At 41.9% G+C, this 121,896-nt stretch overlaps 1 protein-coding gene and 1 pseudogene across 1 annotated transcript; one reads left to right on the plus strand and one right to left on the minus strand.

Annotated features, from left to right (window-relative positions):
* Nucleotides 1–16,559: 16,559 nt before the first annotated feature.
* On the minus strand, nucleotides 16,560–121,626 carry LOC124716738. The gene is made up of 8 exons (XM_047243281.1): nucleotides 121,619–121,626; nucleotides 100,803–100,958; nucleotides 56,366–56,517; nucleotides 48,523–48,641; nucleotides 40,608–40,790; nucleotides 30,222–30,326; nucleotides 17,519–17,755; nucleotides 16,560–16,736 (listed from the first exon to the last, which is right to left on the minus strand). Exons 1-8 carry the CDS (start codon nucleotides 121,624–121,626, stop codon nucleotides 16,560–16,562), a joined length of 1,137 nt encoding a protein of 378 aa, XP_047099237.1.
* Nucleotides 42,634–42,751, plus strand: LOC124717648 (annotated as a pseudogene).
* Nucleotides 121,627–121,896: the final 270 nt, after the last annotated feature.

Here is a 121,896-nt window from a genome sequence, read left to right on the forward strand (position 1 = left end):
ATCAACAGGGTATTGTCATTTTCTATTACAACATGCAAATCTCTAAATGTAACATTACATTTTTACAGACAACCTACAAATGAAATTAATCAAAGATAAAATATTGTCACTTGATTGTATGACATTTTCAATTCAGAAAAATAAAACTGAAACATATTTAAGGTGAAACAAATTTGCTAAATGGCAGCTGACAATGTTAAGTCAAACTACCACTATAGCAAACATTTCTCAATCATTCTCACAAAACTGGTAATGGACTACAAGTTATCTTTAGATGCATACTCATGTATATATGAATACAAATATATGTATTCAGTTGTCTTCTTTGGACGTTTATTCAGCAATTATATTTTCTTTTTCAGTTTCAAGTTTTAGAACATGTTTTCATTTCACAGTAGCAAAGTTTTTTTTCTGTTTTTCCTCTTACCTTCTTGATTTAGACACATATTTATCAATTGTGATGGTTACAAGTGTAGCATGCATGACTGGGATAAAAATTATATTTGAAAATAGATTGTGTCACATGATTGTAATCACTTGGGTTGTCGATTTTTAATATGATTTTTGGCAATTATGAACTCTTTGGCAAATAGCTGCATACAAGTTTCACCTGGAGCTCGTGTGCAGACCTGTTCGATCCAGTTCTTCCACTATTTGGGAGGGGCAAGTCGAATTTTTCAGTTTATTTGTGATGTTTGAACACAATCAGATGACTGAAAAAGAAAAGGGGGTTAGTTCACTTTTCAAGATGACATGTAGTGTGTGTGTGTGTGTGTGTGTGTGTGTGTGTGTGTGTGTGTGTGTGTGTGTGTGTGTGTGTGTAGGTACATTACATACTCTAGCAAAACTACACGCTTGGCACACATGCAACAACACCAAAAACAAAGCTTGCATTCTTGAATTTGCACTGACCTCTGCTCCCAAATGTATAAACGATTCTATTGCCTTCACTATCTGAAGCTTCACTAGTTCCATTACAGTATTGGCAAGAATTAGCATAAAATACCTAGAAGTGACTATCCAGAGTGACCTAAAGTAGAGCAGCTACATGAAACAAACAGCAGAGGAAGCAGATACCAGACTGTGATTCATTGGGAGAATCTTGAGGATGTAATTCATACATGAAGGAAGTGGCTCACGAAACACTCGTTTGACCAATTCTTGAACACTGTTCATCAATATGGCAGACTTACAAAATGGGATTAATAGACTAGACAGAGAAGATTCAACAAACAGTGGTACATTTCATCATGGGATCGTTTATTGTATTGTATTGTATTTTTATTGATCCAGGCAATCATAGTATTGTACAGCTGTACATATGATATTGGATAGGTCAAGAGAGCTACTTACAGTAATTTTTATAAATTGATGTTTACATTATTTTGTAGCAAGGAAATTGTTTAGTTGGTATGCGGGCATTATGGAGTTGCTTAACAGACTCCAGAGGCAGATACTACAAGACAGTGACTGTGCATCATGTAGGGGATCACTGTTGAAGTTTCAAGAGCTTACGTTCCAAGGGGAGTCTTCTAACATGTTATTTCTTCCATATCCCTCTCATAAAAAGATCGCGATGAGAAAATTAGATGTCATATGGAACATTGTTCCTGATCTATATAAATGACCTGGGTGACAATATGAGCAGCTCTCTTAGGTTGTTCGCAGATGATGCTCTAATTTACCATCTAGTAAGGTCATCCGAAGACCAGTATCAGTTGCAAAGTGATTTAGAAAAGATTGCTGTGTGGTGTGGCAGGTGGCAGTTGATGCTAAATAACGAAAAATGTGAGGTGATCCACATGAGTTCCAAAAGAAATCCATTGGAATTCGATTACTCAATAAATAGTACAATTCTCAAGGCTGTCAATTCAACTAAGTACCTGGGTGTTAAAATTACGAACAACTTCAGTTGGAAAGACCACATAGATAATATTGTGGGGAAGACGAGCCAAAGGTTGTGTTTCATTGGCAGGACACTTAGAAGATGCAACAAGTCTACTAAAGAGACAGCTTACACTACACTCGTTCGTCCTCTGTTAGAATATTGCTGCGCGGTGTGGGATCCTTACCAGGTGGGATTGACGGAGCACATCGAAAGGGTGCAAAAAAGGGCAGCTTGTTTTGTATTATCACGTAATAAGGGAGAGAGTGTGGCAGATATGATACGCGAGTTGGGATGGAAGTCATTAAAGCAAAGACGTTTTTCGCCGCGGCGAGATCTATTTACGAAATTTCAGTCACCAACTTTCTCTTCCAATGCAAAAATATTTTGTTGAGCCCAACCTACATAAGTAGGAATGATCATCAAAATAAAATAAGAGAAATCAGAGATCGTACAGAAAGGTTTAGGTGTTCGTTTTTCCCGTGCGCTGTTCGGGAGTGGAATGGTAGAGAGATAGTGTGACTGTGGTTTGATGAACCCTCAGCCAAGCACTTAAATGTGAAATGCAGAGTACTCATGTAGATATAGATAATTTTTGCTATGTTTCATCCTTGTATGGAACAGGGAAGGAAGGAGATGATAGTGTTAACACAAGTACCCACAGCCACACACCATAAGATGACTTATAGAATATACACATAGAAGTAGCTTAAGCTTCATCCTGTAATAATCTGGACCAACATGACTGTCTTTTCTTTAAGATATCATAACCTACAACATTTTAAATTCTCATACTTACTTACTCTCATGCATTCTTACCCTCAAGCAAATTATTATATGTATTATGTCTTGGTGAGATATTTCATAATATATATTACCTTTTATTTCTGAAATTTAAAGTAGTAGATAAAACTGCAGATAATACTGTGGAGTTCTGCAGCAATATTTCAACAACAATAAAGGCATAGGCTGATTAACAAATGCATGAAATAGACCGGCACTTGTAATTAATAAAGTATCCATAACAAACAAGATATGTACTAGGTATACAGATGACTACAGCTTTTTTAAGAATGTTATTTGGTATGACACTGTTAAAGAAACCCTTAAAACATGGTGGTTACCAAATAGTATCATGTGGTCTACATTTAAAAATTTTAAGAAATTGGCTGGGTGGAATGCAGAAATTGACTGTTTCATAATGGTTCATTACTGACACTTATATTTTTCTATTGTAGACACTAATACTTGAACATTTTCATTGTCAGCACAGTTATAGCTCCATGGTATTTAAAATACATGCAATAATACCACAGTGTATGTTATTAAACTTTTATAGTCAGTTAAACTGCAAGAATAAACTGGACACGTTGAGTAGCTATCAATGAACAGTTAATGCAGAACAGAGAATCAGCGATCATAAAGTGGTTACTGCATTGATGATTTCAGCCATAAATAGAAATATTAAAAAAGGTAGGAGGATTTTTCTGTTTAGCAAAAGTGACAAAAAGCAGATTTGAGAGTACCTGACGGCTTAACACTAAAGTTTTGTTTTAAGTAGAGATAGTGTTGACGATCGGTGGACAAAGTTCAAAACCATCGTACGATATGTGTTGGATGAGTACGTGCCAAGCAAGTTCATAAGAGATGGAAAAGAGCCACCGTGGTAAAACAACCGAGTTAGGAAACTGCTGCGGAAGCAAAGGGAACTTCACAGCAAACATAAACATAGCCAATGCCTTGCAGACAAACAAAAATTATGCGAAGCAAAATGTAATGTGAGGAGGGCCGTGCGAAGCTGTTCAATGAATTCGAAAGTAAAGTTCTATGTACTGACTTGGCAGAAACTCCTAAGAAATTTTGGTCTTATGTCAAAGCGGTAGGTGGATCAAAACAAAATGTCCAGACACTCTGTGACCAAAATGGTACAGAAACAGATGATGACAGACTTAAGGCCGAAATACTAAACGTCTTTTTCCAAAGCTGTTTCACAGAGGAAGACTGCACTGTAGTTCCTTCTCTAGATTGTCTCACAGATGACAGAATGGTAGATATCAAAATAGACAACAGAGGGACAGAGAAACAATTAAAATCACTCAAAAGAGGAAAGGCCACTGGACCTGATGGGATACCAGTTCGATTTTACACAGAGTACGCGAAGGAACTTGCCCCCTTCTTGCAGCGCTGTACCGTAGGTCTCTATAAGAGCATAGCATTCCAAAGGATTGGAAAAGGGCACAGGTTATCCCTGTTTTCAAGAAGGAACGTCGAACAGATGTGCAGAACTGTAGACCTATATCTCTAACGTTGATCAGTTGTAGAATTTTGGAACACGTATTATGTTTGAGTATAATGACTTTTCTGGAAACTAGAAATCTACTCTGTAGGAATCAGCATGGGTTTCAAAAAAGATGATCATGTGAAACCCAGCTCATGCTATTCATCCACGAAACTCAGAAGGCCATAGACACGAGTTCCCAAGTAGATGCCGTGTTTCTTGACTTCCGCAAGGCGTTTGATACAGTTCCCTACAATCGTTTAATGAACAAAGTAAGAGCATATGGACTATCAGACCAGTTGTGTGAATGGATTGAAGAGTTCCTAGAAAACAGAACACAGCATGTCATTCTCAATGGACCGAAGTCTTGCGAAATAAGAGTGATTTCAGGTGTGCCGCAAGGGAGTGTCGTAGGACCGTTGCTATTCACAATATACATAAATGACCTCGTGGATAACATCGGAAGTTCACTGAGGCTTTTTGTGGATGATGCTGTGGTATATCGAGAGGTTGTAACAATGGAAAATTGTACTGAAATGCAGGAGGATCTGTAGCGAATTGACGCATGGTGGAGGGAATGGCAATTGAATCTCAATGCAGACAAGTATAATGTGCTGCAAATACATAGAAAGAAAGATCTCATATCATTTAGCTACAATATAGCAGATCAGCAACTGGAAGCAGTTAATTCCATAAATTATCTGGGAGTACACATTAGGAGTGATTTAAAATGGAGTGATCATATGAAGTTGATCGTTGGTAGAGCAGATGCCAGACTGAGATTCATAGGAAGAATCTTAAGGAAATGCAATCCAAAAGCAAAGGAAGTAGGTTACAGTATGCTTGTTCGGCCACTGCTTGAATACTGCTCAGCAGTGTGGGATCCGTACCAGATAGGGTTTATAGAAGAGATACAGAAGATCCAACGGAGAGCAGCATGCTTCGTTACACGATCATTTAGTAATTGTGAAAGCGTTACAGAGATGATAGATAAACTACAGTGGAAGACTCTGCAGGAGAGACGATCAGTAGCTCGGTACGGGCTTTTGTTGAAGTTTCGAGAACATACCTTCACCGAGGAGTCAAGCAGTATATTGCTCCCTCCTACATATATCTCGCGAAGAGACCATGAGGATAAAATGAGAGAGATTGGAGCCCACATAGAGGCATACAGACAATCCTTCTTTCCACGAACAATATGAGACTGGAATAGAAGGGAGAACCGATAGAGGTACTCAAGGTACCCTCCGCCACACACCGTCAGGTGGCTTGCAGAGTATGTATGTAGATGTAGATGTAGATGTAGATGATTTTCATAGATTGCTGGCGTTTTTCTGTTATAGAGTTCCTGAAACACAATACAGTTTGAACAGGACAAAAGCAAATTTAAAAGAAGACTTTACAAACTAAAAATGACATTATAATACTTATACTGCGATAATGCTTTTAAAATAATGCATTTTATAAAACAGTTATAGTTCATTACAAAACCTGATGTGCCTCATGCAAATAAAATGGAATGATTTGGCAATTGTGTAGGATGAGACAAATAATCACATATAACATTCATCTTTGTCAAATAATTTCTTTATTTTTTATGGGGGGGGGGGGGGGGCGGGGGGGTGTCATCAGTCTTCGTACTAGTTTGATGTGGCCTGCCAAGCATTCCCACCCTGTGCCAGACTCTTCATCTCAGAATAGCACTTTCTCCCTACATCGCCAATTCTTTGTTTGGTGTATCCCTCTAATACCACAGGAGTTGTTCCCTAATATCTTAACACATGTCCTGTCATCCTGTCCATTCTTCTTGTCAGTGTTCTACATACAGTCTTTTCTTCACTGATTCTGTGGCAATGTTACCATTTCTTATCTTATTAGTCTATCTAACGTTCAAAATCTTTCTATAGGGTCACATTTCAAATGTTAAGACTGTTTTCTTTTTAGGTTTTCCTACCATCTGTGATTTACTATCATACAGTGTTGTGCTCCAAATTTACACTTTCAGAAATTTATTCCTCAGGTTAAGGCCGATGTTTAATACTAGCAGACTTTTCATGGCCAGGAGTGCCATTTTCCAAGTGCTAGTCTGCTTTCGGTGTTCTCCTTGCCCCATCTGTCGTGGGCTGTTTCACTGCTTAGGTAGCAGAATTCTTTAACTACACCAATTCTGATATTAAGTTTCTTGCTGTTCTCATTTCTGCTACTTCTCATTACTTTTGTCTTTCTTCAATTTACTCTTCATCCATATTCTGTACTCATTAGACTTTTCATTCCATTCAACAGATTTTGTAATTCTTCTTCACTTTGACTGAGAATACCAAATAGTCTACAGAATTAAACTGTATGTTTATGCCCTTCAGGTTCTATCATCAGTGTCTACCAACTAGCATGTTGTGGTTAAATATTATTCCTACAAACACTTGACTCTTTTCTATTGGATTCTTTTCTGAGGATCAGATGCATAAAACATGGACGTAGCCTTAAAAATGCGGAAAAAACATCGTAAGAATAAAAATTAGAAGTTGCAGTTGGGCTCACTGGAAGGAAATATTTAAGAAATTAGGTATGCTTATTGTACCAAGCAAATTTATCTCCCAATCTGTTTTACAAATAGTTCAATAAACAATCATGGAGCAAGAGCCAGTTTCAACTTATATTTATCACAAAAACATACATATTAAAAATTATCAAGAGTGTTTAATACCAGGGATTAAAATTGTATAATAATTTGTCCAAGGCAGTGAAAGAGATAATTACAGTGCATTTGAAGGGCATCTTTTTCCATTTACTTACTTCTACACTCATAAGCTGAAAAAGATATCTTTTGTAAATTCATATATTTCCCAGATGCAAATACAATAAGTTAATACAATGCATTTAATTACAAAAGGCATTTGAAGTGTCTCTCTTAAACACTGCATAACACAAAGTTAAGTTTTAGTTATAGTGCATTTCAAATTAGCTGCTACTTTTGATCTTTGACTGACCAGAGGGGGACCTGACGCCATTGCCCAGGTAACAGCAATAGCAAGCTGGGTTTCCCTACTGTGCCGCAAGTGGTTTGGATGGTAAAACGCCCCTGTTTCCACATTATGAATACACAGTACCATGTAGTGTCATGCATTAGATGCATCAACGTTCGTCAGCTCTCACAAAGTACACTACTGACCATTAAAATTACTACACCAAGAAGAAATGCAGATGATAAACGGGTATTCATTGGACAAATATATTATACTAGAACTGACACGTGATTACATTTTCACGCAATTTGGGTGCACAGATCCTGAGAAATCAGTACCCAGAACAACCACACCTGGCCGTAATAATGGCCTTGATACACCTGGGCATTGAGTCAAACAGAGCTTGCATGGTGTGTACAGGTACAGCTGCCCATGCAGCTTCAACATGATATGACAGTTCATCAAGAGTAGTGACTGGCGTATTGTGACGAGCCAGTTGCTCGGCCACCATTGACCAGACGTTTTCAATTGGTGAGAGATCTGGAGAATGTGCTGGCCAGGGCAGCAGTCGAACATTTTCTGTATCCAGAAAGGCCAGTACAGGACCTGCAACATGCGGTCGTGCATTATCCTGCTGAAATCTAGGGTTTTGCAGGGATCAAATGAAGGGTAGAGCCACGGGTCGTAACACATCTGAAATGTAACGTCGACTGTTCAAAGTGCCAACAATGCGAACAAGAGGTGACCGAGAAGTGTAACCAATGGCACCCCATACCATCATGCCAGGTGACACGCCAGTATGGCGATGACAAATACACGCTTCCAAAGTGCGTTCGCTGCGATGTCGCCAAACACAGATACGACCATCATGATACTGTAAACAGAACCTGGATTCATCCGAAAAAATGACGTTTTGTCATTTGTGCACCCAGGTTCATCGTTGAGTACACCATCGCATGTGCTCCTGTCTGTGATGCAGCATCAAGGGTAACCACAGCCACGGTCTCCGGGCCGATATTCCATACTGCTGCAAACATCATCGAACTGTTTGTGCAGATGATTGTCATCTTGCAAATGTCCCCATCTGTTGACTCAGGGATCGAGACGTGGCTCCACAATGTCATGATACAGTAAACCACAATCGCGATAGGCTACAATCCGACCTTTATCAAAGTCAGAAATGTGATGGTACGCATTTCTCCTCCTTACACGAGGCATCACAACGTTTCACCAGGCAACGCCGGTCAACTGCTGTTTGTGTATGAGAAATCGGTTGGAAACTTTCCTCGTGTCAGCATGTTGTAGGTGTCGCCAACCTTGTGTGAATGCTCTGAAAAGCTAATCATTTGCATATCTTAGCATATTCCTCCTGTCAGTTAAATTTCATGACTGTAGCACATCATCTTCATGGTGTAGCAATTTTAATGGCCAGTAGTATAGTATTTTCTGGCATTGAAGTGTTCTGTAGCCATCAGGTATTGTGAACAAGTGTTTTGTGTTGGCGTTGCATTAACAACAACAGTGCAGTACATCTAAATATGAGATTTACAATAAAAGTGTCATTGACAAACACTTGCACCAGCTGGGAAGATAATGTTCTGCTGCAAAACATTCCTCATAATTCACCAATAGTACAGGAGGAAAGTCATATCACTCTGTTGTGATGCATAAAGCTTCAACAGTGCATTGGAGGAAAGCAGATATTTTTCTCTAGGTACAAAAAAAATATTCCATGAGATAAAGTTGGACCTACATAAGGCGAAGTTAATGGAACTTGTAATGCTGTACAACACAAAACTTCATGGTACTAGGTCGACAAACTGGCTAATGGTAAAGGAAATAGTTTAATCAGGCTTCCTCTAGCAATGTTACATGACAGGACTGATCTTGAGTTGTCAGCCATAGCAAGATGGTTGTTAAGGAGACACTGATTCAAGAAGGAGTGTACAACATTTGAGGAATATGTAACTTCTCTTGTTGCCATGTTAATTTTTCTTTTTTGTCAAAACACAGCAGAGTTTAGAAATATTCATCTCACTAATGTTCTCATTCAGTTTAAATTGCAACAGAACCCTGAAGTAGTGGAATATTAAACTAAAAACTGAGTCCAAGTCAGGTCAATAGTTTATGAAACAGTCCACTGTCAGTATAAAATTAAACTTGTAATTCCTCACTTATATTGTTACAAAACTCATGGCAGTTCTCATCTCACCAGCTATTGATGACGCTCAATTATTATATTATTTCACTGAAAAAAATCTGTAGCCACTAGAATATCATGGTAGATATGAAAATTTTGCATATTAATCATATGAAGTTAAAAGAATAATTCAATATATTATCTACACTTAACATGGAGCAACATGTAACCTAACGTGCACCAAACACAAATTCATAATGATACCTATTTTTCACTGCAAACTAAGAATTTCTTGCAGCAGTTTACCTACTATCGAAATATCACAATAACTATGACCATAGGCGGTTCAGCATGAAGCTGACGACTTAAACTATAAGATGTGTGATAAATAGAGTTTATTAGCGAGCAGTTTCCTTAAATTCATTTGAGAAAAATCATTGATAGGCTGACTTGCTCTTCAGGCAGTGAAGAGCCAGGCTGAGCAGGCCTGGCATTATATTGCGATCACCTGCTGCTGTGCCCAGCACATGCTGGCAACTATGCCTCCCTACACTTGCTGCGTACTGAACTGTCAAAAGTTATAACTTGTTTTAAATGCACTATAGAGGACACAGAGTAGGTGTTAATAGAAAAAGGTAATTGCTGGTGTACATTACTTATGCCTCACCATTTTCCTGAGTGCAAAATCTCACTCATCATGATGGGAGTCTGAATCAGTTTTTTCAGATAAGTAGGAGGGAAGACATGGAGATGCAACACACAAATGACTGCATGGTCACGATCCTAATTTCATCTTCAAGTGAGGGGGTCTTTGCAGTTAAGAGACTTGATGAATTACTTTTAGGTCATTAAGCTAATTTGTTTTAAGCATCTACTACCTTAGAGAACTATATGGCAGGTATAACCAACAGAAATATGTATGTGTACCCATGTCTGCAGACACTGACGAGCCAAAACATAACGACCACTACCCATTTCAAGACTGAATGTCAGCTGGCGATAATGTGGCTATGGGGCATGATAAGGAAAGTGAAAGGTAGACAAAACAAAACTACTAGAAAATATTTGCATTTTGCAGACATGTATGTTTTCTGGAGCTTGAACTCTTTTCTGATTGTTATTCTTTTGATCTGCTACAAAGCCTGTTTTGCATCAGTTTCAAGAAAGTTTTGCATCACAGACTTTGCTTTCACAACCACCCTCCATAACGTCCAACAGTACCTACTCAGCACTACATGAGGTATGCAAGGTCTTGGTTTAGCTATGGTTGTTCTTTCGTATTTCCATTTTGCAGTCTCATCACCAACAGCTTCAGAAAGGTTGAAATGTTCTTGATGGATCTCATACTTGGATGATGACCAATGCATCTACATCTACGTGATTACTCTGCAGTTCACAATAAAATGCCTGGCAGAGGGTTCAATGAACTGCCTTCAAGCGGTCTCTCTCTACTGTTCCACTCTCGAACAGCGCGCGGGAAAAATGAGCACTTGTATTTTCCTGTCTGAGCCTTGATTTCTCTTATTTTATCATGATGATCATTTCTCCCTATGTAGGTGGGTACCAACCAAATGTTTTCACAATTGGAAGAGAAAACTGGTGATTGAAATTTCATGAGAAGACCCCGTCACAACGAAAAAGTCTTTGTTTTAATGATTGCCAGCCCTATTCATGTATCATGTCTGTGGCACTATCTTCCCTATTTTGTGATAATACAAAATGAGCTGCACTTCTTTGAACTTTTTCAATGTCATCCGTAAGTCCCACCTGATGCGGATTCCTCACTGCACAACAATACTCCAGAATAGGGCAGACAAGCATGGTGTAAGCAGTCTCTTCAGTAGACATGTTGCACCTTCTAAGTGTTCTTCCAATGAATGGCAGTTTTGGTTTGCTCTGACCACAACATTATCTATGTAATCATTCCAGTTTAGGTTATTTGTAATTGTAATCCCTAAGTATTTAGTTGAATTTACAGCCTTCAGATTTGTGTCACTGATTGGGTAATTTGAAAATCACATTCAAAGTTAATGAACTCTCCTGACCAACTTATTCTGCTGTTACTGTCTGCCTGCTTAGCTGGGTGGTAACATGCCTGCCTTTCATGCAAGGAGGCCCGGGTTTGATTCCCGAGTGGGTTGGAGATTTACTCTGCTCGGGGACTGGGTGTTGCGTTGTCCTCATCATCATTTCATCCTCGTCACCGGGATGCAAATGGCCCAGTGTGGCAAGACCGAAATAAGACTTGCACTCGGCGGCCAAACTGCCTCAGATGGTGCCTCCCAGCCAACGATGCCATACGCTCATTTCATTTCATTTCTGCTGTTACTACTTCTCTGTTGACAACCCAGTACTCCCCACCTCCTTATATACTGGTAGGTCAGCCTCTTGTGACATCTATCTAGTTACAGATTACATAGGGGTGACTGGAAACTTTTGATCAAATAGTGTATGTAGCTTGCTGCTAATCTGAGAAAATTTTTCTCTGAGATAACTGGAAAGCTTGTGCAATGGTAGAGCAACAACACTGAAAAACTATGTTGAAAAATGATGTAATTTTGAATACTGCAGTATTGTTTTAATGAATGAGAAAAAGCACTGCACACTTACTTTCGACACCCTCATGGAAGAAAGGACAGGATGATAGCATCTGTCTAAAGACACTCATGGGATTGGGGGGAAACCATAGTGGGCAAAAGTTGTAGAGGAACACAAAAACTGAAATATGAGGATCATCCAACAATTAAGTTGTCCTGTTTTGTTAAGAAAGAACATAATTACATGAAAAACTTCATTGGCAATAGATCCAGTAATGTTTAAACTATTTTTTGACATCATAATTACCAGAATTGAGACACTTATATGGTGGTATCAACTTTTGTATTCCTGTGCTGTAAGAGTCTGCCACCCCAGAATGGGCCTAGCATTCTGGGGCTGCAAGAAATTCTGTTCACTGACTTCCTGCCCAGAAATGAAACAGTGAAGGCTGACCATTACTTTGAAACACAGCAGAAATCGTGGCAGGGCATTCAAAACATGGGGCATGGAATGCACACTGCAGGTGTTGTGTTTATCCGTGACAATGGAGTTGGGCTGTGGAGCTGTTTGATCATCCACCTTATAGTCTTTATCTGGCTGGCAGCAGTTTAATTTTTTCTTGAACTTCAAAAAATTCTTGTCCTCTGGTCAGCATTTTTACAATGAAGAAGAGCTGGTGACAGCTTTTGCAATGTGGTTACACTCCCAGGAAGCACACTTCTACAACACAGTAATATAAGAATTGATGCCACAATATCATAACCATCTCAGTTCTGATGGTAATTATGTCAAAAAATAGCTCGACCAATGTTCTATTGGTTGCCAATAAAGTTTTTTTGTATAAATATGGTTTCTTTTTTTACTTTTCTCAAAAAAAGAGAAGTTAACATCTGCATGACACTCGTACACTACCTGATCAAAAGTAGCTGGACCCCCTAAGTAATGCAGAACTTTGGCGTTCACCTGCTATATTTCTTTGTTGATAGTCTTTTGTGTTGACATAATGTGTTGTTATACTGGCTGAAAAATGGGGAGTGGAAGTTCAGCACTGACAACTGTAAATGATGTAGCCAACAGTTGCACAGTTGCATTTCACGGTTCTTTACTTCCACTGTTCACATCCCCACAAATTTATGCAGTTAATATGGCCAGTTCACTGTTGGTCAACTTTTGATAAGCCTCTTCAATAGTTTGCAGGAAAATGTCAGCACACTGCTACAATAGCTAGTTCACCATTGAACATCTACGAACAGTAAAAACCTAACCACACAGTTCTTGCAGCATAATATGGTACATGTGGCACTATTGAACAGACACTGTCATTATTTTAACACATGGCCTATTTGTGTTACACTTACTTCAAGGTTAAGTTGATACATTGTTGTTGACCTAACCAATACAGGTTCCTCGTCTGAAAATCGGCAGTGGACTGACTGTCTCGGGACCAAAAATTGGGCCATTATATATCCTCACAATAACAGGTACTGAAACTATATATTTTTCGATGTTTAATTTACAGAAATTACAATTAAAACATAACCTGTTCAATTAACTGAATATATAGAAAAATTCCTTCTTTTTAACAGTTTCTTCTATTACAAGTGTCAGACTGAATTATTTGTTTAAATGATGAAATTAACAGATACAGTTATACAAACAATACTTTTGACAAACAATTACTGATTTCATCCTATAGCAATTATTAACTATGATTAGTAAAAATAAGCCCACAGCTCGTGGTCTTGCGGTTGCGTTCTCACTTTCCGCACCCGGGATTCCGGGTTCGATTCCTGGTGGGGTCAGGGATTTTCCCTGCCTCAAGATGACTAGGTGTTGTTGTGTCATCTTCATCATGATTATTCATCCCCATTATGGTCGGAGGAAGGCAGTGGCAAACCACCTCCGCTAGGACCTTGCCTAGTCGGCGGTGCGGGTCTCCCGCATTGTCCCCTATGCTCCTCGGAGTATGGGACCTCATCATCATCATCAGTCAAAATAAATTAGGAAATTGAGTACATACACAAAAACAGAATTAGTTCTGGTACTATATTTCTTACGACTGAGGGCCAACCTTTCTCTTTTATGAAAATTCAGATTATACTCATGTATGTTAATGGTAATTAGTCAAAAATAAATGAATTTAAGGAGGCAGATGGCAAAACAAGAGGGGAAGTAAAGAGATCCCAGCTTGCTTTGTCACAAACTGACTGCTAGATGTCATGGGAGAAGGACCTGTCAGCATTAAAAGAGCTGGGGAGTATTGTATTGTCAGAAGACAAGGAGTAGTTGCACAATGGACCATTCAGAGTAGTTCAGTGACTTTGAATGAGGGCTAGTCACTGGATGTCACCTGATTAATACAACCATCAGCATCAGAGACATTTCAGCCCTTCTAAGGCTGCCCAGGTTAACTGCTGGTGATGTGGTTGTGAAGTGGACATGTGAAGGAACAGCTACAGCTAAACTGAAACCTGGCAGACCTCATACACTGATGGACAGGGACCATCAACTGTTGTGCAGTGTGGCTGTAAAAAATAATTTGAGGTGATGCAAAGGGCAACGTCACGGAAAAGTGAATGACTGGAAACAAGAGATTTTGAGTGATGAATCATGTTATACCGTGTGGCAATCCAATGGAAGGATTTGAGTTTGGTGAATGCCAGGGAACATTATCTGCCAAGATGGGTAGTGTCAACAATGATGTATGGAGCAGTGGGAGTAGTGATATGGGACGTTTCTGGAGGTTAATGTGTGTGCTTAAAAAATGCTAAACACAGAAAGGTATGAACAAATTTTACAGTGTTGTATACTGTGCACACTAGAGAAAAGTTTGGAGATGATGATAAACTGTATCAACATGACAGGGGAGCCTATCATCAAGCAGCCTCTGTCAGAGAGTGGCAGTCCTGAAATGAACTGGCTTGCCCAGAGTTCCAATCTAAACCTAATGGAACACCTACAGGATGAGTTAGAATATCAACTTTGCTACATACTCTAGCATCCAACATCGCTACCTTCTTCTCTGGTTTCAGCTCTTGAAGAAGAATGGTCTGCCATTCCTCCACAGATATTGAGACACCTCACTGAAAGTGTCCCCAGCAGGGTTGAAGCCTTCATAAAGGTGAAGGTTGGTGACTTGCCATATTGACATCCACTAATAGTTGTCCAGATGCCTTTGATCAGAGAGTGTACATCAAAGAAATAACTTAGTAATATGCTCATTGGTGTTACTATGAGATGAAGAGATTGACTTGAAATAGGAAATCCAGACACTTGCCTGAAAATGACTTATAAGTTCGTGGTGCCCTCCATCGGTAATGTTGGAATTCAGTATGATGTTGGCCCACCCTTAGCCTTGATGATAGCTTCCACTCTCACAGGCATACGTTCAGTCAGATGCTGGAAGGTTTCTTGGGGAATGGCAGCCCATTCTTGACGGAGTGCTGCACTGAGGAGAGATATCAATGTCAGTTGGTGAGGCTTGGCACGAAGTTGGCATTCCAAAACATTCCAAAGGTGTTCTATAGGATTCAGGTCAGGACTCTGTGCAGGCCAGTCCATTACAGGGATGTTATTGTTGTGCAACCACTCCACCACAGGCTGTGCATTATGAACAGGTGCTCGATCGTGTTGAAAGATGCAATCGCCATCCCCGAATTGCTCTTCAACAGTGGGAAGCAAGAAGGTGCTTAAAACATCAATGTTGGCCTGTGCTGTGATAGTGCCACACAAAACAACAAGGGGTGCAAGCCCCCTTCATGACCACACCATAACACCACCACCACCTCCGAATTTTACTGTTGGCAGTACACATGCTGGCAGATGACATTCACCGGACATTTGCCATACCCACATCCAGCCATCAGATCGCCACATTGTGTACAATGATTCCTCACTCCACACAATGTTTTTCCACTGTTCAATTGTCCAATGTTTATGCTCCTTACACTAAGCGAGGTGTCGTTCGGCATTTACCTGCATGATGTGTGGCTTATGAGCAGCCACTTGACCATGAAATCCAAGTTTTCTCACCTCCTGCCTAACTGTCATAGTACTTGCAGTGGATCCTGATGCAGTTTGGAATTCCTGTGTGATAGTCTGGATAGATGTCTGCCTATTACACATCACGAACCTCTTCAACTGTCAGCGGTCTCTGTCAGTCAAGAGACAAGGTCAGTCTGTACGCTTTTGTGCTGTACATGTCCCTTCACATTTCCACTTCACTATCACATTGGAAACAGTGGGCCTAGGGATGTTACGGAGTGTGGAAATCTCGCATGCAGATGTATGATACAAGTGACACCCAATCACCTGGCCACGATCGAAGTCCGTGAGTTCCGAGAGTGCCCCATTCTGCTCTCTCATGTTGTCTAATGACCACTGAGGTCGCTGATATGGAGTACCTGGCAATAGGTGGCAACACAATGTACCTAATATGAAGAATGTATGGTTTTGGGGTTGTCCGTATACTTTTGATCACATAGTGTATGTTGAACCAGTAAGAACTCTCTTTTTTTTCAATACAACTCCAACACACACATGCTTGCACATAGCTATCTGGCCACCCAACCATCAAAACACACACACATGTGCACACAAACACACACACACACACACACACACACACAGAGAGAGAGAGAGAGAGAGAGAGAGAGAGAGAGAGAGAGAGAGAGACATTAGCTTTATTGTTGACCAGAGGTGTAAGGTGTGAAGGTGTGATGTGGACGTAGTACCTGGTGGTCGTGGCCAGCCGGCTTAGAGCCCGTAGTCGAATGACTCCCACTCACTGAATCGCGAGTCCTGCTTCTGCAGCAGCCGCTGCTGGCACGCTTCCAGGTAAGAGTCCTGGATACGGTACATTCCAGAGTTCGCCTGGAACATCAGTGTCTCCAGGATGCGCTCATTCTTGATCGCCTTGCTGGGCAGAACGATCTGTAAAATGAAAGCCATTATGCAGTTTTCGTCATGCATTAATATCCTTCCCCCACTGGTTGTTATCACTAGGTAGCAATCTTGTACAGTCTTTATTTTGCAGCTTGAGGTGTACAAGTATCAATGTTTCAAATAACAAGAAAAATATATACTAACAATATTTACTGTGTAATAGGAAATTGAAATATTATGAATTTGTGACCAGACCAGAAATACTGTATGAAGTGAAAACTCTTAATGCTAAGAAAAATGCTAGGACCCAAAAACAGCAGTGAATCAGAATACTTATTAAGGCCTAATACAGAGCTTTACCTGAAAGTAGAAAAGCTAACAGACATAATGAGAAAAATAAAATTAAAATTCTATGGCTGCATAGCCTGGATAAAAAAATGACAGTATAACTAGACAAATCTTTTGCTTACTAAGCAATTACAAATCCAAATTAACATGACTGGGAGGAGTAGGAAGTGATGTTGAAAATGTGGGAGTCAACATGGACACAATAAGAAACAAAACAGATATTCAGGAGAGGAAAAAAATCAAAAACTGGAAGAATGTAGATGCAGGAAGAGAAGCAACAACATTCTCAAAGAACGAAAGCAGTGTAGGCCCAAAGGAAACTGCAGTTGCAAATAAAGAAGCAGAAAAGAAACAGTGGCTATTTATCGCACCCTCTGGAAGGATTATTCGGAATAAGAAAAATACTTGTTTAATATGTGTGCCCTCTGATGGACATCCACTGGCAGTACGTGAGGCAGGCTAGTGAAGGCAGGTGTCCTGACCTTGATGAGCTCCTGCGGAGAGATGCGGTACAGCTTGAGGTCCCTAGCAAGGCGCTCCATGATGCACTTGAACTCGAGCTTGGCATCCATCTTGGAGGAGGTCTTGGTGCGGATCTTGTTGCGCGCCCAGCCCAGCATCGCCTCAAACTTGCGCACCTCGGGGATCTCCAGGTTGCGGCACATGATCATCTGCACCATCGACTCGGACAGCATCATGAAGTCTTGCACTTGGAACAGCTGCACACAGAGGGTCCTTACTGTTGTTGAGTTTAGGACTGCCCAAAAGCACTGTTAGTGGCACTATTGGGTATTTGAGTTATAAAGCATTACAATACACTAAAAAGAAATTATATTGACCAATAGAATGAAAGGAAGCAGTTTTTAAAGGAGGATCAAGAACAGACTGTGGAAGTTACAGTCTCTTAAATACAGCATACGAAGTATATGCAAAGATAACAGTAAATCCGATGAGAACCATTGAAGACAACATATTACTCAAAGAACACACAGGTTTCCAAAAAGAAGATAGTGCTCAGATAACATTTTTGCATTAAAACAAGTGACACAAAAAAGAAGAGAATACAATGTAGAAATCTACATAGTCTTTATAGACTACAGCTAAGATTTTAATAATGTTTATGCAAGAAAACTATTGATATTACGGAAAAAAGAGGAATACCACTACATCTGATTGAAGTTACCCAAAATAGAAGGGCATGATGAAAAATAATTCTTCAAAATTTCTTATGTGAAAGAGCTTAAGGTTTTCTAAATAAAACACACTTTATTAACATTATACATATTTGTTCTTCATGTCTCCAAATTTACTTCTCATCATACTCAAATTGGTGGTCAACAAATTTCTCCCAGCAAGAGACGAATTTGTTGATACCATCATTGTAGGATGTCGCACTTTGTTGATGGAGCCACAACATCAACTCTGCCTGCACTGCTTCATCATTATCAAAGTGAAGTCCTCAAATGTGTTCTTTAAGTTTCAGAAACATGAAAACTGTATGGGGCTAAGATGGGACTGTACGGAGGATGATCAATGACAGTGAACACGAGGCATCACATTGTTGCATATGTCACAGTGCTTATCTGTTGTCTCGTATTGTCGTGCTGAAGGAGAAGGAGCTCCATAAATAGACAAACTCTTCAAATTCAAAACTCAGGTATAGCATACTGCCTGTATGATTCCGCAATGAGGAACTGGTTCACCATACCTGATACCTTGTCTTCCATACAGCAGCAACATCATAGCCTGTAATGAGATCCACAACACTTGGGACCATCCTGACCCTGACACAATGACTAAACCCCTTGAAGCTACCATACTGCTGGAGTTCATTGTTACACTTCACCTGCTGTACCAAATGGTTCCAGCAATTTTGTATGGGATTAAGAACAGACCAGTTAAGATATGACGAGATGACTTAGTGTTCAACAAACGAGGAACGTATTTAGGGAGTCCTGTGACGTTTGCTGTTGTCATCTTGGAAGATGGGAGTGTCAACAGCATATCGTGCAGGTATAAAGGAAGGTTGCCGAGGATATAAACATCCAGAAATCTGAATGAGTGGACCAGAGTGATGAAACGATAAAAAGCCTCCAATTATCACAGAACCAACTCTGGTCTGAACACACAGCACAGGTCAATGCCTCATTGGGCCATTGGTGTACTCAATGCTTTGCATCATTTGAAAACAGCTAAGGTAGTGGGCCACAGTGCAGTTTCTCTGTTGTTTGGTCCAGTGACAACATGCAACTGTTTGTGATGCTGTGAGTGGCAGTCTTTTGTGAGGTATCTTTCTCCAAATGCCGATTGCAATGATTTTACTTTGCAGTGTCCCCTTGAAACTGAGATTGACCTGAATTCACTGATAATATCAATTCCTGTTGCATTTGAAACTGATTGTCATTGACAAGCCACGGTACTAGGCTCAGGTCCCTGTTGGTTAGGATGTTTTTACACCTATTGTTCTTACGTCTTGTTACATGGCTGCAGGTGGTGCGTCGTTACTTGTAGACATGTTAGACAGCCTTCACTGGTACACCGACAAATCGGGCAACTTCTTTCATGCTTCCAATCAGGACTGGTTATTCAGTGGTAAAGTGTGTGCTTAGAAACCAAAAGGTCTCGTGATGAAATCCCAGTTGGGCACAAAAATCTTCACTCTGCCTTTAATCTAATCTTTACCCCACTGATGTGAGGAGTCAGCAGGTATGACAAGTGGTTAGTAATTCATTTCAACCTGCAGGTTCCCTTTTTCAAATTGGATAATGGGGTAAGTTAGGGAAAGGCAAGCCACTGAAGTGGTGTTTAATTTAAAGGCTAGTACTCAGTCTTTGAGCCACAAGCTACTACAATCATTATTATTCACAGTTCTAGAGAATGGAAAACACACATTTGCAGACACAAAATTTCTATTAAGTGGTTTAAGAAAGGAAATCAGTTCAGTAAGATTTGCTTGACAAAGGAACAACTTTGACAGTAATTAAGATACCATTGTGTCATTTTCTCCGTGTGGATTTAGAGAAGATACGAAAATGTAAAACACAAAGGTCAGACCGGGATTTGAATCCCTTCACTCTCCAATACAGATAGATTTGCTCCGAAACATTTTAAAAGAGATGGGCAAGGCAATTCTACATATTAATCTACATTTATAATCCACAAGCCACTGTACACTGTACAGTGCATGGTGGAGGGTACATCTTACTAACATAACCAATTTTTTGTTCTATTCTAAGGATGTGCCGAGAGGAAAAAGTAACAGTCTATATGCATTTGTATGCACCCTAATCACCTTTTTATATCATTCTCATGGTCCCTACTTGAGTTATGCAACAATGACAGCACAATGGTGGCACAGTCTTCTTCGAAAACAGGTTGTCTAAATTTAGCCAATGGGATTCTGCGAGATGTAAATTGTTTTTCTTCCAGAGATTCCCATTTAAGTTCCCTGAGAATTTCTGTCTCACTTTTGCATGGACTATGCAGATGGGTTACGATCCTTGCAATGTCTCTCTGAATTTGTTCAATGCCTGCTGTCATACCTAATCAATAAGGACTCCAAACACTGGAACAATAGAATGAGTTGCACAAGTGTCTTGCATGCCATTTCCTTTAAAAATGTGTCACATTTTCCCAGAATACTTCCAATAAATCTTAGTCTTCCATGTACATTTCCTAATTCAGATTTTATGTGTTTATCTCATTTCACATTACCATTAAATACATATACGATGTTCAAGACATTCATGACTACCCTTGTTCTCAGATACTGTAAGGCTTTTCATCTTTTTTTAACCCTTTGAGCACTCATACGTGAAACCCTGCCATGATCTACCTCTCCGCAGGGGCTGCGGACGACCTTAGCCGCTCTAGTGGTATTTCCCATGGGTGCTGCAGACGGCATTCACCGTCACAGCCTGGCCAGTTCCTGTGTCCTAATGACAGCTTTTACCGTTCGCCTGTTCCACTACCTGTGGTCCTGCAGACGTCTATAGCTACTCAGCAGTATTTTCGTCAAATTTCACAGTTGGTGTTCGACATTAGTGTTAGCTGGTGCATGTCTGCATTTGCATTCTGCTTCTGTGATTTCAGTTAGCTTACTGCCTATTCATCAGGATTTTTAGAAAGTTATAACTTTTTAATTCCACAAACAAACAGCATGTCGGTATGGCTGCACAGAAGAAGAGATATTGGAGATACTCACAAGGAGTAACAGTGACAGTGAGTGTTGCATCTTCAATAACTGTAGTGATGATGATGATGATGATTCTTCAGAAGAATCTGGTAGTAATACATGTCCACATACTTCGCTTAGGTTAGTTCTTTTTCAGATACTGAAAGTGAAGATGAATCAATCCATAAAAGCCCACGCCTTAGCGACAAATTGAACTGGCAAAAGTGTGATTTCATTCCAGTACTGAATGCATTTGATGATTCATCTTCAGGACACAATTGCCAACTAGTGCCTGATTCGAGCATTCTCTCCTTTTTCATGTATTTCAGTCAGAAAATCTGTTGAAATTAGTAGCACTTGAAATGAAGCAATTCTACATTTTCACCATTGTAAATACGTCGGAATCAGTCCATTCTCAACAGTCTACCTGGAAAGACAGTGGTTTGAGGAACTGTATTGCTTCTCTTGTATTTAACTTCTCAAGGCCCGTGTTAAAAAGTTAAGAATAAGGAAATATTGCTCTAGAGATGTACCTCTGAGCACTCCAATTTTCAGCAAAGTTATGTCCCGTGACCATTTTATGTTACTTTTCAGAATATCACATTTGAATGACAACTCTGCCAATCATGGAGATGACAGTTTGTTTAAAATTAGGAAAATAATTTATAGAGTTCCTGGCATTCCACAGTGTGTTTAATCCATACAAGAAGCTGTGTGCTGCTGAAAGCCTATTATGGTTCAAAGGTCGTTTATCTTTTAAACAATTCAATCCTTCGAAATGAAGTAGATTTGGAATCAAGACATTTCTGTTGTGTGACAGTAAAACTGGATATGTTTTGGATTTCATTGCATACTCAGGCAAAACAACAGAAATTGAAGTCCACAATATGGGAAAATCTGGCGATATAGTGGCATACTGTGAATGTGAACATACCCTGAATGTCGACAATGATAAGCAAGTCCAGATTTGTTCCTCTGGCACAACCATAGAGAGCAGCATGCAGTGCTGTACGTAGCAACAGGCACAATTTGCCAAAGCTACAGAAGAAACTGAAACAGGGAGAAGCTGAATTTATGTCAATTGACAAAATGCTTGCTATCAAGTGGTGGGACAAGAGAGAAGTATTGATGTTGACTATCTGTAACACTACAGTATTGTGTGACAAGGGAAAGACAAACAGGAAGACTGGCAATAAAGTAATGAAGCCACAGATTGGTGAAAGGGAGAAAAATACCATCAGCAGATTTTCATTTATATCTGGTACAAAAACTTGTGGAAAAATTTCTATAGAAAGCATAAGATATAGGAAAGGAAGACACACTGATGACAAGAATCCTCTGCACTTTTACTGGAAGGCACTTCCCAAATGTCATTCCAAAGTGACCAGTTCAAGGAATGCAGACTGTGGCACAGATGTGCAGTCTGCTCGAAACAGAATGTATGCCGAGAAATGAAATATGAATGCAAAACATGGAATGTACACTTGTGTGTTGTGCCATGTTTTGAAACCTACCACACAAAGAAGAACTGTTAGCCAAGTTGCTACATCTGGAAGATGAAATTAAGCCCTTACTTCTGAAAAAATTGCTTAAAAATAAAAAAAAGACAAAAAATGAAAAATAAGTACAAAAATTAAAAAAAGAAAATCAACTTCGCCAAAATTTGGATGAGAAAGAAGGATGAGAAATATAACAATGCTAAATAAATAAATAATTAAAAACAAAAATAAACAGTTAAAAATACAGAACTATCTGAGCTTGATGAGCCTCTCCATATGAATTACTGTGCTCACAAACACCTTATGTATGAACATGTGAAACATACAATCTCTGCTGACAGACTGGATGCTTCAAATCCAAGACCATAATGAACAAAACAAATAAATAATTATTCATATCAATAATTTTAATTGTGAATAATGAAAATCATGAAAATCGCATAGAAAAAAGCTCTTTCAGTATTTCTAGAATTTTTCAATATTCTAGGCAACTTTTCCAAACTTTTCTTAGATACAAACCTTGCCTTCACAATTACGAACACAACAAAAAAAGAATCATCCAAATCTGTTAAGCCATTTTTGAGTTTTGGTGAGACTAACACACAGCAGTTCATATATATGTAAAAAAAAAGTTAACTTCATTAGATGGTGGTCAGTCAGTTGCACACACTTGCCTGTTTCTGAGGCACAAAAGGTCATTAGGAATTAAAGCTGACATTTAATTAGGTTGTGCAGAAACTGTAGTATTTCCTTATTGAATTCTTAAATAAAAGTTATACACCATCATTTATTTCTACTGTATAGTAACAATTACATACCGTATGAAAAGAATTAAGAAACGTTGACTTTTGGTTTAGAAGTTTCCCTAGGGATAGTTTATTGGGTTAATGAGCTCAAAATATAATGATAAGCTTTGAATGTGTTTCTTGGCATCCAGGCACTTCCCTTGAAAGTTGTTTGGAGGCAAATTATAGCGCTAGTACAGACGAACGTCAATGTTTCATCATTATGGATTCTACAATGTTGACATTGTAAATTATGTCCAAAAAGCTGATCAACATGTGAAATAAAACTCATATGTATATCAACAACAACTAATTGCAAATGAAAGAAAGCCTTTCATGAGGAGTTACATGTTAGCAGCATAAGCTATTTCAGTGTACATTGTCTGTTAAGCAATTCATCTGCAGATTCAAAGCTATGGAATAAGTACCCAGATACATTGGGTTTACTTGTAATGTCTGTGACCAGACTCAGACTAACAGACAATCCTGACTGACCTGGCCCCAGCAATACTCAGCAAAGGGCAAGGTTGGCAGAACGAAGAGCTCAGGCGTGGACAGCAGGTCACGGAGGTGGCTATTAGTGTACGTAAACAGACTAGGTGACCTTAAGGGCATGCTCGACATGGCCAGCCAGATGCGCAGCTGCAGCAGCCAGAGGATTAAATGAATTATCTTACACTTACTCATATTTAAAGAGAAATGGGAAATGTGTGAATACTATTGACCCTATAATGCCCAATTAGTTGATCAGAAAACCCTGATTGATTGGTCTTCAAACAAATCATTAATTATTAAGATGGGTGCGAGGTACATGGAATGGAAGTTTATTTTATTTGATGTTGTAAACACTGTAAAAGGATACACACCATTTTTTCAAGGCAGTCGATGTTACTACAACATAATAAAGAAAGCACCCAGCTGAGAAATTTGAGAGCTTTGAAGCAATCTACCTGACAACTCATGTTAGTAACATACAGATCAGAACAATATGCTGATAAATAGAAAGACACAAATGAAGACACACCAGGTGAAGATCAGTCCAGATCCAGGAAAAGCTTTAAGTTGCCACAAAAGAAAATCAGAAACAATTTTCAAAGTCGTTGGAAGAATTTACTGTAAACTACATACATGGAAGAGTAATCTATGATACACTACATGATCAATACTGTGCGGACACCTCTTTGTAATACTGAATTGGAATGCTCCACTAGATATCACAAAAGGTGGACCCACCAATATAAAAGATGGCCGGAATACTGTTTGTCAGGATAGAATCAGTGACAGCTGAATGGTCCAGCCAGGAAAGCTCACTGATCTTGGACATGGTCTATACTCTGTTCATCATAAGAATAAACCTGATATAAACATTACGTCATGTATTCTTCTGCATTTGCTCGTATCTCATTGGATTTCATTTCACGCAGAGCGGAAGCCAAGCTGTGACCAGTACAGTCAAGTACGATCATAGCTAAATGTTTTATGCTGTGTTACATGGACATAGATTGAGCGATAATGCGGGACAACAGCTGTACCAGTGCATAAAAATTTGACAGCACTGGCCACTCAGCGGTCCACCTAACCTGCAATGGTGTGAGCATTTGCAGTTCAGATGTAAAAAGAGATGGACAAAGAAACAATATGATTCCCCAAGTGTACTCCAAAGATTTCACCGTACTGTTGAATACGAGAGCCAATGAAGGTATTAATTACAGTCAGTCATCAGGTAATCTCTTAGTTCCTTCCTTATCCGAATCTGACAAATACATCTCAGTTCTGGGACTGTCATCTGCTACGTTGACAATGAGTCGATCAACAATAGAATCCACGAAGCCACCCAGGCACCACATTTTCTCCTCTTCTTTTATGAAGTGCTGTTCCTGAGTGCATTAGTTCCAGTATGTCTGGCAGCTTAACAGTCTTGTTATTTCTCGGGCCAAATCCCTTAACTTGTTTTCAGATCAGTTCTGTAGGTTTCATATTGTAATGGTACAAGTGGCAAATGTAAAAATGCAGCATTTGTATGGTGTTCTCGATGCTGTGAAAATGATTGTTTTCCATATTTCTAGAACAGTTATGTACATCTGTGGTATAAAACAATGGACACAAGCCAAATAAAGAGTATTTAGTTTTCCATTTTTGCCTTCAAAAATTAGACTGTCATGCTTTCTTGATTTAAGCAACCTTCATAAACAGTCTTTTATAAAATATCAACAACTAAGAATTTATATTTAAACTTAAAACAGAAATTTTGCATGCAATATGTAATTAGAAACAAGGAGACAGGCATTGTTCATAAAAAATTATGATAAATGACTCATGCAAGAATTGAAAAAGCGAACAGTAGCCTGCAATTAATTATCAATCTACTATGCTATCGATACCACTATAAATACAATGTAAGTTTGTGTCTCAACTGTATGTAATACCCATCGAAAAACTTCAAAGCTGATTATCTCTGTGAATTTATGAAAAACATTAAGAACAACCTATGTCTCAGAACTTTTTAACCGTGTTCCAAACCCACGTTTCGCTGAGGAACAGTAAGCAGCCTCAGATATTTTCATACTGAGTATTAACAGTGTGACAATCAGAGCACAACAGTACAGAGGCTGTGACTCTACACAGTTTTTTAAATAAAAGCTACATAGCTAAAGCATGATTAAGAAATACGTTGATCGCTGTTGATACATCTGAATATCTTAAAGTTTCATTTAATGTAACTTAGAAATAATACATCTCATACAAAGTAGGACTTACTTCCAAGAGCATAACAACAACAGTGTACGTGTGTTATGGCTTCTGGACAATCATTGCATTTGTGTTTTTTACATCAGGTTTAATCTTATGATGAACAGACTAAAGCCAATGGATGTCACACGAGTAACAAATCCATCAACAGACATTTGGTCTCATACAAAGCTGCCTGACTGTTGGTGACCTGACTGTGAAGTGGAAACATGAAGAAACAACCACAGATAAACGATGACCGGGCAGACATCATATACCAATACACAGGGATGAGGAGCTTTAAGAAGTGTTGTAACCACGACCGGAATGGTCGTGGGGTGGCCATGAATGAAGGCGTGGTGGGACAGAACAGGAGTGGCCTGCAAACAAACAAGATGGACGAACGGGAAAGGATGGACACACACAATGATAGACGAGCGAGCAAGACACCAAGAACAGCAAACTGCAAGAAGCAACAGGGTCACAAGCGAAGCCCTCAAGAAATCAACAACATCCACTCGGACACAGAAAGTACACACGATGTCTGTAAGCAACATATTGAGAGACTCACATGAATACCAGACTGCATCACTGAGTTTTTTTAAAAATTGTGATTTCATTCTCCTACCCCATATGGGGAGGGGAGGGCTGTCAGTGGCACAATCCACCGCTCTTCAGCCGAGTGACATGACAAATAATACGAGAATAAAATGTACACATAAGGCAATAAAAAAGGGGTACATAAAACAGATTAAGGGGAGATAATGGAGGTAAAAATACACTGATATGGAGACGTTCATTGGAGGACAATTAAAAAAGTCGACATAAAGTTAAAAAACACAGCTGGCGATTCTTAAAACACAAAGAAGACACTGAAGGCACACACACACAGGTTAAAAGTTGGCCACAGTATTAAAAACACTCCAGAACAACACACTTTAAAGCCATTTGGAGCGCACACAATGAAGAATAAAACTGCCAGGTGGGACCTGCCGAGGGAGAGGCCGGAGAGGATGGAAAAGGAGGGGAGAGCAAGGTGCAGCAGGGGAGGTGGCGGGATGAAGAGAGTAGGGGCGTCAGCAGGTACACGAAGAGGCAGGAGGCTGTTGGGGCAGGAGATGAAGAATGAAGAGGGAAGACAAGGCAAGAGGGAGTGCAGAGACACTGAAAGGGAGCACAAGAGGGGGGGGGGGGGGAGTAGGAGGGGCAAGCCACTCAGGAGAAGGGGGGGAGGAGAGGGAGCCCTGAAGAGGAGGCAGGAAGATGGGGTTAGAGCTGGTACAAAGGGTAGATGTCAGGGCGAAGCTCATCATCTGGGAGGGGTAGATGGTGGAAGTTGCATTGGGAAAGGAGGCGGAGGGTGTGGAAATGGAGAGAGGGTGGGACACAACTGTAAAGGCGCGGCAACGGTCTGGGGGTGGAGAGGAAGGGAGACACCAGGGGGTGAGGGGGATCAATGTGGCAGACAATATATAGTGTGCGGATGTGTTCGAGGAAAAAGAGAAGGTGGGGGAAGGGGATGAGGTCGTAGAGGACGCGTGTGGGGGACGGAAGGCGGATGCGGAAGGCAAGGCGGAGCACATGGCGTTCAAGGATTTGGAGGGATTTATAGAACCTGGGAGGGGTGGATATCCAAGCCACGCTGGCATAACAGAGGATGGGGTGGATCAAAGATTTTTAGGTGTGAAGGATGGTGGAAGGATGCAGACCCTATGTTCGGCTGGACAGGAGTTTCAGGAGGTGGAGTCTGTTGTGAGCTTTGTGGTGGGTGGTAAGGAGATGGGGAGTCCAGGTGAGGTGGCGATCAAGGGTGAGGGCAAGGTATTTGAGGGTAGGAGTGAGGTGGATAGGATGGCCATAAATGGTGAGGTAAAATCATGGGGACAGAAGGAGCAGGTAGTGCAGCCTATGATGATCGCCTGGGACTTGGAGGGGTTGATACGGAGGAACCACTGGTTGCACCAAGCGGTGTATTGGTAAAGGTGGGTTTGGAGGGTATGTTGGGACCGTTGAAGGGTAGGATATAGGGCTAGGAAGGTGGTGTCATCAGCAAACTGGAGGAGATGAACAAGCGAGGGAGGTTTGGGCATATCAGCAGTGTACAGGAGATAGAGGATAGGGGAAAGGACGGAGCCTTGGTGCACACCGGCAGAGGGATAGAAAGTGCGGGAGTTTGACTTATGGTTAGTCACATAGGAGGGATGATGGGAGAGGAAGAAAGCAACAAGATGGACGAAGCTTATGGGGAGAGCACAGGTCTGGAGTTTGAAGAGGAGCCCGGGTTGCCAGACTCGGTCATAGGCGTTCTGGAGGTCAAGGGAAACAAAGATAGCGGAGTGACAGGAGTTAAGTTGGAGGGAAGAAGATTGGTAAGGTTAAGGAGCTGGTTGTCGGCAGAGAAGGAAGGCTGGAAGCCACTTGGGTAAGGAGAAGGTGGTGGTGCTGGTTAAGGTGGCGGTGAATATGGTGCCTCACTGAGTGAGAGGCAGGTGCTTAAATACATGATAGGGTATGTTACTATTGGCTGCTGAGACCACATTCTCCACAGTGGTGCCCTCACATTATACGTGGAGCAGCAGTCCACGCAGCTATGTCTTACGGCACAACGGCTGCATAGACCTCTAGTAGTAATTGAGGTCTATGCCGTCTAGTGCAGATTCGAAACCTGTGGCGCTCGGTACCAGAAGAAGGGTTGTTGTAAAAATCGCGTGAAATCAGTGGACAGAATCACTCGTGAGTTCCAAAGCGCTACCAGCAGTCTGTCTAGCACAATGCCTGTGTGTAGGGAGTTAAAGGAATTAAGTACTGTGGTTGAGGAGCCACTCATGAGCCTCACATATCAGTAGCTAGTGCTAAGTGACACTTGTGATGGTACAAAGAGTGATGCCACTGGACAGCAGATGGCTGGAAAATAGTGATAAATCACACTATACACTGCAGCAATCCAATAAAGTGCTTGTGTTTGGTGAATGCCTGGAGAATGTTACCTGCCATCATGTGTAGTATGCACAGTGAAGCATGGAGGAGTCAGTGTTACACCTTGGGGATATTTTTCACAGTTAGGTTGTGGTCCCCTGGCTGTGCTTAAGAAAATGCTAGATGTGGAAGGGCGTAAACACATATTACAGGCTTGTGTACTGCATACAATAGAGGAACAGTCTGGGAATGGTGGTTGTCTGTATCAGCACTAGAGTGCATCCTGCAATGAATCAGCATTTGCGAGGTAATGGTTTGTGGACAATAACATTCCATAAATGGACTGACCTACCCAAGGGTCTCCATCTGAACCCAGCGGAACACCTTCACCATGCGCTACAATGTTGACTTCAATCCGGGTCCCAGTGTCTAACATCACTACCTTTTCCGGTTTCCGCTCTTGTGGAAGAATGAGCCGCCACTCCTCCACAGACATTCAGACACCTCACTGTCTCTATCAAAGTTCAAATCATCATAAGGGTGAAGAGTGGAAACATCCTATATTAACGTCCCGTTATAGGTGCCCAGATACTTTTGGTTAGACAGCACTGTGAAATCCAAATGGGAGCAAATAAACGCTAAATGAGGAAATAACTGTTCGTGGTAAGTAGGATGGAAAGTTAGTTACTTTGCTTATCAGAACATTTATTTAACTTCTATTGTAAAAGCAGGTATGAAGAAGGTGGAAGAACATTTCAACATGAATGAATATCAAAGCTGTTTGTGGATGACAGACAGTACATCTTGTGAAAGGCTTGCTCTTTGTTAAACCGCTTGTGCTTGATGTTGCATGAATTTTGCAATTAAGAGTGGCTGCCTACTTTATTCACAAATATTAGTGCTGTGCAGGAAATTTGTGAAAGCATACTAAGTCGCTTCGCTCCTGTGGGTCATCTCTAAGACATTACTAATTTTGTGCGTCATCCATTCTACTGCAGATTGCAGTGGTTGGTAGATCCGCTGAAGTGCCTCCAACTGCTGATAGTGAATAGTGGTGACCACAGAATGGTGATAGACTACTCACCTGGTGCGCTCTGGTCTCCACGAAGGCAAGTATCATGTTGACCAGCTCTGACGCAGACGTGTACCGCCAGTAGTAGTTCTCCAGGGCGCACAGCATCACGCAAACCTGTTAGAGGAGGGATAGCCAGGTTAGACTGATGTCTCTCTGTTTCCTGGTGTCCATCCAGGTTCACCATTCCATATTTATGGACGGTTTTCAACATAGGTACTTCAAGTGATGGTCTTAGATAAGCTTGTTGTTAGTGTAGATTCACATATTACAATACTGAGCACAGAAAAGGAATTGCGAATTTGAATGGACACCTGACTAACATCATCTGTCAAGAGAGCTGAAGAAATCTAAGATGATCATGTTATGAGACCCCTCCCCCCTCTCTTACTGGCTTTCTTTCTCTTTATATTCCGTCTCCCCTTCTTCATCCATCTCTCTTCCTTCATCTGTTCCTCTTCCAAAATCCATTCCTGCAATTTCTTTTATCTCTTCTCCTCCTTCCCTTACACAATATTCTTGTATTTCTATTTCTCGTTCCTCATCCTATTTCTGCTCCTTCCCTGCTTTCTGTTCTTCTTCCCACTTTACTTTCTCTTCCTGCTTCAGAATATGTCTCCATCTCCTTCCATTCTTCCTTACCCTTCCATTCCTTCATTCCTTCTACTCTTTCGCTTCTCCCTTACTGTTCCATTCCTACTCCCCTTCAACCCCTCCTACCCCTTTATTCCTCTTTGTCCATCTCTCAGTCCTCTGTCCCCTTCTCCTTCGCTTCCACCATTTTCAATTTTGCTTCCCTTGCCCTCTCCCTCCCCTTTCTCATTTATTCTTTCCTCTTCTCCTTTCTTTCATCCTTACTCCTCCATTCCTACATCTGCCACATTGCTTCTTCCCATTCATTCCACCTTCCGCTTCCACATTTCTCCTGGCTCTTCTCCTTCCATTTTTTCCTTCTGGTCATCCACACACTTTCACCTGTCCTTCCTCTTCACTCCTGCTTCCCCTTCAATTTCTCCTTCTCCCTTCTCCTTCCATCCCACCTTTTCCATTCACTCCTCATTACCCTCCCACTACTCCTAATAGTAATCCGTTTTCCTTTCCTCTCCACTTCTTCCTTAGCTCTCATTTATTCTCATGTACTCATTCATCTCTCCTTTCTCTCTCTCTCTCTCTCTCTCTTGGGTTCTCCTTTTTCCCTCTTTTTTCTCTCTTTTCCTATCTCTTTCACTTTATCTCTTTTTCCTATTTTCAGCCAATTTAACTTTTTAGTTATTTGTTTCCCCTTTCCCTGTGTGTGTGTGTGTGTGTGTGTGTGTGTGTGTGTGTGTGTGTGTGTAACACACATATATGCATATTGCTGCAAATCCTGGAAAATTCACAAACTAATGCTTTCTTATAAAGTTACTTGTGCTAAAATAAAGCAAATGTGTAACAGATTTAAAAATGTTGTTGAAACTAAATACCTTCACGAATGTCCAATGCATGTTTTGCCACCACATACTTTACTACAGAAAAATCAGGTAGCTCTTACATATTATAAGGAAAAGAAAGATGCTCAGCACAATCAAACCGCCACTGATGATACAGTTCCATGCATGGACACTGAGGACATGCAGATTTTTCCTCAGAAATTTGAGTCAACACGTTTCACTTCAAAACCAAATATGGGAAAATATTGAAAAGTATTAATGTTAGTGCAAGAATTGAAAAGGTTAGTGTACTTCATTGTACATGTAACATGGACATGTGACTTTCTCAAGCACACTTTGTATTTAACAGGTTATTCACTAAACCTCGTGGTTCTTCTACAAGTGTGTAATAATAATTTTGGAGTACACTGTTCAGATAAATATTGCAAAGATTCTAATATTTATGGTTAGCATATTCTCACCAGCTGCAACATGACTGTGAATATAAACAAGATCCAGGTACTGTCAAATGTTTTTTTATTCCAGTCTTTGATCACAAAATAAATTCCTTTGACGATGACCGGTTTCAGTCAGTAATGACCATCTTCAGATCTACAATATAAAAAATATGCACCTAGTCTGCAGTCTATCTTTTGAAACAATACAGAATTTCATATCACAATATACTCTCATACAAACTGAGATCTGTACAGATAAAATAAGGTAAATCATACCTGTTCTACACGATGTCCTCATGTGATAAAGGCGTAATGTCATCGTCAAAACATATAAATACACTCAGCAAAGCATCATCTCACAGAACTAAAATATGGTGTAAAATAGGCCACATTGTCCACACAGTCATTTTGCAACTGGTGTTACTGTACAAAATCTACTGAAGTGCAGTAGCACCAGAAATCTGTTTGCTTGTATGCTTCATAGATGCCGCTGCTGTGGGCTTAGATGTACTCTGCCACTAGGTGTAGATTTTTTATATTAAAGATCTGAAGATGGTCATTACTGACTGAAACTGGTTGTCGTCGAAGGAATTTATATTGTGATCCAAGAATGGAATAAGAAAAAAAAAATTGCTTGTATATTCTGCTGTTACCTAAAGTACCTTAACGTTCTCTTACATATAGTGTCAGAGTCGATGTGGATGTCATCTTATACAAAATGTTTCATGAGGAACAGTCAATAATTTATGTGGTGGTAATATAGATTAATTCCAATAAAACATTCCATGCAACATGCATCCAATTTTTATTCATATAGCTGACAACAGAGATAATTATCAGTTAGTGTGTTGGAACTCCAGTTGATATGTCAATAATTTATGAGGTGGTAGTATAAATTAATTCGAATAAAACATTCTGTGGTGTCACCGCCAGACACCACACTTGCTAGGTGGTAGTCTTTAAAGTGGCTGCGGTCCGTTAGTATACGTCGGACCCGCGTGTCGCCACTATCAGTGATTGCAGACCGAACGCCGCCACACGGCAGGTCTAGTCTAGAGAGACTCCCTAGCACTCACCCCAGTTGTACAGCCGACTTTGCTAGCGATGGTTCACTGACAAATTACGCTCTCATTTGGCGAGACGATAGTTAGCATAGCCTTCAGCTACGTCATTTGCTACGACCTAGCAAGGCGCCATTACCAGTTACTATTGATGCTATAAAACATGTACCATCAAGAGTGATGTTCACCAATTATGGATTAAAGTTAAGTATTCCAGAAGCTACGTACTTTTCTTGCTACTATAAAGTCCTAGTCCTGTTCCAGACCTCACGCCAGCCTGCGTGAGCTTAAACGCGTGCCTTTCGGCTTCCTCCTAGTGGATTGGCGGTCTTGCCAGTCCACAACACATTCCATGCAACATGCATCCAATTCTTATTCATATAGCTGACAACAGAGATAATTATCAGTTAGTGTGTTGGAACGCCAGTTGATATGTGTTTCTTCATTGACTGTCATCTTTGTTTTGAAGTTCAAGTTGGAGTAAACGTAACTGAATTTTTCAGCTGAGATGGTGATTGGACAATTCTACTCAATCGTTTAAGCATGCTTCATATATCTGCAAATGCTGAGTATGCCGATATGGTATTTGTGCACATGGTTTGTAAAGGAAATGTTGCTGATGCTTGTGAAGGATACGGTACACAATTTGGTAACTGCAGAGCACCAGATTCAGGAGTGTTTACCCAAGTCTTCACTAAGCTGTGTAAGACTGGTGGAGTGTCCAGCAGTCATATCTCATCTGAACCCGAAAATCAACAGTGTATTGTGTAAAAAGATCTGCAATTTTGGGTCTATAAAATGCAACTGACACAATAACTGAGACCAAACAATCAAGAAATACGCTGAACATTTGGCCATTAGGTGCTTGCAAAATGAAGGGTGGACATCAGTTTCAGCAGAAAAATGACGTTCATTGACGAGGCATAACTGCTGTTGAATGGCTTCGTGAACAAGCAGGATTTGGGGTACCGGTACTGAAAACCCCGAGTAGTTATGGAGAAGACATTGTATGTACAACGAGTGGCTGTGTGGTGTGGAATTTGGGCTGAGGTCATAACTGAGCCGTACTTCTTTGAAGATGTCGCCGTGAACACACTAACAGTGGACAGAGAAGAGTTTTTGTGGTCTGAAATAGATTGCCTGAAAATGAAGAGCCTCGGATTCAAAAAGATGGCGCCACCTGTCACACATCTATTGCTATAATTGTTACCAGAGGGGTTCTTTAGTATGATTTCTCGCAATGGTGGTGTGAACTGTCCGCCGAGATTCTGTGATTTGACACCAAGTGATTTCTTTCTGTGGACATATAACGCCACAATCATTTCCACACTGAGAGTCAGTGGGTATTTTCAGAACTATAGGTGCAAATATGTCGAAAAGTTATGGAAAATTTCATCGAAAGTGTGCTAACAGAGCGAAGGGCATATGAGTAGCATACGCTACAATAATGTATATGTTAGCCAGTTTGATCAATAATTTGTACATTCTAATCCACTCAAGAGTTGAGTTCTTTATGGGACACCCTTTTACACCCACTAAAATATTTACTATTCCTCCTGAAATTCCCTGTTTGTTCGTCTGGCTAGTGTACTAACACTGCAGACGGAAAGCATGTGGGTAGAGCGCTTATATAATAGGCTGAATCGTCCGCCATGTTCTCCCCGACTCTGAGGTTAAGGCAATGTGTTCCTTGGGTGCGGTTACCTATTCACGCAAATTTATACTATATTTCTTACAAAATATTTGATATTGTACTGAACAGTAATTAATGTGTATTGAAATATTTAGATCGCTTTTTTCATATAATAGAAAAAATGAAATATAATATTCCTATGTGGCACTTTATAAATATTAAATGTAAAAGTTAAGAACTCAATACGAATGTCTTCAAATAGAGACGCTATGCAATAACAACTTGTGACTATTTGTTAGTTTTCGTCTGTGTATAGAAGCTTGCAAATGCAGTGTTTATTTTTTAATCGTAAGTAGGTACAACCGCATTTCAACTGTACAGAGGGGGACAGGTAGACTTTGATGTTCCAGTGAAACAAATTCATATTAGTAGTTTCATTTCTTGCTTCTTGTGTTGTGGTCAATAATCTTCAAAGGTTATGTTACTAACAATGGTTAGTCCACTATAAGAATATCTTAATTGTACCTCGTCCTACCATACCTCTATAAGAAATGGTATTAAGTATTATTCATTTTGTGATAACGAGATACAAATACATCATCATAATAAATATTCCTTCTCACTTAGCCAATTGCGAAAATATCTCAGGAATCTAAAAAATTTGAGACAAAGTGCTTCAGTGTAATTATCGACTTAGGGAACAAACTCAGTTGTTTGCAGTTTGTTTCATGTTTATAACTACTTTTATCAATATACAGGGTGTTTCAGACATGATGGTCAATATTCAGCTATATGACAGGAATGATAATTCGAAAAAAAAAAAAAAAAAAAATGAAGTAAAAATGGGCTCTAAAAAGCATGCCATAAGAGCTATGAGCACTCCTTGATCTTGGATACTATGAAACTAATCTCTTCTACTGCAAGCTCTTTGCTTTTCTTATTTTGGGATGTGGTAGTATGGACTAAAACATGAAAAAAATATCCAGTAAACATGTGCTCTGGAATGCGTACCTTAAATGTTATGAGCACTTGTTTATTACAAAGAGTTGCATTTCAAAGTACTGGTAGCGAAGATGAACAAGTGCTCATAGCTCTTGAAGTATGCATTTTGAAGCACATGTTTACTGGACATTTTTGCTTGTTTGAGTCCATAGTAACAGTTCCCAAAACAGGGACGGCAAAGAGCTTGCAGTAAAAGAGATTTGTTTCACAGTATCGAAGATCAATAATTGCTCATAGTTGGTAAGGTTTGCATTTTAGAGCCCATGTTTACGTGAGTTTTTTGTTTCGAACGATCATTCCTGCCATATCCCCGAATATTGACCATCACTTCTGAAACACCCTGGATATTCACTTAAAATCTAAACATGCGAAAACCATTTTTGCAATGATTAGTGCAGTTCACAGCTGAGTAGCCACCCATATTTGTGATGGATTTTTCAATACATTTAACAGGAATTTCCACTCATATCGCGACTCATATGTAAACAAGTACGAATATCCTGTACTTTTGGGAAAACATGGAAGACTGTTCAGCTTAGGTTAAGGTGGATTCACACTTGCGGGAACGTCGCAGTCTACGTAACCGACACGTTTTCGAACGTCAACGGTCAGAGAAATTACTGAGCATACATGGAACGTCAACGTCGAATGAACAGCGTGACGTTACAGTTGGTTCATAATATACTCAGCAGAAGGGCTTTTTCGTAGTTGATGGTCGGTCGTCATAAAATGGCGAAATTTAATTTGAAGCAGTTTGCAATGTTTGCTGCTGCCATGGCTGATGAGGAACACAGAGCAAAAAGAGCCTGGGTTACAAAAATCGAGAGTTGCATTCTCTTTACGAGTTCTATAAATATTTCAGAATGTCTAAACAACAGTTTCTTTGCCTGTTAAACAAGATACAAATGAAAACTACGAAGAAAAATTGAAGACATGCACGGGAAAACGGGCTATCCTTCAAATGTAGAAACTTAGAGATAAGTGTTGCCATCTGTTGCTGCGGACGGGTACTATCAAAATTGACATTAGTCTCATCCAAAATTATCCTAAGGTGATATTCAGGGGCGAGACAAATGTCAATTTTGATAGCCCCCCGTACGCAGCAAAAGATAGCAAAACTTATTCTAAGCTTTTACATTTGTGGGTTAGCCCGTTTTTCTGCGCATGTCTTCAACTCGAGATTTCGGAGTCCAATATCACCCCAAAGAAGCTGATGGTTTGCGTATGGTATGTCTAGATGGGCTTTATTTACATATATTTCCGCTATCCGCTGTTTGTAGTTTATTACGAATCTTATTTTAAACTTCTGCATGTTGCATCAGGTTTACTCCCGGTTTTTCTTTTCGCTATTCCATTGGAAAAAAACGTGCCTAAAGCACGTTGAACAAAGTATGTACCGTTTACTTTGCAATGTATTTCTTCAGTGTATAAAACAAAATACTTTTAACTTAGTACTGTCATACAATACATATTAAGACTTTTTCGTGATAGCAGTCAGTGGGGTATACTTTCGTATTAGTTCACACTGTTTATTATGTAAAGGTGGATTCACACTAGACGGAATGTAACCGTCACGTCGAAAGTCGCTGTAGTTCATCAAAATGGCCCATGCAGACATACTTTAGGCAAACCATCAGCTTCTGCCATGGTGATATTGGACGCCTAAATCTTTAATTTCTCTTCGTAGTTTTTATTTGTATCTTACATAATAAGTAAAAAAACTGTTATTTAGTCATTCTGAAATATTTATAGAACGATACTCCCTCTCTTCCAGCTCCTTGTAAAGAAGTTATTGAAAAGGCTGTATATGTAAGGATAATAACTGATCATTTTATATCACACAACTTGCTACCAAAAGTAAACTTCGGCTTTAAAAGTTGTTTAATAACTGAGAATGCTATATTTTATTTTCTCTGTGAGGTACTCGATGGGTTAAACAAAATGTTTCGAACGCTAGGCATATTTTTTGATTTAACAAAGGCGTTTGATTGTGTTGATCACAAAATATTGCTCCAGAAATTAGATCATTACGGAATACGGGGAGAAGCTCACAACTGGTTTACATCTTACTTTAGCAACAGACAGCAAAAGTTCATTATTCACAGTGCTGAGAATGGCTGTGACGTGGGGTACGGTCAAGTGGGGGATGCCCCAGGGATCAGTGTTGGGCCACTCCTGTTTCTTATTTATACCTAAATGATAAGTCCTCTAGTTTTACGGGTAACTCTAAAACACTTCTGTTTGCTGATGACACTAGCTTGGTAGTAAAGGATGTCGTGTGCAACACTGGCTCGGTTACAAATAGTGCAGTTCATGACGTAAGTTCTTGGCTTGTAGAAAAGAAACTAACGCTAAATCATAGTAAGACCGGGTTTTTACAATTTCTAACATACAATTCAGCAATTAATTTTACAGAATGGGCATATGATTAATGAAACTGAACAGTTCAGATTTGTAGCTGTTCAGATAAATAGTAAACAGTCATGGAAAGCTCACGTTCAGGATCTTTTTCAAATACTTAATACTGCCATTTTTACTATTCGAACGGTCTCTGAAGTGAGTGATCGTTCAACATGAAAATTTGTCTACTTTGATTATTTTCATGTACTTATGTCGTATGGTATTATATTCTGGGGCGACTCTTCCCATTCTAAAATGTTTTGGCTCAGAAACGGGCGGTTCGGGCAATAAGTGGTGTAAATTCACTAACCTCTTCTCGACCACTGTTTACGAGTCTGGGTATTTTGACATTGGCCTCTCAGTATATACATATTTCCTATTGTCGTTCTTTGTTACCAATATTAGTTTATTCCCAAGAATAAGCACCTTCGCTCGGTTAATACTCGGCAGAAATCAAAACTGCATTTGGATTGGACTTCCTTAACTCTTCTGCAGATAGGTGTGCAGTATACTGCTGCATCCATTTTCAGTAAGCTACCACTAGAACTCAGAAATCTTAGCAGTAATTCACGCGCTTTCAAATAGAAACAGAAGAGTTTCCTCATGGGTCACTCCTATTCTGTCGAGGAGTTCCTTGAAAATTAGGCTGATTATTGCTGTATTATTGATTGGTTTGACTTTTAATTGGGTTCATAATTTATTTTGTCTGTTATTGCTTTTATGTTGTAATTTCATGTACTGACACGTTCCATGACCTTGGAGATTTTCTCCTCAATTTGGTCCTACGGAACTTGACGTGAAAATAAATAAATAAAAATGTGGAATCATTTTCACAGTCTCGATTTTTTAACATTTTTTTCCTAATAGACTCTTTTTGCTCGTTGTTCCTGGTCCTCAAAAATGGTTCAAATGGCTCTGAGCACTATGGGACTTAACTTCAGAGGTCATCAGTTCCCTAGAACTTAGAACTAGTTAAACCTATCTAACCTAAGGACATCATTCACATCCATGCCCGAGGAAGGATTCGAACCTGCGACCGTAGCAGTCGCGCGGTTCCAGACTGAAGCGCCCAGAACCGTTCGGCCACTCCGAGCTGCTCCTGTTCCTCATCATCATCAAGTACAACAGCAATCATTGCAAACCGCTTTAAACTAAATTTTGTCATTTTATTACGATCTACCGTGAACTATGAAATAGCGCCTCTGGTGAGTATTTAGTGAATCAGGTGTAACGTCACGACGTTTTGTTCTTTCGACGCTGTGTAGTGTGAGCGCTCAGGAATTCCTCTGACCGTCGGCTCTCCAACACGTGACGGTTACGTGACTGTGATGTTCCCGCAAGTGTGAATCCACCTTTACAAGAGTGTATATGATATATGAAGGTGGTCTCTGTTCTTTCGGACATGTCCGAAAGAACAGATAACATTGGTGACCATGCAGCTCTCTTAGAATGAAATGATAATTAAATCAAAACCCTAAGCTGTCGACAAGCGTTGATATACACGAGCAGGGACATTTGAAAATGTGTGCCCCGACTGGGACTCGAACCCGGGATATCCTGCTTACATGGTGGACGCTCTATCCATTTGAGCCACCGAGGGCACAGAGGATAGTGCGACTGCAGGGATTTATCCCTTGCACGCTTACCATGAGACACACATGGTTCAAATGACTCTGAGCACTATGGGACTTAACTTCTGAGGTCATCAGTCCCCTAGAACTTAGAACTACTTAAACCTAACTAACCTAAGGACATTACACACATCCATGCCCGAGGCAGGATTCGAACCTGTGACCGTAGCGGTCGTGCGGTTCCAGACTGTAGCGCCTAGAACCGCTCGGCCACTTCGGCCGGCTGAGACACACATGCCTACTTAATGTACACACACTACATTCGTAGTGCCCCGGCCCATTACTGGCGGCAGACAATCTTACCGAGTCCCGTAAGAGTTCGGGCAACGCGTGTGCATCCAGCGCAGATGAAGAACGTCAATGGCCGGTTAGCCGTAACATGTCCGAAAGAGCAGGTACCATCTTCATATAGTTAAGGCTAACCACCATTGACCTCCTTCCTCTGTGCTGGATGCACACACATTGCCCGAACTCTTACGGGACTGGGTAGGATTGTCTGCCGCGAGTAATGAGTGTAATGGGCAGGGGCACTACTAGGGTGTAGACATAAGTTGGGCATGTGGGTTTCACGGGCAGCGTGGAAGGGATTAATCGATGCAGTCGCACTATCCTCTTTGCCCTCGGTGGCTCAGATGGATAGGGCGTCTGCCATGGTAAGCAGATGATTCCGGGTACGAGTCCCGGTCGGGGCACACATTTTCAACTGTCCCCGTTGATGTATATCAACGCCTGTCGACAGCTTAGGGTTTTGATTTAATTATTATTTCACTTTGGGAGAGTGGGCCAGAATAGGCGGGTACTGACCACGTCGATGCGCAGGAACTGCTTGGCGTGGTGGAAGCAGGCCTGCAGCAGCTCGGGCAGGTCGTAGTGCTCCGCGGCGCAGATGAGTCCCGGGATGTTGGAGCAGGTGAGCGGGCAGGAGCCGGTGTGTAGGTAGTCCAGCAGGATGCGGAACGTCTCCGGGTCGAACTCGATGATGGGGAACTGCCACACCAAAACACACATACACTGCACCACTGCTATGTTACGCACGGAACGTTTACATTGTTTCAAGGAAGGCGATGGTATACAGCTTTTAAATATATTTTTCTAAAACAAGATTTGGCACAATATTTGTATGCAGCCTTACTGAAACACCTAATTCGTTCAAACAACTTACCATCCTCAGGTATAAAAAAATTGGCAAGGTGCGCGTAGGTCTTGTGCACTGGGGATCCGTACAAACTTAACTGCACTACTGGCCATTAAAATTGCTACATTACGAAAATGACGTGCTACAGACGTGAAATTTAACTGACAGGAAGAAGATGCTGTGATATGCAGATGATTAGCTTTTCAGAGCATTCATACGAGGGTGGCGCCGGTGGCGACACCTAGAACGTGCTGACACGAGGAAAGTTTCCAACCGATTTCTCAAACAGCAGTTGGCCGGCGTTGCCTGGTGGAACGTTGTTGTGATGCCTCGTGTATGGAGGAGAAATGCGTATCATCACGTTTCCGACTTTGATAAAGGTCGGATTGTAGCCTATCGCGATTGCGGTTTATCGTATCGCGACATTGCTGCTCGCGTTGCTCGAAATCCAATGACTGTTAGCAGAATATGGAATCGGTGGGTTTAGTATGGTAATACGGAACACCGTGCTGGATCCCAACGGCCTCGTATCACTAGCAATCGAGATGACAGGCATCTTATTCGCATGGCTGTAACGGATCGTGCAGCCACGTCTCGATCCCTGAGTCAACAGATGGGGACGTTTGCAAGACAACAACCATTTGCTCGAACAGTACGACGAAGTTTGCAGCAGCATGGACTGTCAGCTCGGAGACCATGGCTGCGGTTGCTGCATCACAGACAGGAGCGCCCGCGACGGTGTACTCAACGGCGAACCTGGGTGCACGAATGGCAAAACGTCATTTTTTCGGATGAATCCAGGTTTTGTTTACAGCATCGTGATGGTCGCATCCGTGTTTGGCGACATCGCGGTGAACGCACATTGAAAGCGTGTATTCGTCATCGCCATACTGGCGTATCACCTGGCGTGATGGTATGGGCACTATTGGTTACACGTCTTGGACACCTCTTGTTCGCATTGTTGGCACTTTGAACAGTCGACGTTACATTTCAGATATGTTGCGACCCGTGGCCCTACCCTGCATTCGATCCTTACGAAACCCTACATTTCAGCAGGATAATGCACGACCGCATGTTACAGGTCCTATATGGGCCTTTCTGGATACAGAAAATGTTCGACTGCTGTCCTGGCCAGCACATTCTCCAGATCTCTCACCAACTGAAAACGTCTGGTCAATGGTGGCCGAGCAACTGGCTCGTCACAATACGCCACTCACTACTCTTGATGAACTGTGGTATCATGTTGAAGCTGCATGGGCAGCTGTACCTGTACACGCCATCCAAGCTCTGTTTGACTCAATGCCAGGCGTATCAAGGCCATTATTACGGCCAGATGTGATTGTTCTGGGTAGTGATTTCTCAGGATCTATGCACCCAAATTGCGTGAAAATGTAATCACATATCAGTTCTAGTATAATGAATACCCGTTTATCATCTGCATTTATTCTTGGTGTAGCAATTTTAATGGCCAGTAGTGTAGATTCAAGACTGATCTTAACCTATGTACACAGGAGACAGTACTATTTACCATACTAGAAAAGGACATGCTCAGCTGTTGTAGAGATTTTTTTTACCTAGTGTGATCTTTACGTTGTAATTAAGAAACACTGATAGTAACGTGAACTGTAAAGAGTAAGGCGGCAGGTTTGCGTACACCTCCTTCCAAATATTTTTTTTCACCTTTTGCTTTCTAAAGCCAACGGCCTTGCCGCAGTGGTAACACCGGTTCCCGTCAGATCACCGAAGTTAAGCGCTGTTGGGCTGGGCTAGCACTTGGATGGGTGACCATCCGGTCTGCCGAGTGCTGTTGGTAAGTGGGATGCACTCAGCCCTTGTGCGGCAAACAGAAGAGCTACTTGTTTGAGAAGTAGCGGCTCCGGTCTTGGAAACTGACATATGGCCGGGAGAGCGGTGTGCTGGCCACATGCCCCTCCACATCCGCATCCAGTGACGCCTGTGGCCTGAGGATGACACGGCGGCCGTCGGTTCCGTTGGGCCTTCATGGCCTCTGTGGGAGGAGTTTAGTTTAGTTAGTTTGCTTTCTAAAAGCTTCTGGGTCTTCCTTCTCAATTCAAAAAAGTATTACATGTAGTAGTCGATGTTATTCATTACAAATAATGTATTTGCTGCAATTCTTGTCGCAAACGCTAACATCTGGAATGTTACCCCAGAGGCTAGAAATCTTAACTGTCAGTCTGTGTCAGAAAGTAAACACAGATTATACCCTGTAAGTTTCTGTTGTTCTGTTATTGGTGTCTCTGGTCAGAGTTACAGGACGGACTTTGACTGGAATCTCGGCGATAAGTATAAACTTATGTCTTCCCCCACGTTCCCACAGGGCAACTGTCATATCCGAATACCTCACAAAACTGGAAATTGTGCGATTCGAACACTCAGCAAAATGGAAATCCACAATGAAGCCCCTTCCGAAATTTGTCAGGTGCTGATAACGCTGTCTTAACGAGTACGTGACATCTCCGTGTCTCTCACAGTGACCAGTCAACATCTGACGTTGTTCACACCCCTTACATATCTTACCAAGCCTGGTAATAAAATTAAAAACCCGAACAACACTAAATGCGTTCTGATGGCCGTTCTATCTGTCGCATAGAATTGTAATTCTAATTATTTTCATACCCGCCGACGGTGTGTACTTAAACGAAATTACACTGACATTTGACCATGTCTTCTGAGTGTTTCACATTTTTAGTCAGGCAGTTTAGTAACTACATGTTCCAGCACACGTTACTCTTTGGCAATTGGTTTTAAATAGAGATTAATGGTTCTGTTGACCACGGAGTGAGAAACGTCTTCCAAACGAGATCTGCTCAAGAAATTCTGGGACTTTGCCCACAAAATTTTTCTACGCTTATCTTTTACTTATTGCGCATTGTCTCCTTCGAAATACTCTCCTCCACAACTGATTGACCGCTCCAAACGCCGTTTCCACTTCCAGAAGCGCTATCTGCGATTTTTCTTTTATCTCGTCTATCGTTGAAGTATTCATTCTTTCAACGGGGAAATAAAAAAAGTCCGTAGGGACCAGGTCTGGAGAGTATGGAGGATGAGGCAGCACAGATTTCGTTCTTTGTGCAATAGACACGCACCAACAGGGACTAATGCGCGGGTGCGTTATCGTTATGCGAGAGCCATGATTTGTCTCGCCATATTTTCTTCTCACATTTTCTCGCAGGCGTCGCAAAACGTCCCGATAACAGTTTGCCCCCGTGACACAAATTCATAACGAACTAATCCAAAGTCAAATAAAACTATCAGCATGGCTTTGACATTTGACCTGACCTGACGTCTGACAATCTCTTTTTTGTCTTGGAGAACTTCTCCCGACCCATTGTGAAGATTGACCTCGGCCTCAACGTCATAATCGTAGACCCACGTCTCACCACCAGTTATGATTCTCTTAAGGAACATTTCGTTGTCATTTGCGTGATCCAAAAGCTCTTCACAGATTGCGATGCGAAGGTGTTTTTGGTCTTGACCCGTGAGCCGTGCGACGAACTTGGCGGCAAGACGATGCATTCCAAGATGCTGTGTCAGGATTCCGTGACATGATCCAACTGAAATGTTACATTCTTCTGCAATCTTTCCGACAGTCAGTCTTCCATTGGTAGGCACAATTTTGTTGACATTCCAGACATGAGCGTCTACGGTAGACGTCGAAGAGCGTTCTGAACGAGGGTCATCTTAAATTTCCGTTCGGCCATTTTTAAACTGTGTGAACCATTCGTAGCATCGAGTACGGCTTAAGAACTCACCACTGTACGCTTCCGGCATTATTTGGCGTGTCTCCGTAAAGGCTTTCTCGAGTTTCACGCAAGATTTAATGCAGACGCGTTGTTCCTCTAACTGTGCCGTCGCAAATTTGCATACTGTGCGACACAATGTTCTACTCAATACAGCACTGAACAATAACCAACAGACGTACAACAATGAAACTTCCGGCAGTTACGCATTAAACACAGGCGTGTGCAGGAATGCCAGCCACATTTCGCTCCAACAGACCATTGATGCGAAATTACGAATGTTCCGGAATTTTTTGAACAGACTTCGTATACATGTTCAGTGTCAATATATTGTGTAAAAAAAGTATCAATTTTTCGTTACCATTAACTGTTTCCGACGCTTTAGTTTGAAATTTGGCTCAAAGGTGTCTACAGCTTTCGTCTGTAGTGGTACAAAAGCGCACGACACCCTGCTACATGTTGCTTCAAACAGCAAGGTTCAAATGGCTCTGAACACTATGGGACTTAACATCTATGGTCATCAGTCCCCTAGAGCTTAGAACTACTTAAACCTAACTAACCTAAGGACATCACACAACACCCAGTCATCACGAGGCAGAGAAAATCCCTGACCCCGCCGGGAATCGAACCCGGGAACCCGGGCGTGGGAAGCGAGAACGCTGCCGCACGACCACGAGCTGTGGACAAACAGCAAGGTGTAGTACAGGTGAGCTCGTCGTTGGGCGCACCTAATCCAGAAACACACACGGAGAGCAATGTTTAGCCACATACGAAAAAAGGCCACAGCTCAGATGTTCATGTAAGGTATGTTGTTGTTGTGGTCTTCAGTCCAGAGACTGGTTTGATGCAGCTCTCGTAAAGCTGCATGCCCTCGCGAAAAATTACAGCTGTAGTTTCCCCTTGCTTTCAGCCGTTCGCAGTACCAGCACAGCAAGGCCGTTTTGGTTTGTGTTACAAGCCCAGATCAGTCAATCATCCAGACTGTTGCCCTTGCAACTACTGAAAAGGCTGCTGCCCCTCTTCAGGAACCCTACGTTTGTCTGGCCTCTCAACAGATATTCCTCTGTTGTGGTTGCACCTATGGTACGGCTATCTGTATCGCTGAGGCACGCAAGCCTTCCCACCAACGGCAAGGTCCATGGTTCATGGGAGTGGGGATGTAAGGTATAAGGTGGACTAATGATGTCACATTGTCACCAAATTTCACCGCGCCACTGTGGATGTGTTACAAGATGGGAAAGTGACCACACCCTTTCTTACCCATATTCCACCCTTTCTTTTGACGTATCTGAGACAGAGGTCAGAACCGCGTCTCCCAACGTTGAAATCATGCACTTTTCTTATGGGCAGCTGGGGAATATATTTCAGGCATACCGCCGCTAGGAAGCGACGCGAAAATCCCTCACGACATGGCACAAAGGGCTTCGATGGAATCACACTTTTTCTCGGGGCGTTGATACCCATGCATTTCGGAGTTGAAAACGACAGTCCACAGTGTGATGAACAACAGGACGACTTTCTTGACAACATTCGACACTGCTGAGGCCTCTTGGACAATTCAGTCGTTCTCTAAGGCCATCATAGGGATGTAACCCCATCGAACGTGATCGCACCTCTTGTAGTGCGACCGCAATTTTTGCTCTGGTTTACATGATGGAACCACCAGGGGCCATCCAAATCCATTCGACAAAATTGGAACCTCATCCACAGTAGCAAAGGGTGGTTAGGTTTTTTCAGCCCTCCTGTGGCCTGCTAATGGAGGGGTTCAACATTTACAGGTGTGTGAATAAAATGGCAAAGAGGCCTCCAGCTCCCCCCCCCCCCACTCCCCCCCTCCGCCACCATTTCGGCAACATCCTCTACGCCACTCACACACCTTTGAAATGAAATGGCTCTGAGCACTATGGGACTTAACAGCTATGGTCATCAGTCCCCTAGAACTTAGAACTACTTAAACCTCACTAACCTAAGGACAGCACACGACTCACACACCTTTGTTGAGCATGTTAAATACCTACCTATCAGAAACTTCAACACCCATTCAGCTGAGACATGTCTCGGGACTGCTCTAGCGTCTAGCGTCTGTGGGCAGGAAATCCCACCTGAGCGGGTGTTAAGGGGTTGTCTGCCGTCAGGCGCTATAGAAGGCACAGGGTATAAATCAGCTGGTGGGTGTTGTAGTCTGTCAGGTACATATTTAACATGCTCAACAAAGGTGTGTGCGTGACACTGAGGGTGTTGCTGAACTAGCCAGGGGGGGGGCTGGGGGGGGGGGGTGAGAGGGAGGATATTAGAGGGCTCCTTCGCCGTTTTTTCATGCACATGTAAATGTTGCACCTCTCAATGATCATGCCTCAGGAGTGCTGAGAAAACATAAACACCTTTACTGCTTTGTGCTTCGGATCATATTTGAATTTTTTTGGATGGTCCTTGGTAGCTGTATGCCAGAGCAAAGGCAAAACCACAGAGGGGTGTGGTCATGTTCAGTTTCTTACTGAACTGGCCTATGTTTTGCTGTTCATTTCTCCTTCCTCTGCTGGCACTTCTGCCTACACCTTCGCTTTATTTCTGCTGGAATCATTTTCTTCTCTATGAAATCTTTCTGTTCCCATTTGCTCTTCCTTTGTTGTCCTTCGTCCTTCACCCTTAGCCTTTCTCAATTATCTTTTGTTTTCATGTACTTTCTTTTTTTCCCTCCTATTTACTCTTCCTGTGGTTACTTCTCTTATTTTCTGCTCTTTCCATTTCTCTCTCTGCTTTCTTTGTAAATTGGTTTGTCTTACTTATCATACTATTTACTCTTACTATTCTATAGACCAGGGCTTCCCAACCTTTTCAGCTGGCGGATCCCTTCTACAGTCGAAAATCCATGGCGGACCCCTAGTCAGTCAAGAGCACAGTAACTTTAAATTTCAGAGCGAAACCCATGGGAACTGAAAGCGTCTTAATGCAAGTGCCATGTACCCAATGACCCCCCCCCCCCCCCCGAAGTATCAATAGTCTTTGGAGCTTCTTGTGATTGTTCTTCCTTTGGTCGTCCTCTCTCCTTCTTCATTTCACTGGAAACTTCCCTTGTTGTGATGGCGATGGAGAAACCGCACCCTTCTTCAATGATCCCGACTTCAGCCACGGATCGATGTTAGAAGTAATAAACTAGTCAAAAATCGACTTATGAAATAGGCAGTGCACTGACAAGGCAAGTTTAACATTTAACGATGCCTGGGGCCGCATACGTGCCATTGAGCGCTGTGATTGGTCGACAAAGCTCGCTCCGCGCTTGCGTAAAAGGTTTCAGCGCATCTAGCGCCGTGAGCCGGGGCACAAACGACCCCCGAATTGTTGCGAAACAGTCGATCAGAGAAGCCGCATTCTCCGGCATTAAACTGTGTATGTGTTCTCACTTAGGAACCGCAAAGGCTGCTTGGGGATACGACCTAAAGTAAAAGTAATCATATTTTTCACACGAAAAAATAGTCATGAATTTGATTTTCACATTTTTATTCAATAATTTTACTCATTATTTTACACGATTTGGTGAAAGGTGGCCGCGGACCCCCTAGAAAGAGCCGGCGGACCTCTAAGGGGTCCGCGGACCACACGTTGGGAAGCCCTGCTATAGACCATTTTGTTTAACACTTGCCACTTGTTCATTTCTCTAATCTCCTACAGTCCTCGAGTATTTTTAATTCATTTTGCCTCATTATTTACTAAGTTTCTGCGGCTGTTCTATTTGTGTAGCAATGTTTCCTTATTGAAAAGACTTTTGGCACACAAGCAGAAACGTCATCTCTACCACTACAGACTGCAGGCGAAAGCGACTGACCTCGGTCTGTGCGAGCTTGGCGCGGTCCACCTTCTGGGCGTCGGCACAGACGCTGAGCCGCGGCACGGCCAACTGCGGGATCTGCGCCTCCTTCTTGTCCTTGTCCTTGCCCTCCTTGTCTGGAAACAAAGTAAAAATAAAATCATGTCACATCAACGTTCTGTAATGTGAAAAACCAAAGAAACTGGGATTGCCATGCGTATTCAAATACACATGTATCTAAACAGGTAGACCATGGCGATGCGGTCGGCAACGCCTATACGGTATAAGACAAGTGCCTGGCGCAGTTGCTACAATGGCAGGTTATCAAGATTTAAGAGAGTTTCAACGTGGTCTTATAGTCGGCGCACGAGCGATGGGCATAGAACCTCCTAGGTAGCGATGAAGTGGGGATTTTCCCGTACGACCACTTCACGAGTGTATAATGAATGTCAAGAATCTGGTAAAACATCAAATCTCCGGCATCGCTGCGGCCGGAAAAAGATCCTGCAAGAACGGGACAAACGACGACTGAAGAGAATCATTCAACGATATGAGCTTTCGGAGACGAAGGCCCACTCGTGTACTCTTGATGACTGCATGACACAAAGCTTTATGCCTCGTCCGGGCCCGTCAATACCGACATTGGGCTGTTGATGACTGGGAACATGTTGCCTGGTCGGACGAGTCTCGTTTCGAATTGTATCGAGCGGATGGACATGTGTGGCTATGGAAACAACCTCATGAATGCGTGGACCCCTGCATGTCAGCAGGGGAATTTTCAAACTGAAATGATAATTAAATGGACATCCTAGCTGCAAACAGGCGTTGATGTACTTCATGTTGAAAATGTGTGCCCCGACCGGGACTCGAACCCGGGATCTCCTGCTTACATGGCAGACGCTCTATCCATCTTAGCCACCGCGGGCACAGAGGATAATGCGTCTCCAAACATCTGTTAGGCGCACTACGAATGTAGTGGTGTGGACATGTTGGGAATGTGGATCTCAGACAGGTGTACCAGTTTCTTTGGCTCTTCAGTGTTTGTGTTCTGTAGCGGTGCAAATGCGTAAAATAATTAATCAAAATGGCTCTGAGCACTATGGGACTTAACATCTATGGTCATCAGTCCCCTAGAACTTAGAACTACTTAAACCTAACTAACCTAAGGACAGCACACAACACCCAGCCATCACGAGGCAGAGAAAATCACTGACCCCGCCGGGAATCGAACCCGGGAACCCGGGCGTGGGAAGCGAGAACGCTACCGCACGACCACGAGATGCGGGCAAAATAATTAATCAATCATGGGAAATAATTCGGAATAGAAATGAGATACAGCTGTGTGTTTTAGATAAATATTGTAGGTGGCAAGGAGGGTCACATATTGCTATTAATGGCCGTTGGCTGGAACGTAACTCTTAAGGCATTTTGGAGGTAAAAGTGATTTTTTAAAAATGGGACCCTGATATTTGATTCAAGATTTGAAAAGAGCGGCAAATTTTACGTATAAATTGATACATTATTCAATGTCACGGCTAATTCAATGAAGCAAATACGTTTTTAGATCTAATAGGAATTAATTTAGAAGAGAGCGGGAATGCAGCGAAGTACAATGCAAGATACAAGCTGGAAGGGGCATCCCGAGGGAATCAGAGGCGAATGGACTCATTTAACGACTTCTAAACCAATGATCTAAGCTTTAGTTATGTTTGTTCTGTCTTGAAAATGCCACAATAGCGTTTATACGCTGTGATGTATTGCCAATAAACAGGTAATTACAACTTACAGTTTAAATCTCTGTTTACGCTTTCCAAATCCGACGTCACAAGTAGAGGCTTCCATGAAACAAAACTCAACCTTAGAATGGCTTTCGATAATTACCTTTAAAATCTTGGTTGTTGGTAATGATACGTGACCCTTATTCCTCTTTCCAGTTTGCATCTGACAGTGTATTTTGCTGTATTCCTCCTGTATTCCGAGTTAATCCCTCTTACAAATAAAGACATATTTGTTTATTTGAGCTCGATTGAACCTTGCTATGACCTTTTCAAATCTTAGATCAAATATTAGGGTAACCATATAGAAAAATCACTCTAAGCTCAAAATAACCTTGAAAATCACTTTCAGGGTCACGGTCATTATCAACACTGCGTCTCCTACGACTTTTATGCATAACATTTTGCTGTGTCTCATCTCCATCTCAAGGTATTCCCCATTATGGATTTCTTACACACTTCTAGAGGCTGTAGAGGGGGGTTAGAAGATCGAGTCTAACGTAAGGACCCACGTCCGGAAACGTCATCCTACGATGCTATGGATCGTGAACGGGGACGCGTTATGCAGGTCTTGGTATCACTCGCGTCCATCTAGAGAAGTTTTTAATGAGTTTAACGAAGGCGATGTTGGCCTGATATATTCGACGATGCCCTTTGGCTAGAGTGACTAAAGGATCCTTCTAAGAAATACCAAATTAAGATAACCTGAAGATGCCTAAATAAGGCAAAACGCGTAGTTGAAAAATAAAAAACTAAAATTTCAACCAAGACTGTTTTTAAACAATACTGTTAAGCACTGGTTTGCTGTATGCCACATAAGGGATGGAAGAATTTCTATAGAATATTATCGCATGTTCCAGAACACAACTTCGTAACAGCAAACATTGTATTGATCCGCAATCCAGCAAAACTGTTTAACCGATGAGCTTTGTAACATAGTTAAGACAGAGAACCAACTTATCGAAAAAAAGTGTATCCGTTCATATGGATCACCTATGTAAGCAAATAATGTTTTTGCGAGCGAACAGTTTTAGCAACAAAAAAATGACTTAGTTCAACAACCAGATCTGCCAATACAGAATACCATGTGAAGAAAAAATAAGTAAGTCCTTTGATATGACGACGAACCAAGACGTGAGCATAAACTTCGTAGCAGAATTCCTACATCTGCATCTACATCTACATACATACTTCGCAATCCACCATACGGTGCGTGGCGGAGGGTACCTCGTACCACAACTAGCATCTTCTCTTCCTGTTCCACTCCCAAGCAGAACGAGGGAAAAATGACTGCCCATATGCCTCTGTACGAGCCCTAATCTATCTTATCTTATCTTTGTGGTCTTTCCGCGAAATATAAGTTGGCGGCAGTAAAATTGTACTGTAATCAACCTCAAATGCTGGCTCTCTAAATTTCCTCAGTAGCGATTCACGAAAAGTACGCCTCCTTTCCTCCAGAGACTCCCACCCGAGTTCCTGAAGCATTTCCGTAACACTCGCGTGATGATCAAACCTACCAGTAACAAATCTAGCAGCCCGCCTCTGAATTGCTTCTATGTCCTCCCTCAATCCGACCTGATAGGGATCCCAAACGCTCGAGCAGTACTCAAGAATAGGTCGTACTAGTGTTTTATAAGCGGTCTCCTTTACAGATGAACCACACCTTCCCAAAATTCTACCAATGAACCGAAGACGACTATCCGCCTTCCCCACAACTGCCATCACCTGCTTGTCCCAATTCATATCGCTCTGGAATGTTACGCTCAAATATTTAATCGATGTGACTGTGTCAAGCGCTACACTACTAATGGAGTATGCAAACATTACGAGATTCTTTTTCCTATTCATCTGCATTAATTTACATTTATCTACAGTATATTTAGAGTTACCTGCCATTCTTTACAGCAATCACAAATCCTGTCCAAGTAACCTTGTATCCTCCTACAGTCACTCAACGACGACACCTTCCCGTACACCACAGCATCATCAGCAAACAGCCGCACATTGCTATCCACCCTACCAAAAGATCATTTATGTAGACAGAAAACAACAGCGGACCTACCACACTTCCCTGGGGCACTCCAGATGATACCCTCACCTCCGATGAACTCTCACCATCGAGGACAACGTACTGGGTTCTATTACTTAAGAAGTCTTCGAGCCACACACATATTTGGGAACCAATCCCATATGCTCGTACATTAGTTGGGAGTCTGCAGTGGGGCACCGAGTCAAACGCTTTCCAGAAGTCAAGGAATATGGCATCCGTCTGATACCCTTCATCCATGGTTCGCAAGATATCATGTGAAAAAAGGGCGAGTTGCGTTTCGCAGGAGTGATGCTTTCTGAAGCCGTGCTGATGCATGGACAGCAACTTCTCTGTCTCAAGGAAATTCGTTATATTTGAACTGAGAATACGTTCGAGAATCCTGCGACAAACCGATGTTAAGGATATTGGTCTGTAATTTTGAGGATCCGTCCTTCTACCCTTTTTATACACAGGCGTCACCTGCGCTTTTTTCCAGTCACTCGGGAATTTACGTTGGGCAAGAGATTCGCTTAATATCACCTCGCAAAGAAAGCTTCTAAACAACGTCACAGAAACTAAAATATTAACCGAATAAGAAAAATGAAACTCAGTGTTTATATCGCCAATTTCGTTCCTTCCAACTATATTACATTTCAGATTCAAAAGCTTCCAATTTCCGGTAAGAGTAGCTTACAGTGTGATAGAAACATTACAATGTTGGCGGAATGGATTTAAAAGAACCGCGTTTCTCGCTTGTTTACGTGTTGAACAACCACAGAACTTATTCATCTTTGTACACGAAAGTAAAACGTCTAACGCAGTTTATAAGAAAATTCTTTGTATACGTTAGATGCTATGCAAATGAGGTGATTAACTGGAGTTTTATTCCAATTCAGAAAACAAATCGAAAATAGGCCAAGCGAGGGGAGTCAGTTTCGATTAGAAACATAGAACTCGATTATCAGGACACCCCATAGTCAGTCCTAATGCGAAACTTCCTGGCAGACTAAAACTGTGTGCCGGAACAGGACTCGAATCTTGGGCCACTGCCTTTCGCAGAAAATGCTCTATTTACTGAGCTATTCAAGCACAAGTCATGAAACGTGTCACATTGAATACTTTCTGCCAACAGTGTTATTTTACCCACGTTTAATAGTCCTGATATTACTTTGGATGGAGAGTCATCGACAGATGTAGGAGTGTACCAGGAAAGTGTGTTGGGTCCTGTTCTGTTTACGTTGTACATTAGTGACCTGGCAGACAGTAGTAAGATTTCAACGAGGTGCAAATATTGCGAATTGTTTTAAATATTCAGAAGCGTAAAATTGTTGCAATTCATAAAATTACAACATCAATGAATCGCAATTGGAATCAGTTAACTCATACAAATACCAAGGTATAATAATTTGCAGGGATATTAAATCAACGATTATGAACGCTTAGTCATAGGTAAGGCAGGTGGCAGACTTCGCTGACTAATAGGGTACTGGCAAATCAGTCTACAAAGGATATCGATTAAAAAAACTCTCACAACACATCCTAGAATATTATTCAAAACTGTGGGACACATACCAAATCAAACTGACAGGGGATATTGAACATAAAGAAAGTAGAGCAGCACAAATAAGTACAGGTTTGCATGAATCCATAGGAAGGCGTCAAGAACATTCTGAAAACACTGAATATAGACTGAAGCGCCAAAAAACTGGTATAGGCGTGCGTGTTAAAATACAGAGATATGTAAACAGGCAGAATACGGCTCTGCGGTCGGCAACGCCTATACAAGACAACAAGTATCTGGTGCAGTTGTTAGATCGATTTTGCTGTTACTGTGGCAGGTTATCAAGATTTAAGTGAGTTTGAACGTGGTCTTATTGTCAGTACACGAGCGAAGGGACACATCATCTCCGAGGTAGTGATGAAGTGCGGATTTTTCCATACGACCATTTCACGAGTGTATCAGGAATCCGGTAAAATATCAAATCTCCGACATCGTTATGGTAGGAAAAAGATCCTGCAAGAACAGGGTCAACGACGACTGAAGAGAATTGTTCAACGTGACAGAAGTGCAACCCTTCCGCAAACTCCTGCGGATTTCACTGCTGGGGCATCAAAATGTGTGAGCGAGTGAACCATTCAACGAAACATCATCCATATGGGCTTTCGGAGTCGAAGGTCCACGCGTGTATCCTTGATGACTGCACGACACAAAGCTCTACGCCTCGCCTGGGCCCGTCAACACTGACATTGGACTCTTGATGACTGGAAACATGTTGCCTGGTCGGACTAGTCTAGTTTCAAATTGTATTGAGCGGATGGACGTGTACGGGTATGGAGATAACCTCATGAATTCATGGGCCTTGCATGTCAGCAGGGGACTGTTGAAGCTGGCGGAGGCTCTGTGATGGTGTGGGGCATGTGCAGTTGGAGTGATATAGGACCAATGATACGTCTAGATACGACTCTGACAGGTGACACGTACTGTCGTGTCTGATCACCTGCATCTCATGCCCATTGCACATTCCGACGGACTTAGGCAATTCCAGCAGGACAATGCGACACCCCCTCACGTCTAGAATTGCTACAGATTGGCTCCAGGAAGACTCTTCTGAATTTCAACACTTCCATTGGCCACCAAACTCCCCTGACATGAACATTATTTAACATATCTGGGCTGCCTTGTAACGCACTGTTCAGAAGAGGTCTCCAGCCCCTCATACTCCTACAGATTTATGGACAGCCCTGTAGGATTCATGGTGTAAATTCCCTCGAGCACTACTTCGGATATTTGTTGTGTCCATGCCACGTCGTATTGGGGCACTTCTGCGTGCTCGTGGTGCCCTAAACGATATTAGGCAGGTGTACCAGTTTCTTTGGCTCTTGAGTGTAGATGCCAACCATCGTGCCAAACCTTTTTTTACAAAGTGTCAAGAACCAGTATTAAGTGGAGAACCTACCCATATATGTCCTTCAACCCCATATGTATCAATCTCATACAGAAAGAAGAGACAAGATTGAATTCCTTATAACAGAGTGAAGGCATTTAGGGAGTGTCTCTTCCCCGCAATACATGCGATCGAGAAGGGAAGCAGCCATAATACGTGATGCACTTTGATGTAACCTCTGCCAAGCACCTCACAATAGTTTGCAGAGTATAGATATTGTTATGTACATAGTTCCGCGTAGTCAGCGCGTACACAACTTTCCCAATAGAGCGTGCCCCGCTAAGCACAACAGTGCAGGCGCAGTGCTCGTCCGTCTCCGCACTACGAGATGGCGCTGTCTTAGAGCTGGACCAAATTCTGCTTCCGCCGATCCGCGTATTAATATGTAACGCAGCCAATGAGATTGCTGCTAACGTGGAACCTTTTCTCCTCGCGGATCACACTCGCGCAGTGATACCTGAACGCGTGAGGTATTATAACGAGTGTACAGACCTCCGATTAGTCAGTCTGCATTAATCTGCATTAGTCTGCATTTGTCTGTACCAGTCTATAGTCAAGTTTCAGTCTGCGCCTAATAAGATTACCATATTCCTGTAGAAAGCCATGAAGATAAATGAACAGACACTTTGTCAAGTATCAGAGATATGTGAGAATAAGATTTATGTACCAAGACCAAAGGAACTTCAGAGTGTCAATTGTAAATAGCATCCAGAACCAAGTTAAGTTATTTTTACGCTTGTTAATATTCTAATAAATGTGTGTGAAAATTAATCAAGTTCTGTTTAAAGTTGGTCACCATCAATCTGCTACTCTAAGCGTGCTAGTGGCATTTCTATCGTCTGACCTAACGGCAGAAGATAAACAAGCCACGATAAGACCACGAGACATATTGCTGACACTCGCCTACTTTGTTAGAGCGACAAGTCAAATAATCTGATGGTGTGTGTACCGAAGGTCTTACAGTACGCACACCACAGATATAGATAGAGGTGTAGATGTATGGGGCAACAATAGAAACTCAGAGGATGGAATGTCATTGGTATATAATGTGCGGTCACGCACTCTAAGGGTTTCTGCTGAGAATAAAAGTTGAAATCATGGCGTGTACTTACTGGAGCAGTCCTGTGACGAAGACCACTTCTTCTTGTCGTCGGCGGACAGCTGGGAGTGCTGCTTGCGGATGGAGCGGCCCCAGCCGGCGGTGAGGTTGCCCAGGCGGGAGAAGGCGCGCTTCACCATGGGCGACGAGGGCACGCTTTTGGGCCTGTGGCAGTCACAACAACACACAGCTCCTCACCACACGAGGGACTCTCGCCAGGACCTGGCAGGCAGCGGCGGACCAATGGCGGAGGCGGATCAGCAGCGTGCCAGCCATAGCTCTCCCACGGGACTACGCGCGCGCACTCCTCGCTACTCCCGTGGTGGTCTCCGCTAGGAGGGGCATGCAGGTCTGGGTCTGGGGGAGTCAGCTCAGCTCCAGTCCAGTACCACTCGCTATTTCTCAACCTGTACCACTTCCCTGGGCTAGAATGTATGCCCTTCCACTATACGAATGACCCACAATTGCAGCTCAGTCATAGAGGTTGGGGAGCAACACCAATCGGGCCAAGTCAGCTCCATTCTCTTACGTTAGCTAGTTGCCAACCCGACATCATCTCGACAGAACATATTTTTTGTTCGCTTACATAAAAATTGTTCCTTATAATCCCAGACATTGGGAAGAGAATCCTATGCTCGGGCAAGTCAGCCTCATTTCCTTACAAGCGAACCTCTCCATCGCACGCCACTCATGTTTAGTAACAAGTTGGCACAGTGGCTTGGCCTGAAAAACTGAACACAGATCAATCGATAAAACAGGAAGAAGTTGTGTGGAACTATGAAAAAAATAAGCAAAATATACAAACTGAGTAGTCCATGCGCGGGATAGGCAACATCAAGGATAACGTGAGCTCAGGAGCGCCGTGGTCCCGTGGTTAGCGTGAGCAGCTGCGGAACGAGAGGTCCTTAGTTCAAGTCTTGTCCGCAGCTCGTGGTCGTGCGGTAGCGTTCTCGCTTCCCACGCCCGGGTTCCCGGGTTTTATTCCCGGCGGGGCCAGGGATTTTCTCTGCCTCGTGATGACTGGGTGTTGTGTGATGTCTTTAGGTTAGTTAGGTTTAAGTAGTTCTAAGTTCTAGGGAACTGATGACCATAGATGTTAAGTCCCATAGTGCTCAGAGCCATTTGAACCATTTTAAAAAAATGCCTCTTCCCTAGCTCTGTGGAAACGCGCTAACGTGAGAGAAAGCGACTGTTATTTCCTTGGGAGTGCTTTCCACGACCCGCCTCGCAGCTGGAATGTGTTAAGCCAAGAGAGAAGAAGGTTTCCTTCTTGAACCAATGAACATTTCTGAACAATTGAACGGAACACATCAATTTCGGGAAGACGTGACTCAACATATTACCAGCGGGGCGCAGAAGGCCTCTGATCAATTACACAACAAAACTAAACAAAAAAAAAAGTTTTCCATCGCGTGAAAAGTTTAATGTATTTTATTTTATTTATGATTATCAAATCCACAAGAAAACCTAAATTGGGCAAGGTAGAAGAATCTTTTTACCCATTCGCCAAGTGTACAGGTTAGGTGGGTCGACAACATATTCTTGTCATGTGACGCACATGCCGTCACCAGTGTCGTATAGAATATATCAGACGTGTTTTCCTGTGCAGGAATCGGTTGACCTATGACCTTGCGATCAAATGTTTTCGGTTCCCATTGGAGAGGCACGTCCTTTCGTCTACTAATCGCACGGTTTTGCGGTGCGGTCGCAAAACACATACACTAAACTTAGTACAGTGAACAGAGACGTCAGTGAACGAACGGACAGATCATAACTTTGCGAAAATACAGAAAGTAAAATTTTCACTCGAGGGAAGACTTGAACCAAGAACCTCTCGTTCGCAGCTGTTCACGCTAACCACGGGACCATGGCGCTCCTGAGTTCACACTCTCCTTGTTGTTGCCTATCTTGCGCATGGACTACTCAGTTTGTGTATTTTGCTTATTTTTTTTTCATAGTTCCACACAACTTCTTCCTGTTTTCTCGATTGATCTGTGTTCAGTTTTTCAAGGCCTATCCACTGTGCCAACTTATAACTAAATCTGAGGGGGGTGCGATGAGGAGGTTCCCTTGTTAGTATTAGATAGTTGTTATCATCATGTATCTAGGTCATATTATGTGTCCTCTACAGTACAGATATCCTTGGAAGTTGACAAGAAGATCCTAATGGTGTCCAAGTCAGCTCCATCCCCTTCCTGATAGATGGTTGAAAATGTATGTTGTCTACCACAAGAATGGTTCTGAGAGCCTCAAAGTTGGAAGGAAGCTCCTTAAACTGGTCAAGTAAGCTCCGTTTCCTAGCTATTATACAACATTAAACCCAATATCGCCTCTACAGATCATATTGTTACTCTACTGTACCGATGTTCCTGATGGTTTCAGAACTTATAAACAAAATCGTAATCCAGTCAATCCTTTAGTCAAATTCTATTTGCTAATTCTCAACCCACAAACAATTCCCTAGATTTCAGTGTGAGTCTTCCCATTGCACAAACGATAGTCACAGAGGTTGGAAAAGTAAATGTGCCTAAAAAGTCAGCTCCACCCTTTGTGTGTTATCTAGTAGTCAGACCTACTTCATCTATACAGATCACATTCTGTGTCTTCTGAAAGTCTCAGAAGTGGTAAAGCCAGCTCCATTACCTATCTGTTAGCTAGCTGTCAACCCAAAATTATCTCTACAAGTAACACTGTCCGTCCTCTACCGTACAGACAGTCCCAATAGGCTCAGAAACTGGAAAGAAAGTTCTAATACCGGACAAGTTACATTTATTTCAGTACAACGTCCTAATTTTCAACTCATAAGCATGTCCCCCATAAGCATCCACTGTATGTCGTTCTACAACGTGAATGATCTCTGATAGAAGCTGACAGAGGATGGACAGGACCACCCGATATTGTCTTTTCAGATCATAATGTGTTCCTCAGGTACAATGCCCCTCTAACTTGGAAGTTGGATGAAAGCTCCCAAATCTGGAAACATCATTTCCCTTCTGATAACTAGTAATCATGCCGGCAACATTTCTTTGGATCATACTGTATGGCCTCTACCATACAAATATCCCTTATAGCCTCAGAAGCTGGAAATGAGATCTCAATTCTGGTTAAATCATTCCCATTCCTGAATTTGTCTACATATAAACTACTGATATTCTTTTGAAAAGATATTATCGCTGTAGCTGTAAGCCCATTATTTATAGGCACGATCACTTTCACAGCATTTTAGCTGCATCGTCAAATGCAATCTGTACAAATTGGAAGACATACTGTCAGGTCCGGTGATCTTGGAGGCCAGTAACGTAAGGCTGAATCATTTGGTCCAGTGCGACCGATCCATCGTTCAGTAATCCTTAGAGTTAAAAATTCCCGCACTTCCAGATGCCAGTGTGGCGGTGTCCCATCCTATTGGTAAATGAAGTCGTTCAAATCAGTCTCCAACTGGGGGAAAAGAAAGTTCTCAAGCCTGTCCATATATGTGCTTCCCGTAACAGTGTCCTCGCAAAGAAAAATGGACCATACACCTTTTCCTGTCTCTTTATATAATTATGAAAACCGGTTGCTGCGCCAATCAGCCTATCATGAAATGGAATAAGCTTCCTCAACATGTGTCGCAGTTGGTAATTTGTTTTAATGTTTGCAGGGGATAATATTCAGTCGTAGTTTTTTTTATTAATTTCCACTTTTGTTTCAGCTAATTACAGCTCTAGGTAGTTCAGTGTATGCAACGGAGCCTCGGTCTATCGTTCCAAAGTTTTGGTCGAATCTCTACTATATTGTGATATAATTTCTGTTCATTTCTTTGTATCAAATTTGATATCATGTTTATGTTAGTTTCTGGAGGATATTAAGCATTCTACATCTATGCGCCGTGATTAGAACAAAAAACGATATTCGAGAATTTATTTCTTTTTGACTTCATTTATTGCTGTTACTCCCCATCACGAGCAGCCACAACGAAAGCTGCTACCATTAATGAGCTTTGTTGAAAATTTTGTTGCTAAATCAATAAGAACATTGCGAATTTAGAGTTACTGTATTCCACTGGTTTGCATATACGAGTAGCACAAAGTAGAAGACTAGTTTACACTCTCGTATAGCAAGAAATCAGCAAGCGTGTTCCTCGGGGCTCCATGCTAAAACCATTTCTTTTCGCTACACGCATTAGTGACATGGGCATATTACGGCCCTTCGCCTTTCCCTACCTATTATTAACATTTACAAAATGTAGTTAATCATTATACTGTGCATTTATTATCATTATTATTATAAAAGTTGATATCAATGTTGTTTTTCATTCTTGAATTTTGTTGTTCCATGTTTTAATACTCTGTTTTGTAGTTCTGAGTGAACTACGGTGTAGCCTGTGATAATGTGTCATTAAAAATTTAGTAAAATGTGAATAAATAAAGAAGAAAACGCCACTTTACCAAAGGAAAAAGAACCGGAGCAGTACTAGCTTAGCCATCGTACAGTATACCAAACCACAAAGACAAAGAAGTAAATGCACTCTTTGCGACATGTCTGTCTGTCGCGAGATTTCCACCTTGTTTCCCGTTTGTCACTGGCACAGTTAAGTCGGCGGACTGTGATCACCTGGAGACGAGCGCTGAAGGCATGAGCCAAGTTCCTCTGGAGGGCTTTGAATTGCAAAACACCCGAGGTTCCTTTATGTACCGTGATTACGAGGCGTAAACCCACTATGAATTATTTACACCCGATAATTCAGCTCTTGTATAAAAGTCTCATAAGTCTTGTTCCCTTTTGTCACTTTGTCGGTGAGTAAAGTTTGCTGTGCCTCTCTGCGAGAAAGAAAGAACAGCCTCTGGCCGTCATGCAAACAACTAAGGATAACGCTTTTCCGCGAAGAATATCCAGAAAGATTTGTTATTCAAATCGCGTGAAAAATAATCGTGGCTGTACAGATAAACAGCAGTATTTCCCTCTCTTGGGAAATTATACTGTCGAAAAACATTGCGAGTGTGTTCCTGTTGACATACTGAATCTGTTGGCGTGTTTTAACTTCTTTTGTAATAATATATGAAAACAAAATTTGGACCATGGTAAAAATGCAAACGAAGCCTTTGGAAGTCTTACACAACGCCTTATTCATTACGATATATTGCTGACTGCAGCGAATATTTCATTTACCATCCGTTTTGACAACAAAGATTATCACTATGCTTCACAGAATGTGGTTCCAGCATATTATATACAGAAAACAGAACGTCAACTATGTTACAGCATTAGGCTTCTATTATTGCCATAACGAATGACACACTGCATGGTGTCATACCTATGATAATCATATACTGATGAAATGTGAAGTGTGTGCCGGCCGAAGTGGCCGTGCGGTTAAAGGCGCTGCAGTCTGGAACCGCAAGACCGCTACGGTCGCAGGTTCGAATCCTGCCTCGGGCATGGATGTTTGTGATGTCCTTAGGTTAGTTAGGTTTACTAGTTCTAAGTTCTAGGGGACTAATGACCTCAGCAGTTGAGTCCCATAGTGCTCAGAGCCATTTGAACCATTTTTGTGAAGTGTGTGGCGCGTTTCAAACCGTACTCATGAGTTAAGACATTTTACAGATTTTCACCTCGGCTGTTGTTGAACAGTATTCGCTTTATTAAAGCTCGGACTTCCATAAACTGTATACTTGCCACTTACAACCTAGGCGGAAACGCTCCATAAATCAGTTAAAATGTATTTTAACAAATATAAGGCTGTGGTACCCTACATGCAGAAAATAAATGAGATGCTCATGAGTATTTGCGTTAAAACATATGTAAATGAAATGCTTGAGTACGGTACGTACACTCCTGGAAATGGAAAAAAGAACACATTGACACCGGTGTGTCAGACCCACCATACTTGCTCCGGACACTGCGAGAGCGCTGTACAAGCAATGATCACACGCACGGCACAGCGGACACACCAGGAACCGCGGTGTTGGCCGTCGAATGGCGCTAGCTGCGCAGCATTTGTGCACCGCCGCCGTCAGTGTCAGCCAGTTTGCCGTGGCATACGGAGCTCCATCGCAGTCTTTAACACTGGTAGCATGCCGCGACAGCGTGGACGTGAACCGTATGTGCAGTTGACGGACTTTGAGCGAGGGCGTATAGTGGGCATGCGGGAGGCCGGGTGGACGTACCGCCGAATTGCTCAACACGTGGGGCGTGAGGTCTCCACAGTACATCGATGTTGTCGCCAGTGGTCGGCGGAAGGCGCACGTGCCCGTCGACCTGGGACCGGACCGCAGCGACGCACGGATGCACGCCAAGACCGTAGGATCCTACGCAGTGCCGTAGGGGACCGCACCGCCACTTCCCAGCAAATTAGGGACACTGTTGCTCCTGGGGTATCGGCGAGGACCATTCGCAACCGTCTCCATGAAGCTGGGCTACGGTCCCGCACACCGTTAGGCCGTCTTCCACTCACGCCCCAACATCGTGCAGCCCGCCTCCAGTGGTGTCGCGACAGGCGTGAATGGAGGGACGAATGGGGACGTGTCGTCTTCAGCGATGAGAGTCGCTTCTGCCTTGGTGCCAATGATGGTCTTATGCGTGTTTGGCGCCGTGTAGGTGAGCGCCACAATCAGGACTGCATACGACCGAGGCACACAGGGCCATCACCCGGCATCATGGTGTGGGGAGCGATCTCCTACACTGGCCGTACACCACTGGTGATCGTCGAGGGGACACTGAATAGTGCACGGTACATCCAAACCGTCATCGAACCCATCGTTCTACCATTCCTAGACCGGCAAGGGAACTTGCTGTTCCAACAGGACAATGCACGTCCGCATGTATCCCGTGCCACCCAAAGTGCTCTAGAAGGTGTAAGTCAACTACCCTGGCCAGCAAGATCTCCGGATCTGTCCCCCATTGAGCATGTTTGGGACTGGATGAAGCGTCGTCTCACGCGGTCTGGACGTCCAGCACGAACGCTGGTCCAACTGAGGCGCCAGGTGGAAATGGCATGGCAAGCCGTTCCACAGGACTACATCCAGCATCTCTACGATCGTCTCCATGGGAGAATAGCAGCCTGCATTGCTGCGAAAGGTGGATATACACTGTGCTAGTGCCGACATTGTGCATGCTCTGTTGCCTGTGTCTATGTGCCTGTGGTTCTGTCAGTGTGATCATGTGATGTATCTGACCCCAGGAATGTGTCAATAAAGTTTCCCCATCCTGGGACAATGAATTCACGGTGTTCTTATTTCATTTTCCAGGAGTGTATACAGAATTTTGTTCTTGACTACAGTAGTGCGTATATTTGTACAGAACCCCACAATTGACAATTTGGGACCATAAAATTACCATACACTATGTGATAAAATGTATCTGGAGACCTGTTAGTGAACAGTAATATGGGATGCTTAAATGCGATCATTTTAGGTTTGGCTTTACCGTGATTGTTATTGACATCAAAGGAAACAACAAGTTTACTGTTACCAGTCACTGTTTATTTATCGTCAGGACGCATTTCAAAGGTTTTTAGTATGACGTGTGTGTGTTACGGTTTTTGGAAGAACTTAGGACACTGTCTAGTGGAGAAACAGAACATCCTTGCAGAACATGTTTTTTTTGACAAAAAAGTAAACGTATGTCTAACGATAAACATAAGATAAGTGAAATAAACGACCTCCAGTGCTCGTAGGTTCCTTCCACTGTCGTAACACATCACATGTGTACTGTCATATTTTGTAAACAAATATGGCGTCTTGAAACTATTAGGCGCAAGGATCATACAGCAGAAGAGAGACATTATTACAGAGTACAAAGAATATAATCATAACAACATTATTACAGAATAACTTTCGAAGGATTTTGGACATCTTTGTTTTGAGGTGTCGAATACATGCGTTGGAATACATATTTCAGGTGGTATACAAATCCGATTTTGTCAAGATTTTGTCGAGTATGAAGTTTAAGCTATATAAACTTCACAAAATACCTGAAGTATGTACTCCAAAGCATGAATTCAAAACCTCAAAACAAAGATCTCTAAAATCCTTTAAAACGTAAACTGTAATAATGTTGTTATGATGTATATTCTTTGTACTTTGTGATAATGTTTCTCTTTTGCTATATGATCCTTGCACCTAATAGTTTACAGACGCCATATTTGTTTACAAAATATGGCAGTATACTTGTGTTACGACAGTGGAAGGAACCTGTGACTACCAAAGGTCCTCTATTTCAGTTATTTTATGTTTACCGATAGATATACGTTTACTTTTTTGTTAAAAAAAAAAAACCTAAACCATCTTCCGAAGTAGTGTTTTGTTTCTCCACTAGACAGAGCCATAAATTCCTCCAAAAATCGTAACACAACACACAAACACACGTCAGACTAACGAATGTAAATGCACCTGATGATGGGAGTTTGCACCTTTGAAAAGCGCCGTGGACATAAATAAACAGTGACTGTTAACAGTAAACTTTTTTTTTCATTTGATTTAATATGGGGTATATCGATCTTTCATCTAAATGACAGCTTGAAATTTACTGGGGACACTTTCAATGAGACATCTTAATGTCTGTGGAGCAATGGCAGCTCATTCTACCTCAAGAGGAGAAATCAGAAAATGCTGTGCTGTTGGACACTGGGATCTACAGCGAAGTCGGCGTTCTAGCTCATCCCAAAGGTGTTGCATTGGGTTCAGGGCAGGTCAGACCATTTCGGGAATGTTACTGTCAACAAACCTCACAGATGCTGCTTCATGGTACAGTAAATAATAATACGATCATTGTCTCTATACCATTTCTCTACTGTGTATGTTGCACGATGATGTAAAATGTGTCCATATCCTTCCCCTTCAGCATTTGCTAAGGCGCAATAACGGAACCACACACCCTGACCACGAAAAACACTCCTGTACTGTAACACCACCTCCTCAGTGCTTCAATGTTGCCACCACAGGGAGTGATGACCACAGCTGTTAAGTCCCATAGTGCCCAGAGCCATTTGAACCATTTTGCAACCACACATGGCGGAAGGTAACGTTCCCCAGCCATTCGTCAAACCCAAAGCCTTCAATCGGATTGCCACTGGGCATTAATTCACCATCTCAAATCACCCAGTTCCAGTCGTTTTGAACTATGGATTATTGAAAAGTTTATCGTATCTACCATATACGGATCCTCTCGTTTCCTACTAACAGATCCTCTCGTTTCCTACTAATCGCACATGTGCAACTTCCTTCCAGATTAAAACTGTGTGCCGGACCGAGACTCGAACTCGGATCCTTAGCCTTTCACAGGCAAGTGCTCTGCCAACTGAGCTACCCGAGCACAACTCATGACCGCCCTCACAGCTTCAAATCCGGCAGAACCTCGCACATATGAAAAAGTCTGGGAAACGAAGCGGTTATAGTGGTCACAGCAGAGTATTTTGCTGATCTTCGCAATCAAAGTACTATACTATGTGATCAAAACTATCCGAACAGCCCCAAAAACATACATTTTCATATAAGCCACTGTGCTGCCACCTGTTGGTAGATACTCCACATGAGCGACTTCAGCAGTCATTAGACACCGCGAGAGAGCAGAATGGGGCGCTCCGCGGAACTCAAGTGATCAGGTGATGGGGTGTCACTTGTGTCATACGTCTGTACGGGAGATATCCACACTCTTAAACACCCCTAGGTCCACTTTTTCCAATGTGATAGTGAAGTGGAAACGTGAAGCGACGCGTACAGCGCAAAAGCGTACAGGCCGACCTCGTCTGTTGACTCACAGAGGCTGCCGACAGTTGAAGAGGGTCGTCGAGTGTAATAGGCAGACATCTATCCACACCATCACACACGAATTCCAAACTGCATCAGGATCCACTGCAAGTACTATGACAGTTAGACGGGAGGTGAGAAAACTTGGATTTCATGTTCGAGCGACTGCTCATAAGCCACACATCACGACGGTAAATGGCAAACGACGTCTCGCTTGGTGTAAGGAGCGTAAACATTTGACGATTGAACAGTGGAAAAATGTTGGGTGGAGTGACGAATCACGGTACACAATATGGCGATCCGATGGCAGTATGTGGGTATGGCGAATGCCCGGTGAACGTCATCTGCCAGCATGTGTAGTGCCAACAGTAAAACTCGGAGGCGGTGGTGTTATGGTGTGGTCGTGTTTTTCATGGAGAGGGCTTGCACCACTTGTTCTGCATGGCACTATCACAGCACAGACCTACGTTTATGTTTTAAGCATCTTCTTGCTTCCCACTACTGAAGAGCAATTCGGGGATAGCGATTGCATCCCTCAACACGATCGAGCACCTCTGCATAATGCACGGCCAGTGGTGGAGCCGTTACACGACAGTAACATCCTTGTGATGGACTGGCCTGCACAGAGTCCTGGTCTGAATCCTATAGAACACCTGTTTGGGATGTTTTGGAACGCCGACTTCGTGACCGACGTCGCTACCTCTCCTAAGTGCGGCACTCCGTGAAGAATGGGCTGTCATTCCCCAAGAAACCTTCCAGCACCTGACTGAACGTATGCCTGCAAGGGTGGAAGATGTCATCGAGGCTAAGGGTGGGCCAACGCCATACTGAATTCCAGCATTACCGATGAAGGATGCCATGTACTTGTTAGTCATTTTCAGCCTGGTGTCCGGATACTCCATCACATAGCGTAGGTACAGAATACAATCACGGAAATCACGTTGACAAAGTATATCGAACTGGAAAAGGTAATGTCAAAAAGCGCGTTCTTTTCTTGAGTGAAAAAAAGGTGATTCTCTAGCAGCTCGAGAAATATTCACCTTCCTTTCGTAATGTTCGTAACTGTATCAATTTATCTAGGTCAGCCTAAGTATTCCGCTGTCTGTAAATGAGCGTGTTGTTGTTGTTGTTCTTGCGGTCTTCATTCCAAAGACTGGTTTGATGTTCTCTCATTCCTATTCCATCCTGTGCAGGCCTTTTCATCTCAACGTACCTACTGCAAGTTACTGACATCTGAACCTGGTTATTATTGTCAAGGCTTGGCCTTCCTCTACAATCTCCCGCCCCCATCCCACCCTCGTCTCCCTACACTTCCCTCCCTTATTAAATCTACGATTCACTGACGTCTCAGAATGCGTCTTACCAACCGACCCCTACTTAAGTTATGCCACAAATTTGTTTTCTCCTCAGTTCGACTCAGTACCTCCTCATTGACACCCCACTAACAATTTCATACGCAACATTCTCCTGCAGTACCGTATTTTATATTTCAGAAGATCCTATTCTCTTTGTGTCTAAACTGCTTATACTCCACTTCTCACTTCCTTACATGGTTCCACTCGAGGCAACTGTTTCAATAGAAGGCTTCCTTAACACTCAAATTTATCTCTAATGTTAACAAGTTTATCTTCTTCAGGCACGAATTTCTTGCTATTGCCAGACTGATTTTTATATCCTTCCTATTCTGGGCATCGTCGGTTACTTCACTGCCCAAATAGCAAAACTCGACCACTACTTTTATGTATCATTTCCTTACCTCATTACCCCGGCATCACCTGATTTAATTCAACTACATTCCATTCTCTCATCGATTTCATCTTATAAACTCTTTTCAAGACAATATCAATGGAGCACAGTGTATAAAGCGTTCAGGTATTATCTGCAGTAAAACAATTTCTCGACATAAATTGCTTCTTTCGTCATACAGTAGTCCTTAATGAGCGCTTCCCGTTGGTAAAATGTTCCCTATAGTATTCTGTGCCACTTCATCGAAGATGATACTGTTACTTTCTTACAATGGGTTTCTTATTCGGTATGGCTACTAGACTGAGGTCATCAGCAAATGGAACAATCCCACAAAGACCTAATCTCCGAAGGTTTTATGAGTTTCATTATATGTCTAATGGGCTGATAGGCAGTTGAGGGTAGTTTATTACTGGTTTACACTATGAATAGGCAAGATGGTTTACAATGCTGCTTTTAACAGAGATATATCGCCCTTTTTCAGACTGCTTATGTCAAAGATAATCTGCAGGATGTTTCCGTAAGAACGTACAAAAATTTTACGGGACATAGAGGTTGCTCCACTGGAAAGGTAGGGGACCTGAGGTCGGAGAAGCCAGCTTAAGGAGTTAATGGGAATAAAATAACATTACTGTGTACTTTTTTATTTACATTAAATGCAAATACCATCGCTGACACAATGAACGGACCGTTTGCACTGTGTCTTACAAAATGTGCTGAAACTGACGGAAATCAACCTCAATGCAAGATATCGGCGAACAAGATTCTGACGCACCCTGACAGATATTCCTAGTGTGTGTTCGAATCACATCACAGGCAGCTACAATTCTGGCAACTAATTCCACCTCCGTATCCAATGGGGTCTCATACACAAGTGACTTTAATGTCCCCATAGGAAATAATTAAGGAGATTCAGGTTAGGTGACCTCGCAGGCCATGCAATAGAACCTCCCCTTCCAATCCAACGCCGGCCGGGGTGGTCGACCGGTTCTAGGCGCTTCAGTCTGGAACCGCGCGACCGCAACGGTCGCAGGTTAGAATCCTGCCTCGGGCATGGATGTGTGTAATGTCCTTAGGTTAGTTAGGTTTAAGGAGTTCTAAGTTCTAGGGTACTGATGACCTTAGATGTTAAGTCCCATAGTGCTCAGAGCCATTTGAACCAATCCAACGACCAGGAAATAGTACCGGTACTGCTCCACCGTATTGTGCTGTACGCCTCTGAACAGCGCTGAGTAATGAATGGATCTGTCGTTGATTCATAGCACCTTCTGTCATGGGACAATGTGAATACGACACAACAGAGCCACCTTATGGAGAAGTAAAGTAAACATGACTTCGAAACTTCCTGGTAGAGCACTTGTCCGCGAAATGCAAAGATCCCGAGTTCGAATCTCGGTCCGGAACACCGTTTTAATCTGCCAGGAAGTGTCGTATCAGCGCACACTCCGCTGCAGAGAGAAAAATCTCATTCTGGAAACATCCCCCAGGCTGTGGCTAAGCCATGTCTCCTCAGTATCCTTTCTTTCAGAAGTGCTAGTTCTGCTAGGTTCGCAGGAGAGCTTCTGTAAAGTTTGGAAGGTAGGAGACGAGATACTGGCGGAAGTAAAGCTGTGAGGACGGGGCGTGAGTCGTGCTTGGGTAGGTCAGTTGGTAGAGCACTTGCCCGCAAAAGGCAAAGGTTCCGAGTTAAAAAAAAAAAAAAAATGGTTAAAATGGCTCTGAGCGCTATGGGACTTAACTTCTGAGGTCATCAGTCCCCTAGAACTTAGAACTACTTAAACCTAACTAACCTAAGGACATCACACACATCCATGCCCGAGGCAGGATTCGAACCTGCGACCGTAGTGGTCGCGCGATTCCAGACTGTAGCTCCTAGAACTGCTCGGCCACTTCGGCCGGCGTCCTGAGTTCGAGTCTCGGTCCGGCACACCGTTTTAATGTGCCAGGAAGTTTCGTATCAGCGCACACTCCGCTGCAGAGTGAAAAATCTCATTCTGTAAACATGACTTGCATCATGACTTCCTGGTAATCAGGCTCGCCCTCCTTGTTTCCTTGCAGGAAATAAGGAGTATACATTCAATTAAACAATAGTGTACGTGTGAACTTGTACGCATGTTAGTTGTGAATAGACTGGAAGACGGTAAAACTAGACAAAGCAGGCTTATCCGACACGAGGTTTCCTATCCTAACTTGTTTAGTGGAGCATTCTCTATGTCCTGTTACGTTTTTCAAATCAAATGGCTCTGAGCACTATGGGACTCAACTGCTGTGATCATAAGTCCCCTAGAACTTAGAACTACTTAAACCTAACTAACCTAAGGACAGCACACAACACCCAGCCATCACGAGGCAGAGAAAATCCCTGACCCCGCCGGGAATCGAACACGGGAACCCGCGCGTGGGAAGCGAGGACGCTACCGCACGACCACGAGACACGGGCCTGTTACGTTTTTACACGCTCTTACGGAAACACCCTATATGTTGGCAGTGAACTGAAGTATCTGATGATGTAACAAGGTATAAGGTCTCTTTCGAAGATTGTTTGGATGTGGTAAGTTGCCTTTCAACTAACGAAATCTTTCATTACGTAAAAACTGGTAATTTCCGTATTAAATCTTTTTCTTCCAAGAGTGTGAAAGAAAAGTTTGAAATAATGCAGGGGACAAAGTCTACTGAAACAACCTAAGGTATGAGTAATAATAGTGTTTGTGCTCCCAACCCGAAGTTTAGTACAGGACATCGCCCACGAGCTGACACTCGCCCATTCTTCAAAAGGCCTGGAGCTTCGTCAGTCTCAAATCAGTAATGACTAGGGTTCTATTGCTGTGGAAACAGGATTTAAGCAATTTTCCTCAATTTAAATTATCTAGGCTCTACAGTATTCTCTTGCAAGCATACTACTGACATTTCATCTCTGTACTTCGCATTTTAGAAACTGGTTTATATTACTTAGTACATAATACAATTTTATAACTAGAGACTGTGTTAGCTAGTACACAATTTAAAAATGTTGTTAATAGTAAGGCTATTAATTTAATTATATGGAAGCATATTTCAAGATTCAAAAACGTGCAGGCACAATTAGGGATTGAACATCAGAATGAAGTTTGTTGTTGTTGAACACTGCATGCACTTACTAATGAAGACATGCCAAACGCCACATATGAAAGTTTTTACCGTACTCTATCATAACAGTATTTATATTACTTATGTAAAGTAACAGACATGCATAACACCAACATACGTAACATTTGTAATAAGAAAGGGTGGGGTTGCAGTTTCTTTATAGTTATACTTTTGACTTAGCTGCAATAGTAGACTTTTAATACGCACCATTCTTGATAACAATCCAAACGCAACAGTTCTCAGATTTTAACCGTTCATCTTGTACGACTGTATGAGTTAGTTAAAAGACCTTGTGGAAAGTGAAATTGCTCCATGAATCAGTTATAAGATAATGTCTACAACTTACATCACACGTAAGTAACACTTATCTTAGGTATCTTCGAGACCCATAACAAACTTTCTACCATCACGATCTGTCTGGACTAAACTGTGATGAAACTACAAATACGCATTTCATTATTATATAAGAGGCAGTCACATGATAACGAGACAAATGGAAAAAAAGTAAGTAAACTGTTTATTACACAACTGGCCATTAAAATTGCTACACCAAGAAGAAATGCAAATGATGAACGGGTATTCATTGGACAAATATATTATACTAGAACTGACGTGTCATTACATTTTCACGCAATTTGGGTGCATAGTTCCTGAGAAATCAGTACCCAGAACAACCACCTCTGGCCGTAATAACGGCTTTGATACGCCTGGGCATTGAGTCAAACAGAGCTTGGATAGCGTGTACAGATACAGCTGCCCATGCAGCTTCAACACGATACCACAGTTCATCAAGAGTAGTGACTGGCGTATTGTGACGAGTCAGTTGCTCGGCCACCATTGACCAGACGTTTTCAATTGGTGAGAGATCTGGAGAATGTGCTGGCCAGGGGAGCAGTCGAACATTTTCTGTATCCAGAAAGGCCCGAACAGGACCTGCAACATGCGGTCGTGCATTATCCTGCTGGAATTTAGGGTTTCGCAGGGATCGAATGAAGGGTAGGGCCACGGGTCGCATCACATCTGAAATGTAACGTCCACTGTTCAAAGTGCCGTCAAAGCGAACGAGAGGTGACGGAAACGTGTAACCAATGCGACCCCATACCATCACGCCGGGTGATACGCCAGTATGGCAATGACGAATACACGCTTCCAATGTGCGTTCACCGCGATGTCTCCAAATACGGTAGCGACCATCATGATGCTGTAAACAGAACCTGGATTTATCCGAAAAAATGACGTTTTGCCATTCTTGCACCCAGGTTCGTCGATGAGTACACCATCGCAGGCGCTCCTGTCTGTGATGCAGCGTCAAGGGTAACCGCAGCCATGCTCTCCGAGCTGATAGTCCATGCTGTTGCAAACGTCGTCGAACTGTTCGTGCAGATGGTTGTTGGCCTGCAAACATCCCCATCTGTTGACTCAGGGATCAAGACGTGGCCGCACGATCCGTTACATTCATGCGGATAAGATGCCAGTCATCTCGACTGCTAGTGATACGAGGCAGTTGGGATGCAGCACGGCGTTCCGTATTACCCTCCTGAACCCACGGATTCCATATTCTGCTAAGAGTCATTGGATCTCGACCAACGCGAGCAGCAGTGTCGCGATACGATAAACTGCAATCACGATAGTCTACAATCCGACCTTTACGAAAGTCGGAAACGTGATGTTACCCATTTCTCATCCTTACACGAGGCATCACAACAACGTTTCATCAGGCAACGCCGGTCAACTGCTGTTTGTGTATGAGAAATCGGTTGGAAACTTTCCTCGTCTCAGCACGATGTAGGTGTCACCACCGGCGCTAACCTCGTGTGAATGCTCTGAAATGCTAATCATTTGCATATCACAGCATCTTCTTCCTGTCGGTTAAATTTCGCGCCTGTAGCACGTCATCTTCGTGGTGTAGCAATTTTAATGGGCAATAGTGTATTTCAAAAGCAATCGCAATAGTTGTGGACACGAGCACGTTTATCCCACAGTGAGACAATAGGGTCAATGCGTTCATGGAAAAATGTTTGCGGTTGCCTACGAAACTATGGTTGAACCCAGGCGTGCATCTCGTCGTCGAAGCAAACAGGCGGACACGAATGTCTTTCTTCACGGCTTTAGAAATATGGAAATAGCACGAGGAGAGATCGGCGCTTTATGGAGGATGTGCATGGCGATTCAAACACAGCTTCTGCAGCGTAGCCGAAACAACATGTGAGTAGGCTGATGGTGCGCTTCAGTTTTTGCAAAGTGTCCACGTACCACTGTGCATCAATTGTGGAGACACATTCTAGAAAGTCAATGAGGAGGTGGGCCTTGCAGTAAAAGAAAACGGTAATCTGTCTTTCCCGGAGCTGGAGTGCACGGTTTTGGAACTTTTTATTCTGTGGGGGAGAATCCATGTGGTTCTGTTGTTAGCTCTTATAAATTCAGACAACATTGTCTGGAGTGCAGCGATGTGGTGCTATACTTAAGTTAAACTCAACAGTCGAGATCGCAACATTTGTTTATTGACCGGTTTCGGCTTATGTCAAAGCTATCCTCAGAATTTTTGGGCCCCCTACGGCGTGGTAGGGAAGCTAGAAAAGCTGAAAAGGGAAATGCAGAGCGTCAATCTAGGTATAGTAGGGGGTCAGTGAAATGAAATGGAAAGAAGACAAGGATTTCTGGTCAGATGGCTAGAGGATAATATCAACAGCAGCAGAAAATGGTTTAACGGGAGTAAGATGCGTTATGAATGGGAAGGTAGGGCAGAGAGTGTGTTACTGTGAACAGTTCAGTGACAGGTTTGTTCTTATCAGAATCGACAGCAAACCAACACCAATAACTATAGTTTAGGTGTAAATGCCGACGTCGCAAGCTGAAGATGAAGAGTATATGAGGGTATTGAAAGGGTAATACAATACGTAAAGGAGATTTTTTTATCGTGTCAACGAGTGCATTTGGTGTACCTCTTATACGGTCTTGCATGGTGCAGGTGGTTGGTGATGAGGAGCACTGAAGGAAATGGCTGTTAGTCTGCTCAACGCCACACTGGCAAAGAACTGAGTCCACAGAGAAACCCAAGTCCACAGACTGGTCTTGCATCTTGTTGTGTTTGATCGTAATCTATTGAGAGACTTCCATATTGACCACTTCTTCGAATGTCCAGGGGGAAGTTCTTAATTTGGAGCCGTCCATTCTCCCAAATACCGACATTCTTCCATTTTTCCCGCCATCGCGAGATCCTTGCCGCATTTGGATTCTCGATGAGAGCCTCAGCAGTTGTAAAGAAGCTCTTTCTTGATTTCAGCCTAAGATGTGCGGGCTAACGACCATATAGTGGATGGGCTTTCTTTGGCGTGGCCTTACTTTTCTCATATTTCGCAGCTATCTCACGTCTGATTTCGGGAGGAGCTATGCCAACGGGGCAGTGGAGTTTGTCCACAGAAGAAGGTCTTAAACAACCCGTGATAATACGGCACGACTCATTTAGAGGCACATCTACGTTCCTGGCATGACTGGACTTCTAGCATACCGAACATGTATATCAGCAGTGTTGGAAAGAAAAACTTAGGTACAAAGGAGGTAATTGCGAAGAAACTACGGGTAACAGGAGTACTTCAGCTGATCGATGAAAGAAGGAAGTATAAAAATGTTCAGGGAAATTCAGGAATACAGAAATACAAGTCACTGAGGAATGAAATAAATAGAAAGTGCAGGGAAGCTAAGACGAAATGGATTAATGAAAAACGTAAAGAAATCTATGTTTAGAGCAAGCGCGCTTGAGCGCACAGTGCATGTATTAACACCCTATGATGTACCTGTCCATTTTCGCACTATGTTATTTCAGGCTGCCACTTTCTGTTTGGTGTTTAGACAATGCTTTTTATATGTTAGCGCGCGATCCAGAATTTCTCCCAGATATTTGGGAGTAGGATATGTTCGAGTACGATGCCTCCCCAGGATATATTTAAGGATCTATTTGCCTGCTTATTCTTCAGGTGGAAAGCGCAGGTCTGAGTCTTGGCAGGATTGGGTTTCAAGTAATTCCCTTAATATTAAACAGTGAATTCTTCCAAAGATTTTGATAGCTTATCTTCTACAGTCTCAAAACAGCCAGCCTGAGTAGTGATAGCGTAGTCTTCAGAATAAATAAAGCTTCGTGTTCCTCCAGGGATAGGTTGATCGTTGGTATAGATGTTGAATAATAGGGGCTCAAGCACGCTGCCTTGTGGCAGCTCATTTTTCTGAGTTCTGAAAATCTAATAGTCATGGGGGAATGGATTGCAGTTCTAGGGGAAGGAGCAGAAGAAAAGGTTACAGTAGAACACGGACTTGGGACAAGGAGTGACAGAGGAGAAAGACTAATTTAGTTCTGTAATAAATTTTAGCTAGTAACAGCGAATACTCTGTTTAAGAATCACAAGAGGAGGAGGTATACTTGGAAAAGGGCGGATGATACGGGAAGATTTCAGTTAGATTACATCATGGTCAGACAGATATTTCGAAATCAGATACTGGATTTTAAGGCTTATCCAGGAGCAGATATAGACTCAGATCACAATTCAGTAGTGATAGTAGCTTGAAGATTAAGAGATTAGTCAGGAAGAGTCAACATGCAAGGAAGGGGGATACGGAAGTCCAAGGAATGACGAGATACGCTTGAAGTTCTCTAAGGCTAAAGATAAAGAAATAAAGAATAGCTCACTAGGAAGTATAGTTGAATGGACATGTCTGAAAAGGCCCATCACAGAAGTTGGAAAGAAAAACTTAGGTACAAATGAGGTAATTGCGAAGAAACTACGGGTAACAGAAGTACTTCAGCTGATCGATGAAAGAAGGAAGTATAAAAATGTTCAGGGAAATTCAGGAATACAGAAATGCAAGTCACTGAGGAATGAAATAAATAGAAAGTGCAGGGAAGCTAAGACGAAATGGATTAATGAAAAACGTAAAGAAATCTAAAAGGATACAAATGTCGGAGAAACTGACTCAGCATATAGGAAAGTCAGAACAATCTTCTGTGAAATTAAAAGCAAGGATGGTAACATTAAGACTGCGACCGGAATTAGGTTGTTAAATGCAGAGGAGAAAGCGGATAGGTGGAAAGAGTACACTAAAGGCCTCTATGAGGGGGAAGATTGTCTGATGTGATACAAGAAGAAACAGGAATACACAGGGAAAAGATGCAGAATCCAGCATTAGAATCAGAATTTAAGAGAACTTTGAAGAACTTAATATCAAATAAGGCAGAAGGGATAGATAACATTCCACCAGAATTTCTAAAATCATTGGGGGAAGTGGTAACAAAACGAGTATTCATGTTGGCGTGTAGAATGTATGAGTCTGGCAATATATCGTCTGACTTTCGGAATAATATCATCGACACAATTCCGAAGACTGCAAGAGCGGACAAGTGAGACTTAACAGTTCATGCATCCAAGCAAAAGAGAAGAATAACATACAGAAGAATGGAAAAGAAAACTGTGGATGTGCCAGATGAAGATCAGTTTGCATTTAGGAAAGGTAAAGGCACCAGAGAGGCAATTCCAACGTTGTGGTCGATAATGGAAGCAACACTAAAGAAAAATCGAGACATGTTCATAGGATTTGTCGACCTGCAAAAAGCGTTCGGCGATATAAAATGGTGAAAGGTGTTCGAAATTCTAAGAAAAATAGGGGTAAGCTATAGAGAGAGACGGGTAATATACGATATGGACAAGAACCAAGAGGGAATAATAAGAGTAGACGACCAAGAACGAAATGCGGATTAAAACGGGTGTAAGACGGCAATGTAGACTTTCTCAATCTGTACATCGAAGAAGCAATGAGATGGAAATAAAAGAAAGATTTAGGAGTGGAGTTAAAATTCAAGATGAAAGGATATTAGTGATACATTCGCTAATGACATTTCTGTCCTGAGTGAAAGTGAATAAGCATTAGAGTATCTTCTGAATGGATGAACACTCTAATAAGTACAAAATACGGATTGAGAGTAAACCGAAGAAAGACGAAAGTAATGAGAAGTAGCAGAAATGAGAACAAAGAGAAACTTAACATCAGGATTGATGGTCACGAAGTAGATGAAGTTAAGGAATCCTGCTACCTAGGCAGCAAAATAACCAATGACGGACGGAGCAAGGAGGACATCAAAAGCAGACTAGGAATGGCAAAAAGGGCATTCCCGGCCAAAAGAAGTCTGCTAGTATCGAACATGGGCCTTAACCTGAGGAAGAAATTTCTAATAATACACGTTTGGAGCACAGCTTGTATGGCAGTGAAACATGGACTGTGGGAAAACCGGAACGGTGAGGAATCGAAGCATTTGAGATGTTATGCTACAGACGAATGTTGAAAATTAGATGGACTGATAGGGTGAGGAAAACACTGACAAAGAGAAGGAACAAGATGATAGGATATCGACTGTTGATTTTCACCTATGTTGGCCGGCCGCGGTGGTCTAGCGGTTCTAGGCGCTCAGTCCGGAACCGCGCGACTGCTACGGTCGCAGGTTCGAATCCTGCCTCGGGCATGGATGTGTGTGACGTTCTTAGGTTAGTTAGGTTTAAGTAGTTCAAAGTTCTAGGGGACTGATGACCTCAGATGTTAAGTCCCATAGTGCTCAGAGCCTTGCGATGCCTTCACCTATGTTAGCTATTAGGCTTGCACTCCAGCTCAAAATCATGAAACCATGCTTCTTCTTCCAGGACAATACGAGTCAAGAAACGATATTCTTCATTGCGATATTGTTCCACGTGCTGAAGCGATGACATTCTGTGCTCCTCTGTGGGGAACCCACTGCGCACAGATTTTGTGGAACTTGAGATGATCTGCCAAAACACCGTGAGCGGTACTGTGACTGATTCCCAGCATGGGCCGAATGCGTTACACTGCCGCCCATTTCTTACAGCAGAATCCACCGACCTCCTCGAAATCGTTTACTCCATGCAAACACACGCTCCCGTGACGTATCTTGTTCGCCATACACAGCAGACGTTCGGACATGAATTTCGCTTCTCGACACTCCCGCATTCACCATCCTCACCATACCTCGCTGTTCCTCTTTCCAGGCCTCCACTGTGAAGTGGATCGATTTGTTGTAGAATCTTAGAACATATTCTGAGCTCAAACATAATGAGGTATACTGAACAGAATGACCTTCTCACTGCCAACCAGCATGGATTTCTAAAACATCCATCATGTCAAACCCAACTCGCACTTTTCCCACATGGCATACTGAAAGCTTTAGATCAAGGCAATCAGGTAAGTGCAGCATTTCTTGATCTCCGAAAAACCATCTGAGTCAGTACCGCACCTAGACTTGTTGTCAAAATTACGATCTTATGGGCATCAAGTGAAATTTGTGACTGGATTGAGGACTTTTTGGTAGGGAGGACACAGCATGTCATCTTGGAGATTCATCTTCAGATGTAGAAGTAACTTTGGGTGTACCCCAGGGAAGTGTGTTGGGATCCGTGCTGTTCATGCTGAATATTAATGACCTTGCAGACGCCGGCCGGTTTGGCGGAGCGGTTCTAGGTGCTTCAGTCTGGAACCACGCAACCGATACGATCGCAGGTTCTAATCCTGCCTCGGGCATGGATGTGTGTGATGTCCTTAGGTTAGTTAGGTTTAAGTAGTTCTAAGTTCTAGGGGACTGATGACCTCAGATGTTAAGTCCCATAGTGCTCAGAGCCATTTGAACCATCTGACCTTGCAGACAATATTAATAGGAAAATCAGTATTTTTAGTACTATCTGATAGAAGCTGCATAAATATTCAGTAATCTTGATAAGATTTCAACGTGATACAGACTGGCAATTTGTTCTAAATGTTCATAAATGTAAAATTTTGCACTTCACAAATCGAAAAACGTAGTGTCCAATGACTGTAATATCAATGAGTCACTGTTGGAATCGACAAACTCATACAAATAGCTGCGTGTAACACTTTGTTGGGATATGAAATGGAATGATCACATATGATCAGTTGTGAGAAAAGCAGGTGGTAGCCTTCAGTTTACTGGTTGAATACTGGGAAAGTGCAATCAGTCTACAAAGGAGATTGCTTACAAATCACCCGTGTGATTGGTTCTAGAATATTGCTGAAGTGTGTGGGACACTCAATAAATAGTACTAACAGGGGGTATTGAACGTATACAGAGAAGGACAGCACGAATGGTCACATGTTTATTTAATCCGTGGGAGAGTGTCACAGAGATACTGAAGGAACTCAACTGGAAGACTCTTGAAGGTGGACGTAAACTATCCCGAGAAAGTCTGTTAACAAAGTTTCAAGAACCAGTTTTAAATGATTACTCAAGGAATATACAACAACCACCTACGTATCGCTCACACTGGGATCGTGAGGATAAGATTAGAATAATTACTGCCCGCACAGAGGCATTCAAACAATAATTCTTGTGAACGGAACAGGAAGAAAACCTAATAACTAGGACAATAGGTCGTAATTTCTGCGATGCACCTCACGGTGGTTTATAGATGTAGATGTAGACGCTGGATGCACACAGGACTGGCTGACCTCACATCGAGCGCATCTAACAGGCAGTGAATGGCTCAGGAGTGAACGTTCGCACGGTTCCTTCTTGATTCCCAATAGAGGGCACTTCCATACGCACACATACCTGCGTTACCAATGTCCGCACCATGTTCCTTATATTAGTTGGTCTCGTTTTTATTTGACTGCCCCTTACATATTTTAGACTCACATCACCGAACTGTGTCATTGCCGCTTTAGACTTTTTAGCAAGTCACCACCGGGCGATTTGTCTAAAAAGAAAGGAAAAAGGGATAAAGTAAAATACTAAGAAACTAAATTAGAAATCAGACTAGCACACAATATAGGATACATGGTAATTCGTCGACTGAAGAGGCCTTGAAGAGTACACGCACCGGCACTTGGCTGACTGAAGGCCGCAGTTGACGACGAAATAGTGTAACTGAACAACGCTTACATCGGGAATTGAATATAATGTACACATATGACGTAAGACATTTCAGGTCACAAAAGTCATGGGATACCACTTAATATCGTGTCGGACCTGCTTTTGCCCGGCGCAATGCAGTAGCTCGACGTGGCGTGAACTCAACAAGTCGTTCGAAGTCCCTTGCAAAAATAATGAACTACGCTGCCTCGTCTTCTGACTGGTTTGATGCGGCCCGCGACGAATTCCTCTCATGTGCCAACCTCTTCATCTCCCAGTAGCACTTGCAACCAACGCAATTATTTGCTGGATGTATTCTAATCTCTGTCTTCCTCTACAATTTTTGCCCTCTACAGCTCCCTCTACTACCATGGAAGTCATTCCCTGATGTCTTAACAGATATACTATCATCCAGTCCCTTCTCCTTGTCAGTGCTTTCCACATATTCCTTGCCTCTCAGATTCTGCGCAGAACCACCGCATTTTTTCCACCTAATTTTCAACATTCGTCTGTGGCATAACATCTCAAATGCTTCGATTCTCTTCTGTTCCGGTTTTACCACAGTCCATGTTTCACTACCGTACCATGCTGTACTCCAGACGTACATTCTCAGAAATTTCTTCCTCAAACTGAGGCGTATGTTTGATACTAGCAGATTTCTCTTGGCCAAAAATGCCCTTTTTGCCATTGCTGGTCTGTTTTTTATGACAGCCTTGCTCTATCCATCATGGGTTACTTTGCTGCCTAGATAGCAGAATTCCTTACCTTCATCTGTTTCGTGATCCCCAGTCTTGATGTTACGTTTCTCTTAGTTCTCATTTCAGCTACTTCTCATTACTTTCGTCTTTCTTCGATTTCCTCTCCTTCCGTATTCTGTTTTCTATATACTATTCATCCACTCAACAAATCCTGCAATTCTTCTTCAGTTTCACTGAGGATAGGAACGTCATCAGCAAATCTTATCAATGATATAGTTTTGTTTCCTTGATTGGTTCTTCGATGTACAGGTAGAACAGTAGAGGCGAAAGACTACATCCCTGTCTTACACCCTTTTTAATCCGATCATTTCGTTCTTGGTCGCCTGCTCTTATTATTCCCTCTTGGTAATATTCCCTCTTGGTAATATCGTATATTATCCGCCTCTCCCGGTCTCGCCTCGTTCTCGAGATGCTGGTAACCTGGGAAAGCTACAATGAAGTGCCCCCTGCGACAAACCATTGCTTTTTCGAAAAAAATGTTCCTTCAAACAACGCGTTTTTTCACGTAGAATAATAAAAGGGGTTATCATTTGCAAAAATGAAATTGACCTTGGTATGACCTTGAAAACAGGGTTCGAGGTCATTTCGAGGTAACCACTCCATGACCCCTTCAAACCTTAAAACTTTTACTAGAGACTTCTTTTTTTTTTTTTTTTTTTTTTTTTTTTTTTGCAGAATTGTGCCGCTCCAGAGATATCGGCCGGTATAGATAAAAATGGGACACCCTGTATACCTCCTCCTCTTTATATGTTAGAACAGAGTATTCGCCATTACTAGCTGATATTTATTGCAAAAATCAATTAGTCTTTCTCCTCTCTCGTTCTTACAAGGGAACCACCCCATCGCACCCCCCTCAGATTTAGTTATAAGTTGGCACAGTGGATAGGCCTTGAAAAACTGAACACAGATCAATCGAGAAAACAGGAAGAAGTTGTGTGGAACCGTGAAAAAAATTAGTAAAATATACAAACTGAGTAGTCCATGCGCAAGATAGGCAACATCGAGGAGAATGTGAGGTCAGGAGCGCCGTGGTCCCATGGTTAGCGTGAGCAGCTGCTGAACGAGAGGTCCTTGATTCAAGTCTTCCCTCGACTCAAATTTTTACTTCCTTTATTTTCGCAAAGTTATGACCTGTCCGTTCGTTCATTGACGTCTCTGTTTACTGCAATAAGTTTAGTGTCTCTGTTTTGCGACCGCACCGCAAAACCGTGCGATTAGTAGACGAAACGACATGCCAACCGAAAACATTTGATCGCAAGGTCATAGGTTAACCGATTCCTCCACGGGAAAACACGTCTGATATAGTCTATACGACACTGGTGACGGCATGTGCATCTCATGACAGGAATATGTTGTCGACCCACCTAACTTGTACACTGAGTGAATGGGTAAAAAGATTCTTCTACCTTGCCCGATTTAGGTTTTCTTGTGGATGTGATAATCACTTCCAAAAAAATGATGAAAACATAAGAGTTTGTCACATAAACTGAAAATAAAAAAATTAAAGTTTTCACTCGAGGGAAGACTTGAACCTAGGACCTCTAATTCCGCAGCTGCTCTCGCTAACCACGGGACCACGGCGCTCCTTGACTCCATGTGTCCTTGATGTTGGCTATCTTCGCACGACTACTCAGTTTGTATAGTTTTCTAATTTTTTCCATAGTTCCACACAACTTCTTCCTGTTTTCTCGATTGATCTGTGTTCAGTTTTTCAAGACCTATCCACTGTGCCAACTTATAACTAAAACTGAGGGGGGTGCGATGGGGAGGTTCCCTTGTTAGTACCGACCGATGACCTAAGCAGTGTGGTCCCTTAGGAATTCACATACACACATTCTTAGTACCAAGCCCATATTCTCCCGTAACCAATTTTTCTACTCTTTTCCCCACAAATGAATTTCAGTCCCCAATCACTATTAGATTTTCCTCTTCCTTTATGTACTGAATTATCCGTTCAAAGTCCTCATACATTTTCTCTATGTCTTCATCATCAGTTTGCGACATCAGCATGTATACCTAAACTATCGTTGTCGGTGGTGGTTTGCAATCCATTCTGATGAGAACAGTCCTACCACTGAACTGTTCATACTAACACACTCTCTGCCCTACCTTCCTATTCATAACGAATCCTATTCTCGTTATACCATTTTCTGCTATGTGTAAATTGAGCCTTAGCATTTCCCCTTTCAGATTTTTGTCTTTCCTACAACGTTCAAATTTCTGACATTCCACGCCCCGACTCTTAGAATGTTATCGTTTCGCTGCTTATTCAGTATTTTTCTCGTGGTCACCTCCCCCTTGGCAGTCCCCTCCCGGAGATCCGAATGGAGGTCCTTTCCGGAATCTTTTGCCAATGGAGAGATCATCATGACTCTTAGTTACAGGCCACATGTCTAGTGGAAACACATTTTTTTTTGTCTTTGCTCTTCTGCATGCTCATGCCGTTGATCGTTGCTGATTCTTCAGCCTTTGCCGGCCGCGGTGGTCTCGCGGTTCTAGGCGCTCAGTCCGGAGCCGCGCGACTGCTACGGTCGCAGGTTCGATTCCTGCCTCGGGCATGGATGTCTGTGATGTCCTTATGTTAGTTAGGTTTAAGTAGTTCTAAGTTCTAGGGAACTGATGACCTAAGATGTTAAGTCCCATAGTGCTCAGAGCCATTTGAATCTTCAGCCTTTATCGGCAGTTTCCCACCCCAAGGTCCAGAGAGTGCCATGCAATCTGCCCATTCCTCCGACCTCTTTGACATGGCCGTTGTCAGAATGAGGGTTACTTGATATACCGGAAGACTTCGGCCGCCAACGCTGATGATTTTTTATTCATAATTTAAGCGATGGCGGGGTTCGAACTCGGGACCGAGGACGTTTTGATTACTAATCAAAGATGCTATCCGTAGACTACGGTTTCTATAGGCGCCCATAACTGCGAAAGCATTGCCGGCGCAGGATTTTGCGCATGAATTGAAATTTCGATTAAGTCGCATAAATGTCCGATGGGATTCATGTCTGGCGATCTGGGTAGCCAAATCATTCGCGCGAATTATCCAGAACGTTCTTCAAAGCAATCGCGAACAATTGTGGCCCTGCGACATGGCGCATTGTCATCCGGGAAAATTCCAGCGTTGTTTGGCAACATCAAGCCGATGAATGGCTGCAGATTTTCTCAAAGTAGCCAGACAGTGATTGGTTCAGGTGGACCAGAGGACCCAGTCCATTCCTTGTAAGCACAGCTCACACCATTGTGGAGTCACCACCAGCTTGCACAGTAGTTTGTCGACACCCTGGATCCATGGCTTCGTGAGGTTTGTGCCACGCTTGAACCCTACCGTCAACTTTTACCAACTGAAATCGAGACTCATCAGGCTAGGTCACCGATTTTCAAATCGTCTACGGTCGAACCGATATGATCACGTGTACAGGAGAGGCGCTGCAGGCGATACCACGCTCTTAAGACATGCACTCTCGTCGGTCGTCTGCTGCCATACCCGATTAACGCCAAATTTCGCCACACTGTCGGACGGATACGTTCGTCGTACATCCCACATTGGTTTATGAAGTTATTTCACACAGTGTTGCTTGTCTGTTAGCACTGACAACTCTACGCAAAGGCCGCTGGTCTTGGCCGTTAAGTGACTGCCGTCGGACACTGTGTTGCCCACGGTGATAGGTAATGCCTGAAATCTGGTCATCTCAGCCCATTGTCGATACTGTTGTAATACTGATTTCCCTAAAGATTTTCGAAAGGGAATGTCCCATGCGTCTAGCTCCAGCTACTATTCAGCGTTCGAAGTCTCTTAATTTCCGTCGTGTAGCCATAATAAGGTCGAAAACGTTTTCATATGAATCACCCGAGTAAAAATGACAACTCCGCCAATACACGGCTCTTTTGTACACGATACTACCGCCATCTGTATATGTGCATAACGGTATCCCATAACTTGCGTCAATGCACCTGTTCTTACCATTTCACGTGCCCGCAAGGTGACATTTGAGTATCACGACGAGCAGTGGACATAATGTTTTGGCTCATGAGTGTAAGCCCTGCTTCTACACTCATGCTCATAAATTAAGGATAATTGCAGAATGTGGTGCCACACAACGTGGCACTACACAAAACAGGCGCTAATAGCATAGGCACATAGGGAACGCACACAACACAGGTCTGTAAGTCCACGGTATTGGTGATAAGTTCAGAAAACCGTCCCCAAACACATGTGCTACAAAACGCCACTGTTTCCTGCGCATGTACCCCGACATCAATATGTCATATGATCACCATGCACACGTACAAAGGCTGCACAACAGTTGGCATTCTGTGGATCAGGTGGTCGAGCAGCTGCTGCGGTATAGCCTCCCATTCTTGAACCAGTGCCTGTCGGAGTCCTAAACTGTCGTAGGGATTTAGAGACGTGCAGCGATACATCGACCGAAAGCATCCCAGACGTGCTCGATGAGATTTAGGTCTGGAGAACAGGCAGGCCACTCCATTCGCCTTATATCTTCTGTTTCAAGGTACTCCTCCACGATGGCATCTCGGTGGGGCTGTGCGTTATCATCCTTCAGGAGGAAAGTGGGATACACTGCACCCCTGAAAAGGCGAACATATTGGTGCAAAATGGCGTCCCGATACACCTGACCAGTTCCTCTGTCAAAGACATGCAGGGGTGTACGTGCACCAATCATAATCCCGCCCACACCATCAAACCACGACCTCCATACAGGTCCCCTTCAAGGATATTAGGGGGTTGGTATCTGGTTCCTGGTTCACGGCAGATGAAAACCAGGCGAGAATCACTATTCAGATTATACCTGGACTCGTCCGTGAACATAACCTGGGACCACTGTTCCAATGACCATGTACTGTGTTCTTGACACCAGGCTTTACGGGCTCTCCTGTGACCAGGGGTCAGTGAAATGCACCTTGCAGGTCTCCGGGGAATAAACCATGTCTGTTCGATCGTCTGTAGACTGTGTGTCTGGAGACAACTGTTGCAGGCTGCGGTAAGGTCCCGAGCAAGGCTACCTGTAGTACTCCGTGGTCGTCTGCGGTCACTGATGGTGAGATATCTGTCTTCTTGTGGTGTTGTACACTGTGGACGTCCCGTACTGCAGCGCCTGGACACGTTTCCTGTCTGCCATAATCTTGAGATCACACTCTGTGGCACACGGAGGCCCTAGCTACGACCTGCTGTGTTTGACCAGCCTCCAGTCATCCTAGTATTCCACCCCTCATAACGTCACCTGTATGTGTTCTTTGAGCCATTTTCAACACACATTCACCATTAGTACGTCTGGAAACGTCTGCACACTTACTCGCTGCACCCTACGCTGACATGCAGCAACACACCTCTGTGTATGTGGACTGCTGCGAGCGCCACTGTGTGACGACCGGAGGTCAAATGCACCGCATAGTCATACCCCGAGGTGATTTAAACCCGCAAACCGACCACCAGAGCGTTGTTTCATCATGTATCAGCATTATCCTTGATTTGTGAGCATGAGTGTAGTATATGTCACTCGATCTACCCAAAAAAACTATGCTGGACTGTTTGATCAAAATTATGGAGAACCGGTATATCTCCGGATTGCATATCACACCCGTTATTGGTGCTCTAGCTGGTCAGTGGGTGGAAAATTCACACGACAAGTGCGTACGTCAGCCAGCTTTTTGATACATCTTGTACTTATGCCACAGCGTCCTGCGTCGCTACATTGCTGGTGCGCATTATAATGCACACAGTATCGGTATGCCTCATGTTGTTTCGTGGCTCTCAAACATATTACTACTGGGCCTGAATGTCCTACCTGCATGAAACTCGAGACATTTATCACTGATTTCACTATCCCAATCACTGCAGCAAAGACATCTCAGTTGGAATGCAGCAATGAGACTATTGTTTGGACGACAGCGCATAACCGCAGACACTGGAAAGCGGCTCGCGTTGCAGCCTTCAGCCATGTCAATATTCTGAATCGTTAAATTCTTGTTCAAGAAAAAATAAACATCTAGCACCTGCCCGCCTCTGCCTGGATTTGATCTGCCTGCAGTCTCCCAATGGCCACTATTGTGCTATGTCTTATAAATGAAGGTACCCCAGCTGTCTTCTTGAACTCCTACAGTATCAATTTCTGTCCCATTTTTAGACATTCTGCTGCATGGAGATAACGCAAGCAAATTCTAGCGCCACTGATGTAAGGAGAGTTGGAACGCTCTATCTCGACAATGTTAAATTTAGTGACTTGGTTTCCCTGTATTTCAGGAACCACTATAGCCATTGACATCAAACCTTTACAGGACATTAAACTGTGTGTTCTGAGTCTACTGAACTACAATAATTGCATTTCACCCACTTTTTTCGGACATACAATTTTTTAATTACACGATTAAAATTTTGTGTGCTTTTTTGTACGTTATCCTAAATAATTTTAATCATACGTAACATTATGTTCTTCTTTTAGTTCAGTAGGCTCAGGATATGTATTACTCCCTGAAAATTTGAATTCTCTACTCGGAGTGGTTTCTGAGATTTATGGGAAAATGCAACAGAAAATGTAAATTTTCAGGAACGGCTTCTACAGCTTCAAAAGACTGTAACTCAATATATGCTCAATTTTTAATTTTTAGTGGCTCAGAAGCACCCTGCACCATACTGTATATCAGCCTCTTGATCTTTTTCCAAGTTTTTTCTTCTTTCTGGACTCCTTAGTGGCCAACTGTGCTACATACTCTGCTTTATCAATGCGAACCTTGTCCATCCGTTTAAGTTCTCTGATGCAGTTTGCTCCAGGATTAATTCCCATATGCTGTAGCACTTACACCCTACTAATGTTGCCGTCATTAAAAGCGATAACAGCCTCACTGACCCCCCACTTTAGTGTCTTAATTCCAACAAGAACATTTTTTGGTAAGCGAGTCCATATAAGATTATTGAATAACTTATTGGGATTTTGAGTCTGACCATGCAGACACTTCTTCACTATTTCAGGATTTGTCAGGTCTCTATGCATTGGTTTTATGATATCCATGACTGCTGCTGGGATGGAATGTTTATGGCTGTATGAACTGTTTGAGTACTGGGCATTGCGGTAATTGCACCATGAATCAGGTTCAGGAGGGCAAAGGTGGTGTCCTGATTTTTCATCATTTGACAGTCTGTGGAAGAAGGTAGCCTATACTGCCTGCTTCATTTTCAACAAATCCTCAGTATTATTTCTAATGGCCATCCCATAATAGTGCTGTAGTTCATCAGCCACTGGTAAATCTCTCAAAAAGTAAAGTATGACGTTAGCACTTCGGCATACAACGCATGTTTATACTATGAAACGATACGATACTGTTTTTGACAGTGCTACCAATACAGACACGTAATTTAATCTTTATAACACAGCCATCCACAGCCTTCTATATAAAAAAAATTACCGATTTTATTGGTGCAAGGCACCTAAAAATTTTAACATTTTCAACCGGTCTAGCTTATATTAAAAAAAATACTTCCCATTTGAGTTTATAAGTGATATATAAACTCACATGGGCAGTATTTGTTTAATAGACTCAAGAAAAGAACAATGATTCAAGGGAAAATGTGTTGGTGTTGTTACTACAGTTTTGCTTCACAGAGTTGGAATAGAAAATTTATTTTTTTTCTCATTTTAGGATTTTTATCTCATTATGAAATTTGCAAATTTCATTATGTGATAAAAGTCCTAAAATGTGACAATTTTTTTTCTATTCCAACTCTGTGCAGCAAAACTATAGTAACAACACCAACACCTTTTCCCTTGAATCATTGTTCTTTTCTTGAGTCTGTTGCGTTTTTCTGACTTTCCTTTTAAATTTACGGACACTAATTTTTTTTATCCGACTTCTAGCTGAAATTGAAAGAAAGACACGCTGTCTACTGACGAGAAAATGAATTTAACTGTGTCGTTCCACATTGGGAGATGTTCTTACTGCCGCATGGTGTGTTACAAATGTTAGACAATGCGTCTTACGTTTGCTAACACAATGTACAGGAAGGGGAAGTCAATTTGGAGAGTAGAAATAATTTCTATACTAGTTCGTCCCTTCTTCAGGCAGAAGCTTGAAGCCTGATAAAGCGAAAAGCGACTGAAGCCGAAACCACACAAAGCCATGCACAGCGTCAAACTGTGGACAAGGGTAAAGCATGCAGCGGAATCTACGCCAGGTTGACGGAGAGACGTGAACAAATACAACTGGAAATACAGTCACAGAAAAACAGGGGAAAAAGACAAAAGGGGAAAAATGTCATCTTATTTTAGTGAGTAAAAAAAAGTTTGTGTGGTGCAGACTGTGTGAGAAATATATTAAAAACACACATATATAAGTAAAAAAATTGTGATTAATAGAGCATTCTGAAAAAATGAATGATTAGAATCGTTGAAAAAAGAACAAATACTAAAACAGGTAATTTGTAGAAAGAAACGACAAGAGTTAGATAAAAACATTGATAAACAGGTACCAGTTACAACAGTTTCTTTTTATTTAAACGGAGAACAAAGAATAATTCCTGGTCTAGACGCTTACAGCCCGATTTTTGTACACTAACAACGGAAAACATTTTTAACAAAATTTCGCTCAGTGTGTATTTTCGGCAGAAAATGAGTGTCAGATAATGCAATTACATGGTTACAAGTAATTTGCTCCATGCATTGTACTGTCGGTTGTATATGTGAAGATATTTTAAACTGAATCCTCCAAGTTAGCTGCTAATAATTTTATTATTTCTTTCACTAGGCCCATTTCGTCAGTCTTTCCAATGTCAAGTACATTTCTACCTGCCCGAGACTTTCACATTCGATCAGTTGTTAGTTGTCACGCAGTAATTTGACGGCTAGTTGACAGGTCTCGGTGACGCCACATGTTTACCAAATATGGACACATCTGAACATGCTACATGTTTACCAAGCATGTAAACATGCAGAGTCACGGGGAACTGTCAAGTAGCTATCAAATAATCGTGGTTTTATTTTACCGTCACGAGAACAGCAACAATGGACAAAAGGATTCATCAGTGGTGTAATACGTACGTCGCGCCCAATTAGACATGTACTTGAGAATTTCAGTTCTGCTGAAATAGGCATTTTGTACTAAATATAATAAAACTGTTAGCAACTAACTTGGAAGATTCAATTTAAAATGTTGTATTTCGACGTATTTCAAGCTGCAGACCCAGCTGTACAGAAAAAAATGTGTGCTGACGTATACGCAGAAAGATGAATAGGTCTAGGTGGACTACACGTTACAAGAACGTGTGGAACAAACGTAATGTGTGGAACAAACATCTTGGTTTCCGTATCGAACAATTTTTGCAGTTAACCACGTAACAAGCTTTAACAGTGGCAGAGTTAAAAACGCGAAATTGTTACGATTTCCCTCAGTCTTGGATACGCCCTACTGTTTCCTGACATATGTTCCAATCTGCCTACAAGGAAACCTTACCGATCGTCTCTCTTCAATTTCCTTCGTAATGTCCAGGCATAAATTTCCTTTAAAGACTAAGATTTCCAAGTACTGTTACGTGTGAAACGTATCGGACTTATTAACCCAGTCCCTGATATCTGAGTGTGTAGCGTTAAAGTAATGCAATCGTAAAAGATGGTCGTTCGAAGCTAGTTAGGAGCAACATTCTTTTGCTTTCATTTAAACTCTGTACACTTCAACAAATGGAAATATTAATTGACAAATAATAAATCTTTAATAAAAGTAACAAAATTTTTACTTTTACTTTTAGTAACCAATGACTTGTAAATGTGGGTGTTCACAATAAATAAAAATTTGGCGCATAAATTCAAAACTTTAAGCAGGAATAAAATACACCATCTTATTTCGGAGATTGAGCATTCATATGGATACCTTTTTTTTTCATTTGACAAAAACTCATTTTAATTTATAATCATACGACCAGCTATTAAGAATAAAAAATGTTAATTTTTTCAAACATTATAATTTAACATTTGTTAATCAACATTTCCATTTGATAATAGACACACAATTTTTTTTAAACTAAATCCGTTATTGAACTGAATTTCAGTGACTTACAAGGTTTAACAAAAGTTGATGCACAGCTAACCACTACAATTACGTCCTGCAAATTACTTACATTAAAAAAGGAACCCTTAATAATAAAAATGACATGATGATAAAATGACCGTCTATAGCACTGAACATTTTGTATCCCCAGGAACATTTATTTATCAGTTGTATGTAGTTTTTCTTGCAGAACATTTTCTTTATACTATGTTGTATATTGTCACAACTACTTGTAGCTGTAAGTTAAAGAAATTAAACAGCAGAATTGCAGCAACTGCTACAAGATGTGGTTTATCTTAAAAAAAGGATTTCACGTTATCACAAGAAAATGAACACGTGATATTCATGTTTGTGATGTGAATGATTTCTTTAACTTTTTGTAGAAGTAAGTGATATCCAAGTTTTGTTAATTAAACTGTATGTACAAGAAAACAAACCTGATATGCAAAACTCAGTACCATTGTTAAGTGTTTTTTTTATTAAATCTGGTACTGTTTTCTTCAGAAATCCGCGTTACAGCTTTAAGGAACAGATACCCAGTCACTGACCTAAAATCGACAATAAGTATGAAGAAAAAGAAGAGGACAAAGTGCAGTACACAGTTTATACAGACATATAGTAGCGACTGTAGACCATAGGATGTCAATACACTCAGCGTAATTGTCGAAGTTACTGAAACCAGATTTTCTAAAAGAGCACTTGCAAAGATCAAGTGGTCACTGACACAACAACTTCAATGTTCTCCGTAAAATTTCATGACAACGCGGTGCACATTGGTCCAAAGTCCCTCGAAACTGCACAGCAAATATCGCATAAGATGGTGTATTGGTAGCAATCGGCCAGCACTTAATACACGTGTAACTATTTTTACGATCGTAGAGATATCGCTTTCTCCTCTCTCTCCTAGCTATCGAATGTCGTCATAGGAGAACATTTTTCCAGTAGAAATCTTACTAAAATAAGCTTACCATAGGACTACATAAGAAATTGTCACTCCTTCGCGAACTACTTTAATCCAGGCGAATGAATAGGTGTTTGCCTGTAGAGAATTCAGATAGGGAGACGGGACTATATACCTTATTGATGGTATTTTTTCAGTGCAGTTTTACACCTGAATGGTATTGATGGAAGATTTTGGAACGTCCCTATATGGAACGCGATATGAAGTAGGTGGATTCTAAAAGTCGGAATTTTGTAAGGGGGGGGGGGCTTCCGTTTTTATGGAAATGAGCAGTTCCAGATGTTGTTTTTCGTAAGAAATGGCGAAAGATGCAAATGGCATAATGTTATTCAGATAGGACGTTGTATGTCCTCAGAAATCATGTGACGGAAGAGGGGAGAATAAATTACAGTACATGCTTCCTAACGATTGTCACACATCCTCTGGCCAGAAAATAATTCGAGTTTCTAGCAGGAAGGTTTCTATACACTGAGATCAACCATCACAGTACGAATGCATGGAATCATTTCACTATATTCAATGTAACTTTTTTTTAGTTTTAGGGAAGAGAAAAATGTTTCAACATATTTATTTGCGTTTTCCATCGCTATCTGTTGTAACTGGTGTATACAAAATCACAATATCCAAATAGCAAACATCATATTGATTACTGCACAAAAACCACCAAGTACAGAAATAGTTTAGTAAGCATTTGATTTTTTTGTAGCAAGGTTTTAAAGTGATTAGTCGAGTTTAATTAATGTAATTTTGACCCACACTAGTCAGTTTCCAAAGTAACAACGCACATATCTAACAGTATTACATGGAATTCGTAGCCAATCACGGTCTTAGTTTTACGTGCTTGCTGTTTGGATGTGATGTGGCGATTAATTGAAATAATGACCTTCACACATATATAATCAAGATAACATCGATGCTGAGAGTACATTCATCGAAAAAACAGCTATTCATAAGCACATAAAATGCATAAAAATATTAAAAATATAACACTTGAAAAACGTTTAAAATATTAGGTTTGTGTGAACATATTAAATAGTCCATGACAGTATAATTTTTTAATACCTGCTGTATCAGTGTCACATATATTGGTACAGCCTATTCTGACAAAGTTTTCTAATTTATTTGCCTCATTACTGTATGTTTTACTCGGCATACTAGATTAATGTGGTGAGGTTACTGAGATTTTGAAATGCTGGGCTCCCACTTACTGATATCGGCTCACGTAAAGACTAAATGATTCTGTTGCCAGTTAGCGATTTGGTTGTGAATTTGGTTTTTACTGTCGGTAGCATCACACTTTCTTCCTTCCTTTATCAAATCAGAAGGAAATTCATTTTCATTCAGCAGAATCTTGCGCACTTTTCACATTGCAGTAATGGTTATGTACCGAGGTAAATAGTGTGGAGATAGATTGTTATTTGTATGAAACAGTAGACAATAGAGAACAGTCGTGATAAGCTTTGTTCTTGCAGATCATCTAATCTGCAAAAACAAAACTTACCACGACCCAATCGCAACATGTGTATGTGAACTGTGTAACGAAGCCTGTGAACGATATCACATAGAACTGTGCAGTAAAAGAGTGAAATCGATAAATGAATATGCAAAAATGTAAAATGTAAATGTAAAATGTTAAGCAAAGTAACTGTATATGGCTATTTGGCTGCAATTTTATTAAATAAAAATTAGAGAACAGAGTTCAAATAAACACAAACATATATCTCGGCTAACAGATTTTTGTCACCATTATTTCAACGAGATCAAAACTGATCAGTTATTAATTAAGGTAGGGCATAATATGTAACTGAATCTTGTTTTAGTTCGTATAGAATTTAGGAAAATTAATAGTACGTTTTAATATGTTGTAACTCGTCTTCGGAAACAGACTTATTTTGTGTTGCAAGGAGGTTATCATTTGCCCCAGGATTTCGAACCTGAATCGGTATAGACGGGGTCTGAGATGTAATGGTTTCAGAACTGAGATGATTCAGTTTATATGATTGGAGAGTAAAAGAGCTTTCGGAGTCCGATGTTGACAGTAACTTTATTAGACCTCTTTTACATCTGCGGTATATCTGGTACGACGAAACCCACGATATTGTGAGATATTGGTCTGCTGTGTGCCTTGTACGTAGCGTTGGTACAGCGTCATTGATCTGAATAACATTGCCAGTCTTGTTGGTCAACATTCGTTTTACAGGGAGCTCCTCTTTTGCTGTAAAAGACAGTGCACGGTGTTCATGTTGGTGTTCGATTTCTAAGAATGGAACCTAAAGATGGACAAAGGTTGCTAATGCTAATGCCCCCTGGAGTGGGCCAGATCGATTCCCGGTGGTGAAAAAAAAAAATTATCTATGTCAGCTAATATCAAATATTCCATGAAGAGATGTCCGTGAGTGTAGCTTGTATGTAGGTTAGGAATATTTTTGTTACTAAAACGCCGTCTACAGTCGATGTGTTTTATTTGCCTCTTTCATCGAATGCGTTTCGGAGGTATAATTTCGTTTTCACGGATTACATTAAGGTTTTGGGGCGTTACGTCTGCCTCAGTTTACCTTCTAGCAGTAAAGGAACGAACGGGATGCACTCAGCCCTTGTGAGGCAAAATGAGGACCTACTTGATTGAGAAGAGGCGGCTCCGGTCTCGTAAACTGACATACGGCCGGGGGAGCGGTGTGCTGGCCACATGCCTCTCCATCTACACATCCAGTGACGCCTGTGAGCTGAGGATGACACGGCGGCCGGTCGGTACCGTTGTGCCTTCCAAGGCCTGTTTGGACATAGTTTAGTTCATCAAAGGAAAGAAATAGCTGTTAATTTTACGCCACAAAAAAATCTGAGGCGACATAAAAGAAATAAATAAAGCATTATTAATGACCAAATGAAGCCAAAAGTTAGTAATACTTTACTTATTTCGTTTCTATCGTCTGAGATATTTCTCGCGTACAACTGATAACTATGTCGTTCAGTTACTGCTAGGTCATAAACTGAAACACATGTAATAAACAAATAACGCCAATGCAGTCCGTGAAAATGGGTTGTATCTCCAAAACGCATTGGACTAAAACAGGGAAATAATCTATATTCGTCTTCTTTAGCGTATTCGTGTTTCTGGAGTCTCTTCATCATGTCCCATTCTGAGCATCTTCCTTCATCTGTTTGTATGTTCGGCCTCTTCTACTGTCACCCATCATTCCAAATCTCTTCCTAACTATTCCTCTCACTACGTCCACTTTTCCCTCTACAACCATTTGTGCAGACAATTCCAAAGCAGTATACATCCTAGCCAAGATCTTATTTTCTTGATCACTTCAAATGATCTTATTTTTTCCCCTATTTTCTTCATTACTTGTCCATTCTTCAGTCTGTCAATCCACTCCACCTTAAGCATTCTTCTCCATAGCCACATTTCAGAACTTTCTGAATAACTTTTCTTCTTTCTTGTTAACTGTCAATGATTCACTGCTGTATAACTCCAGGGGTAACATTTAGCATATCTTTCCTGCGCTCTATCGGAATTCTTCTACACATTAGTAACTGCTTCACCGTTTCAAATTCTCTCTTTCCCATAAATGTCCTCCTTATTTCTTCTCTACAGCTTCCATTCCATGTCATTAGTCTAAGGATTTTACTTTTCATCTAAGAATACATTAATTGGCGCTTTCTTCTTGCTTCTTCTCATCGCTTTTGTCTTTCCTGTACTTTTCTTCAGCCCATACTCTTTGCCACTCCTTGCAATACTCTTCAACATCTGCTACAGCTCATCTTCTGACTGCGTTTTGTAGTCTTTATTATTTCTCTTCCAATTATTCTCCATATATACTGAACAGCTTTGATGATAGCTAACTTCTTGCTTTACCCCCCTTCCGATGCTCATCTATTCCGTCTCCTAATTCCCTACTCATTCAAACACTTTTTGTTTTGTGTAGATCTCCTTATCTTTCTATCTCTCCAGTCTATATCCACATCTTATAATATTCTCAGCACTATACTACAGCTGACTCTGCCGAAGCCTGCTGCCGGTCGATAAAACAAATACACACCTCCTTGTTCATTTCTGTCATCTGTAATCTATATTACTCCAATCTATATTACCTAACAGCAAAACAGGGCACAGGGATGTGCTGTTGCAGTTGCAGGCTTTCAGGACATCTAAAATTTGATTTTCAATATTTCGAATAATTATTGGCCAAATTTCAAAATTTGACATGCTGCCAAAATCTACTCTTTATGAAGTATATTCTGACGTTAAAGTGTTAACACAGTAAACCAAGTTTTCAAGCTAGATATTCATCTTCTGTATCTGCACCTCTTGTCCTTTCTTTTCACATTTGTAGTTAAATGACAGGTTATAGGTTCCGCCTATTTGCAAACATACTGTTTTTTTTTCTTTTTATCCAAACATGTTTCAGCACATCTGTGCCACCAGCAGTGGGTTTCCGTTTACTCAAAACTGTAAAAAATGAATGTATTTTAGATTGTAACTGATCTAACAAAGTTAGGCCTACTTTCTTTCTTTCTTTCGCTTACGTCATAGTCCTGCAGCGATCGCAGGGTCAGCGTGGTTAGAACGGATTTGGCCAGGTTAGTTTGAGGGGTGGCCGGATGCCCTTCCTGCCGCCACCCCGTACCCCTCAGGGATGGAATCAGTTTACCCCAGCTGTCTGCATCTAGTGTAAATCGTGAAAGAGTGCTAACGTGTTTAAAATGTCTGCGACGCGTGTAACTGAGGCGGCGCGTGGGGACCAGCCCAGTATTCACCTAGCAGGATGTGGAAAACCGCCTAAAAACCACATCCAGGCTGGCAGGCACACCGGCCCCCGCCGTTAATCTGCCGGGCGGATTCGATCCGGGACCGGCGCGCGTATCCGAGTCCAGGAAGCAGCGTGTTAGCGCCCTCGGGTACCCTAGCGGGTCAACAAAGTTAGGCCTGCAGTTTTTACTAAGCTGTATCTTGAGAGCTGTATTCTGAAGTTTCATTAAGGTGTTCCCATATTTATTGTAGAGAATGCTGGGGAATGCCTGGCTAGGCGACGAAATATTCATCTTTTGGATCTGCAACTCTTGTCCTTTCTTTCCGCTTTTGCAGTTAAATTATAGGTTCCGCCTTCTGGAAATGACACTTTTTATTTTTACCCAAACATGTTTCAGCAGCTCTGTGCCATCATCAGTTGGTTTCTGTTTACTGAAAATTGTAAAAAATGAACATATTTTAGGTTGTAACTTCACAAGACAGCCCACAACACACAGCTTAATAAAAATTGTAATCCTCACTTTGTCAAATCAGTTACAACCTAAAATATGTTCATTTTTGTACAGTTTTCAATGAATAGAAACCCACGGATGATGGCACAGATGCGCTCAAACATGTGTGGGTAAAAAGAAAACAAACCAGTGTGTTTGCAAAAAGGCGGAACCCATAACCTACAATTAAAGCCAGAAATTGTGCGCGAAGTACTCGGACTATACGGAACCAGTATTTGAGAATCAGAGCACTTCAAGAGTTGCAACGAACTTAACTATGCTGTAAAACTTCTCGTGAACACGCGTTTTCGATTCTTTTAGGAATCGGAGTGGGTGTGTTATGGTATGTTGTGGCTGGAGACGGCCTGTTTACTAGCAAAAATATTCACAACCTTATTATCGCCAGTATTCGTCCAGCAGGGGGAGGAGCAGCGGCATTATGCAGTTCCCGATCACCAGTATTTGTACGAGTCCATCCACCCATTCCAGTGGCTAGCGTTGCTGCCTGTGGATCACGGGGTACTGGGTTCGATTACCAGCCGGGTTGAGGCTATTCTCTGCCGGGGGACTGAGTGTTTGTGTTGTCCTCATCATTTCATCATCATCATCATCATCATCATTATTCGTGACAGTCGCTAGATTGGATCGTGTAAAAAAATTGGACTGTGTCAAGATGGGAACTTTGGATGGGCGCTGATGACTGCACTGTTGAGTGCCCCACAAACCAAACATCATCGTATCCATTCCGGAGCCCTATATCCAGCCATTGCTGGGGCAGGCTGTGTTGTGGATGGAGTCGCCAGTCCCAAAAGCGTTCCAAGGCTAATGACAGCTCATCCACTAGGAGGAACCTGTGTACGTCTTCTGTCTGCGTCTAGTATATGTCGCACGGCGAAATGTACACTACTGGCCATTAAAATTGCTACACCACGAAGATGACGTGCTACAGACGCGAAATTTAACCGACAGGAAGAAGATGCTGTGATATGCAAATGATTAGCTTTTCAGAGCATTCACACAAGATTGGCGCCGGTGGTGACACCTACAACGTGCTGACATGAGGAAAGTTTCCAATCGATTTCTCGTACACAAACAGCAGTTGACCGGCGTTGCCTGGTGAAACGTTGTTGTGATGCCTCGTGTAAGGAGGAGAAATGCGTACCATCACGTTTCCAACTTTGATAAACGTCGGATTGTAGTCTATCGCCATTGCGGTTTATCGTATCACGACATTGCTGCTCGCGTTGGTCGAGATCCAGTGACTGTTAGCAGAATATGGAATCGGTGGGTTCAGGAGGGTAATACGGAACGCCGTGCTGCATCCCAACGGCCTCGATCACTAGCAGTCGAGATGACAGGCGTCTTATCCACATGGCTGAAACGGATCGTGCAGCCACGTCTCGATCCCTGAGTCAACAGACGGGGACGTTTGCAAGACAACAACAATCCGCACGGACAGTTCGACGACGTTTGCAGCAGCATGGACTATCAGCTCGGAGACCATGGCTGCGGTTACCCTTGACGCTGCATCACAGACAGGAGCGCCTGCGATGGTGTACTCTACAACGAACCTGGGTGCACGAATGGCAAAACATCATTTTTTCGGATGAATCCAAGTTCTGTTTACATCATGATGGTCGCTACCGTGTTTGGCGACATCGCGGTGAACGCACATTGGAAGCGTGTATTCGTCATTGCCATACTGGCGTATCACCCGGCGTGATGGTATGGGGTGCCATTGGTTACACGTCTCCGTCACCTCTTGTTCGCATTGACGGCACTTTGAACAGCGGGCGTTACACTTCAGATGTGATACGACCCGTGGCTCAACCCTTCATTCGATCCCTCCGAAAGCCTACATTTCAGCAGGATAATGCACGACCGCATGTTGCAGGTCCTATACGGACCTTTCTGGATACAGAAAATGTCCGACCGCTGCCCTGGCCAGCACATTCTCCAGATCTCTCACCAATTGAAAACGTCTGGTCAATGGTGGCCGAGCAACTGGCTCGTCACAATACGCCAGTCACTACTCTTGATGAAGTGTGGTATCGTGTTGAAGCTGCATGTACACGCCATCCAAGCTCTGTTTGACTCAACGCCAGGCGTATCGAGGCCGTTATTACGGCCAGAGGTGGTTGTTCTGGGTACTGATTTGTCAGGATCTATGCACCCAAATTGCGTGAAAATGTAATCACATGTTAGTTCTAGTATATTATATTTGTCCAATGAATACCCGTTTATCTTCTGCATTTCTTCTTCGTGTAGCAATTTTAATGGCCAATAGTATATTTTAGGTTGTAACTTCACAAGACAGCCCACAACACACAGCTTAATAAAAATTGTAGGCCTCACTTTGTCAGTTCTGTTACAACCTAAATTATGTTCATTTTTTTACAGTTTTCAATGAATGGAAACCCACAGATGATGGCACAGAAGCGCTCAAACATGTGTGGGTACAAAGAAAAAACAGTGTGTTTGCAAAACGGCGGAACCCATAACCTATAATTAAAGCCAGAAAATGTGCGCGAAGTACTCGGACTACACCGAACCAGTATTTGAGAATCAGAGCACTTCAGGCGTTGCAACGAACTTAACTATGCCGTAAAACTTCTCGTGAACGCTGATACGCGTTTTTGTTTCTTTTAGGAACCGCAGTGGGTGTGTTACTGTGGCCGGAGACGGCCTGTTTACTAGCAAAAATATTCACAACCTTATTATCGCCAGTATTTGTCCGGCAGGGGGAGGATAAGCGGTAGCATACAGTTCCCGATCAGCAGTATTTGTAGCAGTCCATCCACCGATTCCAGTGGCTAGGCGCTAGCGTTGCTGCATTTGGATCACAGGGTACAGGGTTCGATTCCCGCCCGGGTTGAGGCGGGGACTGGGTGTTTGTGTTGTCCTCATCATTTCATCATCATCATAATCATCATCATAATCCGTGACAGTGCCACCCATTTCATTGGGTAGTGGTTAGCGTTGCTGCCTCTGGATCGCGGGGTACTGGGTTCGATTCCCGGCCGGGTTGAGGCTATTCTCTGCCTGGGGACGGGGTGTTTGTGTTGTCCTCATTGTTTCATGATCAACATAGGCATGATCATCATTCGTGACAGTGGCTAGATTAGATTGTGTCAAAAAATTGGACTTTGTAAAAATTGGGGCTTTGGATGGGCGCTGATGACCGCACAGTTGAGTGCCCAACACAAACCAAACATCATTGTATCCTTTCCGGCGCCCAATGTCCAGCCATTGCTGGGTCGGGCTGTGTTGTTGATGGAATCGTACTCCCAAAAGCGTTCCATGGTTAATGACAACTCATCCACCAGGAGGAACTTGTGTACCTCTTCTGTCTGCGTGTAGTATATGTCGCACGGCGAAATGTATCATAGTTTTCAAACTGTTTGCGCAGTGTATAGCTGAACTGGAACCTGGGAAACCAGCCCAATATTTACCTAAACGGATGTGTAAAACATTGGACCAGTACCGTGGATTAAAATCCAAACCTCTCTGCAGTGTCTCACGGAGCGGAAGCACTTTGGCACTGTTGGTGATGATCCGCTCATCAGATACTTCACAGAGGGTGTGTCGATTGATATGCGGTCTGTGAGCGACCTGTGTACCTCTTCTGTCTGTGTATAGTATATGTCGCACGGCGAAATGTGTCATAGTTTTCAAACTGTTTGCGCAGAGTGTAGCTGAATTGGAACCTGGGAAACCAGCCCAACATTTACCTAAATGGATGTGGAAAACATTGGACCAGTAGCGTGGATTAAATTCCAAACCTCTCTGCAGTGTCTCAAGGAGCGGAAGCACTTTGGCACTGTTGGTGGTGATCCGCTCATCAGATACTTCACGGAGGCTGTGTCATTTGACATGCGGTCTGCGAGCGTTTGCTGGTGGGGCGGGAGCCGGCGCGGCCTCCCACGTACCTGGGCGACTCGATGTCGGGCACCTGCAGGAAGTTGCTGCTCTTGGGCTTCTGCGGCGTGTGCAGGGTGGGCACTGCGCGCGCCAGAATCTCCGCCACCGGCACCTGCGGCGACCCGAACCCCGTCGAGATCCCGTACAGCATCTCCTGGAACACACTGCCCACAGCGCGCGCGTTACACTGCTGCCCTCGCCATCTGCTCCTAAAGACTGGAAAGTAGCACAGGTCACACCAGTATTCAAGAAAGGAGTATCCCATTGAATTATTCAGACCCATATCACTGACCTCAATTTGCAGTAGGATTTTGGAGCATGTACTGTACTCGAACATTGTGAATCACCTTGACGTCATTGATGGAAGATGTCATTATTTTCTTAAGCTGAAATAACAATAATAATGGTATGAATATATACAATACATCATTTGTTTCTATTAAAAAATTCGTCAGTGGAGTAGAAGGAGTTGGCCACTAGTAAGTCTTTCAGGCTCCTTTTAAACTGATCTTTATTTGTGACTAAATTTTTTATTTTTACTGACAAATTATTGGAGATGAGTGTTCCTGAGAAGTGGACCCCTTTTTGAACTAAAGTAAGTGCTTTTAAGTACTTGTGCAGATCATTTTTGTTCGTGGTATTGTATGTATGAACTGAGCTGTTTGTTGGAAAAAGAGATATATTATTTAGGACAAATTTCATTAATGAGTGCCCGCATCTCGTGGTCGTGCGGTAGCGTTCTCGCTTCCCACGCCCGGGTTCCCGGGTTCGATTCCCGGCGGGGTGAGGGATTTTCTCTGCCTCGTGATGGCTGGGTGTTGTGTGCTGTCCTTAGGTTAGTTAGGTTTAAGTAGTTCTAAGTTCTAGGGGACTGATGACCATAGATGTTAAGTCCCATAGTGCTCAGAACCATTTGAACCATTAATGAGTAAATATACTGAGAGGCAGTAGTTAGTATACCCAGTTCTTTGAAGAGGTTTCTACAGGACGTCCGTGAATTTACTCTACAAATAATACGTATTACACGCTTTTGGACTCTGAAAACTTTTGTTTGACTTGAAGAGTTACCCCAAAATATTATACCACATGACATTATTGATACATAACCAACACGGAGCCGACCGGGGTGGCCGAGCGGTTCTAGGCACTACAGTCAGGTTCGCATCCTGCCTCTGGCGTGGATGTGTGTGATGTCCTTAGGTTAGTTAGGTTTAAGTAGTTCTAGGGTATCTATATAAATGACCTGGGTGACAATATGAGCAGTTCTATTAGGTTGTTCGCAGATGATGCTGTAGTTTACCGTCTAGTAAGGTCATCCGAAGACCAGTATGAGTTGCAAAGCGATTTAGAAAAGATTGCTGTATGGTGTGGCAGGTGGCAGTTGACGGTAAATAACGAAAAGTGTGAGGTGATCCACATGAGTTCCAAAAGAAATATGTTGGAATTAGATTACTCGATAAATAGTACAATTCTCAAGAATGTCAATTCAACTAAGTACCTGGGCGTTAAAATTACGAACAACTTCAGTTGGAAAGACCACATAGATAATACTGTGGGGAAGGCGAGCCAAGGATTGCGTTTCATTGGTAGGACACTTAGAAGATGCAACAAGTCCACTAAAGAGACAGCTTACACTACACTCGTTCGTCCTCTGTCAGAATATTGCTGTGCGGTGTAGGATCCTTACCAGGTGGGATTGACGGAGGACATCGAAAGGGTGCAAAAAAGGGCAGCTCGTTTTGTATTATCACGTAATAGGGGAGTGAAACATGGACGATAAATAGTTTGGACAAGAAGAGAATAGAAGCTTTCGAAATATGGTGCTACAGAAGAATGCTGAAGATTAGATGGGTAGATCACATTACTAATGAGGAAGTATTGAATAGGATTGGGGAAAAGAGAAGTTTGTGGCACAACTTGACCAGAAGAAGCGATCGGTTGGAAGGAAATGTTCTGAGGTATCAAGGGATCACCAATTTAGTATTGGAGGGTAGCGTGGAGGGTAAAAATCGTAGAGGGAGACCAAGAGATGAATACACTAAGCAGATTCAGAAGGATGTAGGTTGCAGTAGGTACTGGGAGATGAAGAAGCTTGCACAGGATAGAGTAGCATGGAGAGCTGCATCAAACCAGTCTCAGGACTGAAGACCACAACAACAACAACAGGGGAGAGAGTGTGGCAGATATAATACACGAGTTGGGATGGAAGTCATTAAAGCAAAGACGTTTTTCGTCGCGGCGAGATCTATTTACGAAATTTCAGTCACCAACTTTCTCTTCCGAATGCGAAAATATTTTGTTGAGCCCAACCTACATAGGTAGGAATGATCATAAAAATAAAATAAGAGAAATCAGAGCTCGAATAGAAAGGTTTAGGTGTTTGTTTTTCCCAAGCGCTGTTCGGGAATGGAATAGTAGAGAGATAGTATGATTGTGGTTCGATGAACCCTCTGCCAAGCACTTTAATGTGAATTGCAGAGTAATCATGTAGATGTAGAGCACGAGCTACAGACACTCAATACAGAACCGGACAATAACTAACAGACATACAACAATGAAACTTCCGGCAGTTACGCACTGAACACAGGCCCGTGCAGGGATACAACCCCATTTCGCTCCGGCACACCGCTGGCGCGAAATGACGAATGTTCCGGAACTTTTTGAACAGACTTCGTACATCAAGTCAAGGCTCGATCAGGGAAAAAGTGCAGTCGTGGCTGAACTGAATAATTTGACAAACACTGGAATGTACCTTTTTATTTTTATGTTTGAAATCCTAACTGATATACACACAAAAACTTTGAAGTTCCTTTGTGGTTTTTTATCTTGTACTTAACAAGAATTACTTTCGTGCGGTAGTAGACTTCAAAGTGCAGAACCCAATATGCTGTTTTCTTTTAAGTTACGGAACGTGAAAGAATTTTTCCACTCTGCGGAGGAATGTGCACTACGTTTATACGTAGCTGCAAATTAAAGCTCTGCACGTGACTGAGACTCGAATCTGGAACTTTGCTTCTCGTAGGCAGTGCCCTTACCGAAGGAGCTATCCAAGCACGATTCACGACTAGCCCTCACAGCTTTATTTCCGCCAGTACATCTACTACGCTGCAATTTCACAAAAGTTCTGCGTACCTTGCGGGTTTAGCACTGCTAAGAAGAAATGCCCCCCCCTCCCGCCCCCCCCCTGAACCATGGACCTTGCCGTTGGTGGGGAGGCTTGCGTGCCTCAGCGATACAGATAGCCGTACCGTAGGTGCAACCACAACGGAGGGGTATCTGTTGAGAGGCCAGACAAACGTGTGGTTCCTGAAGAGGGGCAGCAGCCTTTTCAGTAGTTGCAAGGGCAACAGTCTGGATGATTGACTGATCTGGCCTTGTAACAATAACCAAAACGGCCTTGCTGTGCTGGTACTGCGAACGGCTGAAAGCAGGGGGAAACTACAGCCGTAATTTTTCCCGAGGGCATGCATCTTTACTGTATGGTTAAATGATGATGGCGTCCTCTTGGGTAAAATATTCCGGAGGTAAAATAGTCCCCCATTCGGATCTCCGGGCGGTGACTACTCAAGAGGATGTCATTATCAGGAGAAAGAAAACTGGCGTCCTACAGATTGGAGTGTGGAATGTCAGATCCCTTAATCGGGCAGGTAGGTTAGAAAATTTAAAAAGGGAAATGGATAGGTTGAAGTTAGATATAGTGGGAATTAGTGAAGTTCGGTGGCAGGAGAAACAAGACTTCTGGTCAGGTGACTACAGGGTTATAAACATAAAATCAAATAGGGCTAATGCAGGAGTAGGTTTAATAATGAATAGGAAAATAGGAATAAGGGTAAGCTACTACAAACAGCATAGTGAACGCATTATTGTGGCCAAAATAGATACGAAGCCCACACCTACTACAGTAGTACAAGATTATATGCCAACTAGCTCTGCAGATGATGAAGAAATTGAGGAAATGTATGATGAAATAAAAGAAATTATTCAGATTGTGAAGGGAGACGAAAATTTAATAGTCATGGGTGACTGGAATTCGAGTGTAGGAAAAGGGAGAGAAGGAAACATAGTAGGTGAATATGGATTGGGGCTAAGAAATGAAAGAGGAAGCCGCCTGGTAGAATTTTGCACAGAGCACAACATAATCATAGCTAACACTTGGTTTAAGAATCATGAAAGAAGGTTTTATACATGGAAGAACCCTGGAGATACTAAAAGGTATCAGATAGATTATATAATGGTAAGACAGAGATTTAGGAACCAGGTTTTAAATTGTAAGACATTTCCAGGGGCAGATGTGGACTCTGACCACAATCTATTGGTTATGACCTGTAGATTAAAACTGAAGAAACTGCAAAAAGTTGGGAATTTAAGGAGATGGGACCTGGATAAACTGAAAGAACCAGAGGTTGTACAGAGTTTCAGGGAGAGCATAAGGGAACAATTGACAGGAATGGGGGAAAGAAATACAGTAGAAGAAGAATGGGCAGCTTTGAGGGATGAAGTAGCGAAGGCAGCAGAGGATCAAGTACGTAAAAAGACGAGGGCTAGTAGAAATCCTTGGGTAACAGAAGAAATATTGACTTTAATTGATGAAAGGAGAAAATATAAAAATGCAGTAAATGAAACAGGCAAAAAGGAATACAAACGTCTCAAAAATGAGATCGACAGGAAGTGCAAAATGGCTAAGCAGGGATGGCTAGAGGACAAATGTAAGGATGTAGAGGCCTATCTCACTAGGGGTAAGATAGATACTGCCTACAGGAAAATTAAAGAGACCTTTGGAGATAAGAGAACGACTTGTATGAATATCAAGAGCTCAGATGGAAACCCAGTTCTAAGCAAAGAAGGGAAAGCAGAAAGGTGGAAGGAGTATATAGAGGGTCTATACAAGGGCGATGTACTTGAGAACAATATTATGGAAATGGAAGAGGATGTAGATGAAGATGAAATGGGAGATACGATACTGCGTGAAGAGTTTGACAGAGCACTGAAAGACCTGAGTCGAAACAAGGCCCCCGGAGTAGACAACATTCCATTGGAACTACTGACGGCCTTGGGAGAGCCAGTCCTGACAAAACTCTACCATTTGGTGAGCAAGATGTATGAAACAGGCGAAATACGCTCAGACTTCAAGAAGAATATAATAATTCCAATCCCAAAGAAAGCAGGTGTTGACAGATGTGAAAATTACCGAACTATCAGTTTAATAAGCCACAGCTGCAAAATACTAACACGAATTCTTTACAGACGAATGGAGAAACTAGTAGAAGCCGACCTTGGGGAAGATCAGTTTGGATTCCGTTGAAATACTGGAACATGTGAGGCAATACTGACCTTATGACTTATCTTAGAAGAAAGATTAAGGAAAGGCAAACCTACGTTTCTAGCATTTGTAGACTTAGAGAAAGCTTTTGACAATGTTGACTGGAATACTCTCTTTCAAATTCTAAAGGTGGCAGGGGTAAAATACAGGGAGCGAAAGGCTATTTACAATTTGTACAGAAACCAGATGGCAGTTATAAGAGTCGAGGGACATGAAAGGGAAGCAGTGGTTGGGAAGGGAGTAACACAGGGTTGTAGCCTCTCCCCGATGTTATTCAATCTGTATATTGAGCAAGCAGTAAAGGAAACAAAAGAAAAATTCGGAGTAGGTATTAAAATCCATGGAGAAGAAATAAAAACTTTGAGGTTCGCCGATGACATTGTAATTCTGTCAGAGACAGCAAAGGACTTGGAAGAGCAGTTGAACGGAATGGATGGTGTCTTGAAGGGAGGATATAAGATGAACATCAACAAAGGCAAAACGAGGATAATGGAATGTAGTCGAATTAAGTCGGGTGATGTTGAGGGTATTAGATTAGGAAATGAGACACTTAAAGTAGTAAAGGAGTTTTGCTATTTGGGGAGCAAAATAACTGATGATGGTCGAAGTAGAGAGGATATAAAATGTAGACTGGCAATGGCAAGGAAAGCGTTTCTGAAGAAGAGAAATTTGTTAACATCGAGTATAGATTTAAGTGTGAGGAAGTCATTTCTGAAAGTATTTGTATGGAGTGTAGCCATTTATGGAAGTGAAACATGGACGGTAAATAGTTTGGACAAGAAGAGAATAGAAGCTTTCGAAATGTGGTGCTACAGAAGAATGCTGAAGATTAGATGGGTAGATCACATAACTAATGAGGAGGTACTGAATAGGATTGGGGAGAAGAGGAGTTTGTGGCACAACTTGACCAGTAGAAGGGATCGGTTGGTAGGACATGTGCTGAGACATCAAGGGATTACCAATTTAGTATTGGAGGGCAGCGTGGTGGGTAAAAATCGTAGGGGGAGACCAAGAGATGAATACACTAAGCAGATTCAGAAGGATGTAGGTTGCAGTAGGTACTGGGAGATGAAGAAGCTTGCACAGGATGGAATAGCATGGAGAGCTGCATCAAACCAGTCTCAGGACTGAAGACCACAACAACAACAACTGTAAAGGTTTTCCTGAATTTCAATCAAAATTTAATGCAGGCGCTCTGCCACCTCGAAATTCGCAAACTATGCAACACGCTAGTCAGATGATGATGATTAGGTCCACTTCGAGGAGCGTAGGCGACGATGCGGGAGGCCTGCACCGCCGACTAGGCAGGGGCGTAGCGGAGGTAGTTTGCCATTGCCTTCCTCCGACCGTAATGGGGTTGAATCATGATGATGAAGACGACACTACAACACCCAGTCATCTCGAGGCAGGAAAAATTTCTGACCCCGCCGGGAAATCGAACCCGGGCCCCCTGCGCGGGAAGCGAACACGCTACCGCAAGAGCACGAGCTACAGACACTCAATACAGAACCGGACAATAACTAACAGACATACAACAATGAAACTTCCGGCAGTTACGCACTGAACACAGGCCCGTGCAGGGATACAACCCCATTTCGCTCCGGCACACGACTGGCGCGAAATGACGAATGTTCCGGAACTTTTTGAACAGACTTCGTACATCAAGTCAAGGCTCGATCAGGGAAAAAGTGCAGTCGTGGCTGAACTGAATAATTTAACAAACACTGGAATGTACCTTTTTATTTTTATGTTTGAAATTCTAACTGATATACACACAAAAACTTTGAAGTTCCTTTGTGGTTTTTTATCTTGTACTTAACAAGAATTACTTTTGTGCGGTAGTAGACTTCAAAGTGCGGAACCCAATATGCTGTTTTCTTTTAAGTTACGGAACGTGAAAGAATTTTTCACTCTGCGGAGGAATGTGCACTACGTTTATACGTAGCTGCAAATTAAAGCTCTGCACGTGACTGAGACTCGAATCTGGAACTTTGCTTTTCGTAGGCAGTGCCCTTACAGAAGGAGCTATCCAAGCACGATTCACGACTAGCCCTCACAGCTTTATTTCCGCCAGTACATCTACTACGCTGCAACTTCACAAAAGTTCTGCGTACCTTGCGGGTTTAGCACTACTAAGAAGAAATGCAGGCTGTTTACAGACACTTGACAATCCTTCAGCAACGTTATTTACAGCTTCTTTCATTGTAGTACAAAAGTGAACTACGAGGTTAACTGTCGACTAGAGATGGTTTCACCTGGGGTTAGGGTGACCATATTTTCTTCGGACAAACGTGGGACTTTCATACGTTTTCATGGCCAAAAAGTGGGACAATTTTTATTTCTCGTTAAATATCACTTTTAATGCTAACATTTCTTCTTCCTCTGCAAATATAGCCTTCACTGACATTTGTGTGTGTGTGTGTGTGTATGTACACAACCAAACAAAGAATGGAAAGAAGTACATTTCAAGTTTTCAGAAATTTACTTATTAAGAAATGTAACATATATATCACAGAATGTAGAAAGACATACAGTAACAATCACTACAAAAAAAGTTCTTAGTGAACACAAGGAATTTATGATTCTGTGGATTCCACACTGCAATCGTATTTCTTCGAAGATGAAATTTCATCCAGCAACTCAGGTTTGCCTAATAGGTACGAATAGAAGTCAGTGCTACTGTATTTACTGAAGTTTAAACAGGTCAGTAAAATACACTTAACACTCCTCGCCGTAAATCTATTCCCCTCATCTGTCCACTGTGACGATAGTAAGCTGAAAACTCTTTCAACATTTGCATTGTGGGCAGGGAGTGAAAAGAAGTACTGCGCCATAATAAGCGATTCTCTGAACTGTTCGTTACACTGGCAAGATCTGAAAAACCTACACCATTTTTCATGTGCCATCAACTGATTCCATTGTTCACTGTCTGTTTCCACTTGTTTTACAAATGACTGTATATGAACTATTTCATCAAATAAGAGGCTGTCATTTACTAGAATTCCCTTTTCATTTAGCCACATTAAAGTATTTTCAACTATTGACCATTCTGGTGGTTCTGTGAGCATCATCCATGAGAATACAGAAAACTCAGCTATTCCCTGTAACCATCATAAAACGTTGATACTGTTATGTGAAATTTCTTAACAGACTGGTCATCACAATCATTCAGCAGTTTTTTTACACTTAGTGGTACAAAATGGTCATGTTTCCTTGAATTTAGACTTGTCAAAGCTTTATTTAAGACTACTAATACTTCACATATGAAATTATTCTGTTTTTCAATGCTCAGAATGGATTGTTGGAAAACACTCATTTGTGAATCTACAAAAAGTAAATAACATTCATTTATAGGATCACTGAAAAAACTCTTTAACATTGCAGGGCACTTGGAGTTAGACTATGACAAAAAGTAAGATTTCAAAGGTTCATACATTTTCAAGATCCTTTCTAAGGCTGGCAACAATGAAAGCCACCTTGTTTTGGAAAAGGAAAGTAAATTTTTGAAAGTGACACCAACAAATTCACAGAATTCAGTGAGTTCTGCAACACGAATAGAAAAAAATATGAAAATGGTTGTACAACTTCATGACAATACAGTCAATGTCAACAGGTAAAAAAAATTACAGTTAGTATTGTCTGCACCAAATGCAACACACTTTGAGATGTTACTGAATGACTGTATAACATGAGAAAGATAATTGTAAATAGTTTCGGACTTTTCGTTATGCAATTCATCAAGATCAAGCAATTTCGTCTGCAGTCCACCCTCACTTACAGAAAAATACTGAACTATCACAGGAAAATTTTTTCTGATGCCCATGGTTGCTAGCGTCAGTAGATATTGAAAAGTATTTTGCACTGTTTACAGGAGATATTACCTGTTTTTGGGAATGTGGAGCTATAACATTGTCGATAATTGCTTCAAACTTTATTCTTCCACACGAAACATTTTCTGCAATCTTAGAATCAGGAAAATTTTTTCTGTTTAGTTGAACACTGCAGTCATTAGAACGATAGCTTTGTGTTTAATAAACAACATGGAATGACAGGGTTCCTTCTGCTGCAGCTACGTTTTTCTGTTCCTGTGTATTTGAAGTTACAAAATATCTCGTCATTTTTTTCCAGGATCATGCCGATCGAAGATTCTTCCTGTGTTTCTCTGATTCCATATGATGCTTGAGATCTGCAGCACCACCATGAGACACGGATACAGCACAGTTACACACGTTACATTTTGCTGAACAGTCATTGTCTGTAGCAGTGAAACAAGGAAATTTCCTCTGAAGCTCTTCCGAAAACTTTGATTTTTGTTTCGGCATCGCCACGACGTGTTAGCACTTCACGAAACTGATACTGAGTGCTGACAACAATGGCAAGCAAAAGCAAAGAAAATAAGAGTACGCAACAATTATAGTGCTTAAGCTGTACATTATCTGGGGTACCAACGTACGGAATGTCAGTTTCAATTGATAGTTTATAAAATCGACACTCAGAAAATATTTTAACCACTTTGTAAATGTCTGAAAATAATCTTTGAAAATTGGGAGAAATTGCTTGCTTTTTTTTTTTTTAAAAAAAAAAAAGTCGGGACAAACTTTTGAGCCTCAAAAAACCGGAGAATCCCGATTAATCGGGACGTACGGTCACCCTACCTGGGGTTCATTAAATAACCTGAGAAATCTGTAGTAAAACTTATTCTGCTTGTAGTGTACTAAACGGGAGGTAATTTACACACATGAAGTGGCCGAAATACTCAGCCTGGTGGAATTCACTGATGCGATTTATACCGTTAAATGTCTTAAATGCTATGAAATGGTTGCTGCATGACGTATGGTTCCTGCAGAAATCTTAAGACATTGTCTCTTTGTTGTAGTTAATGGAAGTCATACTTGCTGATAAAGTGGGATTAACTGCATCAGGGTGATTTGTCTGTAACAGTGATAAAGGCTGCAAATAAACCGTTGCTATCCACCCACAGACAGCTTAAAGTGAAGCCTACAAAGTGTGAAGGTCAGTTTCCGGGATGAGGCAACTTCCATAAATCAATTAGAATCGGTGCTGTTTGTGTCGTTTTCTGACAGCTACATAGTTGAAAGATGATTCCTATCTCCTTATCGCACGAGTTGCGAGGGTTCCACAGGGTAAAATTAGATGACCTCTGGTCCTGCAGAACTCTCGTCCTTCTTATTCTTCAGAACGTAAGTATAAACGTATGACATAAGTCTCCCTCTATGAGTAGTCACAGACTTCAAAGTAATAATCTGATTTATTGATGTATTTAGATAAAGTTGATCTTTTCCAAGTAAAGGATCACAAACGACGGAATCCCTGTAATATCAGACTAACATTCTTTTTTATTAATCGTTGTTAATGCTTTCCCACGGAAGGCTTCCGCTCGACTTTTTCCTTGGAGCGACTTAGACCAACATCGACTCAAAGGAAGGCCTCGGCGCTTGTTCGTGACGTCACGTCAGCTAGGCACGGCGAACGCCAGGTCTGTTGCAGGCATACTCATAATGCTGGTGCCTCCCTCTCTGACACAGGAAAATGTGAAACTATTGACGGTAGTTGACCAAAACACATTGTTCTGAGAGATTTCTGCAATTAATTAATTGTGCAATTCATTACACTTCTTAACAAATAGTGTACTCCTGAACTTAAATTTCCACCTGTTTTAAAGATTGACATACTAACACAACTCCATGTCCAGCAGCAACAGAATTCGTACTTATTTACCTTATTTGTAAATCTGGGGAAGTTACGTTTGTACTGGGTTGTTTGTACAAGAAACTGTGAACATATTGGTGCTCTTCTTTAGGTATCTCGGTTGACTATGGGGTGAGGAGCACTGAATGTTAATGAAAAATCTTGCGATTGTACACGTTGGGGGAGGGGGTGGGGGACAGAAGAAGAGGCAAAAGAGAGATACCTGTTTTATCAAATAAATTTTTTTATCTCATAAAGTTTCTCCTTTCAGTTGGAAGAGGGGAATATTTATCTTTTCTAACGTGCATGTTTAAAAAAATTTAAGCTCAGCAGTATTTTCGATGTATGAAGCCATTTTTGTGGTGTCACCGCCAGACACCTCACTTGCTAGGTGGTAGCCTTTAAATCGGCCGCGGTCCGTTAGTATACGTCGGACTCGCGTGTCGCCACTATCAGTGATTGCAGACCGAGCGCCGCCACACGGCAGGTCTAGACTAGAGAGACTCCCTAGCACTCGCCCCAGTTGTACAGCCGACTTTGCTAGCGATGGTTCACTGTCTACATACGCTCTCATTTGCAGAGACGACAGTTTAGCATAGCCTTCAGCTACGTCATTTGCTACGACCTAGCAAGACGCCATATTCGGTTACTATAAGTACTATCTTCAAGAATGTATTCTGAACAGATAATATTGTGAATCATGTTCCGTCAAGAGCGACGTTCATCATTAATGGATTAAAGTTAAGTATCAAATTAATTCCGTCCGCTTTCTGAATTCTAATTCCTTATCATGTTCCAGACCTCACGTCAGTATAGTCCTTCCCTCCTCACGCCAGCCTGCGTGAGCTAAAACGCGTTCATTTCGGCCTCCTATAGTATCACGGTGTTGGCTCTTCTGCCAACACAATTTTGTTTCCTGTTTAGAATTCCTTTCGTTGAAAACGACTGTAATCTAATGACTGGCAACAGTTGGACATTTACACATGTATATTAGTTCACATTTCCAGTGACGATGTCAAACGAAAATAAATAAATAAATAAAAGAAATGAGTTCATTGTAAGGGGGTTGGGGTAAGTTTCGATAACAAAATTGATCAAGTAAACTTGAATGTAAAATTTCCGAAGCTTGCAATGGGGCAAAGCGTCTTCTCATATTGATCTACGTTTGTTTCGTCAGGATTCAGTAGTACAGAACTATGATCTTCATTTGTAGTTTTACGATAGTAAGAAAATATTTCATCTAAATAAAACTGCAGAATACAAAACAATACAAAAAATGTTGTTAAAAAATAATAGATTTATAGTGATAAGACGCCCAGGCGTTTCTGCCTGCAACAGACCTGGCGTTCGCCGTGCCTAGCTGACGTGACGTCACCCACAAGCGCCGAGGCCTTCCTTTGAGTCGGTGTCGCTTAGACCGCGTTAAGGTCTCTCTGCTACGCCTGTGCTGACGTCATAGCATCGGCCACTGCACCCACAAACCCACGCGCAGGCCAATGAGTACCTCAAGAAAAGAACCCTTAATCTAATACACGTTATATAAATAAATAACTAATTCGCAAATCGAACTCTTACTTAGTGCTAACTCATGTCAATTCAAAACAACATTGATCCCCTCCCTCCAAACCAACCAACCAATCAATACAACAATATTATATGTTCGCTCATTCATAATCACTGTCGAGAATACAGAAATTTTAAATCGAAAGGATATTCATGAGGATCTCCCACACTAAAACCTCATAATGATACAATAGGAACCTACTTGGGACAGTTTTTTTTGTCATCAAAATTGCTGTTGAAGCCAGTGATCATGAGATGGCTTAAAATCTTGTCTTTAAGGAAAGCCAGAAAACTTTAGCATAAATGCTGAACTAAAACAAGACTCCAAACAGCAGCTCTGTGTCTGTGGGCGCTGTTTGGAAAGGTGTTGAGCACCTGTTACGACATTGTGATTTGGCCTTGGCAGTAAACAACATATGGCGCTGCAGCACTGTAGTCGCGAAACAAACTCATGAGCCGATAAGGTTTGAACAGGATGGGCAAAAGGCTACAACAGGGACCTAAGCATGCAGCTATGTCGGTTCCAGCTCTCAGGTCTTACAAAAATAAACCATTTTCTCGCAGTCCATACAAACAGGGTTATTCTGATATGTTATACGAACTTCAGGGTCCACAGAACTCTACACAAAACAATCCATATCCTCCCACTCCTCTGGCAACATCTTATACTGGTCGAGAAACTATTATTAACAGCCTTTGTGCTTTAATAATGCAGATCTTTCTTTTTCTTAAAAATGAAACAGACATGCTAACGACACAGGCTCTTATACATAATATTATTGAAGACTTCTGCAAACCTGACAATGGCTTTTAAAATACTCCAGTGGAATGCACGGTCAGCAGTCTCGAACATCTACATCTACATCTTCATGATTACTCTGCAATTCACATTTAAGAGCTTGGCAGAGGGTTCATCGAACCACAATCATACTATCTCTCTACCATTCCACACCCGAACAGCGCGCGGGAAAAACGAACACCTAAACCTTTCTGTTCGAGCTCTGATTTCTCTTATTTTATTTTGATGATCATTCCTACCTATGTCGGTTGGTCTCAACAAAATATTTTCGCATTCGGAAGAGAAAGTTGGTGACTGAAATTTCGTAAATAGATCTCGCCGCGACGAAAAACGTCTTTGCTTTAATGACTTCCATCCCAACTGGCGTATCATATCTGCCACACTCTCTCCCCTATTACGTGATAATACAAAACGAGCTGCCCTTTTTTGCACCCTTTCGATGTCCTCCGTCAATCCCACCTGGTAAGGATCCCACACCGCGCAGCAATATTCTGACAGAGGACAAACGAGTGTAGTGTAAGCTGTCTCTTTAGTGGACTTGTTGCATCTTCTAAGTGTCCTGCAAATGAAACGCAACCTTTGGCTCGCCTTCCCCACAATATTATCTATGTGGTCTTTCCAACTGAAGTTGTTCGTAATTTTAACACCCAGTTACTTAGTTGAACTGACAGCCTTGAGAATTGCACTATTTATCGAGTAATCGAATTCCAACGGATTTCTTTTGGAACTCGTGTGGATCACCTCACACTTTTCTTTATTTAGCGTCAACTGCCACCTACCATACCATACAGCAATCTTTTCTAAATCGCTTTGCAACTGATACCGGTCTTCGGATGACCTTACTAGACGGTAAATTACAGCATCATCTGCGAACAACCTAAGAGAACTGCTCAGATTGTCACCCAGGTCATTTATATAGATCAGGAACAGCACAGGTCCCAGGACGCTTCCCTGGGGAATACCCGATATCACTTCAGTTTTACTCGATGATTTGCCATCTATTACTACGAACTGCAACCTTCCTGACAGGAAATCACGAATCCAGTCGCACAACTGAGATGATACCCCATAGGCCCGCAGCTTGATTAGAAGTCGCTTGTAAGGAACGGTGTCAAAAGCTTTCCGGAAATCTAGAAATCGGGAGCTTAGCACCAACCACATACCGGTAGCTTGTATTTGCGAAACTTGATTCCATCCAACCCAGCAAATACAGTTCAAAGGATACGCTGTTCTCATAAACGACAGAGACGATGGAAAAGGAGGAGGAGTAACCATTTTGATTAGAGAGACGGTTAAGTTTAAAAATTGGACGTCACTATTAGGACAACAGAATGCCAGGTAGTTGCTGCTGTAATTTACACTCCTAACGGCGCATTCACCAACGTCATCATTTACGAACCACCTAAGCGTAAAATACAAGATCTTTCACTGGATCAGATTGTAGTCCAGCTTCAAACGCCATTTCTCCTTTGTGCAGACTTCAACGCGCACCAACCACTCACTATGGGGTTGCGGAATAGATGACGAGGATGGCAGAGAGTTAGTTACTCTTTTTGAAAAGTTCAGTTTGATTCTTCTAAATGATAGTTCTCCTACTATGATACATAACCCAAACAGATGACCGTCGGCCGTCGATTTGACATCGTGCTCTGTTGACTTCAGCCGTGTAACGGAGTTGACGGTCAAACGAGACCCTCTTGGCTCAGATCATTTCCCTCTGGAAATCACAGTAGACTTACCTATAAATACAGTAGAAATTATCTGCCCAAACAGCAGGTGGAAAATTAGGGATGCTGACTGGCCAAAGTATGCTGCTACAGTCCAGGTGAAGTTTCAATCTCTTAACAATTTGTTAGCTACGAAAGAGGCCTTCCAACAGCTAATTTCAATTATTGAAGACGCTGCAACAATTTCCATTCCAAGAAAAAAGAAAGTCATCGTTTTGAAGCAACGGCCCCCAGTCTGGTGGACACTGGAGTGCTCTAGCGCCATAGCACAGCGAAAACTTGCGTGCAATAACTTCTGTAAACAACGAAATGCAGAGAACTCCAGTGCATATCGGAAAATAGCAGTGAAAGTTCGAAGGCGGTTAAAAGACTGTAAAAAGAATAGCTGGCAAAATTTCTGTGAATCTTTAAATAACAATGTTAGTATCGCTGATGTTTGGAAGAAATTAAGATTTTTCAAAAACAAAAACGCCACTATGCGTCAGCCATTAAGTGACGCATGGCTTGAAGACTTTGTGAGTTTAATCTCACCAGCTTCCGCAGCCAAGCAGCCATATTGGCCCCGAGAGCAACGAGATTACAATTATCCGCTCGTGGTACCGTTTTCGTATGTAGAACTGACGAATGGCATTAAAAAGAGAGTAACTTCCACTCTCGGTAAGGACAATATACACTATCAGATGATAGAAAATCTCCCAGACATAGCACTCAGAAAACTGTGTCAGATATTTAACCAGATATGGATGAATGGCACGGTAATAGAAGATTGGAGCACTCAAGTAGTGGTACCCATACTGAAACCACATAAGGATGAAGAGCAGGCCAAATCATATAGATCTATTTCTCTTTCTTCCTGTATCGGCAAAACTTTAGAACGCCTGGTAAAAAATCGCTTGAAATGGTGGTTGGAATCAAATCAGACCCTATCATCGAGTCAGTATGGGTTTAGAAAAGGCAAGGGAACAATAGATAATGTAAATATCTTAACCTCAGAGACCTATGACGCAACAACAAAAAAAGAGAATGTAACAGCTGTATTCCTGGATATAGTTGGAGCATATGATGAAAGGTATCTGTTGGATTGCTTTCATGTTAATTTCTTAAATCTGTTGTCATTTACGACACACATTCCACTTCTAAATTTACTGTGGTGTTTCTGACTCTATCTGGGAGGAGACTGAGCAGTGGAACGTGTTACTTTTACACATAATAAAGACCGATCTGTCACACTACTACAGTTTAAAACACAGTCTATATGTAATTCATGTCACACAGTCTCATACGGAACCTATATCCGCTTTCTTTTATATACTGTATATAAGATACTGTCATCCCCCTTCCCTTCTGTGTGAAAGTATGAATGAGCAAATGTATTTCTAGTTGCATGCTCGATGGTAGCAGACGAGCTGGTCTGCTAGAGAACAGTAGGACCAACGTCGGAACAGGTAGCTACGCTTTCTAAAAGCAAAGAGGTTTCTATTCTTGGTATGGTCCTGTCCGTCCCTTGTCATGTTGGTATAGGAAGCTGCCTCTCTTGTCACTTCCGTTTGTATCTGTGAAGCACCCTCGGTACGGGCCCACGCCAGTCTGTCCGCGGTGAGCGTCTGAAGTGGTAAGATCTCCGTTTAAGCGCGTCTCTGCTATGTCCGTAGGACAATGGATTTCTTAAGTTCAGCCTAACTGAAAATTTAATCACCTTTATTTCAGGTTTATATATAAAATATCTAATGTTATCTTAAATTGCAACACAGTGTAATTTGAGTGTGAAGTTCAGAATATCTTCCAGTAGTTGCTTTGTCACTACTTTGTGAGTAAAGTGGAACCACGTGATGATGATCCGTAACTCTAACTAAGATCATCAATCTTAAATGCGAATGTGCATGAGATTATAATGTCTCGTCTTGACAATTGTTTGACCCATCAGGTTAATAGTAAGACGATAGTAACCAGTTCGAGGTTTTTCTTTTGTAAATTGCGATAATTTTAATTATCAAAATTATTGTGGAGCTACACTCTTTGTGTAAACCAAGTTGACCACGTGAAGCATGTGGTGTAATCATCAAAGTAGCCCTCAGCTATTCTTTTTGGAAAGATTTCACAGTGAGTTAGTATGAATTTAGTATAACCAGTGTGTGGTAATTTCATGACGGACAGGATTTCGCTACGAACATAATTTCTTTGGGTGAAAATTGAATCGGTTGGTTGTGGTTAATTTTCTCTTGCATATGTTTCAACGTTCTTCGTGTGTTATTTTATGAATGCAGTGTTGTATGCAGTCTCCCAATCTTGGCTCCATATTTGATGTGTTCCGTAAGATTATAAACTCACATTTTCACAATTCTAAATAAGGCACCGGTTTAGTTATGAATCAAGCTTAATATGCTGAAATTTTAACGGAACAATGGTCATCATTAAAATAAATGTCCAAATATAAACTGATTTATTTCTTTTTATTTAAATTCTCTTTATACATTATATATATATATATATATATATATATATATATATATATATATATATATATATCACCGGTTGTCGTAAGATGACTATTAAAAGATTATAATTAATGTTAGTCTGGTTGAGAATTGAGAATTTGGTAAGCTAGACTGGATACCTGGTGAAACAGTTGCTCAGTAGTTTGTCGTAAGATGACTATTAAAAGATTATAATCAATGTTAGTCTGGTTGAGAATTTGGTAAGCTAGACTGGATACCTGGTGAAACAGTTGCTCAGTAATGCAAGGTTAACTTTCCCAGATAGCTCACAGCTTTTAACGCGCTTTCAGAACAACTTAATGCATCAACATTACAATGATAATGTTCTTAAACTTGTGTTGCTACAGAAGTTGGAAACCATAGAAATCCCGCCACAACGGATATATGGAATCAGCTCTTTTCTCGCTGAAAGACACATATGGGTTCGGTTCCAAAATAAATTAATTGGACCACGTCGTCTTACAACAGGTCTTCCACAAGGAGCTATCCTCAGCCCCCTACTCTTTGCACTACACACTAACGAGCTGGCGAGGATTATCTCTTTTCCAGTTAAAATCCTCCAGTATGTAGATGAATTTGTTTGTATGTGTCGACCAAAGGAATGGATCAGGCTGTGTGTGAGCTATCAAAGGCGATGGGCACACTGGATCAAACATTACGTAGCTGTGGGTTACAGATTTCGGAAGAAAAATCGGTACTTGTTCTTTCACGAACCAAACTATGGCAAGCTGCTTAAATAGTGTAGGACTTTCTGGTCATAAAATACCACTAAAATCCCAGGCAAAGTTTCTTGCTGTTCTCTTCGATTCCAGAATGAGTTGGATACCTCATATTCAAACCGTCGTCAGTATGTGTGAAAAAGCATTGAACCTCATCAGATCAGTGACAAAAGTATGGTGGGGGCTCACCCCAACACTCTGCTCACTCTCTACCACACGTTGATACTTTCCCATATAGACTACGGATTCACGGCCTATCACACTGCTGCTAACAAGTACCTAGGATAGGGTGACCAAATTACTTTCGGTGAAAACCGGGACACACTCACCCGGGTGCCAATGGACACCTCATTCCACATGTACCCAGGTTTCTTAATTTTAAATATTAATGTTTTGTTGATACATTTTGTTAACCCGATTATTATAACTAATAAGAGGATACAAAAGATTGATATAATCTAGATTATCTGTATAATTAATGACATTTAACAAACGTATGCAGTAATAAAGAAATGTATTACGATTTTACAAAATTTTACAGCCATTCAACTTTTAATCAATTAGTATTAACATGAGCTTTAATATTACTGAGCACTTGTAGATGGAATTGACTGTCCTTGGAGAAAAGGGTATTTTTCACTGCCTCCAGCCTTCTTCATCATGTCTTTGTTCTTTGAAACACAGTGATAAAACTCGGCACAATCCATTTTGTAGTTGTACAGGATCTGCAGGATTGCTTCAAGAAAGTCCACCTCCATTCTGTTTCTTTCATCAGTCCACTGGATATTCATGAACGAAATAATTCTTTACACATTGGCATTAGGGGCTGGGATTGCAAATACATACCTTGCAATTATTACCAACTCAGAGTAATGCTGAAGACAGTCACAGCTTTTAAAAAAACTCACCCACTTCTCATGACATTCCAATAGTGGTTTTTTTCATCATTCCACTTGTGAAGACTTTCTTCAACAAAATTTGTCAGTATGCCGAACTGATCAAAGAGAATGGAATCATCGATTTCAATCTCTTTACTCTTCAAGTAAGAAACTGTCTCTTCAACACTTTCCCACTTTGGCACTCTCTTCAGTAACATCCAATCGAACACCGGCGATGAGGGTAAATATGAGGCGCTCCACTTGCTGAGATATTCTACACATGTGTCATAAAACTTGTTAACTTCTTCTCTAAAACTCCTTTCCGCTACTTCTGATACTTCTGCTCTTTTAAGGACAGATTTAACATTAAAAGAAATGACCTGCTGTTCTCTCCTCTTAGTAACAGTTTCCAGAGTATTTTTTTAAAAAATATTTTACCTCTATTACACTTTTCGTGCTTCCTTCAATTTCCTTTATCCTATGCTGCAAAGTGCTAAGTTGACTGTGAATGAACCATAAGTAGGCTTCACTTAAAGGGTTACTGAAAACTGAACCAATGTTTTGGGGGCTTTGTCTTCATTTAGGAAAAAAATCTTTTAACGGTTCAAACAGGCGGATTACTCTTTCAACTGCTGGAAACAGTGATAACCAGCGAGTTTTCGAGTGACACATTACATTCATATATTCAGTGCCCACATAATCACAGAACTGCTTAAGCCTCTCTGTTCTAACAGTATATATGTAAAAGTGTGAGTATACCTTCATGACGATAGTTTCAACATCACAGCTTAAACTGTCAGCAGATGTCTGCACGCTATTGTGTAAAACATGTGCAGGGCACCCTATGCCTTCAATGTTTTCATGCAATGTTGCCTTTAATTTGGTAAATACGTTGTATTTGCCTTGTCTTTTTAAACCACCAAAGTTTGTGTTGATGTTGTATCCACAAAACGCCACACATTTATTTTTCTCAAGATCAAACATTTCGGTAGTATTCATACAAAATCTTGAAATTTCGTCAGATCTTTCATTAGATAGGGAACTCACCTTCAAAAGTTTGGTCTGAATTCCCTGATTAATATCGAAAAACTGAACAACAAACGGTGGCCTTATGATTGCTGGCATCAGTGGATATCCCGTAGAAAGAAGACTTTGTGATGTATTCAAGGCTTTCCTTTACACTCTGGGGAGCAATAACTCCTTTCACTAAGGCTGACACTTTAGTTCTTGCTGAACTAAACTTTTTTTGCAATGGAAGAATCATCAAACATAATGCCATTAAGCTTATTAGTACAATCACTAGATAGTTAAGTTTGGTGATGTTTTACCGTGTGGTAGGCTAATGTAAGCTCGGCTGCTCGAACTTTCGTCTCTTCACTTGACTGATGTTTCACAAAATAATTTTGTAGAGTTTTACTGCAGCTCGGTGCACTGTATTTGTTGATGTGTTTCTTTGACCTGATGTGATCAACTACGTCTGAACGTCCACCATGACTTATACCCCAGATCACGTAAGAAACAGATTGACCGTCCTTACGGCGGAATAGGCAACCGTAAAAATAGTTTTCCCGTCGGTCAATTGATGTCACAGGCGACGCTACAATGCTAACTGACCTGTCCATGTCGCGGAATTGGCAACGCTGTATCTTCGGTGACGTGAATGACGCTGATTTGCGTTCGGCTAGAGCGCTGTGCGCGAAATGCATTCGTCACACTGCTGACTGTAGCTCATGATCGGCTGTGGTTTTTCCCGAGTTTTCAATCTAAGAATGTAGATTAGCTCCTGTAATTCTACAAACCACGTTTATTTCTCACAATCACATGCGAAATGAAAGAGACGAAAAGTAACACACAAACATTTCTCGCGAGTTACTGTTTAAATGCAGACTATA

The sequence above is a fragment of the Schistocerca piceifrons genome, chromosome 9 (assembly GCF_021461385.2).
Source record: "Schistocerca piceifrons isolate TAMUIC-IGC-003096 chromosome 9, iqSchPice1.1, whole genome shotgun sequence".
NCBI lineage: Eukaryota > Metazoa > Arthropoda > Insecta > Orthoptera > Acrididae > Schistocerca > Schistocerca piceifrons.

Excerpts from the sequence above, each read along its gene's own strand:
- LOC124716738 (XM_047243281.1), bottom strand. Across the intron at positions 48,642-56,365 it reads TTCGTCACAGGACTGCTCCA|ACAAGGAGGGCAAGGACAAG; the intron begins GTAAGTACACGC and ends CTTTGTTTCCAG. Across the intron at positions 40,791-48,522 it reads CCAAGCTCGCACAGACCGAG|TTCCCCATCATCGAGTTCGA; the intron begins GTCAGTCGCTTT and ends TTGGTGTGGCAG.